This window comes from Apus apus, chromosome 11, assembly GCF_020740795.1.
Source record: "Apus apus isolate bApuApu2 chromosome 11, bApuApu2.pri.cur, whole genome shotgun sequence".
Taxonomy (NCBI): Eukaryota; Metazoa; Chordata; class Aves; order Apodiformes; family Apodidae; genus Apus; species Apus apus.
In genome coordinates this window covers 10,632,227-10,747,060 of record NC_067292.1, presented here as the reverse complement: position 1 = coordinate 10,747,060, position 114,834 = coordinate 10,632,227, and the positions used below count along the sequence as shown (strand labels likewise).

At 38.4% G+C, this 114,834-nt stretch overlaps 6 protein-coding genes across 8 annotated transcripts; 4 read left to right on the top strand and 2 right to left on the bottom strand.

Moving 5' to 3' along the window:
- The first annotated feature begins 8,287 nt into the window (after positions 1-8,287).
- PDCD5 (programmed cell death 5) lies at positions 8,288-12,740 on the top strand. The gene is made up of 6 exons (XM_051629110.1): positions 8,288-8,399; positions 9,473-9,513; positions 10,490-10,551; positions 10,978-11,069; positions 11,314-11,385; positions 11,774-12,740. The coding sequence occupies exons 1-6, from the start codon at positions 8,334-8,336 to the stop codon at positions 11,819-11,821; spliced, it is 381 nt and encodes a 126-aa protein (XP_051485070.1). The 5' UTR covers positions 8,288-8,333; the 3' UTR covers positions 11,822-12,740.
- Positions 12,741-13,693: 953 nt separating this feature from the next.
- ANKRD27 (ankyrin repeat domain 27) lies at positions 13,694-63,468 on the bottom strand. 3 transcript variants are annotated; one of them, XM_051629105.1, is made up of 29 exons: positions 63,450-63,468; positions 44,581-44,711; positions 44,002-44,112; positions 42,857-43,013; positions 41,244-41,398; positions 40,745-40,804; positions 40,594-40,647; positions 40,449-40,514; positions 40,294-40,370; positions 39,815-39,936; positions 38,757-38,835; positions 37,754-37,886; positions 34,122-34,214; positions 33,154-33,281; positions 32,620-32,702; positions 31,742-31,857; positions 30,847-30,939; positions 30,275-30,472; positions 29,885-29,944; positions 29,663-29,779; positions 26,072-26,116; positions 23,641-23,763; positions 21,704-21,901; positions 20,404-20,523; positions 19,651-19,812; positions 18,643-18,751; positions 17,205-17,286; positions 16,593-16,665; positions 13,694-15,424 (listed from the first exon to the last, which is right to left on the bottom strand). In XM_051629105.1, exons 2-29 carry the CDS (start codon positions 44,680-44,682, stop codon positions 15,149-15,151), a joined length of 3,192 nt encoding a protein of 1,063 aa, XP_051485065.1. In that variant the 5' UTR covers positions 44,683-44,711; positions 63,450-63,468; the 3' UTR covers positions 13,694-15,148. The 3 variants fall into 3 exon arrangements, with proteins under 3 accessions (XP_051485065.1, XP_051485066.1, XP_051485067.1); XM_051629106.1 differs by lacking the exon at positions 63,450-63,468 and adding an exon at positions 54,272-54,345; XM_051629107.1 differs by lacking the exon at positions 63,450-63,468 and adding an exon at positions 54,189-54,267.
- RGS9BP (regulator of G protein signaling 9 binding protein) lies at positions 54,431-58,882 on the top strand. Its single transcript, XM_051629108.1, has one exon. It carries the CDS (start codon positions 54,895-54,897, stop codon positions 55,606-55,608), a length of 714 nt encoding a protein of 237 aa, XP_051485068.1. The 5' UTR covers positions 54,431-54,894; the 3' UTR covers positions 55,609-58,882.
- A 158-nt stretch (positions 63,469-63,626) lies between the features above and the next one.
- NUDT19 (nudix hydrolase 19) lies at positions 63,627-68,110 on the top strand. Its single transcript, XM_051629627.1, has 3 exons — positions 63,627-64,328; positions 65,723-65,930; positions 66,772-68,110. Exons 1-3 carry the CDS (start codon positions 63,633-63,635, stop codon positions 66,996-66,998), a joined length of 1,131 nt encoding a protein of 376 aa, XP_051485587.1. The 5' UTR covers positions 63,627-63,632; the 3' UTR covers positions 66,999-68,110.
- A 3,756-nt stretch (positions 68,111-71,866) lies between these two features.
- Positions 71,867-97,674, top strand: TDRD12 (tudor domain containing 12). Its single transcript, XM_051629439.1, has 30 exons — positions 71,867-71,904; positions 73,091-73,252; positions 73,527-73,663; positions 75,101-75,220; positions 76,570-76,625; positions 77,912-77,997; positions 79,041-79,239; positions 79,845-79,921; positions 81,446-81,504; positions 82,254-82,314; positions 83,377-83,481; positions 83,864-84,049; positions 84,707-84,860; positions 86,030-86,157; positions 87,210-87,401; positions 88,598-88,726; positions 89,306-89,423; positions 90,163-90,296; positions 90,400-90,614; positions 91,362-91,461; positions 91,925-92,112; positions 92,409-92,619; positions 93,160-93,252; positions 93,721-93,890; positions 95,370-95,491; positions 96,518-96,572; positions 96,694-96,807; positions 96,893-97,046; positions 97,138-97,204; positions 97,551-97,674. The coding sequence occupies exons 1-30, from the start codon at positions 71,884-71,886 to the stop codon at positions 97,631-97,633; spliced, it is 3,696 nt and encodes a 1,231-aa protein (XP_051485399.1). The 5' UTR covers positions 71,867-71,883; the 3' UTR covers positions 97,634-97,674.
- A 3,098-nt stretch (positions 97,675-100,772) lies between these two features.
- On the bottom strand, positions 100,773-112,401 carry SLC7A9 (solute carrier family 7 member 9). The gene is made up of 14 exons (XM_051629438.1): positions 112,052-112,401; positions 111,135-111,452; positions 110,785-110,910; positions 109,538-109,685; positions 108,389-108,631; positions 107,814-107,939; positions 107,390-107,489; positions 106,729-106,773; positions 106,276-106,399; positions 104,445-104,548; positions 103,530-103,626; positions 102,615-102,764; positions 101,852-102,026; positions 100,773-101,010 (listed from the first exon to the last, which is right to left on the bottom strand). Exons 3-14 carry the CDS (start codon positions 110,887-110,889, stop codon positions 100,946-100,948), a joined length of 1,482 nt encoding a protein of 493 aa, XP_051485398.1. The 5' UTR covers positions 110,890-110,910; positions 111,135-111,452; positions 112,052-112,401; the 3' UTR covers positions 100,773-100,945.
- Positions 112,402-114,834: the final 2,433 nt, after the last annotated feature.

The window sequence follows — 114,834 nt, the reverse complement described above, 5'->3', positions numbered from 1 at the left end:
CTCATCTGACAAAAAACCCTAGTAATAATTAAGATGTATTTTTTAACTTAGGTTCCTTTAGACAAACTGAAAATCACTAGTACCTGAAGTATGTTCTTTGTACTGTCCACAATTACTGTCTATCTAATCTCTCAGAATCAGAATCTATGTATTTCTTAGAGATTGTTACCCTGCTGCATCATACTACTAGAAGTAATATGTCAGGCTAGTGGAAAACACTCCAAACTACTTAGTAGAACTGCACAAGTGAAAAAAAATCCCTGAAAATTAGTTAAATTTGCTTTGTTTCTTCTTAACTAGGTTAGCAAGCATTGCTTCAGCCAAGAATTCTCTGGCAGGACAGAGTGACAAGCTTTGTTCCAGGCAGTCTCAGACTTCTACATTCGGACTAGGTAAGAGCAAAAACCATCACAAAAGTGAGACTAGCAGTAACCAGGGGCAAGGTTAGCTACCACTTCTCTAGAAACACTTTTTGATCCTGACAGGGTCAGCTGTGTCCCCAGCAAAGTGCTGAAACTTGAGCAACATGACGGAGTGGGTGAAGATCCCAGCAGTGTACTCAGATTGACCAGAGAGATTTTGTCACTGCCTCTGAGTAACAACAGCCCCTTTGGCATGTAGTCTTGCTTGAGATTGAGTAGCAAACATAGGACACAGAAAAACGTTTCTGTTTTGAAAACTGGTCTAGCAACCTCCTGGTTAGCAGCAGAAGCTCAAGCCAGTACAACTGACTGACATCAATACACTACAGTGACAGGCATGACAAAAAACAAGTGGTAACAGGAGGAAGATCTGGGAGTTGTTCCTCAAGACCCAAGTGAAATTAAGAGTTGATATAGCCTGGTTCACTGGGGAAGTATCTGTGTCACTGAAACTGCCAGCACTAATTGGAATCCCTACAGGCATCCTCAGGGATTTACTGACACCAAGGAATAAACTGCCCCTCAGTCAGAAAACATAGGAGATGAGGGAGAGCACAGAAAGCTCTTCATCTCTCCCACCTGCACTGTCCTGTGGCTAACAGAAGCTTGTCTGAGCAGTTGCACTGCTGAGAAGTAGTTTTCACAGCACCTGAAGTTACATAACGCAAAAAAGCCTGTGAATTATGACAATTTAAATCATAAACATGGCATTTCAGTGGTGCACACTGGACTCCTCAGATTTTTTTAAAAAGAGCAGTCACATAAACGTGAAGGCACCAATCTCAGAAAAACTCACATCATGTTTGTGAGTCAAACAAGCTTAACCTGAGTAACAACTCAAAACTCAACGACTTGACCTGCATGCTTCTAGTTGAGCAACTACAAGGATTAGACCTCCGGAAAGCATTTTAGTAGACAACACTTGTCTGTAAGAAGTGTGGTACGTCCAACATGCTTTGTCTCAACACATCTGTAACATAAAAAACGCTCTTTGGTTACACTACACATTTTCCATGCTGCTCATTATTTACTAAGACTTTTAACAGATGAAACAGTTAAATTCTAGTAGCCACCTTACTGCATTTCACATAGCTGCACAGTCCGTATTCGCTATGGAATGCCTCCTGTCACGTACAGTGTTTCAACAGTTGACAGAATTAAAAGATCAAAACTACATTCCACAACATTAACAGCACATGACACCTGACGCTGAACCCTCGTTCTGTGCTTGCTGTCGCTTGGGAACTTTTTGCTCCTCCAAAGACCAACCACCTTCCAACTTACTGACGACACAAGACCACTGCTGTCTAAGAGGCAACTTTTTTTTGCAGCTGCAACCGCGGGGCCGAGCGCAGCAGCCGCGTCTCCGCGGACAGCCCACGTCCTCACGCCCTCACCTACCTCCGCGCTCCTGGACGCGGACGACGAGCTCCCAGGCGGCCGCCGCCTCCCTGTCCAGGCCCGCGGCCAGCCTCACCTCGCCGCTCTGCCGCTCCACGCTCACCGGCGACTCCTCAACGGGCGGCGACACCAGCTCGAACCAGGCGGAGGCGAAGCGCCCCGGAGCCAGCGTAGCGAGGCGGCTGCCCGGGCGGGCGTCCTCGGGCAGGGCGAGGCGCAGGGGCGCGGCGGGGGGCAGCGCGGGGGGCAGCGCGGGGGGCAGCGCGGGGGGCAGCGCGGCGCGGCGGCGGCGGGCGGCGGGGCGGGGCGGGGGCAGGCGCTGGGGCTGGGGCAGCACCTCCAGCTCCAGCGGGGCGCTCAGCAGGGGCGGCCGCCCGCGGTCGCGCGCGTAGAGGCGCAGCGGGATGGGCGCGCGCAGGTGGAGCAGGGAGCGCACCAGCAGCACGCGCCCGCTGCGCGGCACCACGAAGAAGTGGGCGCTGCGCGGGGAGGCGAAGTAGCGCAGCTCCGCGTTGGCGCCCGCGTCCGCGTCCTCGGCGCGCGCCTGCCACACCTGGGACCGGAGCGCCAGCGTCTCGGCCACGCGGAGCCGCGTGACGCCGGCGCGCGGCCCCCCCACGAAGCGCGGCGCGTTGTCGTTGGCGTCCAGCACGCGGACGGTGAGCGCGGCCAGCTCGGCGGCGGCGGCGCCGCGCGCCCGGCAGTGCTTGCAGCAGAGGCCCAGGCGCAGCGCGTAGAGCGGCCGCGCCTCCCGGTCCAGCGGGCGGCGGGTGCGCAGCCAGACGCGGGCGGTGCGCGCGTCCAGCGCCACCTGGAAGTGCGCGTGCCCCTCGCCCAGCAGCTGCAGCCGCCAGCGCCGCCCCTGCACCCGCGCGCACCAGGGCTCGGGCCCCAGCCGCGTCAGCGGGATGCTCAGCCCGCGCACCCGCGTGCCCGCCGGGCGGTTCTCCGCCACCTGCCCGCCGAAGGAGGGGCTCCGCCGCGGGCCGGCGCGGGCGGCAGCCAGAGCCCAGCACAGCAGCAGGCAGCCGGCGGCGCGCCGGGCTGCGGGCGTGCTCATGACGGCGGCGGCCGGACGGGCTGCGCGGCTCTGCGCGCCTCTACCCGCCGCTCCCCGCAGCGGCCCGGGCAGTGGGTCGGTGGGCGGGGAGAGGCGGGGGCCGGGAGGCAGCACCGCCGCGCCCCGGGCTGGGGCAATCCCCGCCTCCGCCCCGCAGCAGCCGTGCGCGCCTCCCGCGCTCACCCGGAGCCAACTGTCCCGTGCGCCTGCCTTGGCCTGTGACGACAGGGTCAGGCCCCCGTTAGCCCAAGTTATCCTTCTCGTGCAATGACCCCACCCTTGCCTCTCCTCCCCGCGCCCCCGACTTTCCCGCCAGCCGAATTCCTCGCCCGCTTACCCCGGCACCAGCGCACTGGTATGTCCCGCAGTCTGTCACCTGGGTCCGACTGGCTCTCCCAGCACTCGGGTCTGCCTGCTGAAAAGAGTTTCCTGTTTATTTCTAGATAGCTGCTTATTATAAAAGCCCCGTTTTGCCCTCACCTTGTTCTTGAGCAATGTCACTGGCCTAAAGTTAGGTCGTTGGTCACAATTAATCAGCTCCCTAAAACCTCCAGATTTGTAAAGGTAAAATAAATGCTTTAGGTGAAATGTACCTTAACTAGAGAATGATTCTGGTAATAAACAGAAAGAAACAGAATCCAACATTTATTCAACTGAGTTGGATCTTAGGGATAAGTGGATAAAAGTAAAAAAACCAGTAAAACTTGATTTCATCATTAAAGTTAACTGACTACATAAATCAGGTATGTTACAGAAAAAAAGTTACTATATTAAGCAGTTCCTCTTCAAAACAGAATTGTGCTTTCAAGAATAAAGTCAAACACAATACAAAACAGGTGTTAGCTCTATTTATGTGGTACATAAATTGCTTAACCTTAAGAATCATTCTGTGATTAAAGAAAAGCAAAACATAAAGATGCTCTGTATTGGTTACATTACTCAAATTCTATGGGACTGTAAATAACAGTTACTGTTCTTATAAAACAGTACATTTTCCTTATACTTCCCACCCAAGCATGGGAAAAAGTATAGACACAATATTGTACCTTCCTCACATCCTTTATGAGAAACTGGTTACCACTGTGGGGAAATGGGGAGTTCAGGACCAAGTAGGAAGACAACAGCAGACTCAGAATGAAAAAATCCAAGTGCTCCACTATTAGCACGAGAGTGATCCTCTCCAGTTCATCCTGTAATTAATCAAGGAGATACAAATCATCAGCTTCATACATTAATGCATTATCTCCATTTGTGCCTCATACTGTGCCCTCTTTCAATCCAGCAACATGCCACTGTCAGCCGTAGAGTAACTGTACCCCACCTCCCCTTTCACACCCAGAGGCATCAGCAACTTCAGACTGACAAATTCCTTCACAGATCAGGGCAGGATTACTCCTCTATTCACCCGCAGAACAGAATAGGCAAGAGAACTTCCAAAAATAAAACATCTAACCCTACCATCCACTGAAGCACAGAAGTGGCTACTGAGGTTCACCTGTGTGATCAGGTGATGGCAAGGCCCACACAAAATCATCATCTCTGTCAAAATTATTTATTATTATTAATTAATGTTTGAAAATTACTGAATTCTAGTCTTTGTAATTTATTAATGGGTAGTATTAACATTTTGGTTTTTTAAGAAATATGAAGTGTTTGATGAAGAATTTGCATTTCACAAATTAGATTTCCTTTAAAATATCAACATTCTGAGGAAAATCTTGCCTTAACCTTACAGAACCGCAGTGCAAATATTGAGGCAAGAGAGATGAATGATTCTAAGCATTCTTCCTGATTTACATACACCTTGGCAGCTGAAGGGCAGGATGCCTTAGGGGAAAGTGGCACTATTCACTTTGCTTTTGATCAAAAGGCAAATATGCCTGGAGCAGTGAGAGCTCCCAGCTACTGTGTACTCCACGGGGGAGGAAGGGTCTGGAAGTCCCCTAGGATCTTTTGCCATAAATAACTGTATCTCAATAACAGAATTACTACATTCTTCTGGAGCAAGCTTGTATTTGTGTCCTCTGGTCCACCTGACAGACACTACTCTCAAGTGCCAGTTTAAACTTTCAGGAAAGGCTCTGCCCTGCTGCCTGTCCAGACAAAGGAAACTCCTTCACACTATTTACTTCCACTCATGATTCTCCAAGTGTCTTGGTACACCACTCTGCAGGGTCTAGCCCACAGTGACAAGACAGTGCCTGTGCTATTTTAGATGGTTTGTACATTGTCATTTTTTATAACAACATTTGTAGCTCCATTTTCTCAAATGCAAGTGTGATAAACCTTTACTGTGTAATTTTACAAATTTAAGCTAAATCATTCAGAAGTACAGCTGCTATTGCCTAATCCTTGATAGATCTTTATGCAGGTTTCTCACTACACTTCACATTTTTTCTTGGAATCTAGCAGTCGAATGAGTGTGAGAAACACCTTCTGTCATGGTAAGAGCAGAATCCTTTCTCCAAAACTGAGGTAGTGATAAATTATCTGTATCTTTCAGTATTTTATAACAGTTACTTTCCAGTTTATTTCAACCAGCTGAAGACCCTTCTTCTGTTAAGTACACTGTGCTATATACAAGTCCAGGAAGATTAGAATCAATGTTTCATTTACAATAATATATGCATACAGACATGCTTCCTTTGCAGCCAGAAACACCTCCTACATAACTTACAATCAAATTAAATGAGCTACTCATACTTATTAAAAAGTGAAATCTGGGGTGTGTTGAAACATAGTAACAATAAATTTGCACTGAATAACACTCTGATGGCATATTCTGCTTTCCCCCCGCTGGTGCCTCACCACTTTGCAAATTCATTACATTATTAATAGATCAGTAAACAGCTTGAAAATCTTTACAGAAAAGCTGGTCTTAAAAAGCCTAAATTTTCACATGATAAAGTCTTTCCATTAATCAGAATTTTTACTTATGTGACAGATGCAGAAGGATTACACTTTTTTTTTTAATAATTACTTTTATAAATGACTTCATATTATTCTCTAAACACCTTTTTTTTGTTTCAACCTTGTAACTGCCTTAATAGAATGTCTATGTAAGAAGCAGATTGCTGGTTTTGCATTTGATACATGAAACATAATGAATGCCTATGTCTGACACTAAATCTTAGTAAAACTTGCTTAGAGTATTTTTCAACTATATGTATACAGGCAGTAAACAGAAAGAATCCACTAATTCTTGCTAGTATTTCCTATTTATAAGCATAATTCTCCAAAACTTAAATATCTTTTGTTTTGGTCGTCATATTTCTGTTTCAGAATCCCAAACTCTTTTCACCTCAACAGAACTAATCAGAAGGAACAGAATTTATATTGTCAGAATCTGCATATTTGGCAAAAGAAAACATGTCTGATTCAGTTCTGCCCAGGTTCCAGCAGAAGCCAGGCAGGATTTTTTTAGAGCTGTCCAGATTGCAGTATCATTATATACATATCTCTAAGCAGACAAAAAAGAAACTAGGCAGCTGACTGGCCAAAAAATTAAAAGCACTGTACTACATTTATCTAGATTTTTTTTAATGATCCAAACACTTCTTTTTTTTTCCTTCCTTAATCTCATGTTGTAATTGTCAGTAACTACAATAACACCTTCACAAAATATAAAAACTCATCAACTCACTGCTAATAAACTCACTTAAAACAGCTTATTAAGACATAACCTGTAGGTGTGTGAGCAAACAATATGCAATCAAACACACAGCACCAGTATCTGTAAAGCTAGATGAAGTATTAGGATTACTGCAGCTTCCTCGGACAGAAGCAAAGCATATGGGGGTATAATGGAGCATGAATTTACAGCAACAGAGACGTACAACGTAGATTAAAGCTTCATCTGCGAGAACAGGCTGCAAGGCAAAACCAAACCAAACTAAAACCCCAAAACCCCAACCATTTTGTCTTTTTCGGTTTAAGGCGTAATGATCAGCAAATACTCTTTCGTAGAACTAGGGCTCCCTCTGCTGCTAACAAGGAAGTAAAAACTAAAACCTTCCTTGAAACCTACAAAAACGTGCTCCTGGAATAGACCACGATTTTAAATATGTCGAGTTATATATGTTCTCGGGCTGTTGGGATGGATGCAAGTTTTTCAGGTAGGACTGATAGGCTCCCGTTATCCATTTGAGCTTGCAGCATGGAAAGGTCCACACTAATGGTGTCTGCATTCACTGAAGGAGTTCTTAATTAAAAGTATCAGTGAAACAAGTACTTGATACTTTTTGTTAATTTTTAAAGCTAGACAAGAAATATTTGGTAATATATCTTCATAGAAACCTCTATTTTTAGGAAGCTGTGGCTTATTTATCCTGGTAGAACAGCTTTTGGTGTTCAAGCTGTTTCTTCATTTAAATGAAATCTTAATGAAAAATGTACAGCCTTAATAAGAACGTCTGACTGACTAACATTAAAACCTGAATTTTGAGATGTCCAAGTCAGTCATTTAATATGATTGAAGCCATTAAGTGAGTGTGTCAACAATAGTTGCTTTGAATTGATGTTAGAGTGACTTTGTATGAAGACTGGTCAAGGCCGGTACCTTTTGTCAGCTTTCTACTCTTAGATTCCAGGCAGGGCCAGGCCCCACAGCCGAGGGGCAGGAGGCTGTACCATGGCAGCTTCTTTTGGTCCCAGCTGCTAACTGTGAATTGAACTTGGAAGCAGCAGCCACAGCACAGCAAGCTATTTCTGGTGGAGTCACAGCCGAACAGAGCTTGGGGAAGTGCCAGTCAGCGCTTTACCAAATCCTGCTGCCCTCCTCCCGTTTTTTATGTGAGGAACTCGGAGGACCTGCAGCAGACACAGCCACAGTGCCACCCATCCGAGGTCAGCGGCTGCGGGAACAGACAAGGATACAGACCGACCCCCAAACCAAGGCTGTTCCTGGCAGCTTACCGGGCGTCACCGCTGCGCGCGGCCTCCGCACAGACACGGAGCCAGGGAACCGGCAGGCCCGGCCCGGCCTCGCCTGACCCGGGCTCCTCACAGCAGCAGCTCTCAAAAAAAGGGGCTGTAGCTTCCCCCGCTTTCTCTCCACGACGCCGCTGCTGCTACAGCTGCGGCGGCTCCGCGGGAGGGACGGAACGGCTCGGCTCGCAGGCTCCCCAGCCTGGCAGCCCGGGAAACTGCAAGGAACGACCCCAGAAGAGGATCAACAGCCAGCGGGCTGGGCGGGGCCTCGAGGCGGGGCCCTGAGGCGGGGCCGCGAGGCGGGGCCTTGAGGCGGGGCCGCGAGGCGGGGCCGCGAGGCGGGGCCGCGAGGCGGGGCCGCGAGGCGGGGCCCTGAGGCGGGGCCGCGAGGCGGGGCCGCGAGGCGGGGCCCGGGAAGCCCCGCCCGGCCGCTCCCCGCTCGCGGGCCGGGCCGGCGGCGCGGGGCGTTTGGCGCAGGCGCGGGCGGGCGCGGGCGCTGCGGCTGCGCCAGCGGGCCCGGCATGGCGGACCAGGAGCTGGAGGCGCTGCGGCAGCAGCGGCTGGCGGAGCTGCAGGCCAAGCACGGGGTAAGGCCCCGCCGCGCTCCGCTCCCTGCCGCCCGGGAAGCTGTTCCTCCGCCCCAGCCTCTCGTGTGGCGGCCGCCTCTCAGGAACGCCGGAGAGCGGAGGGGAGGGGACGCGCCCTGGGGAGGCCTCTCCGCGAATAAAAGCTGGGGCTGGAGGCCGAGGGGAGAGAGGGGGGCGGCCCTGCCGGGCCCGGGGCTGTGGCTGGAAGCTGGGCCCAGCGCGGCCCTGGTGCCTGGCGCCCGGCGGGGCGTGCGGAGCCGGGACCCGCTGGGCCCCTCCGGGGCTGCGGCGGGAGCAGGGCGGCTCAGGGCCTGCCTCCTGCCACGGGCACCCTGGCTCCTGTCAGGGAAGCTTCATCGCGTCATCGTTTTCTCCCCCGACCTTTTCCCCTGACACAATCTTAGGGATCCCTGCCATCGGTGTTTTCAGTCAGCTCTGTTCTCTGAGTAGGAGTTTCTCAGTCTCCATCGCTGTGTTGTGAAGGGATCTTCCCTGCCTGTGATCAGCTGCCTTTCCTCTCTCCGTTGTTTCCTGTTCTGCTTTCACACTTTGAAATATTACCTATAAAATTTGAGGTGCAAATTCAACATAAAGTTCTGTTTTCTCCTTTTTTCCTCCCATTATTTCCTTCTGAATAGTCACCTCAGCTGCCTACATTAGTCCCAAAATACCATGCTAGGATTGTGGTTTCTCTGTGTTGATACATAAAAAGTGTTACGTTTAATTGCATGTGCCATTAGCATACTTCTAATGGGTTTTAAATGCTTTTGTCTGTTTTCTGGGCTTTGGGAAAATGTATTGTCTTAGATCTAGTGGGAAGACCTTTCACTGTCCAGACCTACAGCAGTCTGTGGATAGATCCAGTCGCCCTGCTCATCACACTAGTTTGCATTATTGCTTTGTGAGGAAAGCAGAGTATGGCATATTTATTTGCTTGGGCAGCAGATTCCCATTTTCAGGATCTTGTCCATAGGCAGGTTTAGCTTACATTGACTGTGCTGGAATATTTAAACCTACTGTTCTGTGTGGAGTGGTTTTGGATGGTCATATTTATTCTGAATCTAATTCTTTAGGATCCTTCTGGTGATCCATCGCAACAGGAAGCAAAACAGAGGTATGAATAAGAACTACTGATTTTTTTGTCAATTTTCAATGGTTTTTAGTATTTAATTTCTTTGGAATATTCACTTGATTTTTTTTAATTTTTTTTTAATTGTTGGGAAAAGCACTACCAACAAAACCAAAACATCAAAATATTTAAGGAAAGCTAAAATCTAATTGATCCAAATGTTGCTCCCAGGCCATGACTCTATTGTATGATCTGCAACAGAGCTGCCAGGCAGTCTGAACTCCAATTGGGGTGGGACAGAGTGGAGGAAAGCAGCTCATTTTTATACTGGGACTCAGTTGAGTGCAAATAACCTCATGGCCCTTAGTGATATAATAGGATGTTTTTGGGAAGCATCCTCCTTCCCACTGTCTTCTGCTTCTAGAACTCAGAAACCTTTGCTTTTCAAGGTTGGTGAGAGTTGACCTTGAAGAAATCTTGAAGGCTAGCAGAACTCTTCCCAAACTGGAGTTTTGTCTGAATGATGAATTTGGGTTTGGCTCTGTTAGTGCAATGGGAACATGCCTTTCTGGTTTATTTTATTCTTCTGGGATATCTATGGCAATTAAAAATATGAAACAAAATTATTCATGTCAGAACTTAGTGCAGAAACAGTGTTTAGTATTTGCACTAGGTAAAAAGTTTAAAATAAGTCTATAAAGAATTAGACTTTGCACACAAAGTTTGTATTAACTTAAATGCATAAACATTCCAATCTTGCAAATACTTAGTCAAATTTGAAGTATAATAAGGTGTAAGTCACCTATTCCATGTTGATGTCTCAGAAGATGCTCTCAGCTATGTAATATCAACGTACATAAAGGTACTTATGACAGAACACACTATAAAGAAAACATGTAAGGTTTGAAGAGACCTCAAGAAGTCCCATGAACTGAAAGTCTTCTGCAGTTTGCTGTTTTGTGCGTAGTAGTTTTGGTATTTGAAACCCCACTTGTAATGTCTGGTTAATTTTTCATTACAGGGAAGCAGAGATAAGAAATACTATTTTAGCTCAAGTTCTTGATCAAGCAGCTCGTGCAAGATGTAAGTATCCAGATTAGTTCCTAATAAAATACTATCATCTAGTGTCACTCCAGTGCTGCTCAAATCAAGCAAGTGCTTACATAGGGGCCAGACTAGAAAAATGTTGTTGAGGGGAAGATAAAACTATTACAGCGTTTCAGCTGGTGATATCAGTGATTGGAGCAGAGGGGTTGGCTGATTTCTGAATGATGGTTTTTGTTTTGTTTTTTAAATAGTAGAAAGTGTAGTGAGAAAAACAAATATTTAAAATAAATACAACTATTTTCTATCATTATTTTATATTAATAAAAACACCTTTTTCAATTTATTTCATGATCCTGGCATCAAAAAGATAGTTTTGTAGGGAAACTTGTTACTTTTTAGTCACTAGTGAACATACTTGAGTATGTTTTAAAACAAAGTGAACAGAGCCTGTTTTTCTTGCAGTAAGCAATTTAGCACTTGTGAAACCAGACAAAGCAAAAGCAGTAGAGAATTATCTTATACAGATGGCAAGATTTGGACAGCTACCTGGAAAGGTAAGTTATATTTTTCTGATTCTCTCTCATATACATTCATTTTCACACCTAATTCATTCCAAAAAAAAAAGGGATATTTTTAATATCTCTAAATTAAGTAACTGAAAAAGGCAATTGAGAACTTCTAAATACTATTATATAGTTTCATCACACCCCTTTTATAAGACAGGAAAGTGTGATTCAGTTGTTTGATACTAAACTTCTCTTGGAATGTGTTTATATGGCTTTTCTTTTGCTTTCCTAGGTATCGGAACAAGGTTTGATAGAAATACTTGAAAAAGTCAGTCAGCAAACAGAAAAGAAAACAACAGTAAAAGTAAGCTTCATTTCCTAAATATAATTTTTAATAAAACAGAGCAGAAAAAAAAGCATGTATCAGGTCGTTTCAGTTCAGGGTAGAACTTAACTTTGTATTTACCACCTCTTTTACCTATATGCTGTCAAATACTGGGATTAAATCATAGCAGTCCTTATCAATAGTATAATCTGTAGATATTGGCACTGCGGTATCAGTGTTCTGTTGTGAGACAGACTGTCCTGTGTCTGTCCTGCACCATTTACCCAGAGGGGGGACTTGGGAGGAGAGGCAGGGTTGTGATGGGGTGAATGTTCTGCTCCCATGTAATATATTAGTTGTCAAATGCACGGAGTGTAAAAGGCTTGCTTTGTGTTGTATTTACTGTGACCCTTCTATTTCATTTTAGTTCAACAGAAGGAAAGTACTGGATTCTGATGAAGAGGATGATTATTAATACTACTGTAAGACTGTCTGCCAAGCAAAAGGCCTGGAAAAAGGCAACATGCTGTTAGCAGGCAGAATGCAAGATCTGAAAAGGTTTACGCTTCTTTTTTTTATATAAAAAGGCCAACAAATGAACTTGTAAAATAAGTCTGAGAAGGGGATTCTATAACTTAAATTTTAGTATGATAAGAGGCCTGAGCATTGTGGGCTTCCCCACTGATTAGTTAGCATGACCATTTTGTTGCCCCTTACTCAGTGTGTAAAAGCTACACTTTCAGCATCTGCACACACTTAACTTGCTGCTATTGTAGACACCATAAGGAGAAGCTAAGAGTATGAAGCTGGGAACACCCACTCCCTCTAGGAGTTTAATGACTTACCTCCTGACTCTAAATCACAGAAGTCTTAGAAATGAGATTTCCTGAGGCCCTGAAAGAAGCCTATTCAGCAGCTCACTGGCTCTCAAGTCTTTGCTGCAAATTTATCAAGTACAGGTATCAAAGGAGTGTTTGGATCAGAGTACTTCACATCAGGCAGTCTGTGTGAAGAAACTGTAAGCAGCACACAACTGAACTGTTTCCCTATGAAATGATCGAGCTATCTCATAAAAAGCAAGTTAACTGTGTAATACAGCACTGTTCAGACACTTGGTATCGTATATTCTTAAAACTACCTCCATTTTTATTAAATGGCTGGAGTGTTTCTTACCTTGAGACCTTTTCCTAACCTTTCTGCAGCTCCTGCATGTAAAACTGAAAGTGTGCTATATGTTTATTCAAAAATATGGTTATGGAAATAAGTAGGATAAATACTGTAACGTGCTGATAAAACACTCTACCACCACAAAACCCTTTTCTGACATAATTTAAGAACATGTATGATCCCAACTGCAGTCTTTTTTTGGAACAGAATAAAAATGTTTAAAGTGAGCACTAGTCAGTGTTTTTCATCTCCTGAAAATGTGATTTAAACCATTATTTTTGTTTTATTTGAACTAGACTGGGCCTTTTGCTTGTCTGTGTGTGACTGGGATTCCTTAACTTTAGCAAATACCCACTTTTTTATTTCGTATATTTAGTATTACTAAACTTCTTTAATGACCTTTTACCAGTGTTAAGAGTTTCAAGCCAAGGTGTGGCAATAAATATTTTAAAAATTTTCCCATTATGGTTTATAACTTGTTTCCAAAGCTATTGAACCACACTATGCTTATAATTAAGGATTAAGAAAAAAAAACTTGATTCTGAAATTAGTGTAATTATGCTAACTCACATGCTGCAGTGACAGCCCTATATTCTGTAGCATTATATCACCAATATTAAAAATCTAAGACTTTTTCTCATCCATATTGTCAAGAAGTCTTAAGAATTGTTTAGTTAAATGCATATTATAATTAAAACAGAAGGAAAATTCTCACTATGTAGTTTATAAATCAGATTATGAAAGTTTACTTGTATCTTATTACTTACAAAGTTTATCTAGGTTATTTTAGCTAGAGGTAAGGGTAAGTGACCTATGCTAGATCATCTTTATAGTGTCACAGTTAAAAAGCTAGTTCATATCTCTTTCCTCTTGGTCTTTCAGCTTGTAACAGAACATCCATCCTACTGTATTTTTTTAAAGGGACTGTAGAGCTAGAGAAGGAAGTTACATTAAAATGTTTGGTCTCACTAACAGTTCTGTACTGTACATCTCTGTGGCCCAAATCCAAAACCACAAAACCTAGCAATAGTAATCCATGAATGTGGGAGGGAAGAAGGTCATACTGAACTTCAGAGCAAACAGACACACAGTGAAGCCTTCAAATGCCTACAAAATTAAAAGCAAGGAAATCAGTGTAAAAGATTCAATGCTTTGAAAAAAGCACTCAGTGCAAACAGCATTTTCAAGAGTTACTTTACTAGTTCTTCCATAGTTTGGCACAAATCCAAGGCACATTAGAAAATCGGACTAATTCATAAATTATTAGAAAAATAAACTCATGACCCTCCTCTGCAAATGTCCATATGTGCACTTGTTGCACATTTTACTATGTAAATTAAAAAGTTAATTGAAAAAATCACCAGCATTTCTTCCAGCTTCATACTTTGCCAGGCAGTTTAGTAATACCACAGCTAAAAGAAAAATAATTATTCATACAAATAGTTTATGAAAAAATGCAAGCTGGATGTGATGAGCCAAGAATAAAAAAATAGTGCACTTAAAAACCTGGTTTGTGCTATTTACACATTCTCCTACTACCACTGAAAGAGTAGAAAATGAAGTCCACATCTAAGCAGCCATCTCATAATTACTTGGGAGCTTTCAGTTCTTCAGTAATCACCTGTAGGAACAGGGTAATATTTTCAAAAAATGTTTACTTATCTGAGAAGTACCCTTCATAATAGGAAATCAACCTTTTTGAAGAGCAGGCTCCTAAGCAGCAGTTTTGTTGGCAGATGTTGCCCAGGTTCAGAATCATGAACATTTTTGCATTACTTGCTTTAGAGAAAGAAAGCAACCAACAACAACCCAACCTAAACCAATTGTGTGTGTACATACCTGCTTGCTTCTGCATATTTTTTTTTAATTAGGCTGTGTAAAGTGAGTCCAATTCTTAGCTTTGTTAAGCACTCTCTACTTCTTCCCAGCATCTTGGCTCCTGTACAAGAACGTGATCTTGCAGGTCCAATACAGGGGAGCATTGCAAAGACATTAGCAAAGATTACACTCCTTCACATTAACAGCATTTATAAATTGCTAATGTGGCGTCACTGATGTTACAGACTATTGTTTTCCCAGCTACTGAAATATACAGAAATATATACTATAATGGTTTGTAATGTTACAATAAAAATAGAGACATCTCAATTCCCTCTGGCAATAAATACCTTCTTACTCAATATATCTTTATATATATAAATATATACATTTATATATACTTCTCCAATGTAGTGATAAAAACTGAAAACACAACAATTATTCAAAGACTTTTAAAAACAAAGTGGGTGGCTGAAAAATACAATAAAGGATTTGGTTTGGTTTACTGTTACATATAATTTTTTTAATAAGTGCTAAGTAGAATAGGAAAGTAATTCTGCTGTCTACATCTCAGTACATCCCTGTTTGTCAAGATGAGTAATGATCTGCCTGTGTAGTTACCTCCAACATAAACAGAGGTTTCGGTCTTCGGAAGTACTAGGAACATTCTGTTTCTGCTGAAGAGTCATCCATCCTTGTATTCTGTTCTGAAGGCAGGCTTGCAAGCATCACTGAATTCTTTCATACACAGTGGAGGGTTATTGAAATTAACACCACCTAGTTCCTCAGCTTTGGACATCAAATTCGTGCTTTCTTGTCAATGCTTTGAAAGCGACTCATTGGAGCAGCCTCTTGATGGTGAAATACTTGGATTTGTAGGGTTGGTTAAACTGTTATCACTGACATTCTCTACTGAAAGTGGCACGTTTACACTGTGTCTTCGGTGCATTAATTTACTCCTGTGAGGAGCTTCTGTCATGTTGTCATGTTTCACAAACTCACCACTGCATCCTGTGTCAATCATGTTAACTTTGCTCTGGTCCAAGGTTTCAACAGATTTTAACTTGGTTTTATCAAAGCCTTTAATAGCTAACTGTGAGGATAGAAAAATGGTACATGAAAAGCATTGTCTACTTTCTTCATTACAAAGAAGTAAAATTAATACAGTCTTTCTTGAATGTAGCTATCACATTAATTTAGTGATATTCTTTATATTGAGAACACAGCCAAGGATTAAAAATAACATATTTTGTAGGGCAGTAATTATATTTGGTCTACATATGAGAAAAAATGAGGCCAACCTGCTCCAGGCTACACATACACCAGTATCAGAACTGAAAAGATTAAAGCATTCCAAAACTTGTTCTCACTGCAATTTCCCAATGTCATCCTAACACTTCTAAGCACCTTTTGCATTGCAAGTCTCCTCTCCGGTACCTGAAATTAACAGCTGTTTCTTCCATGATTTAGAAATGTGTAAGTAATAATACAGGCAGGCTCAAACAGACACTGCTGAAGACCAAGGCAAAACTCCCTGCACAGTTTACATTGTCAAGGCTACATCAATCTAATAAATACTGAACTAACCTGGTAGAAAAATGTTTTATTTTGAACAGGTTAGTTCTTCTCCATGTTTAGTATCCTGAAATGGCTCAGCAGAAGATCCAATGAGAGCCAAAGCTGGTGTAAAGAAGGAATAGGGAGCACATGCTCTGGGTGGAAAGCAGCACCCAAAAGTCACATTGGTGTGGGGTGCCATGGTACCCAAAACCACAGATGAACTGATGACATGAATTTGTGTAAAAGCTGACAATGCAACTTGCAATTCACGATCACCCTTGCAAACTATCTCATCCTACAAGCAGATTTATCATACAAACACCAGTTTTGAAAACTTCACTCTTGTGAATAGCCTCCCTGCTTGGCTGCAACTCTGATGGAGCTACAGGAGTTTTCCAAGCCTTGGTATAATCTTGACTTTGCTAGACATGACACAGAAAACAATATAGAGATGAAGCCTCAGTAAGAGGCCTGCGAGGTTTGCAAGTAAGAGTAAGATGTTCAAAAGGTGTTACAGAAACACCACTGAAAGTTTGAACGATGATGAAGCAAAAATGATTTAGCAAACCGGTCAGAACTTTCGGGATTCACCGACCACAACTAGTAAAAACTGTTTTGTTACATGTAGCTATATTAGTAGCAGCCAAGACAACCAGATTTGCTGTATTATACAAATAATTCAAACAAGTATTTTCACTTACCTGATGCAATAACTGATAGTCAAAATTAGGGACACTTTTATCTCTCGTTATTGTTCTCCGTAAATGTTTCGATCTGAAACATTTTAAAGATGTCAGTCTGTGCACAAAAGTCTGATCACAGAAAATCCACAAGGTGGCGTTATCTCAACACAGAACGTCTTCTCTGACAAAATGACAACCTGGCTAGCATTTCCTGTATTTTGTCACAAATGTACATTAACGCTTTAAATTATCACAGGCAAACCCCAACAGTTGAGTAAAGCACTAAGGTCGTATTTTTAAAGCAGTCTGGCTCTGAAAATTCTTAATTTATGGCACACCAACTATTAGTGCAAAAACAATTTTTAAAGCATTTGCAAGTAGTCCTTCAGCAGCCAGCCTCTCCCTCCTGCTGCACAGCACATCACTGCTGTTCACCACCAATGAGTAGGTCATGCCTAGAACATCTGTCTGGTGATGCAGATGTGCATGCCTCAGGGGATCAACATCTACTGTCAAATCAGTCATATGTGCTGTGTAACAATGCTGACCTACTTTTGGGCTTTATTAACAGTTACGTTTCTTGTTTGCTTATGGGAAACAACATACTTCTGAGGAAGCTTCTATGCTTACTTGTTAAATCTGTTAATTGACTGGACCAGCTGAAGTTGTCTGCTTATGGGATCATCGGTTTTCTCACAAGGCTTAGAGTTCACTAGGGGTTTAAAAAAACAGGCAGCTAAAATTACAACTGAGTTACACTTAAGAATTACAAAAATACCAGTTCTGAATGCAAAGTGGTATCTATTGACATAAGATTTAACATTTTATACTATGACTATAATAGTAATAACTTGAATCAGAATGGCAATTTATCTTTGGAAATTTTAAAGCATTTTAAGTCAGAGGAGTAAGCATCTTTATCAGAGCAGCACAACTGGCCAAACTTCTAAAGAGGCCACGTAATTCTGGACTTGAAGGCCCCTAATCTCAATTTTTACAACCTGAATTAACACATGGATGTTATACCACCTCTTCATCAATATTACCAACTCATGTCTTCTGTTATTCTTTTAGAACTATTCTCAAAATATCTGGTAGGACTCTATCAATCTTTGGCATCAGCACACTGCGATTAACTTCAGTTTTGTATTAATGACACATTCACTATCTTTCCTAGGGAAGCAGGCAAAAGTTATTTCGAAAGGCCTAACTAAAACTCATGGATGCCGAAATGGGCATTTCTGCCCTCATCTTCCCCAATTCCTTCTCATGGAGCCTGTCTTTTTTCCACAGTCCTGGTGGCAGCAGATCCTTTACTGTGTCTAGCTCACCACAAAATTTCTTGCACTCCCTGCCCCAGGTTAGTGAACTGTATCAAAAACTCCTGAGCCAGCATAAGGAAAGTAGTGAATAAGCAAGACCAGAAGCTGAGGGTGAGAGGGAAGAGGTGAGGATGGATGGTAACATCATGTGTTTCAAGTGGCAATAAGTCATTACATCAGCTCAGCTGTATTGTCAAACTCTACCATGTGTCTCAAAATAGTTGCTCAGACTGTACTACATGCTGCCACTTACTGAAAGACATTCTTCTGCCAACATTGCTTAGTGATTTAGACAGTTACCTTTGCAGCTCTGATTTCTGTCCCATAATACGAGAAACAGTACTTAATGGAAGGGTCACTCCCTAACCTGGTTTTAGGGCAATGACAACTACAGGTGATTTAAATTAAAACATTTTACTTTACACTGAAATGGAAAATTAATGTTACATGATTAATTACACAATTCCAAATGTGGCATGTTTTTAACTTTAAATGCTTTCATATATAAAATTCCCCCCATGCACCAAAAAAGTGAAAACTGAGTTTGAGTTTATATTACAGCCTTGATATTGCTGCAAAGTCTGCTGCATTTAGTTACAGTAATTTAAGTGTTACCTGCTATAAATATGCAAAATATTTGTCTGTTCTTTAACTATATGTAAATCAATTATATTAAATATTTTATGTAGTCACACATGGATTCCTAAATTTCTTTTTATTCATACCAGTTGAAATATGACATGTACCTTTTTTTCTTATCTTGATAGTAGCATGCTGCTCACAATCCTTTTCTCTCTCTGCTGCTGTAGGTGCATAGCTTGGTGCTGTTTCCAGCAACTTAATGATATTTGAATTCTTAATTTTAAAAGTTTCCATTTTCATCATTATTAGAGAAAAAGAAAAACATCAGTACAATTTAGGATTCTAGCCTATGCATATGCAGAGTGTGTTAATTGCTGCCAAAATGAAAGTAATGCACACCAAAAACCCTCATTATAAATGCAAAGTTTAAATTGTATCATATTAAGTAGGGACAAAACCAGTGTTCCTCAAGTTGCACTGTACCAGAGTGATGATTTTGTAGTCTTAACCTATTATTTGAAACCATATTATTTATGGTTATGGTAATTTCAGTTTAAATGGTAATACACATAGTAAAATTGATTCCGTACAGAATATTGTGGTCATTATGCTACATCTTGGAGGTTATTCAAGCACATTAAGATAAGGACCATGCATCAAATAATTTTTAAAGAGGGTAATAATTCTTTATAATTTAGTATTACATATTATGGTATTGCTGTTCATAAAGGCGAAGGTCAAAATTACCAATTAGAAGATAAAAGGTATTGGAAGGCATGAAGGGCAAAAGATGCTGGGTGAAACAAGGAAGATTGCTAGCAGTGTAATTACTGAAAGTTGTTCATTTTCCTACATTCAACATTTCTTCTGCTCTCTCTGCCATTAATAGCATAGATTTTAATATCCTTTTCATTCATGTATATGCTTTGACTTTCTAGACTCATCCTTTTTGCCTAGGTTAACCTAGAAACACAACAGGTTTCATATACCACAGATAGATTGTACATGGTACAATAAATAGGCATGTGAGTCTACACATCATGCAGAATTGTTAAATACAGAAGTCTTGGCAAATATTGTTGTGACAAAGCTTTATTTTGTTTTCCTTCCTACATTATACATATGGAACTTTAGGAAAAATCTAACCTTAGAAAGGAGCTTTCTGCACTCACCGGCTCAGCACAGTCTGCAGGGGTGCAGTTCCTCTCATTCCTTATGTGGGTCATTGCACCATTCTGAAGTAACAAGTCTACCAGGGCTTCATTCTTTCCTATCACAGCCTCGTGCAGGGCTGTGTTTCCTTTGGCATTAGAAAGGTTAACAGAAGCTCCACGCTGGACAGGAAGGTACAATTGCAGTTATAAATACAGAGAAGCACAAGATGGAGACAGCACATCACTATCCTGTTTTTCTACCCATTTATTTTCAGTGTATGAATAGGAACAACGCAACAGAAGCCTCGTAGCTGCATACGAAGGCATAAAGCATACGCTAGCAATCACCAGTTCAACCATCAGCTACCTGATCATGTTATTTCCTCCTCTCTCACAGCCACATCATGGATCAGCTCATTTAAATTTTTTTGTGCATCTACTACACATTCCAAGTTTAAGAAATATTAAAATTAAAAAAGAACAAAACACAAAAAAAACCCTATACGATAGAATCAAACCCTACCACCTGCCACAAAAAAGTTCCATCAAAATAGCTAGCTGTGCAACAGTAAAGTAGTATTTATGTGATAAAAAACAGGAAGGGAAGGGATTGAAAGGAGTGAAATAAATACTTTTATTCACACACCCCCACCACCCCAGGTAGTTTAGACAGAGAAATGCATAACTAAAAATACTGATCCTGAGTGCTGGATAAGGACAGATATCACATAAGAATTACCATTCTGAAGATTCTGTTTTCAGTGATCTTACCTGTAACAACAAGGCAGTGGTCTCATACTGACCATTTAAGCATGCATAGATTAAAGGAGTATTTCCATAGATATCCTTTTTATTTTGTTTAGCGTCGTAATCCATCAGACACTTCACCACCTATTGAAAGCAGTAACAACTCTTTAAGATACCAGCTAACCATAACCATGTAGTAAAAGCCTCCTCTCTTTTTTAAAAAAAAAAAACTTTTTTTAATCTAGAATGCAAAAAAGAGTGAATAAAAAAATTGAGAAAACAAATCTCATCTTTGCCAAACAAATGATAACCACAAGCATCTCTTCCTATCATAGTCATTCTCATGTTTTACTACACACTTCAAAATAAAAACAAGAACAAACACCTTAAGTAACTGAAAGACCAGAAAATAAAGTCTGAGGTATATGAAAAACATACATAACGAGTAACTCAAAACATCAAAAACAAAGCACCATAGCAACAGTATCTTTTCCCCCTTTCTAAACTCATCCTGACATTTGGAAAGTGGTCTTTATGTTGTAAAAATCCCATGAACCTTCATTAACCTACAAGTTTGAGTTGTAGTCTCATTTTCTTCTTGCTTCCCTGGTGCTTCCCCACCATGTTCACAATTCTCTGATTTTTTTTTTTGCAGTCCTCAGCTCCCTATTTTTAAAACCCGAGTTTTCTACTTTTCTGCATATTCCCATCTGCTTGTCTGCACCTGCTTTTTCATTATTATTTTTCCCCTCTCATTTACTCTTCCTCCTGTATTAATATCCTCCCCTCACTAGCTCATGCTTCTCGTTTACTGTTTATGCTTCCTTGACTTTAAGTCAGGGATGAGGTTTTTTGCTACCCTCAGAGCTTCACTGGGCTCACAATCTACTTGAATGAGTTGAAGATACAATAAATATTTAATGCTGCAACTATTGAAGATAACAAATCCATTGCATCAACAGATGTACACATAAGCTCTTTCAATAGAAGGGACACAGAATATACATGGGAAGATTCAGCTGCACAAGGTATTTTTCAAGTGTTTGATGTACAGCAGAAGATATTCACAGCACTTTTTAATTAAAGCAGTATTTCAGGTCATTTAGAAAAAGTGTCTACTGAAACTATTTCAGTTGAAAGATCTCCCTCCTTTCTGTCTAGAGATTTCAGACATTGACAGAAAAAGCAGAACAACAAACTAATTTTCACTAATACTGGTTCAGTGTTGTTGATAATTTTTGATAATTTTTTATAGTATCACAAAAAGGCCTTTTGTTGGTGGCTAAGTGTTAAAAAGTTTCCATTTACAAAGAGGCTCAGTTACCTGGAAGTGACCTTTCTGACAGGCTAGATGAAGAGGAACTGCATGTTTTGCATTCTTGGCACTGATACTGGCTCCATGTTTCAACAAGAGAGAGACAAGGTCAGAGTGTCCATGCAGTGCAGCCATATGCAATGGTGTAAAACCATCTTGGTTTGAAACATTTACTCCAAGTCCACTAGCAGAGACCCTTGCAAATTTCTGTTCAGAAAGACACACAAGAAAGCTATATAATTAATCATGCTACTTTCTGTTGACCAAAAGGCAGCCAAATACCTGCTAAATATGTACAAAACAGGTAGATGGACATTACAAGAACTTCTGCTACAGAGTCTAATTTGAGACCCTCAGGAAAAGTTAGTAAACCAGAGCAGCTTAGTAGTATTTTTTAACAGAACAATGAGTTTTATTTTTCTCTTTTCTTCCAACATGATAGCTTCATATAGAGAAATTCCAGGCAAAATATACATGATATTCAAAAGAGGCTAAAGCAGCACAGGTTGAGACAGATGTAAAACTGACAGTTTTTATCTAGCTTTTAGGATGCTGATACATATGGAGACTAAGTGTTAATACTAGGAGTTACTTCCATTTATACCGACATTCATGCTCCTGCGTGCACCCATTTTACTGCTATATGAAGCTCCAGGTAACATGGATAAAAACTAAAATTAATTTTATTCATGTGGAAGTAACACTAGCACAGAGAACAGACTCCCATGGGGAGTCAAGATAAGGAAACTACCTGGAAGACAGCTGACAACAGCAGTACAGAACATCCTTTTTCACTGCTCTTGCAAACTGTAGGTACCTAACATTTACAGTGGCAATCTTTCCTTCTGCCTATCCTCAATGTGCTTTTAAAATGTGTGCCCACCTACTACAGTGGTTAAGATGAATAACAAGTTCCTTCTACTTTTCATTCAGCAGGCAAGTAAATTCCACAGTAAATGTCAGTAAAATTAACTTTACAGTCTCCGGCTCTGGCATCTTTAGCATATAATCTCTGTACTCAGGATACACGGATGTTAACAGAGAATAAGACATGATGTGAATGTGAAGCATTTTAGGACAACTAGCATACTCTTAGCCTGTACAAAATAAACACAGAGTAGCAGCAAGAAATGTAGAAGTAGTTCCACATTTTCTCAGTCAAGTGATATGGAAACTGTTACCTCAAAGTAGCCAGTACAATGAACATTTATACTTTGGTTTATTTTGCAGAGACTTATCCAGGCACATATACCTTCAGGCATAGTAATACATTTTCTTCCTTAAAGGCAAGTAATTTGGTTTTCTATTTCCAAGAAGCTGGGATCATTCCTTATTTAAACTTAATTTTTTTTCAAAGTGTATTGCAAACCCTGATTCTTTTCTACAGTCTGTGATAAATAAGGGGAAAGTCTTTGCAATTATATTTATTCTCTAAAGAGGTTTTAGATATAGCTTATATGAAAGATGTCATGCAATTAAAAAAAGACTTCATCAGCATTATATTGATTATAGGATTAGCAGGTATTCCTTGCTAAACTGATTACTAACAGATGACTAGATACTCTGTGGCAGTTAGCAATGTAACCTATAAAAGAGAACCAGGAGAAACTGGGGCTTAGAAAAATATTTTTCCCATTTATTCAAAGTTGTACAAACCTTGCTGACTGCAGTCCACATATTCTAAAAGCAAACTACTGCGTTTTTTCACTCCATTAGATAATGAGCAAGTCTTTGAATACTGCTCATGTATCCAAAATTTTCAACAGTTCAATTAAAAAGAGAATAATTTTATTACATCAGATTAACTCTGTTAAGATCTGTATGTATTTAATTGCTTTTTAGACAGAGATGCAAAGGTGTTGGGCAATATGAATGCAAATTCCCTAGAAACAGAAGCTACTTTACAAGAATATAAATTATTCTTTTTACAGAACGAATATTCTAACCTTCTGTGCTGGCCCACATTTTGAGCACTGGCATAATGGGTGGCAGAATTCTGGTTTTGAAGTACTGCCTGTGTCATCCTCATCTTCTACATCATCTTCAATCCATTCCAAGAGATAACGTACCTGCCATAAAAAGCAAGTCCTCTTTTATGGAGTTCAAAGGTTCCATGTCACAGTAAATTTGCACATGTAAACAAGATTTCACAAACATACCCTTGTGCCTATCTCAGGGAGACTATACAACTACCTCCTGGCATCAGCTGCCCACAGGTCAAACTGAAAACTCAAAAGCTTCTGTTGACAAAGCAGCCAGAAGTTCACCAAGTACAGCAGTGAAGTAAATTATAAATGACTTCCTGCTGCCTAATCAAGCCTTCAGTGATCACCAGTTCTCAAACCCTTCAAATCCTTTTAGCTCAGATGATTTTTGCCAGCTCGTATCAATGTGAATTTTTTTTCACCTTTTGCTTTAATGAACATTAGGAGTGATAAGGTTGATGACATTTAACCAATATCCAAAACTTTGCAGGAGCACTGACTTTCCGTAGTTCTGGAGCCCGACAGTTCATTTTTTACTCGTTGTACAATGCCTCATTCTTGAGGAAGAGAGAGGCCCTCCAATTAAGATAGTTTTAGAAGTCAGAGCATTTGTGTGCAATATGCAAACAGTGATGCTAACTGCATGTTAATTTTACATTAAATTTTATGCAATTAATAAAAGCTGTTTAAGAAATGCGTTTACCTTGAAATTCACTAATCCACTGTAAACTGAAGACATCTTAGAATTAGTAGTGACTGTATTAAGTCTCTATTATTGCACCATCTCACAATGTTAAATCTGACATCTGTGTAACGTATCATTCTGAGTTTGTATTATGCTCAATGAGACAAGTCCCAGAAGCTCAAGACAGAGGTGGGAATTAAATTGGTCTCATAATGCAGGGGACAATACACTAACAGTCACCTTTTCCAGGTGTTTGAAAAGGGCTAACATCATGGCACTCAAAAACCAAGACAGAAGGAAGATCAGAGGGCACTTGTGTGTGGAGGATAGATCTCTCAGAGCCCCTGCAGATCTGGTACTTCCCACACACAGCAAGTTACAGGATTACACAGTGGGTATGAATGTCATATTGTGAAAACTTTACCTCTTACCTTTTTTTTTTGTTAGAAGCTTTTGAAAGAGCTAAGGCTTTCTTCAAAGCGGTATACAATGGGCTAAGACAACTCTTAAGAGTGTCCACCAATAATTGAGCTAGACTAATTTTCTATCAATTCAGCAATCACTAAACACATAAAAAGTAGAGCCTGAGAACATCCCCCCAAAAGCTGCTGCATACCTCAAACATATATCGCAAATAAAGCTTAATCCTTTCTATAAAGATATTCCCTCCACACTCTCCCAAAGTATTTCTCACTACAGACAGAAAATTTACCACAACGGGCTAAATTTTATTTTTCAAATGTATAGTAATTTGTCTTTGAGGCAGCTAATTAAATTACCTGTCATTGATTAACATAATTATCTCCAACCTAAAGCACACTTGTTTTTGAAGTCTGCAGGTGCTACAATGATGATAAAGGATGTTTTGTGGCTTCCTGATCAATCACAGCATAATTTAATGCTTTTTAATCTTTCAATTAGTAGCATTTTTTTAATGGCTCCTCTTGTACAGCTCAATTGGCTGTTAGAGCAGAAATCAACGACAGAATCAGTGACCCTACTGCTGCTTCTGTTCCTATGGAGACAGACCTCAGGCTGTCAGAACAAGATAAGAGTTTTTAAATAACTGGGTTTTTAACAGATATGCAAACTGTAACCTTTGCCATACAATTGGATAATTCTCTTTAAAATTAACAGTTTTACTTGAACCTGTGTCTTGTGGAAAGTAAAGCCACAAAAACAAGGTGATTTTGTTATCTGAATGCAAAGATTAGATTTCTGTCTGTTATTTTTTGCTGGTATCTGTTCAGCAGTGCTATAAACTAATTTTCCAGCAAATTATAGCACTGTATTTCACTTTCTTTATACATCTTCATGATGCAGTTTAGATTTTCATGAAGTCTGAGAAAATCTAATTGTAATACATTCATGTTTACTACTTGCCAGGAAGATGGTAAATATCACCATTGTATGTATTGCTGCTTCTTGAAATTACTTAAGGGCTGACCTGAAAATAACTACTAAGATTAAGTTATATTGCAAACTAGAGTAATGATACTGACTTTAATGAACAGTTCTTTCCCTCTCCATCAGTTGATAAATTATGGAGTGAATATTCTTTGTAGAAAATAAGCTGAATTTTATTAATTGTTGCTGAAGAAAGGAATTATCCAAAGCATTCTTCACTTATTATTTAAAAATAACTTCCTCAATTCAAATAAGGTAAATTGGAATTCAATAATACTCAACAGTCATGCTAAGACTTACCATTTCCAGATCTCCATCAGCAACTGCTCTTAGGAGTTTTTCCACCTATGTATGAAGAAAGTTGGTTTTGTTAGTATTGTTATTAAGCTGTACACAGAAAATCCTGTGTCCTTCATGTGGTAGGATAATGACTCATCCATTTACTATTTGTTGATAAAGATTTAAAGAAAAAACCTTCTTCCTTTATGAAATACAACAGCTGTGCAAGGCCTGTGGCCATTCGATGATCTCTAATTTGCTTGAAGATAAACAGCACTTACCTAAACAGAGGACATGTAGTCCACGCATAAACAAAGCCATATAAGCTGACATTATTATACCACTTCAGCAGCAGCTCATCATGCATTTCTGTTGTGAACCTAATACTAAAAATCCCTGCTCAAGACAAATTTCTACCCTGAAAACGACTAGTACAGCCTGGACTCTTGCTGAGCTACTCTATGATACCAGAAGCACAAAGGGTGGCAGGTTTTTTTTAGCCACTTGAGAAACAAACAGTTTAAGATTAAAAAGATGCTTTCCAATTGTTTGCTTCATATCTCTAGATTACGAGTTTATGTTAAAAGACAAACATTTACAAATCTAACTTGACTGTAAGCATGAACATTTTTTTCTTACTTCATATCTGAAAAGATATTAATAAAAGCGTATGTATCATCCAAAGCCAGGTCTCTTCATCTCAGAGTTATTCCAGGGGAGCAGCATTAGCACAATTAAGCACGTGTATGGGCAGCTAATGCCTGAGCATGACTGCTTGGTGCAGGTGTTCTCCTGCTCACGAGCTCCGCGGGGCAGAAGGAGGTAAGTGGGGGAAGAAGAGATGCAAGGTGCTCTGCAGTGCACAGATGCCATTCTCCTCACCCCTCTCTGACTGCATGTGATAGCAGGAGAATGAGTTGCACTTTTCTTTCTCCCAGGCTCTCCTCTGATTCTCTACTCTCACATGAAGGAGTTGAGATCTAACCTGACAGAAATGGGATAGGTGCCAGTAAAAGCGCAGGCAGAGTCCATTAGTCCTATCAATAGGCAACTTGTCTGGGCCTCTGCAGGTTTAATAAGAATCATTTAATAAGCTTTGTGAAAGTCTGTTTTAGTATTACAGCAATTTATTCTAGCACCATGCCATCACCTCCAAAGATGCTGCTGTGTAGATTAAGTTGTTCCTTGAAGTCATGCACCAGGTACTCATGGCAGGATTTCTCCTGCCTAACTTTGAACATCAAAAACTCAGCTGTCTAAATCTAGCCAGTCTTTTAAACTCCCTCTCATAACTACAGAACATAATACAGTCAACAAATGACACTAGAGTGCAACTCAGGTCAAACTAAGCATGTTTGAGATTAATTCCTCTCTGAAGACACCAACTTCTCTCCACTGACTAAGGAGGGAAAATAGAAGTCTTAAGACAATTGTTTTTCAGACATCTAAAGTTAGGTGAGAAGATTCCAATCTCTACACATATACATCTAATATGTACTTCATGTATACCAGAGAGATCTGTACCTCTCAAATTTCCCCTAATCAAATAGCATAATGTCACTGGAGTATGTAAAGGTCTTGATGATTTTCAGGAGCCAGTCTTATCACATACAAGATGCCTAACAGTAATAGCAGAAGACTCTCAAGCTCTGATAATTTCTTCCTAAAAATAATTTCCTTACAGTTTTAAGAACTGCCTCAGGCCCTAGCAGTGGAGAAGCATGTAACACCTGTTATGCAGCTTCTAGATAATTTATTAAGAATACTTAGGGCAAAGTGTCTGCTAAATGCATTTACCCAGCTCTCCAGTTTGTTTTCTCACTCCTCCATGAAACAGAAGTGCTTTCCTTTAAATGTAAAAATAGATGAAACAAAGTCACTCACTCACATGCTCCATTTTTCTGTTCCTAAACAGAAATTGTGCAAGGGATTACTAGTTCCAACAAGTTTCAAATTTACATGCTTGGCTCTTTTACTCTCTTTCCTAAGCTATAAACAAGCCACATACAAGACATACACCATGACTGGCTCATTCAAGCTAAAAGTTTAATTCACCAACAGTATTGATTAATAAATATCTAACTGCATCCCCTTAATCCACAGTCTAAGCCTTGAAGGCTGGAAAACTGACCTTACCAGCTTCCCATTACAGAATCACAGAATCCTAGGGATTGGAAGGGACCTTGAAAGATCATCTAGTCCAACCCCCCTGCCAGAGCAGGGTCACCTAGAGTACATCACACAGGAATGTGTCCAGGCGGGTTTTGAATGTCTCCAGTGAAGGAGACTCCACAACCTCTCTGGGCAGCCCGTTCCAGTGCTCTGTCACTCTCACAGTAAAGAAGTTCTTCCTGATATTCACATGGAACCTCCTATGTTCCAGTTTGCATCCATTGCCCCTTGTCCTATCACTGGTCATTACATCCAGTGGCATTCCCCTATGGAGATCTCTCAGGATTAGGTCCTTGCCTCTTTGCTTAGTACAAATAAGCACAGTAAACCCATGTGAAACTTGGCAGATACAAATGAACTCAAGCTGGATTACAGGAGAAGGTCATTAACCCCAACAATCTAAGATGTAAGCTGCTTTTAATCTTCTTCCCTGGTTTGAACCACAGTCTTAGCTTTTGGGTGTGATAAATTTGCTCCTTTAAGCAAAAATAAATCCTCCATCTATGAGGTAAACTTTTACGTACATTAGACTTTATCTAGAGTGCCTGACTCTGTACAAACAGGGAGGTACATTCCTACACTGAGGCTCTCTCAGAATAACTCATAAAGAAGTGTGAAGTAATATTGTCCAGGCAAACTTTACTTTTTTAGAAGACAGAAGCAAGACAAAAACCTTTTAAGAGCAGGAAAAGGAAAAATGTGAATGTAGAGGTGATATGGAGAGAAGCAAAATTACTAAGGGGGTCAATTTGGAAAAAAAAAATTAAACAGGAGAACTAGGAAAAAACAGAGAGAAGCATCAGAAGGAGTGGTGATATGACATTCTTATATGGGGATAAATGGAAAGTACTGATTTGAGGTCCCACACGAAAAAGTTCAGAGGACAGCATCTTGGTTGGTGTGGACAGAGGAAAATCAGCAAGCACATGTGTGCAAGGTATTTAGTACATAGTATGTCTTTCTTCACATGCTACAAAATTGATTTCCTATGCCTGTTTTGAAAGCTTGTCTTAACATTCTAGATTGCTGCTTGCCAGTATTCCTCTACTAGTCTCCTTTACCTGACAGATTTTTTTAAGCTAACGACAGCATTTAATTCCCGGACAGCAGAGCAAGTTCCCTGGGGAACTGACTCCCAGTACAATTTTGTAAACCTCAAAAAGTTCTCAAATTATGTAGTTAACTGCAGTAAACATGAAAAAGTACTCATAAATACATATTCCAATTTTTCCCTGTAAATAACCAGTAGAACAGCTGATACCATACCAAAAAAAATGTTTAGATACTGAGAGGACAAGCACCTGAGGACAGAAGCATTTAATTTTCCAAACCAGACAGAAGGCTACTCCTGAAGCACTAGTTTAAAACAGTGTTGCAAAATACCACTCTTCTACCTTCCTTCACTTTGCTTATTTGTCAGAGCTTAGACCTCAGTCTTACCTCTTTATAACTATTTTTTACTTCTTGCTTTATATCAGTTGATGCTGATGACAAGCTTGAGACAGATGATCCTCTGCTGAAAGTTTCTGTTGAGTGCTGAGGAGACCTAAGTGGTGACTTCAGGTTGGCGAAACAAACAAACCAACCAGAAAATGTTACATATCAGATTAAGCAGGTTAAACACAGGCAAAAAAAAGTTAAGCAACTTGCATTAATTGTTACCTCAGAAGCACTCTGTCCTCTTTCAAATGTTAGATAGTTTAATTCCATCAATGACAAAATCTGCAGAAAAATATTAAGAGAACCAATGTAACTTCACTTAGAGGAATCTATTGACTGATGCACAAATCAGCTGACAACCTAATCTTAGCAACAGATTATGGTTGAGCAGATTAAAAGTATCCATTTACAAGTTTACGTTCTATACCACAGACAGTATTCAATTTAGATTTAAATTCAATTAGAATTAAAATGTGACCCTTCTTCCTTAAAGGTAATAATACATTTTCTCTTTAGTAGTACCAGACCATAAAATCCTAATAGCAGGTAAGCATCTACACCTCCATGGACTTGCATCAGGAAGAAATCAGACTAGAATACAAAGACAAATACCTTGGAATTCAATGCACACTGTAGGGAAGTCTCTTTCATCCGGTTTTGAGTTTCTGGATTTGCCCCATTTTGCAAAAGCACTTCTATGATCCCCTGATAGCCCCAACGAGCAGCTATATGGAGAGGAGTATCTCCCTTTTCATTACCAATATCTAGTCTACAGGAATGTACATCATAGTAAACTAAAGCTTTGACACACTGCAAAGAAAAGGAAAGCTATCAATACATTATAGCATTAGTCCCTCAATTCATATAATGTGCAAACCTAAAAAGGTTTTTTTATTGCTACTTATATAATCCATTGCATTAAGGGCAGAGTTTTATGGTTTAGTGTAATTAAACAAAGAGTTAAATAACTCAACTAAATTTGCACAATATTACTCTGTTTAATGTGAATGTATAACAAAAATTGCTATGAACTACTCAATATAATCTTAATTTACAGTGTTAAATAGCCTCCAATTTTTTTTCATTTACTTTTTAAAACAGGTAAGTTCAGTGCAAATCTGCCTCACAGCTTAATTCCATTCCATTAGAACGTCCATTTAGTTTGTTACAAAACAGTTACTTACATCCTCATGACCATAAGTGCAGGCCAAATGAAGTGGAGTATTTCCATTATTGTCCTGAACATCAGCACTTGCCTTATAGTGCAATAAGAGAAGCTTCAAAGAAACATAAAAGTAGACATCTGAGTTACTACAAAAAATTCACGGACAAACAGTTGTTACTTGGTAGATTCCTTTAGATTTTTAGCATGATGAAACACTTAATGAAAAGTGGGCTGTTTCTCTCCTGTTTCAGACACTACTCTCTCCTGCTTCAGACACCAGCCTCTTGGCATTACAGTACTGTTTGTCCTGCCCGAAGAACCAAATAAAAGCTGCTTCTCACATATTCAAAGTTGTAACTGAAAAACTTAATCATCCACTGCAGCAAACACTGCAATTCATATACTACATGGCAATTTCTCCTGTATTTTAAGAGCCTATGTAAGTAAAAACAAAGCTTCATTTCAACAATGCTAATTCAAAAATCCCACATATATAAAATTTAAGTACACAATAATTAATGTAGTTACACAGTCTATCCTAAACACATGTGAAGTAATTTCACTCATTCCAATGTCTGCAATAGCTCTTCCGTATTAACCAAGAGCAGAGATGTTAATAGGCTGTCCATTTGTACTATGTATTAGAGATTTGTATTAATAAAATGGATTAATCATCAGGAATGCATAGCTGTCAATCGCCAGGTTATTACAAACAGCTGAAAACTTTGCAGTATAGTAAAAAACCAAAATATGCAAACTACAATGACAAAAGATTCTCAATTCTAACAGTGTTCACAGTTCTGATAAAAGCTTCTCAGACCTAAATAACAGTAGAACAGCTTAGTCCAAGTCATATACTTATTATTTAAGTTAGGTATTTCTTTTTATTTCTATTTAAGCCTTTTGGCACTTACTGTAACATTTTGATATCCCTTCTGACAGGCAAGGTGAAGTGGAGTTGAACCGTGATAATCTGTAGCATTGACAATAGCTCCTTTAGCTACCAATAAATCCACTAATGATGTTTGCCCTAGAAAAATGTACAGACATTAAAGGAAATAAATAAACTTTTGCACAAGAATATTGCTACTTTTCAAATTCAAATGTGACCTATAAACAAAGATACCCTGCATTTCTGCATACTAAGTTTCCATACACTGTATATTCACTTCCTTGGTGTTTTTTTTGTTGCAGATTACTCAAGGTCAAAGCTCCATAAAAGAACCCCCAGCTAAAAGCAAGCTATGCTTGTATCTTATGAGTAAGAAAATAATAGAAAAAAAAGCCATGTCACACAAAACACTCTCCTATTGGGATGCAAGAGAATAATTTTAAAAGGAAATTATTTATATTTTTAAAAAAACTACTAAGAAAACAAATACATCTTCTAATAAATGTCAGATCAATAATGGACATTACAAGACAGGAGATTATACAGATCTAACAAGCATAGCCAGCTGCAGGAGAGAGAATTGATTAATTTCTCCATCTGCCACAAGACTGATTTCTGTAGCACATTTTTACTTTTTTCACAGCTGAAGCAAGATCTACTGTACTAACCACTAAGACAAAAGTAAACTGCCAGCAAACAAACAATAACTTAGCCATAAGAAGCTGAGCTTGAAAGAATATGTAACAACTTCAGCCTGTGCCAAGATGTCAGTTTTCAAATGAGCAGAAAACAATTTAATGCAAAACTTGCTCTTTAATGCAAAGCTGGAAAATATACTAACATAAAGGTAAAGAACATAAGGAGCTGAAAACAGTAGTGAAGATATCCAACAATACCCACCACAAATAGCAGCTATATGAAGTGGTGTATATCCCCGGTCATCTCGGGAAAATGGAGTAATAATGGAAGGATCATTCAGTTTCCTTTAAAACACAATGGTTTAAGAGTAGCTCAGTTACCTACCCAGCAGTGGTAAGGAAAAGAGAAAACGGCCAAGGCCAACAAAAAACTGATTTTGGAACTTTTTATCCTTTATCCTTTCACACTGACAAATTAATCTATCAAGAGCTTTCCACTTCATTAAAGAGATGTGGTTTTGTCCAAGACATGAGTGCTAGATTCAAGAAAAGAAAGCTTTCACACCATGTTTGCCAAAGCACATACAGCCTTCATCACAAAAATAGCTTGTTCCAAGATATTCAGTATTCTAATATTTATTATGCTTTTTTTCAAACCACACCAACACATGCTCTCTATTACATCCATGTTATCAACTTCCTCTATAACCAAAAGCAGCAAACTTTCTAAAGTGAATCTTAATGAAGACTTTTATACAGGGATTTTTGTGTATTAGTGGAGATTGAAAGTGCTTACCCAGAAACCAACTTTTCACATTTGTCACAGTAACAGAGTGGATGACACATTTTCTGCACAGTGTCCTTATCACTGTCACCTTGACTTAGTAATCGCTCTACTTCCTCCTGGTTACCTGAAGCAATATGCTACGAAAAACCGAGAGGAGAAAGAGAATGAGGAACCAATATAAAAAGCCTCCTCTTTAGAAAAAAAAAAACAAAAAACAAAACAAACCCCAAAAAAACTCAGAATAATGTATTGAAACACAAAATGAAAGGGACAGATTATAAACTATATGTATTCAGGCATCAGAAAGCAGAAAAGAACGATGTGATAGCACAAAACCCCCTAATTGGCATTCAGTATTCAAAAGAATCTGTTCTTGGCTTACCTCCCTTTCTATAAAAAATTAAAACAATTCCTATTGTTCTCTTTAGACTCAGTCACAAATTTGAGCTCCCTCTATGCAAAAACATTTCTTCAAAATTACTACTTCTCTAGCCACAAGCTGTGAACACATATAATTAGAAGCTCTGCTTTATGTCCTTGTATAGACAAAGTTCTTTTAAAATCACAATATGAAATTAGCATGTAACATGCAGGAGCTGTCAGGTGACCACATTTAAATTATTCAGAAAACCCTTCCAACTTCAAGCACTAAAAGCTGTGAGAGACAACAAGATAGCAATATCACATCTGTGTATTAAATGGGCCAATCAATATGAAGAGCAATAGCATTTCATCCTCACTTACTTCCATATTTCTTATAAGGTGCTGAAATCCATAAGGCTATTATGGTAACATTTGGTAACGTTTTGGCATAGAAACGCACAAGATTCAAACCACCATTTTAGCATCTACTGAAACACATTTCACTGTATTAATGTGACTACCATCATATTACATTTTAGAAAATCACAGACAGGAAAAGAATATAAATGTGCAATAGGTAAGTACATACAGCTGCTGCCATAAAATATATTAACCTTAAATAAGCAGTCTATTGGAGTAGCAGACATTTGGGACAACAAGTCCATCCTTTGTCTTAAAAGCAGCTTGTCACACAGTCTTTCAGATTCCTGAAAATGAAATACACAGGTGGATTATCTATATACTTATTTACAGGCTCTCAACATCAGTAAGCCAGAATGAAGTTTAAGAAACTAGAAGTGCAAACAAACAAGGCTGCCTGAACACCAAAAATTAAAAGTTCAGATTTTACGAATTTTCAAAATCAACATTGATGACTCTCAAAACTAATAAAAATCCTCCACTGCACAGCAAACAATGTAGCTAATAATATTTGTGAGGTCTAGGGATAAAAGTTCACATTTGTACTTCTGTGAGTTTTTTGTATTTAGATACATGAAGATGACAAATATTCCTAATCTTTTCAAACCTCAGTACTCTAGCTAAAGTTACCCAAGCATATCTTTTCAGAATTACAAGGCATGTAACATTAGTCTCCTTGGACAGATTCTTCAGTGTGATCAGGATTAAGTTCCCAAAGACATATTTCATCAAAAGTTTTATTAACTAGAAAAAAATGTTAAAGCTTTACTGTTGATACAGGTTGTTGAAGTCTAATCAGAATTTCTAATGTGAATGCTCACAGACAGCTTTACACTTTCAATGTGGAGAATCTATGTAACCACTGTACCTGCTGTAGTTTCAATACTGTTCCTTCCACAGTGTATTTTACAAGAAAAGTGTTTCTCAAGTGGAATAATTATTTTGAAGAGTTACTTGAGACAGCAATCCTTTTGTAGAGGTATTATTATATAAAATAAAAATTATTCCTACATATCCTCAAAAGTGAAATACAGACTAGCAGAAGAATCTGGTAGTGGTTAAAGTATTAAGAAAGTTTGGGCCTTCAAAGTCAAAACTTGCTTGTACCAGCTTTACTTTCACTCTAGAAGTACCTGTACAAACACCTTTCCAACATTACTTTCACAGATTACAACTGATGACTTGGGGAAATTCTCCACTCCCTCTTTGCCCACAAACATTTTATTAGCCTCAGTTTGTGTCAAAGTCTTGCTTTCCTGTCTTGTCCCATCTGGAGGAAGTCTGCATGCCAACTTCCTTGCCACATACAGTGTTTTCATACAGGAACCATAATGTCACCTATTCCCTAGTGGCTGGCAGCTCTAAGTCCATACTGTATACATTACTTCAACTCTGAACTCAAGCATCTCACTACACATTAGCTCTGCATAGGAATGTAACTAACATCCAATTCTTATTAGCTGGAACTCTAATGTTTACATCTCATTTTCTGGAAGTTGTCATCTTTCAGCCTATCAGTTACATGATTTTCTCCTCTCCACAACCAAAATCTCTGTCCAAGACTTGTGTGACCTTGGGTGAAGGAATTTGGCAGATGCCTCCTAAATGCAATCTTCTTACTTACAGGAGGGTGATAATATGCCCAGTATCCCACAGGGTACATTAGTTCCCTACCTAATTTTCTTTATGCAGCTGCCTGATTAGGGATTGGACAACAGCATTACTCAGCTGCCAGAAGCTCCATCTGAAACCAGCTATAAAATTAAGTGTGGCCTCATGAGGAGCTGTAATGAAGCCCCAGGGCACAGCAAGGTTCCTGCTCACTTAAATCCCACAACCCTTTCCAGCACAATCGGGAAAAGCAAACAGTGGGGCATCAATGTGGTAGCTGCTGCTCTAAACAGAAAAGTTCTTTTACCAGAGAAATAAGGATATCTCAACTGATAAGGCAGAGCAATGCTAGTATGTTCCTCCACCTCCTCATCACCCTTTCTCAATTCCTGTCAAGATGGTAGTTGGTACCTGGTTTCTTACTCTTCTTTATGTGCTACCTTCTCCCTTACCCTACACTAGGGAAGAGTAGTTTAGCTTTTTCCTTTTCAGCTGTGCTAGAGGCAAGGGGGTCACCCACCTCCTTGTCTTCTAGGTTCTGCCGTTTTCCAGCTCAGTGCTGCCTTCCAGACACAGTCTCTCATGAAAGGCAACAAAGAAAAGGAGTTCCTGTTGCACACCCACTGTAAACAAATTGAAGTGAGGAGTTTGAGGCTACTCCAGCAGTCTAGAACTGGAGCTGATCCAGCTGAGGTATGGACACAGTTACTGCTTGCTCTTATACTGGTTCAGACACTAACATAAGCAGTAAGACACTGCCCTTAGCCTTCTCAAGTATGTAGTCTCCAGAAGAAACATACAGCATCTTAATGACACTATAATCACTTGAAGGCAGTCCCATCATTAGCTACACAAGGAAAGCAGTGGGAGGGGTAGGACCAGGCATTTATTAGGAAACAGTTTTCATTCTAGAAATTGAAGAGCAGTGTATTATTCTTTTCAGCTTGCTCAGAGTGTTGTGGAAGACAATTCTACTTTGGTTCCAGTTCTCCATCCAGACCACCAGCATTGCTATTTGTATATTGATTGTTAACGACAGCCAAGTGACTGCAGGAAGGAAAACTGTTATTTTCCTTTTAAACTAACATTTTTATTTGGTTTTCTTGTTTGTTTGGTGTTTTTTTTAACAATTCAGTACAGCATTACAGAAAAATACCAGTCTCTTTACACAAAGAGTGCTTTTTTTGGAGTATACAAACCAAACCTCTGCATGACAGGTACATGGAAAGATTACAGAAAAGAACCAAAAACAACAAAAGGATAAAATGTTACTTTAAGTGATGATTCTTTTAAAATCGTGCCCCGGGTTATCCCATCCCAAGCTCTGCACACTGAGCCATTAATTTGACTCCTGCAATTAGATTCAAGTACTTTGAAGCTGGGCAGACTGACACAGTGAATTCACTCTGGTTCCAAGGTCACTACTTTTGATTTCCACATCAGACCAGGAAAATCTATTTTTACAACAGTAGAAAGTTTTACAGGAATGGAAAGACTGGATTCCTTTGCTAAATAAGTTACACAGTTCTTAAATCATTTAAGTTTCTAAAGTCATATGAACATCAACCTTGATTTGCCTGCAGAGATTTGACCTAATTGACAGAAGGTCTAATTGACTATTAGGCAATAACTCATCCATCCAGCAGCTTGATGCCCCAGGTAGGAGAGAGATCCTAAGAGCCAAATTTGACCTTCAAATACCACCTTATCATTTAAACTCTCAACTTGGTGCAACATAGTAATCTGCACTACAAACAGTGAACTTTTAGAGTAGGAAGATTTACTGAATAATTCTACATTACACTGCAATCTCCATTCTGCCAGCAGAGCTAAGCTTTTTTAAACTATTGAAAAAAAAATCTGTTTAAGCTATGCCTACTCTCAAGTACTGCATCGCTTTCACAGCCATAATGGAATGAGTACAAACAGAAGATAAACTCACTGAAGACTCAGCTGTTGAAAAGTGCTATCATCTTTCCTCTCATCATACAAAGAGGCAGACTTGACATATAACTATTTCAAGGAGCAAATAAACATCAAGTATTGCTACAGGATTAGGACTTCATTGTAATCATTTAGATAATTTTTACATTTGTTTCAGGTATATTTCTTCAAGTGCAAAAAAAAGGGACTCTTAGCTGTTTTTATCCTCTGACTGGATTTCCTTCCAGTGGTGCAGTCCTACAAGCTTATAAACACCCTAAGAGTAGCTTACTGTTGATCCGTCAGAGAGGTTGCCTTGCCGTATGTATTCTATTGCAGCCTCAATCGAGGTTAGACAGTATCCCAGTTCATCCTTCACTGAACTGCAAAGCCTGAAGTTCTTTATGTAACTCAAGTTGGCCATCCTGAAATAAGAAGTTAAAGCCATGAACCACCAAAAATAAGATGACACCAGCATAACATAGCCTAATACTGAAACTCATCTCAGACAACCCAGGGAGACAATAGGTGTGGATTAAGAAAAAGCTTCTAGAAAGACTGGTAGGCTTGAAATACTATGGCTGTTCTAAGCTTTGCAGGTGGATGGGAAATCTACTTGACTACTCAATGAAAAGTTATTAACTGGATATAAGTAATATGAAGGACAGGATAAGGACAGCAGTGAAATCCTGTTTTGAGTTTCAAATGTTCATGTTTCAAGCACCATAAACACCAGTGTAAAGTGATAGCTACAAATTAAAGGAAAAATGCTAATACCAGATATGGGATACACCATGACTAAAATTCAGTTCAGGTACAGGCAGAAGGTTTGGATACATTTTTAATGGTAGTGAGGAGAGAGAAATACAATTAATGGCTAGCAGCAAGCAATTAAGCATTCAAATCCAGTTTCTCTATATGACACCTATCAAACACCTGTATAAAGGTGTATAAAGGTTTCACAGCTCCAAACACACATGAGGAAGTGCCAGTCTGAACTGAAGTGTGTATTGGCATGCAGATTTGGTAGAGAGATGACCTCCCATTACAGTTTTCCAGGCTGGGTATCAAAACAAAGACACAGCACTTGAATTCCTGGTAGGTCCTTAACTCGGCTACTCCTGTAATACACCTTTGCTGTTCATCCTACTGTAAATAGTTTTCTGCATTACATTAGCCTCTCTTATGTTTTCAGTAAGTTATTACTACATGTTCAGAGACAGTTTGCCCCCACTGCAGCATTGCATGTAAGGTGATACGACTGAGCTCTGTATACTCAAAATATAGTTACGTACCAGTTTGGTATTTCTGTCTTTACAAGTAAATACAGCAAAACAGAGAGCAGATCATCTGCACACATGGTTTCCATGTTAACTAAAAAAGAATTTACATCTAATGTTAGTCATGTCATGGTTCATATCAAGAGCAATATCTATAAACAGAGTTCATAGAATCATCCTGGCTGGAAGGGACCTTGAAGATCATCGAGTCCAACCATAACCTAAATTGCCTTGTAAGACTAAGGGCCAGCCCTACCAGTAGAGAATGCACTGAGTAACCAAGCCAGCTTTTCAAATGCTCTCCATCACCCTCTAAAACAGGCTGTCAAGAGCCAAAACGTAAAAAACAGTTTGCACTGTACAAACTGCAGTATTTGTCTAGCATCCCCTCCCGACCTATACAGAAAGAGCCAAAGCATTAGCTCAAGACTTCTAAAATTCTTGAGGGCAAAAACTACCCTCAAAATTGATACAACTTCTCTGTAACCCAGGAGTCTTCCTGAGGAAAGGAAGAGATGAAGTATGGAAAGCCTGAGTTGACTATACTACTCTCTTTGTTTACTGAAGATATCTTCTCTCTCCAGGCTAGATAAAATAAATACTAGGTTAGGAGATCCATGCTTTGCTATCTCAGAATTGTTTCTGTAATCCACAGCAGCACTCTGAATGCAGGATACAGAAGGTTTGTTTGTTCCCCACTACCCCAACATTGCATTTTGCAAAAGATGTGAGATTACCAAGGACCATGGACAGAAAAATTATCCAGCAGCAATCCTCAGTGTTTAAAACTGATCAGCCTCAATTCTTCTGCATGTGAAAGTGTCCTAGCACATGCAAGCTTCTCACATGTCCTAGCTAAACCAAATATAAGTTAACCAATTACCCCACCTCACCCCATGAGAAACAATGCTGAGAAGTGTCTTTCTCCATTTTGCTTTGTTTAGAGATCTGCAAGGCAGACCCCAGTCTAATTGTGTTTAATCCACGAGTGCTACTCAAACAGTTGTTTATATACCAAGTGCTTTGTGCTGGTTAAGAAAAAAGTTGAAGTTATTAATTCATTAATTACTAACCTCTTTGGCTAGGAGATTGCATAATAATTTGTACCACTTTTCGTAGACAAAGTAGCTTCTGCTGAGGGGAAGTACATTTGTTCAACTGACCCAGTTCTCTCTTTGCACGTGGTATATTAAAACTACAAAGTAATTGGAAAGAAATGGTTAGCACACCAACTCCCTGCACAGGATGTCCAAACCCCAAGTTCTCACTTATTGAGAGCTGAAAAGAAGAATAGCACTAAAGTATTTCCATCTCTACTCCGCATACACCTGCATTTCTGTACCTTGTAGATGGAGACAGTAACTTAAGACTATAATAGCAAAGGAGATAACGATCAATGCAAAGACTGCCCTAAAATGACACTTCTCTATTTCAAAGGAATGAGGTATAAGAAAAACTTGCTATTGTCTGAAGGAAGACAATTTTTGGCTGGCTTGAGAACTATTTAAGACAAAACCTGTGACTCTTCAGTGTCCAGAATCACTTCCCTCACCTGAACTCAGGCTTCACTCCCATGTCTTTTTGCTGCAGGTCTTGAAGGCTTCTTGTGATTTTGTTAAAAGCAGCATCCTAATCAACACAAAGGGAATAGGTTTTTTAAATGCATTAGATTAATGTAACTAATCTTTACCAATCAGACATACTTACCTCACTTGCCTCAATAGTCCCCACATACTTAAAGACTAGATCATAAATAGCATGGTGGATATACATCTGCAAAAAAAACCCAGCACTTTAGGCATAAGAGTAAAAAATAGCTTACTAATTATTTTCATTAATTTTAAATGCTTACTTCAACTCCTTGTTTAATCAGATTCATCTGTTCTTCCTGCTTTGCAAGCACCTTCTAGAAAAGGAAAGCCATCCAAACAGCAAGAGAAAGTTAAATAACTTATCGCTTAAGCAACACTACGTACTATGTATTTAGTGGAGTAAGTGTTTACCAAGTGCGAATCTCTCAAAAGATGCTGGAGACATTTGGTATAAAGTGCATTGACAGAATCCTGGCAAGGGAGAAAAGAAGAAAGCATTCAGATTCATGTTAATCTGACTTGAAGCTACAAAGTACAAATAAGAAAAGAAGGTCTTCAAAGAATGGTCTGAGTTGGAAGGGACCCTAAAGATCATCTAGCTCCAATCCCCCTCCCACTAGATGAGGTTGCTCAGAGCCCCATCCAGTGTGGTCTTGAACACCTCCAGGGATGGAGCTTCCACAACCTTCCCCACCCTCAAAGTGTGCACTAATTTTTTTAGCTAAAAAAAATTACCTTTACCTAATAATTAAAATGTGGTAACTCACAACTAAGAATTCTACTTTCTCCCTTCCCACATTCCTTAACTCTGGCCTATTCTGATATAGAAAAGCTCTGTAAGATAAAGATATCCAAAGCACTGAAGTGAATTATATTTAGTAAGTTAAACATCAAGAGGCAAAATACTGACTATGTAGTGGCGAAGGCTTTTCCTTTCATGTTCTTTAAATGTTCTATAGAAAGAGCTTATGTATTTATCAAATCTCTCACAGTGCCTTCCCAAGAATTCTCTAACATCTTCAATATTTTTAAGAGAATAGGAGCTTGATGAAGCTGTAGATTCACCTAAAATGAAAGCCAAGAATTAACACATAGGTTTAATAGGTATGCATGGTACTTTGTCCCTACCACAGTCAACTTGTGAGCAATGAAGGATTAATTCAGCTTACTATACCTTTAACTGAAGGCATTTATTTTAAATTAAAGAATTGGATGCATGTATGCTGTATTGTCTTTTTTGTAAAGTATTTATTTGGAATAGCTAAAACTGATTTAATAAGCTTTTTTACCCTAGGTTAATTTATTGCCACATACACAACTCATTCTGAGTGTACGTCAAGCTTGAAAGTAGAAGAAAAGCACATTATAGTATTGACAGAATGCCCACGCAGGAAGTCAGTGTGCTCTAAGTGAGCTGTAAAAATCCCATCTTGGATTTTTACATAACCTAATCTTTATTTAGACATGCTCCTCTGAATGGGAGAGCAAAGTTGCTTCATGTAAACATTAAACCAAATCCACTTCCAAAGACAACAACTGGATCCCTCACTCCAAATTCGTACTGCTTTTCCAAAACCTTTTCCAGGAAAGTCTTTAATTTGCAGTCAAAGACAGCTAACTAATAATAGGCTTAGATCTCATTCATTTCAAACTACTTTTGAAATTACAAATTACCTCACTTCTGAAAGACTGCTATAAAACTACATTAAGTAACAGCCAAAAAAACAAATGCCACAAGAATAATTTTTTAGATTTAAATTAATATTTACAGCATTTAAGCCTGCACGTATACCAGCTTTTTTCAGAAAAACTTCCATACCTCCTTCAGTGCTATTTTCAGACTACCCTAATATTAATTTGTCATCATTTGCTTCAAAAGGTATTTGTATATATTTAGGAAGACTAAATGCTTTTATTTCAGAAAAAGCTTGTTTTAAGAAGCTTGTTGTTTTTCATTAGCAAACACAGATTGTTATACAAATTCAAGAGGAAATCCTGTTACATTCACAGTTTTGATAGTGATCTTGGAAATGGTGTTCCAGTCTTACCAAGAGCACTTCCAGTACAAGAATAAAAATCATCACATTCAACTTAGTGAGATAAGACCACAGCTAGAAGAGCTGCTCCATACTATGCTATACAGCCTCTAATCACTGATGTAATTATGATGACAGAATTTACCTCTCCAGTTTTCTGTGTATCCACCTTGCCTTGACTGAATCCTATTTTAGTCAGTCAGCACTTAACTGAGCACTGCTTAAAAAAAACATGCCAAATCAAATATTCTACAGATTATTTTTAGTGCCGAGACTGGGGCATGGCCACTACAGAATGAGGTCTGCCTGGCAGCAATTTAGTATTTCTCTCCAGCAGTATACCCACATTTGCCCCAGCAGACTAAAAAATGCCAAGAGCTTTCAACCAAGCCAACGCTTTTCAGAACAAAGGAAACATACCAAGCACAAACATACTGATTTGTTCCCTGTGCAAACAAGACCACCCAGATAACACTTCAATACATACTTGAGCTTTCTGTTTTTTCCAAAGGATGAGCTATGCACAATATACTAAAGCTTTCTTCTTTTTCATTGTAAAATGTTTCCTCAAAAAGGACAGGTACTGACAGATGATAATTAAAGCCATTTCCTAAAATGATGAGATTTCCTTGTATGAAGATCTCCTGAAACAAACAAAAAACAGATCAAGTATAAAACTCTACCAGAAGAAAGTTACCCTTTGGCATTGCATAATTACACTTCCAGGAAATAAGAATCATGCAAGACAAGAACACCCCAGATTGAAGAGATTCCACATTCTTCAGCTGTGTAGACATTGAAACAAAGGCTCCTTCAGTCTACAATGGTTATCTGAACCTTACTTATACCTACTTTTTCTACAAATCTACTACTAGAGGTTTCAATCTCCAAGGTCTAAGCAACTCTTCACAGAATTTACAGCACTTCTAGTGGAAGGGAGAAGCAGCCCAGCTTCAGAAAAAAAACACACATTTTGCCTATATTTCACTCATCTTTATCTTCTTAAGCATCTCCTGTGAGGACATCTGTAGTAGGAAGATCTGATGATAACCTGCAAACAGGTGCCAGATCTCAGACCTGGCACTACTACAAAATTAGTGAAAAAATGTGATTGATCCCATGTAGTATTAGCATCAATTATCATGGCTGGCTGCTGCATCAGTTTCTGTTCTACTTACTGAACTAATACATCAGGCCTTAGAAACAACTCTTAAGCCTTGGTGAACTTGCACCTGCACACAATATAGGTAGGCTACTATGTGTCTGAAAGCTAAAGAGACAGCTCTTAACTATGTGATAAAGGCCCTTCTGCCACACACCAACATTCCAAACAGCCACAAAACACAGAAAAATTGACAAAGTAATTGACTAAGTTTCTATGCCAAAGCAGTAATGCAGTGTTAACATCTAAACAGAACAACTATTCTTGTGTATATATCAAATACAGCTTTTGCTAGAAAGCAGTGTATCACAGAGCTTTGGCTTAGGTGGGCAACATACTACTTGTGCAAGTTAGACCTAGCTCCTAGCTTACTCTCCCATAACCACTAGATCACACTATCACTCATCAACCACAGTGAATCATTTATTTAAGTGTCCCCAGGCTACATTCAGATCACAAAACAGAAATACCTTTCCATTTAAGGTCTGAAAATTTTCTTCTAGTGGCTTCAGAACATAAGATTCAAACTGGCAGGTAGAAAGACTGTTGCTTGAAAGGCTTCCTTTGCATGGAACTAACACCTAAAACAAGTTAGATCAAGCTTTAGATCAATCACACTTCCAGATTAAGACTAATTGCAGAATACCCAGATTAGAAGTCTTACAGAGTCAAGTTTTTATTCCAGCTCAGTGTAATGCCATTATTATGCTATGTAAAATGCTGTCAGAAGTGACTGACTGCCCACAGTGACTTCAAAAGTCAATCCCATTTTAAGTTACATGTGGGAGAATTTGTAGCTTTAGTTCATAGCAAAGAAAATCAGCTTCCTGTAAAGTTCAGAAACAACACCAACTTTGGCCTTTTACTACTATGGAATGTATCAAGGTCCACATCAGCAAATAACAAGCAATTGAAACTAAAAGTTGCTCTAGTTCACTTGCACATTTCATAGGCTTGCACTAATCTTTACATGTGTCACAGCAGGCATACAATTTAAACATATGGCTCTGTTTAATAAGCAGGTGCTAAATGTATTTATTTATACTTACAATACCATGGAGCTCAGCAACTTTGCTGCATAGATCAGGACGTCGCTTCTGAATGGCCAAATAAAAGGGATTTTTCAAGATATCTTCATCATACATAGCCATATGGACTTCAGATACTCCAAGGAGATTCTCTAAGATACATATGGAGAATGGTTAATGTATCATACATACTATCTGTTAAAAGAAAATATTTGAGAATACTTAGGGGGTAATTTGCTCCCTCTTGTCGAAAAGGCAAAATCAGGTTCACGTCTTGATGTAAGCACCCAACATCACACTTAAGAAGTTAACTGCAGTTACTCAAAAAGTTGTTCAGAAATAGTTTTCATGAATATACATTTCCAATTACATTATTATTCTCATAGTCTCATTCAGCCTTCCAGGTGTTGGGAGTCTAACAATGTATGATTTGTTTGGACAAAATTTAGGAAAGGAGAAGATCTACATTAACACCACTTTGATAGACAAGCTAACACACTAAGTCCAAAACAAGCTAAAGGACATGAATTAACAGCTTCTTTACAGCAGATTCTACTGCATCACAGGACATTGATGCTTTTGCAGTCTGCTCATACAAGTCTTAAGAGCCACCTGTTTAAGGATTACTGACTGACATGCGACAATGAGACACCCAGAGAGCGTAACAGGAGCTCTTGTGTAAGACAATCCTCAACTTTCCAGGGAAAGTTACAGGAAAGAGATACACCAAGGAGATATGAATATCCATGCCATAATTTAAAAATAACTGTGAAATTTGTGGTCATCTCTACTCCCACAGTAAACATCTCGATGATTGGAGGCCAGGCTGATGTGTAACACTTGGCAAAACAGCAAGCAAAAAGGTGACTGAAGATGGAAAACCCAACCCATAGGAACTGAAAAAGCTATCACTAGGTGTGTCACAGGGGAAAGATGCTCTTAGAGGCACTAGACCCCTGACTGCTTGTCTTCTCAATTCTAATTCTCTCAAAAAAAAATTATGACATATCTTAGACACAAGGGCAGGAAAAACCCTATTAGGTCCTTTCTAGAATAACTCCAGAATTATTTTATTCAGAAGAATTGAGATTAATAGGCTTACAAGTGTTTAATTAACTAGTCTGTTCTATGTCTTTCCCCATCATCTATTTTCCCTTAAGAATCAACATGAGTTGCATGATTTCCTCATGCAGTTTCAGCTGTATTTCCTGGGAAAGAGTGAAAACAGCAGAAGCTTAATTTAAGCAAGCCACCCTTACACAATCAGTATCCTTCTGTTTTCTTAAGTGTAGAATTATACCTAGCACTTAATTTGCTCCATGTAAGCTTTTTACACTTGTTCTGTTGTACTTGTAATATCTTACTAGCTATTTTTGCACTGCTACTAAAAAATGCCTCTCTATAGATCATGGAAGAGACATGAAACTCTTCTATGGCAGTTCAGTAGCAAGGCAAAAACATACACCCAACTCCCACAGATTTGTAGATAGCCTTTGAGTTTCCATTATGCTGTTAAGTGATCTATAGTCTGTTACCTGATCTACGGTCTGGTCCCTTCTTATAATTAGAGACTAGGAGAGCTCCCTTAGACAGCTCAACACAAAAACTGTGAGCAATTTCCACTATAAAGTTATCACCACATACTTAGTGTGGACAACCTCAGACTTAACCACTGGAATTTGGCACTGACAGATAACTGCCTCAAGCAAAGTTTACATGAAGTTCCAGATAAAATGGTTCATCTGTTTTCTCAACACTAAAAGTTTCTATGAAAGAACACTAATTTAGCATTTCCAAAACAGTCATCTTTGGATGACAAATTCAAAGATATGAAGTTTGACAACACAAAGGGCAAGAAAATGTTTGCTCATTGACATCTTCAAGAGACTAGACAAGTTCAGTCATTATGAGACTTCAAACCTAGAAAAAGCACAGCTTTGCACACAATCTGTCCTACCACAGTGCCTGGGTAAACAGGATGATCACCAGTAATTCCACGGCTGATAACTGCTATAAGCATTTCCTGGCAGGCAACAGCAATCCAAGTTCAAGCTGTGGGCTTCCTCTATCAGAGGTGGGGGAAGGAGAAAAAGCAACACAAGCCTAGTGATAGGCCTGCTGCAGGAACACAGGTATCACCGATCTGTAAAGTATCAGGGCTAAGACAAACCTTCATAAGCAGGATTAGTTAGCTACAAAAAAAAAAAAACCAAAACAAAACACCACACCAAACAAAACAAACTGCCTGCTGAACAGCTAGTTAGGCCACAGCTCCAAGCAATGATGCCTAAACAACTGCAGTTTACAGTCCAAACATGATTCAGTGACAATTTATTATATGTAAGTCAAGCACCAAGCAGGGCTTATGTACACACAGCCTGCGTAACAGTCTGCCACAGCAAGACTCATTTTGGAATCCTACAACCATTTCAGGGTGCTGTACATCAGAGGAGATCAACTGACTGGAGGAGAATCTTAAGTGAGAATGGTGAGAAAGCCCTAGAAATAGGATCCAAAACATGAAACAGTGATGTTTATGCTGAAGAAATGGCATTAAATTTTTTCCCCATGTGGATCAAGCTCTCAGTGAAGTGTTTTTTCCCACATCTGTAGAACAAAAAGGCCTTAGCTGAAGAAAAAGTCAGATTACACATCAGGATTACCTTTCCAGAGGTAAGATAAACATGTGTTCTAGGTTGCTTGACAATGCTATCAAGTCTTGTGCTGTAAATCTGTTAGACAAACCTCTAACAGAGGTGATAATTAACACAGTAAAGCTAGGAGGCTAGATTATACGGTCTCTCAAGGCACTTTCCAAATCAAGCTTTTATTAGTGTAGTTGGCCTACTGAGGCATCTTCATCTGCCTTTTTATTTGGTGATGTTCATTATCTGGCCTATTGATAGATGAGACTGCTATGACCCTCCCCAAGACTGTGATGAAGAAGCTACTAGCATACTATGTACTGTGTCAGGGAAATTACCACATTGACACAAGAAGGCAACCTTAAGCATGAGACTGCAGAGACATAACTGCAGCACACAAGTGTTTCCAACTGCTACAGCTATATTGCCACTTTCAGCTTAACAAATCTTGAAATCCAAAGAGTTTGTCCCATAACAGGAAGGATAGAAGAACATTCCACAAGTCCTCCTCATGTAGAAATTTTACCTTGCCACCAAAAAACCCAGCCAACTGATAAGCTTTGTCTAGAAAGGAATTAAAAACATTTAATTCACTGGCAAAACAACTTAGAAGATTTATGGAAGAGCCCCCATAGAAAATCTGAGCTTATGAAGCTTGCTGTCTCTGTGAGTCATGTAGCTCTTAAATCATTGCCTGCACCTGAAAAAACCACAGGCAGCTAGAATCATTTCAGTTGACAGATCATCACAGGAAGAGCTTGAAATTAGAATCTTTAGTTCCTGGCTATACACCAGAAGCAACTGGCTTTAGAACACTTATTTGTAGCCATGTAGATCCTTTTACTACAGAACTACTGACAGGGTTGAATCACATTTCAGAGCTCCAGCAAGAAGTGAAAAGAAATTGCATTGAAAGGTTGAATTCTGGTATTTTAGCTACTGTAATGTGACCAAGATGCCATCAACATGCTGTATCTCAATAAGGAATCTAAATGGAATCTAAAACTTCTAGTTCACATGTGTATTTGTCACCCACCTTGAACAGAAGCAGACTGAACTCTCAACTGTTCACCACATGCATATTCCTACACAGCTGGAAACAACAACCACTAACCAAATTAGTACTGTTTACAGAATCACAATTCTCAGTTTCCTTCCCTTTTCTCTCCCTTACCTCTGCATCTGCTCAGTGCTACATTAGTGGATAGTCATCCAATTAAAATGTGAGCATGAAAAAGAAAGGATGGAATACTTACTAATTTAAATAGTTAAGTTACTGTATTTACTTGGACCTCCTTTATGCATCCACACCATTCTTCTGAGAAACAGAACTGTGGATGTATAAACCATCTACAATTTAACTAATTACAGAAAACCACAAGACTTTACACTAAAATTCAATACATTAAGACTACAGAATCAAGAGAGTACATTAAAGCTTCCCCAAATAGTAGCTCAGGCATTTCAGAGATCAAGTCAATTTCTTTCCACCCCTAAAGTTAAATGCATCTGAAAAACACTAGCTAATGCATTGCTCTAATTCTAGAAACCCATTAGAATACTCTGTTGAGAGTTTGCTGGCAGAACACAACATTCAACTTCAGCCTAATTTAACTTGGGGGGAGGGGGTGAGCAGAAGCACCAGGGGAACACAGGCTTCTTCTTCTATTTGTGCCTTGGAGGACAGCTTTAGATTTACTAACAAAGAAAGAAGGAGATGTACAAAGCCTTGTATACATCACCAGAACTGTTTAACAGGAAGCCCACTAAAAATTGTCATAAGCCATATTCATTACAAGATTTATTTAATTCTGTTGTGCTGAGCCATAAAGCAATACACAAGTACCAGTGTTATATAAAAGACTTACATGGAATCATTTAAGTGTGTGGCTTCATGCCTTTAAACACAAAAATAGCTCAAATTGCTGGAAGTACAGAAGCTAGCCGATCAGAAATGCTTAATAACCTTCAACCAGCCAACTCTTTCTAGATTAAGAGCAAAGTGATAATTCTAATTATACGACTAATGGTACAAGGAATAGCCAAAATGGAAAAAATCGCATGGAATCTGAACATGTCACTTTTTTCTCTAAAAACACTGGAAATTAAGTCTTAGGACTTTTGGTACTGAAAACAACAAGCAGGAGTTAACTATGACAGTTTGTCATTGATGATTTTTCTTTAGAGATGGTCAAATGAGGTACCTTTTACAACCCTATCAGGTTTCAGTTCCTTTAAGAAGCATTTTGAAGTTTAGACAAACAGCCATTAAAAATGACATCACCATATTTGCATTGTTACTTGGCAGTTATATCATGTCCACATTCAAGTTACACAGCTATTTACCCAATTCTAAGGCACATCATCTTCTGAACGTCACTGTTAAAAACCTAAAATAACATACAGTAGAGAAAATGCCTTTCATAACAGACTCAGGGATTCTGCATACAAACACTTCCTATTCAATGTTGAACACTAAGATTATGTTTTCATTAAAGCTTTTTAATAATACTTCGTTAGAGCAATGACAGGAAAACAGCTTCCAAAGTTGGTAAAAATTATTAGCCTAATTCAGTCATCCAAAATCCTTCCAGGAGAACAAGTTAGGACATATACTGGAATCCTAACACCAGGTCCATCAGTGTCCTCTTCACGAAAGTGCAACTACAAAGAAAGAGAATGCCAGGTTCTTCAATATTCAGCACCAGATCCAGTAGCACACCATGTTCATAAAGTATCAACTCCCTGAATTTTACTTGAACAGCAATACTGTGCAGTTTCACTCCTCCTCAGTTTCACATAACATCATCTTAGAGTCTACAACAGTAACAAGTGAGAGGCTTAGTAAACTTCTAAGTAGAATACCACTTGCTGAAATGCTCAAAATAATAAGTTAGAACAAGCAGCAACTTATTACTCAACTAAAAGCTATTTATCTCAGAGTAGCAGACATACTGATATTTCTGACAGTTTGTATGTGTATCTACCACACCAAACTGCAGAGCTCCATAGAAAGAAACGAGGAAGCAGTTGTTCCCCAGTTCTAAATTACTTAAATGCTTTGTTGCTGCTGTTTTTTTACAGAAGTCCTTTTTTCCTCTTTAAGAGCACCACTTCTAAACAAGAACAGCTGAAGGTAAGCTTATCTTAAAACACTTGGCAAGCAAACAAGAATCCAAGTGATATTTAGTCTCAGTCTGAACAAAAGTCTAGTTATCACTGTTTTACCTGCACTCTTATTCCTCATATGTACACCTGGCAAAGGTTACAACCTGGACTTGAGCCCTCAAATCAGCATTCACCTCAAAATGAAAACAGAATACCCTTTCTGTGCTTCTGAGCACACAAGAAACCTTATTCTTTCTCCTGAGGGATAAACACTGAGCATCTTATGAAAAACAGCTGAGACATGTTCACCACAAAGGAGCAAAGGAAGAAACTATTCCTACCCGTTAGATTCAGATGCAGCTTGTATTGATTTCTTGGAAGTGAAGTATGTCAGAATAACACCTCTGACTTAGCAGATTATAAAGTAGAGTATCAGACAGCTCAAGGCTTCCTAGCAATCAGGGAAAAACTAAGCATCAGTCTGGCAGCAATGAAAGTGTCTGAAAAAGAGGGGTGAGAAGCATTCCAGAAATACACTAATTTTTCTCAGCATCTCCTCTTCAGTCATACATTTCTTCCAGCAAAGGGCTAAAAGCTGGCAGATGATCTCATGACTTAACTTTTGCCTGGGCCAAACACCTCCCAAGCCCTTTTTAGGCCTAAGAACACTGGCTCTTCTACCACTGCTCCCACACTTCTCAAAGATGCCTTCCCCAGAAACCAAACAGCACCTGCCAGCAACAGACATGCAGTTCAGTTTCTAGCAGCTCTTCACACAGCTTCTCATTAGGAACCCCACCTTGTAAACTCTAAAACTCATCTCGTGCTTAAAAAGTAGTAAGAAGGTTCACTCTATTTTAACTGTGTATTTGCACCATAGTTTTATGTGGACATGTTCTTACTAATCTCAGACTTAAGGCCAAAGAATATACTGACTTGACTCTCCCTAGTCACTACTTTCCTCCAGAGAAAGAACATTTCAATCAATGTCTTATCTTTCAAAGCTTTCTACTTTTATCCAGTCACTTCCACTGATTTTTATTACTTGTCACAAGCCAAGTACTAGGAACAGGTTGCATTCTCCTCTTTGCAGAAGAATAGAAACTAGATTCCAGATTCCTGTAGGTTTAGAAACCCACTAGAGTACCTGCAAAGAATTTCCATTCTTTGGCTTACCACTATTAAAGCTGCATGACATCCCCAAGCAAGCCCAGGAACAATGTAGAGAGTGACAATCAGTGAACCACAACCAATTGCAAGGAACCTGTCTAAAGGACAAATATTAACTAAGTACAAAGTTCCCAAAACAGCTTCTCAAACAAAGATACTTCCTACAAATATTAGTGAGCTGTATTTAAGGCCACCTCCTCAGGCTTGCAGAGGTGTCAGCACATACACTTTTTTTTGGGGGTGGTGGGATGAAAAACTAAGGAGTTGAAAGACAAGGATAAACTGTGTTTTACTTCAGCCAATTATTTTGATTCTTTAGTTACTGAGGCAAGACAGTGGTACAGCTCCCCAGCCTGTATACCAAGGGTGCACTGTACTGCTGAGATGGTGGCCACCAAAGGTAATGCCAGTTACTGACACCCCTGTTCACAACAGACCACATAAGGTTGACGTCAGCTCCCAGACTAGCAGCAAGCCTGTAAAGACACCAAGTATGCAGGGTCAGAATATGAACTTACTCCAAAAGCAAGCCCACCAGGCAAGGCTTACCAACCATTTCAACAAAACAGACATATTTACCTAAAATTCTACTTGGAAGTCTACAAAATGAGGATATAGCATTTAGCCAAAGCAGTGACGGTCAAAAAGCATCACAGCATATTTTGCAACTGTTTTTAAGGGTACTGAACAGAAAGAATATAGTCATTAACACCTGTTACAAGAAAGCCTTTCCACAGAACCAGAATATACATTTCTCTCCCTACTCATTATGCTGCTCCCTAATTAGCTTTCAAGGAAGTTCTTTATCCTAGTAGTTTTCCCACAGCAATATTTTGGCTAGTCAGCATCTCATCTGAAAGTGGTAGGAAGATTTGGATTTTAAGACCATCATGCCTATCTGACCAAGTACAACTGAATTTCAAGAGTTTCCACAACCTACCTGAACTGGCAACCTACATGCAGCTCAACTTAATTTAGAACTAATCTAAGTAACAGCCTCTTTCTTCCCACGTGACACACCTGAAGATGTATTTAGGCATTATGTGATACAGATTATAACTGCTGCCACATTCAGGTGTAAGTAGTCACATGTTATGACACAGTATCCCCTCCCTCCCCTTTTCAGCTACTTTCAGAGGAGCAGTTTCAAGATTCTGATGTGCCACAATGAACAGTAACTTCAGTGACGTGGCAGATTTTAAACACAGCTACTATACACATACACAAAAAATATGCGTAATTTAGTCAGCAATAAGCTTAACAGTCAGGTCACTTAGGGACTCTAGGTTCAAACCGAGACCTAATCCCTTTTCCACCTGACAATGATTAAGCAATTATAAGATTTCACTTACGATCATGTTAAAAACATCCTGTGTTTCTTTATTCCTACAAGGAAACAGGTGCTATTGATTCACTGCTCCTAGGCTACCAAGACACAAATCGGTAGAGAGCTACTCAGGGTACTCTGTAGAAACTTGACAATCTAGAAAACAGCAGTTTCTTCCATAGGTAGCAACCACTTGGCAGCAGAAAACTACATATGCCTTAGAGTCAAAATTACAGCAGAACAACAAATATCCAGTCAGCAGAGTCCAAGCTACCAAGATCCAGAAGAAGGAACGTAGTCTAGAAAAGACTCTTCAGGGTGGGCTCAGCATCAGAAAGTCAGTCTGTCTGGACTCTGCAGCTCACAGCAAATTATCTTGCTCATAGCACACGCCGTACTGCAGGAGTGACACAATAAGGGAAAGGGTCGTGCTCCTCCTCCTCATTGAGGCATGTCTTCACATCTTTTTCAAGTTACTTTCGCATCAGAAAACCCACAAACATTGAGGGATATGTAGTAGTACCTGTTATAGCAAGCAAGTTCTCCAGATCACTTTGGCAAAGACACATGATGTGCTGAAGACAACACATTTTAGTTTACTATGTAACACTCATCATCAGTTCTGTTTTCACAGAAAGTCCAGATGTACCTATAAACACAGCCTAGTGCCCATCACTACCACTGTACTGTACTTCAGAGCATTCACAAGGGTAGTCTGTGAAACATCATTTCTGCTAGTGAAGAATGAGGGTGCTTCCTGCCTTTGCAGTGTGTAACTGCTTGACTGGAGCTACCTGCAGACATCCCGAGCCGCACACCGGCCCTGCCCGTGGGCCTTCCCAAACCCCCTGCTTGAGGTGAAGACAACACGAGCTCTTCCCCCTGCAGCGCCTGCAACCCGCCGTGAAGCCTGGCTGAGTCCGACAGCGCTGACCTCACGTAAATAACCTGCGTTGCTGGGGTCAAATGAAGTTCAACAAAGCCCTCAACATTTCTGACGCTTTCCCGCAGTGCAGGAGCCGGACGAAGGCAGGTGCCCACAAGACCGCGGGCGCTGACAAGTGCCGGCTGTTGGTGCGGCCGGGGAGACCTGAACGGCTCGGCCCGGCCCCGGCCGCCCACGCAGGGCCCCGCAGCCCCAGCCCAGGCCGCGGTCAGCCCGGCCCGGCCCAGCCCCGCCCCGCACGGCGGCCAGGCCGCGGCCAGCAGCTCCTGCCCTGCCCCCTCCCCGGCACGGAGGAGCGGGAGGGCACGGCCGGGACCAGCCGGCGGCCGCCGCCGCACGGGCCGAGCCGGGCAGGTCCCCACAGCCGCACGCTCACTTCGGCGCCGCGGGGAGCCGCCCTCCCCCCGAGGAGCGGGCCGGGAGCGCTACTTACACCGACAACATTGTCCCCCTTTCCTCCCCGGCCGCTGCCGGCCCACCTCCCCCTGACGGCTCCGCGCCTGAGCCGAGCCCTACCGGGATCCAGGGCGGGCCCGGCGCGGCGGCGGCGCCGCACGAAGCCAATGGCCGGGGAGCGAGCGAGGAGCCGCCGCGGGGTCGCAGCCTGGGGAGGCGGAGCCTGCGAGGCCTTATAGGGCCGGGCCGGGCCGGGCGCTCCCCGCCCGCCGCCATGTGACCCCCGGGCGCCGGCTGGGGCTTGTTAAAGGCGGGCGGCGGCAGCTGCTCGTCCTGCGTTCTCCGGAGTTTTAGCCTTTGCATTTGCTTATTTATTTACTTGTTTTTCCTCTCCCTCCGCGGTGTTTGGCACTTTTCAAAAACCGGCGCCCGATCGCTGGAAGGCCTGGCAAGTTCGGCGCGGAACGAGCCCCCCGGTTCTCCTGCACGGTGGCAGTAGCGGTGACAGCAGCAGCCGGGGAGCGATGTCCCCCCGCAGCGCCCCGCAGCTCGCCCCGGCTCCCTGAGCAGCCGGCGGAGACGCCAGGCGGGTCAGAGGTGCTGCATGGATGCGCGACCCGAGGCTGCCGCTTGCCATGTGCGCTGGTAACGTCTGGCTCTGGCAGCTCCCGGGTCCCGGTACCGGGTGATCGGGGCGGAGCAGCGGTAGCGCAGGGCGGCGCGGCCGCGGTGCCGGCGGGATCATGGTGAAGGAGGAGTGCAAAGCGCTGCTGGACGCGCTCAACAAGGTGACCGCCTGCTACCGGCACATGGTGCTGACCATCGGCGGCACCGCGGACTCCCAGAACCTGCGGGAGGAGCTCAAGAAAACGCGGCAGAAAGCCCAGGAGCTAGCGGTAGCCAACAGGAACAAGCTCACCACGGTCCTGAAGGACAAAACCGTGAGTAAGGAAGATAAAGCCGAGTTCGAGAGGCTATGGGTGATTTTCTCCACGTGCCTAGAGATCCTGGAGATCGACATGAGGAGAGCCCTGGAGCTGGGCCACGAGTTCCCATTAAACGTCCCCAAAAAGCACCTGATCCAGACAGGCATGAGCGGGGGAACATCTGGCGTGGCCGCCAGGGCAATGAGCGTCCAGAACATGAAATACGAGGCTGAGAACAATATAGACGTGGTGGATTTGAAAGACCTCGAGAACGAAATCAACCAGGTAGGAGAGATGATGTACGAGATGGAAATGAAGGTGAATGTCCCCCAGTGGACAGTAGAGGCTAAGCAAGACCCAGGGGCTGAACTCAAATCCACCATCAGTGTGGGCGCTTCTTCTATTGGCGTGATCTCTATGGAGGAAAATAAATCCTTCTGCGATATCAGCAAGGTTCTAGCTGGGATTGTTTTCTCTGCTGTGCTCATTGTGGCTATCATCCTGGCAGTGTGTGTGGTAAAACTCTCTTAGAGTGATTGCAGGCTCTGACAAGAGCAAACCCCCCCGCCCCAGTCCGGCTTTGGAATGTTTCACGCTTTTAATTTCAAAACGGGTCACTTGGATGAGCTAAAAATTCAATCCTAGCACTTGAAAAAAACAAAGAAAACTTTTGCCTCTCAGTATCCTAAAAGGCACGATTTGTTTCTTCTTGCTTTTTGAAGAGATGCAAATCAGCCTGCAGAATAGGGCATCTTCATTTGCTGGACTTTTAATGGTTAACTGTGAAATATCAGGGTATTATCGCTACTGGCTATAACAGGGACTTCTCTGCTGTTAATAGATCACTGTTCTCAGAAACCTGTATTTTTTGCTCGTGAATAGGCTCTGGAGTTTGCTGCTGGTCACTGTTTACAGAATTTGAGAGTAACAAGCATTTGGAAGATAACACAGGTGTTTGTCTGACAAAGTGAATAGAATATGGTGGGGTTTTCTCACCAAATACACAAAATATTATTTCAGGGGAGGATAAGGGGAAGGATGAAAACCCCAATAAAAGAATGTAAACAACCTGTATTTTAGATAAGGTAATGGTTGGGGAAGGAGGGGTGTGGAAGAGGACTGAGAAAAAAGAAAAAGCAACATTTGATACCAGATAGTATTTGCTGATTTAGACTGGATTGTACAGAACTCAGTTGCTTGGGTTGGCACAGCACACGCAAATGACTAATTGCTTTCTGAATCCAACGAGAAAAAAGGGAGAGTTGCATATTCAGAAAAAATACTAGCAACCCTTGTGGTTCTCATGTACCACAATTTTGTCTTCCCCTGCAGAAAGGCTGCTCCTTTCCTCTCATTCATTTTATTTCTGTAGAAGCCAACAGTTTGCATTTCACATAAAATTATGAGAATAGTAGCAATGAATCTACCCAGAGCAGAAGCTGTAACTTTTGAGGGCAGACTTTAGCAAACAAAAAGGTTGAGTTAAAGCAGACCTTTTTAACAACCTGAAGAGATCCCTTCTCGGGTTAACAGGCAAGGATTGATGCCGGTGTATGTGTCAGATTTCTGCAAGCTCCTGAATTCTTTGCAAAAATCCAGACAAAGCTAAAAATGTGTCTCGGTTTCATATCTCATTCATGTCTGATTAATCATTTGGGAAACAGGAAGCCTGTACGATTGGTCCAATTTGATAAACTGCAATTTTTGGAAGCTAAATGCAAAAGCAGCATAAAACTTTCCAGTGCTACCCTATAGAATTATCATAGTTTAAAAGTAAAACTGGGGAGACAAACACTAACTTGGTAAAGAAGCTCTAGAATGTTTTGTAAAAGTACCTACTTATTATATAACCTATGGGAATATCTTCTGTTACTGTGAACACAGACTATCCCTTCAAGAATGCTTGGTATGTACTTTATAGTGCCATATGTATATGAGGCATTCCACACACAAATACAGAGACCCCATAATACTGGGGTTTGAATAACTTATTATTCTTCTGCATTGTTTATTATGGACACTATCAAAAAGTAACAACCAGATATTTTTTGTGAAGTTACTAGCCAATTGTCTTAATGCTTGTTAAATTATGTTAGCAACACTCATAAACAGCTAATATTTTTTAGTTAAGTAAACATACTTTGAAAAACTGCAGCAAAGTTTATTCTTTAAAACCTGGAGAACTGGATTTGGGGAAAAAAAGTGTGTGAAAATTTTCAATCTGGTCACTTGTGAGAAAAAAAAAATTAGGTGAGGAAAAATGTGGAAGTCTAATTAAAGGCTATAGACTACCATGATGTTGAAGCATAATGTCAGTTCTGCACATTGATCCAGTCTAGCTCCATTCTCGTGGGAATTCACAGTTTTCTGGGATGACTCCACATTCCTTTCTATTGTATTTCACTCATTCCATAGGATGAGTTTTATATGTAGTTAATTTAGAGATTCCCAGCAGCATTCTAACAAAGTCAAGCCTGTATTTATCGGTGCTACTGTTTCAGTCTGTTTAGAAAAGGTGTAATTACTGTAAGTTCATTTAAATGAGATGTCCTTCACAATCATACTGAGTAAAGATATTTATGGAAAATACAGCAAAAGCTGTGAGAGAATGTACATATTTGGATTGCCACCCCCAGTCAGTAAGGATTTGTGGGTATTTTTACTCTTTGCACTCTCCTTTATCTTAGTTCACAGGAAGGTGGGTAAGTTGGATTCTGTTCTTGAAAATGTAATGTTTTGAAATCCGATTGTTTAAACACATGTTCTGAAAACCCAAGTAATGCAAATCTGACTTCTGGTGGATAAGTAAACGGTAACACCTACAGCATTCATTATCTTGTATACTGGTATCTTGAAGTATGTATGCTTTTTATCTATGGTTGGTTGTATAGAAGAATGTTTAAGAATAGGGAATCTTCCAAAGCATGCCTCAGTGAGTTTGTAAATTGTATATTTTCAGTCTGTTACATTTTTTTTAAATTTTGATTTTGTGTACAGTACTCAATTAATTCAAGTAGCCTATAATTATGTAAGTCTTGCTTCATTATGAATATGCACACAATTAGTATTTAAAGGATTTGGCCTTGGAAAAATAATATATTTTCAAATCTTAAGACAAAGTTGGCTGCAGATTTATTCATCATTATTTTGTTCCTAAAAATCTGTATCATTTTATATTTAGGCCACCTGAAATTAATAGATTAAGTAGACTTTGAAGAGAGGATTGGCACCATCTAAATGGATAATCTTCGTGCCATTAATCTTCTACACTTGATACAAGTGTATGCGCAATGTGACAGTTCAGGCACAACAGCACACAAAATCAAAACAAGGTGAAACCCCCCCTTGCCCAAAAGTACATACAGATGGTTCTTTTAAGTAAGAGATAAAGAGTTCTTGTAGATTTGCAAGTCTTCATTATTTTTCCCCACTGGAATGCAACCAGAAGGAGACTACAAATGCTTGTTGGTTTTGTAAATGAAAAATGGGAAGGCAAACTTTAAATACTCTGTATATAACAGCATGATGACAATGAAGATACTCTCATGCTGATCAGTGAAGGAGAATGTTACTGTGTTTTCAATACAAAAGATGGTTACTGCTTCATTTCAGTGTTGTTCTACTTCTGTTCTTTTGTCTTTATTCACAGGATACATTAAATGTGATGTATACTAAAAACTTATACCTGACTTGAATTATACTGGTTTTGCCTGTACATGGGTGGTATTTTCTACACTTTGAGTAATTCAAACTTGTTACTGTCACTATTTATTTAACTTAAAATAAAGTACATTCTTATAATTTACTGGTTGGCTTGCAACAGTAATTAAAATCTAACAAAAACTGCAATATTAATGCATCTTGTCAGTAATCTCATCTAAACAAAAAGTACCTATTTCAACCACAGAAATAAAAGTAACATGCTAAGCCCTCCCATTACAGTTTATTTACATAAATGCACCCTTCTTAAGCTCCTGAAGTTGAATATAGTGATATATCTTAATTTATACTGCAAAGGAATCAACAGTGTAGAAGTCAAAAAATCTCTGCCTTAGGAAACAGCTACAGCAACATTTAGGGTTGACAGGGATGACATTGCCTCCAGCACTGCCTGTTCAGTGTTGTTGAAAAAAGTACAGAAACATCTGCTCAGGCAATTGAAAACTAGAGAGTAGACTAGACTAGACAAATGTATTAGATCCCCACTGGGTTATAACCCAGACTCTCCCCCTTTCAGCCAGCAGAGTTTGCATTTACTTTAGCAAAAGATACATAATCTAAGGAGTGTGAAATTTGGTCCTATGTTACTGACAGCAACAACAATCAACAGTTGTATCAAACTATCATAACTGAGTCTGTTAAATGCAGAAATTTGTAGTTTTATTCCAGGACTTATATCTATCACCATGAACACTCTCTACAGTTTTTAGTTCACTAACAAAATTAACACAGAAACATAATTAAAGTTATTATTTTTATACCGCAAACAATGTAACAATCAACCTTCAGCATTATGAATACAAAATAAAAAGTTTATCAATTCTTCCTGTAAATATTAAAATATTTGTATGTGAATGCAATTATTTTAAAACTGACTAGATGAGTCATTTCATGAGCTTCCTGTTTAAAAATTAAATAGGTGCTTATTGTTTGTTATCTGGAAGAATTGCATATGGACTTTCTTTTCTTTCTAAGGTTTGTGTTGTTCATGTACATTGTCCAGAAATAACTTGTGTTTAAGTGCTAATGGAACCCCTAGTCAACATATTTACCCTTCACAGATTTTCATTATGTAAAAAGTCATTCAGTAAGACCAGTGGATTACAGATCTCTAAATGCTTTCTCTCAATACGATTATGTAAGCCTTTTAATGCGGGACAAAATTGTAGTTTACACGTGAGCAGCACCTGCCATGGTAAGCATATGATAAAAGTGGGATTAGAAAAAAAGTCTTCATATAAAATTATCTGCATGTGTTGAGGAAAGGACAAGAAAAAGAAGGATATGGATGTACATAATACATCTTCATCTTATGTTAGCAAAGTATGTTTTTTGTTAAATATAATTAATAGCATGACAATGTTAAACTACAGCTTCTCAGTAAGACAGCAGTATCTTTTATCCAGTGGAACAAAGAATATCAAATATCCCTGAATGGAACTGGCCACCTGTTCTCTGATTAACTCAACACAGAATAAGTGTAAAAATACTTTGATTTGCTACATGTTGATATCAAGACAACACTTGTCTCTCTCTGCTTCACACTTCAAGAGACTTTCTGTTGGAAAAGATGGTCCCAGAAGGCTGGATTCTGTCATGCGTCCCAACAGCTTGCTGCTGCAGTACTGGGGATGCAGTTGGAAATGTAGCTTAATCAGCTAGCAGTGATTAAACCTGTGGAAAGGTGAAAAGTCACATGGCATGTGACAAGTATGAAGGCTCTTCTGCATCTTCTCACACAGCCAAGCACAAGCATTTCATGCTGGAAGCAACGTGACTAGAGGCCATGTAGGCAAATACAAATAGAATTACAGCCTCACTAAAAATCTCACCCACAGAGGTTAGTCAGTAAAAGCAATTATGTTTATTGCTCAGTTCCAGTAATTTTGTCAGAATATTTACTGTGATTTTCCTAAGTGTCAGAAACTGACTTCCTGAGCCTCCACAGCATCAGGTGGTGGTGTTCTGTTTGATTGAACTGTACATTTTATTTACACTGCACTACATGATAGTAGTTATAATATACTTACTAATAAGCTCTCCACCAAATTAAACCAACTAACAAATCCTCTAAGAGCTAATTTTAATTCAAGTGGACAGAAATGGACACACAATGGAAGTCACAATCATAATATAAATGTGTGGTTTGTCATTTTCACTCTGCGTTAAAATAATCATGTCTATGATCAGTCAAGTCTGTCTCTTGCACAAAAATGTTCAAAGAACATACACAGTCAAACTCATTGATGTGTCACAGCATTAAAGAATCACATAGCCTAAAACATGACTTAATGAGTTTTTGGTAAGAATAGTAAACATCAGGTCATACAGCCATGTATAATAGTCTTGAAAAAAATATTTTAAATACAACTGCAATTTCTTCTCATTCATCAAGTATGAACTTGAAGAATCTGTACATAAACAGCAAGCTTTGGGGGAAAAACAAGTGAGAAAGGCAGAAATGAGAAGACAAAAGGCAAATGTTTAACTATTTATACCATCAAAAGACAAATGTTTAACTATTTATACCATATAGAGTGACTGAGGAGTACCAGACACAACAAACATGATACTGCCTTAGAAACTTAATCTAATATGCTATGCATGTGTAATTTTATATATAAACACACATTTGAGTTCTGGGTCCTAGAGGGAGTGGTCTGAATCATAACTCATGTAAGCCATCACTGCTCAGTTTAGTGAGAAACTACACGTGTGAAGACTATTAATGTAATTAAAAACTGCAGAATTAGAACCATCATTTCAGTTTGAATGACACGTAATCTGTCATATGTCTGTTGGAAGTAGGACACTTCCAATTGTTAACACTATCTGTAACCTCATTTTCTGATCTGCTTTGATTTGTTAGAATATTGTTTTGTATGAAGGTAGCTATTTTTTTTTAATTTTTAGTCAATCCATATAATGGTGCTGTAGTCATAAATGTTCATTTCCTAGATCTAAGATTTATTCACATTTTGGACACAATACTTGCAAAACTATACAGTGAATAACCTACTTAATTAAGCTGGAGATTAAGAAATGAAACATGCTTTTTAGAAATACCAGACATTGCATTTTTGCCACAGTAAGATGGCAAAATTGTGCTGGTACGTGCCATGTATGTGCTGGTACGTGCCATGTATGTGCTGGTATTAACAACTGATTTGAAAATGACAGTATTCATTATTGGTACACGAGTACTTTCTACTTAAAATGTCCTTATGCTGAAATTATCTGACATAATGGACACTAAATCTTTTTGGTCAGCCATCAAGCTCATTAAATCTTGAAAAACCTCTTGAAAAACCTTATTAATATTTCACCAGTAAAGCAGCTTTTAGGCAAAGCACATTCCAGCAAGATGAATACTTATATACCGAGTGCAAAAAGCAAACAAGGTGAACATCATGTTTTTATGTTCAAAATGCCTTCTACTAGGAAACAGGCACATTAGTGGACCTCAGGCTTCCCTTGCCTAACATGGCAATCACTGATGAGCAATAATTATTTAAATTAGTATGAAAAAGGAGGCAAGAGCTACAAGATGTCCTGGTTTTGCTTGTATATTTGGTCATGAGGAAGGAGAGGGAGGGCAGACTCGTATGGTGCCTGGCTATACAGCAGCTGGTGTTCTGCCTGGTTTAGTATAATCAGCTGGCTGGCTGACCTCTGGTGACTGCACCAGGATGAACTTATGGCCCAGCTGTGCCTGTGTAGACCTCGAGTGAATCTTTACTTTTGTCAGCTGACATATTCCAGCATCCTGCTGGTTTTCAGTTACCTTGAGCCACATCTCACAGGCATTAAGTACATGCTCAAATAGAAAATGGAGCACTTGTCAGAGGTACATGCAGGTATGTGGGCATTACCCAAACAAAATCTAGCAGGATTCTCCATGTTATGTGCAAATAACATTCTTACAAAATTTCTTAACCTGTATCCAGCTTTCTTCTGCTTAAAATCCTTACAAATTAAAACAAACAAACAAACACACAAACCACAATCTAGTATTAAATGGAGGAATGCAAATCTTAATGTTAAATTAATAAAATTAAATGTTTCCTAAAAAAAAAAATGTGTGTTCAAATGACTTTTTCAAGCTTTTGCTGTCTTACCTGGATATATCCTTTATTTAGGTAACAAAGGACTCAAAAGCTTGGAAACAGAAGAGCTGTGTAAGGAAAACTGCTTCCAAGTTCTACATACTCTTTTCCCTCTGAAGACTACTAGAAAAAAATTCAAACAACTTGGAGCATGACATGCTTAATTAAAGACCTAAAATGATTTATCAGCATGCCTTCATGTGGAATCGAGGTAAGATTTCTCCGAGGCTACCTGGCGGGTCAGCAGCAGTAGGATGATCACAAATCAGAGTCCTGGGCTCCTGACCCTCTGTGAATCCTGGGGCTGTAACTACGGTCCCTTCAGTAGCACTCAGGACGACTTGGGGTTCCAGCTATTCAACATTCACACCTTGTCATGCGGCGAACACACTCAGTGCTACGAAACCTCAGGAAGCGCAAACTACCCCAGGCCATAGCTTTTAAAAATGATTTAAAGCCATCCCCGTGCTTCTCTCAGCCATTCGCCCCGTGCCTGGAAACCCGCTGTCTTTCCTTAGGCTTTTGCCCTCGGAGGCCCCCGCTTACCGGCTGAAGGCAGACGGGCCCGCGGCATTCCCGGCGCTTCCCGGCCGACCTCCCTCCCCCCGCGCCTCCCGGCGGGAACGGCGCCTCCCGCCCGCTGCCTGCAGTGGCTCCTCCGGGACGCCAGGCGGCGCTGGCGCCCGGGCGCTCCCGCAGCGCGGCCCCGCCGCCTCCCCCGCCCCGAAGATGAGCTCGCAGCTGCGGCGCTGGCGGGACGCGGCTTCGCTGCTGCTGGCGGCGGCGAAGCCGGGGCGGCTGCCGCGCTCCCCGCTCGGCTCCTTCGACTATGAGCTGCTGCTGCTGCAGCGCAGCTCTCGCAGCGGCTTCATGCCCGGCGCCTACGTTTTCCCGGGGGGTCTTTTGGAGGCGGCGGATTTCTCGGCCGACTGGCTGGGGCTGCTGCCCGCCTCGCCTCAGTGCGGGCTGGGCCTGGTGAAGCCGCCGCCCCCCGGCAGCCGCCGCGCTCCGCTCTTCGCCGCTGCCCGCGAGCGCATGGGCTCGCCGCTGCCGGGGGAAGTGGCCTTCCGTATCTGCGCTATCAGGGAAACGTTCGAGGAGGCGGGAATCCTGCTGCTGGTGCCGCGGCGGGCGGCGGGCAGCGGGCCGGCCGCGCTGCTGCCCGCGGAGCTCTTGCCGCCCGCCGCGGAGCTCGGCGAGTGGCGGCGCCGGGTGCAGCAGGACCCGGGCTGCTTCCTGCAGCTCTGCCGGCACCTGGGCTGCGTCCCCAACATCTGGGCGCTGCAGGAGTGGAGCAACTGGCTGACTCCTGTGGGCAGGGCGGGCCGCGGCGGCCGGCGCTACGACACGGCTTTCTACCTGTGCTGCCTGGAGGAGCGGCCGCCCCGCACCTCGCAGGACGACCAAGAGGTGACAGCCTTCCTGGTAAGAGGCTAGAGCTGGCACCGGATGGTGCCGCAGGTTCACCTCACTCCTCCGATTCCCTGCGAGTATCCCGCAGCACATTCCAAGCACGAGGGGCCCCGTTTCTGACCCCGGCAGCCCCCCCTCCACAGCCTCCGCCTCGAAGAAGCCGCTGTGCCGCTGCCTGTGCCCACTACCGATTAAATACTTGATTACAGTCCCTTAAGATACGAGAAAAGATTTTCATCTTCATGGTAATCCCTCGAACTTCCCACCAGTAGCTGCCACTGCCTCCCTTGCTCAATCGTGCAGCTGGGAGAAGAGGTGCTTCTTGAGGGTCATTTTACATGATGTTTTATGGCACAGGGCGTGTGTCACGTCACAGCATTTTCACATAATTGCTGGATCTTTCAAAGGTGGATGACAAGTAACCCCTCTGATAGATTCATTTGTGCAGTACCAATGGAGAATTGCCATTACACCCTTAGTATGCCTGGAGAAATCCATGTAGCATGCACAGAGTTCCAGCCATTCAAGAGCTGCCGGAAGTTTTTATTTTGTAGTTACTTGGAATATTTAAAGATACTTACAAATTTGCTGAAAGAGTGTATTACTAAGACCATCTTTTGAACTATATTGGATTTTTTTTTTTTTTACTTTTGTTTTAATTGGAAGGGGTAAAAGTGTAAAAAACTTCATCTTAAAGACAACTCAGGGTCAGGTACACTGGGATCTTTTTAAGTTGTTTTAGAATTCTAAAAAGTCTGAAAGGAAGTTAGAAGTAGGTGAGAAACCAGACAGGTCTGTAAAAGTTTGACAATTTTGATATGACTGATTTTTCTATATATTTTTAACAGATCTTGCTGTGGAAATTTAAAAGTACCTAAGTTTCTATCTTCAGAAGGAGTTCACGTTATAATTTTGTTAGTAACAACATTCATCTACTGCTTATGCACACATTTAGATTATCAAATTCACCATTTGAGATTAAATTAAAATTACTAATAGTTTACACATGGAAACCAACATCATGTTTAAGCATGAATGGCTGGGTGTTAATGCTGTGAAAGCAATGTATACAGGAAGCAGATGTTTAAGAGGTACTTTTAAGAATTAAAGTATCAGTAGCAACCCCTGTTAACTGAGTTCACATTGAGTTTCAGGTTTTCTGTTGGTTTGAGCAGACTTCTAGTCAGGCCCCTAAGACAAGTTGCAATTTTAGTTTCCAAACTTGGCATGCCTACATTTAAAACAGAAACTTACTTGTTTTTATAGGGAAAAAAAAAAAGAAGTCATTTTTTACCATTACAAGCTCTTTTTTCTGTAGAGCCTTCCTTGGTAATAGCTTTTAAAGTTACTGATGCTTTCTATCTGCTGAGAAAACTATTATTTCAAGGCTTGCTTCCATTTTTCAGTGGTCAGCGCCTCCAGAGGCCATTGAACGCTTTAAATCTCAAGAAATGTGGTTTGCTCCACCTCAGTTTTATGAACTGTGTAGGCTGTGCAACTTCTCTTCACTACATGAATTACACAAGTTCAGCTCTGATCGAGCTCTAGAAGGGTGTGAACGTTGGCTGCCTGTGATGTTAACTGCTTCAGATGGCTTCATTCAGCTATTGCCAGGTAAGAAAACATTTAGGTTCTTTTAAATATATAAAAGCTTGGGAACTGATACTTAATGAAGCCACATGACACAAACCAGCCTATAATTTTAAGGAAAATACTATTTTAAGTCAAGTTACTGCACGCTTTCTCTACTGTTTGTCTTCCTTTTTGGATACATTTTGTACTGGCTGCTGTCAAGAGACAAGGATCAGACAGCACAGTTATTTCTGCACTTACTTATAATCTCATTGTCTCATATGGTATGTTTATTTACAAAGAAATGCTAGCATTTCTACTTCTTTTTTTAATCTTAAGTATGTATTAGAACTCCTATTTAGTCCCTGTCTGGGAATTCTCATTTGCTTCCATTATCTGAAAGGGCAAGTGGATCAAGCATAGCTGCAGTACCAGTCTTCACAATTGTAGTGGTAGGGCAGTGATACACCAATTCCTTTTCTTCCTGCTGAAGTGTGTCTCATTACATAAGCATGTACATTTTTGCCTTCTCCTTAAGAAAAGCTGCATCTACTATTTACTATTTTCTGCTTTTTTAGTTTGGTCTTCATTATACTTTCTCATTTTCTTTTTTTTTTTTGATCACACTTGACCTCTACAATTTCTGTATTTGTGGCCTATTAGCACTGCTGCACAAGAGTAACATGCATTTATATGGCAAAACACTCTTTATTCAATAAAACAGAAAACAAAACTGTTTCTGTTCTTAGACCTACTGTAGCCTATCTTCATACACTTGGAAAAATATCTGTCTTGTTCTCCACCCATTATATAAACTGTCTGACCAGGTCATGCTGAAAAATAAGGTAGGCAGTATGTACTAAACTTTTTTTTCTCTCCTCAGGGGATGAGTTATATCCAGAAGATCCAGATTATACAGAAGAAAAGAAAATAATCATGTCAACAGATAAGAAGGTTGAAGATCTCATGAAAGAGGGTAGTGTATTTCACAGGATAGTAATAAAAAACATCCACAATATTGCGGTCCATGTTAATATTCAAGCAAAATATAAACATATTAATCCATTGATGATAAACTCTGATTGTTCAGATTGCAATAGCAGATTATAATACCTGTTTGGTTTAAAGCTAGAATATTTTTGATTATACATGTTCACTGTGGTTTTGCTCCTTTCTGACAATTGCCAGATAGTCAGGAAAATATTCTGTTGTTCTGCCAAAGCATTCTGTGTGTGTGTGGTTTGAGATTTGTGTTTATCATTGTGTCAGTCTTTGGAACAGCACAGTTGTGCCAGTTGTGATGTTTATAAGCTACTGAAAATTTAACATAACCATCAACTTAATAATAAACTTAAATGCAATTTAATGGTAATGATACTGAACCATTACCACCATATTCTACTTACATACTAATTGTAGATTATGCTGGAATACGGGTCTGGTGAGTCACACAGGTCCTTTTCTTACTGAAAATTTAAGTATATATGATGATCAGAACAAATACCTTTCAAGTTGAAGAATTATTTTACTATGCTTCCCAAAGTTATCCATTAGACAACTGTAATGTGTGACCAAGAATGAATGAAATCTCCCAGTCAATTCTTTCATTTTTGGGAAAATGTGTATATGTGCATGTATGATTTATTAGATAAAACTCACTTTAAAAAATATTATATTGATATATAATTTATATTTGTTTATATAAGTTTATATTGATATACCTAAATTATTCCAGCTAATTACAATCTATTAAAAATTTTACAGTTTTCAATGGTGGAGATAATTTAGACAAAGTCATCTATCAGATTGAGTTCTCAACATTCTTTTTACACAGAATAATTTTTATCTTCAAGTTGTTAGCCATTTAAAAAATAGAAACATTAATTGTTTAGCTCTAAAATGATACCAACAACTTCAGGGGATATATGTACTACCTTGGAAGCATCCACTTCCCTATATCAATGTCCCACATTTAGCTTTTCAACTACTTCACTAAAAATATCTGAGATTTAAGAAGTTCAGGGCAAGTATTGCTGCTTGTTTTTCTGTTTTAGATTTTTGTTTGTTTGGTCCTTTTTGTGCAGTAAGTGGAGCAGCAACATTTTTTAATTGGAAATGAAATGAATGATGACTTGAGATAAGCCAGTAAAGTTGTTCAGAAAGCTATGTTTCAGCTTTTGTTCTGTGTTTCAATTAAAATCTTCTGCAATATTTTCATCAAATTGAATTGGTTTTTAGCATTAATTTGGACTGGAAAAAAATGTCTTTCTTTTCTCTCTGAACACGCTCAGAGTGCTCTTGGTTTTGCAGACCTTGTTGAAATTTGTATACCTCTCCTCAACATGGATCACATGAAGGAGTATATTGTGTATGCTGTTTATTATGCGGTATAGTATCTCATTCAGAATATTCTGGCCAACTCTTCTGAACACAACAGAATCATACAATAGAATGGTAGAATGGTTTGAGTTGGAAGGCACCTTAAAGATCATCTTGCTCCAATCCCCCTGCATGGGCAAGGACACCTCCCACTAGATCAGGTTGGAAAGAAAGTATCCTGTTTTACAGGACTTCTAGATTTTTGAGATGAACACCGTCGACTGTAGTACTAGAAGAGGTAAAGACATGCTTATGATCATATTTGTGATGTCTATATTAACAAATAGCTTCAAAATGATTGTTATTTATTCATGCAGTGTAAAGTCAGTCAACCAAGCAATTGGTAAGCACAAGATACAGCATACATAAAGATGTACATGGGTTGGGCTCTCACTTTCACCTTCTGCGTAGAACCAAGGTTCCTTATTTTGAGCTGGTATACATCTTAAGTCTTCCTTTTCTGACTAACATACCTTACTACTATTCTTCTAATCCCTTGCCAAACTCAGCTCCAGCTGTGCCTTATCTCTCCTGATCTCATTCCCATACATGCAGGCAGTATCCCTATATTCTTCCCTGCAGATAGATATTCCTGCTTCCAGTGTCCATGCATTTCTTTCTTGCACTTCAGTTTGACCAGAAGGCCCTTACTCAGCTGTGCTGTTCTCCTGCCTTCCTTGCCTGATTTCTTATGCTGTGGAATCGAGAGCTTTTGTACTTCAAGTAAAACATTCTACAAGAGCTGCCAGCTCTCTTCTGCTCCTTTACCACTGAGCACAAGTTTCCCAGGGGCTTCCATCCACAGTTCCTTAAACAACTCAAAAGTTCACTGTCCAAAAATTCAGCGTCTTCACTTTCCTCATTTGGCCCATATGCCTCGAGATCATGAATTCAAATATACAAAGCAATATGTATATATAAATACAAAAAATAAAGAAATGACATAATATGCAACTACTTTGATTTGGCAATATACTCTTTCGTAGCTGCTGGGAGAACTTCCTTGATGTTATTTTATTTTTATTATTCTGTACCTTATGGTTGTCCCATCTGTTTACTTTTGAAGTAGAAAATAGCTATTAATAGAAAAAAATTTTTAGGGAAGAAACTATTCAGCAACCTAGGTACAGGTTAAATTCTTACAGGTGGTTTTACACACCTGTGTGTTGCTATACATTATGCCTTTACGGTCCAGTAGGGGGAGCTTGACAGCACAAAAAAGTAATAAAAATGCACTTATTTTACATAGAAAGTAATGACAACCGTTAAATGCAAGCATAAATGGTTTATCATTTAATGCAATAAATGCTTATAAATATTAAGTTTAAGGTATTGATTATTTAAGCTGTAGTGTCAAAATACTGAGCCACTTTTAAGTATGGGCTTCTGCCCAAAGAGGTGGGCTTTGTTTCCCAGTTGTTTCATCCCCTTCTCTCGGACTGGCACCCTGCCAAGCAGCTTTGTGCAAAACTAAATCAGGCCAGAAGCTTTTTTTTGTTCTTTGCTTTTCTTTTTTTTTTTTTTAAGCCTGAATTGAAAGGGTAGTATACCACAGAGGGAATTAAAAAGTTGTCAATTGAGTGAACTTAACTAGCATAGTTGAACTCAACTAGAGGGCTGCCAGGTGCTCTTTCTCCCCATCTACCTGATGCACCGTTCAAGAACACGCTCCACTTCAGACTTCGCGGCCTCTGGGCCAACACGAGCTGCAGAAGCCCCGGCAGCTCCCGGCGCGGGATGCCCCGCCACGCACAGCATCCCAGCCGCTGCACCGCCCGGCCTCCCGCCGCAGCCCGAGGCACCAGCGGCGCTGCACGGCGAGACCTGCCCCTCCGAGCTCGGCGCAGGAACAGCAGAAAGACAAGACTGCCCCTCGTTGTTGCCGCAACAACAGCCGCAAGGAGCGGCCAAAGCCCCGCCCGCGCCCGGGCCCGCGCCCGCAGCAGGCAGGGCGGCGCGTGCGCAGCGCAGGCCGCTCGGCGGGGGTGGCGGGCGGGGCTGGCGGGGCGGGGGCTGCGCTGGTTCTGGAAGATTCTGAGGGGAGCAGCAACCGGCCGGGGCGTGTTCGTGGCCGGGGTGGTGATGAAGGTCAGGGGGTTTATTTCCTGTGAGGAAGAGTGTAAGGGTAAGGCAGAAGATGAAGGTTGGGGGAAGGCGGTAAGCCAGGAAGCTTAGTTACTTAACGGTCTTTCACTTTTTACTGCGCTGGTTTTTTCTTTACACTGTGCCTGTTAGAAGTGGGGTTTTTAGATAGAGTCAGGGTGACTAGAGGAAGAGAGACTGGGGTAGCGAATTGGTGGTTTTGGTAGGAGCGTGTTGCTGGAAAGGCCCCTTTTACCTTCGGTGTCGTTTTTCAAGGGTTCGGGGTGAGGGGTTTTGTGACCCCTTGCGTCTTTGCAAGGGAAATAATCTTAGCGTTGGGTGTGGGATTTGAGCAAACGTTTGTGTTCTCATTTCGTTTTTAATGACAGGTAGGTTAATACTAAATACTATAGTAGGGTCAGCCTTTGGTGTGGGTGTGCCTGGTCCTTGATACTTAAATAGGGCATTTATTGGTTTTGTGTGTCTAAAACTTAAGAGATTAGGAGAGGTTATTTATGCCTCACATGTTATTCCTAAATAAAAGTGTACATTTTTAATGTATCTAAGGCAGCCTTATGTCTCTCATCTTACAATATATTATAGTGCAGTGTTAGACTGAGGTGTAGCCTGGGTGGTGTGCTTGTATCATTTGATATTAGGTAAAGCTTCTAAAATACCTTCAGCCGTTTCTGTGTCAAATTGTGAATAATTAGTACCATCTCCTAATAAAGCATGTTGCTACATATTGCCACAGTGTAGCTGTATTTCTTATTTAGTACTGACTTGTTCAGCCCAGCTTTGGAAGTGGAAGGCCAATGTCTTTAACTTCCCTCTCACAAAACATTTTATTAGGCAGCAACTTCCAGTGTGAATTATTTTAAGGAGTAAACTAGAGCTACAGTGGTGATATTGTGATATGCTGCTTTCTGCCAAGATTAAGTGCAAAGTATTTCAGTCTGTAGGTAGTTTATTATTCCATTGTAATTCCTAGGTATTGTTTTGTACTATTGCAGATTAATGTAATGTGAAGTACCAGTGAAATTCTGTGTTATGTTAAAATTGGTTTTAGCTAAGGTTGGGGCTCTTTTGTGTTTTGGGTTTTTTTAATGATGGTGAGCATTTCCCTCTGGTGTTTTTGTCCGTTTGGTTAGGTATGTAGGTTGTAGCAACCTTTGTCTTCCATCAGCCTATTTTTGTTTGCCTTTGAGTGTAAGGTAAGTAACTACATACTGTAAGCAGGCAGAGGATAACAGATGTGTTTTGGTCTACTAAAAATAGATGTGGTTGTTGGTAAATAACTGTGGATGGCAAAACCCAACTAGGTTTTAACATAGCACCTCATAAAGAACGCTGGACCCTTTGTAAGTTTTTGTTTAGACTAAGACTCCTGAGATAAGTAGCAGAAGTTTATAGGCTTACTTCAGGTGTTTTCTCTTTAGATATGCTTCAAAACAAATGACAGCTTTAGAAATTGTTAATCAAACATTTTGTTGTTCTTTTACAGTAGTGTTGAGAAAGACTCTAGCTGGGAAACATGGAAGTTGTGGTATTAGAGGTATGTTGGCACTTTTTAAGGTCTTAGGCTTGCAGTTTGCTTATATCAATGCCAGTCTCTGGAAATCCAGTTCACAAATAAGATGATATCTCTGTATTTCCATCCACCATGGGTTGGGTCACATGGATTATATATATTTTGTCATTGCTTCTAGGTTTTTAAATTGGTTTTATCTCAAAATAAGTCACCAGGGATGCAGCTAAAATCTCAAATGGAAGATATGGAACATAGAGTGTAGTACTAGATTCCACTGAATTCCACAAAAGATTATGGAAAAAAAAATATTTTTCCTGGAATACAGCCAGGACAGCTGACTCCAACTGACCAAAGAGATACTACATATAATGTGATGTTAGACTTAGCAATAAAGTTGTGGGGAAGGAGAAGGAAAGGGACACCTCTGCAGTTACTGAATGTGTCTTCCCAAGTTACCCTTTACATGTGGTGAAGCCCTGTTTTCTTGGAAATTTCTAAACATCTGCCTGCCAGTGGGAAATGGTGAATGCATTACTTAATTTGCTTTGCTTGCATGCCCAGCTTTTCCTTTACCTCTTTAGCTGTTTTTACATCAACCTGTGAGTTTTCTCACTTTCACCCTTCCAATTTTCTCAGTCACCCCACTGCAGGGGAGTGAGAAATCAGCTGTATGATGTTTAGCTGGAATTAACCCACAGTAATTGAGGACCTAGATCAGCTGAAACACTGGCTAGAGAGCTACAAAGGCTGAGCAGAAAGCTGTGACCCCATTTGAATGGAGATGGCTCTTGTAAACTCTCTTGAGCATGAAGAAAAGACCATTGGTGGGCTTTGTTGTGTATTTCGGGTTTTTTGTCTTACAGGCAATATGGAAGGAAAAAGCTTTGTCTTTGCACTTTACCTGCTGTTTGGGTTAAGCAGCTTTTTAGATAATTATACCAACTTTTAGACTATGCATACAGCAATTTGCAGTGCTGAAGAAACTTGCAAGCTGAGAAGACATTTAAAGAACCAGTGGTCTGAAGTTGAAACATAATTTGGTTGTTAACATTCTATATGCTAAGTATGGGTCCCCAGAATTTTTAAGATGCCTCACTAAAGATTGTAAGTTTTGGGGTTTTTATATTTACTGTTCAGATGTTCTTAAAACATTCTGTCATTTTAGCAGGAGTTAACAACATTTCTTACTGTTACTTGCCCCTTGTGCCAGATTGAAGATCCAAGTTGCTTTTGGGTTATTATGAAAGGATGTGGGCCTTACATTGTTGACGAAATAGATTATAAAAACCTGAATGCTGAAATGAATCAGTTCTATGACAAACTTTATAAAGATGTGGATGAAGTAAAGTCACTAATGGTAGAAGAAGGCCAGGTAAAGTTATTGCTATATGTTGTAGATAGAAATAATCTGTTATCTGCATGTCTTTGGGACTGAAGCATTAATCTCTTTTTTTTTGGTATTGCTATGTAGAAAAGTAGATAATATCCATAAGGGTTATATTTCCCTATCTGTAAATTTCATAACTACATAAGCTGCAATGCTTGCATTTTAAAAAGAAAATTGAGGGCTGTATAGTGCCTCTAAAAAAAAACCTTTTGAGTGTAATTTGCTTTAAGAACCTGCTGTCTTCTTTTTTCTCTTTCAGATTTGTGTGGTTTTCAGCGAGGAACTCAAATGCTGGTGTAGAGCAGTTATTAAGTCAGTGATGCAATGTACAGATCATTATCAAATAGAATGTTTTCTTGTGGATTATGCCAAATACGTTTTTGTTAAATCAAAGGAGTAAGTGATTGGGTTTTTTGTGCTGTCACTGAAATGTATTTGTTAGCTAATGCATACAAATACTATTAATATTTTAGATGGTATGGGGCAAGGCTTTGGCTTAATCGAAGTGTGGGTTGGGTCTGCAAGGAACTGCTAGATGTATGACAGGCCCTTGCAGCTATGGATGCAAGCCATTCCTTGTTTTGTGAATTTATAAATGTGTTGTATTGTAGGTTTTTGATTTTGTAGATATTTGCATTTAAAATAATGGCAGTTTGTTATGACTGAAATGTATGATTGCCAGTTAATGTTTTTTGTATCTACCTTGCTCTCTTAATAAGTGATTACCTGAAATTTTAAAAAAATTACAGCCAGGATGTAATGGCAGGGTTTCACTTCCTGGAACAGCTTTTGACAGCTAGGCACGCATATGTATGCATGTTTTCTCTTGCTGTAGTTTACTAGCTTGTTTACTAAGAGCTGACAGTCTGTCTTGGCATAGTGCAAAAAAGATGAGTTTTCACAGGTTCCTAGGTTTTAATAAAACCACTGAGAAAACTGCTTTTTCTCAAGTCTCAAAATGTGTTTTTAAAAGATAACTGTTATTGCTCTTATTTAAAGTTCATTTTTCTAATAAGATAAGCAAATCTGAGTACAAGAAGCTTTATCAAATGTTTTCGTTGTTGTTTTGTCGGGCTTTTTTCAGTATTCCACAAAATTAAGAAAACTTATTTTAAGTATTTTAAAATAAATCTTAAATAATGTTTTTTAAATTGGATGTTGCTTTATTGGAAAACAACTTGACAGTACCCGGGGTTTAAAATACGTTCAGCTAGAAGGAAATGTGTGATTTACTGCTTTTTCATTGTAAAATAAGATTTGAACAAAAGTGATAAATACATGGATCTTAAAAGCTTGCTACATGCAAAGTCTTGCTGGTTATTGAAAGTCTCCAGCCAAACAAAGTGTAAAGTGTAAAGATTAACACTCCAGTGATAGCTTTATAAAGAATAAATTATTTTTAGGAAAATGAGTACAAATGCAAATAAGTGTATTTTTTGGATTTCCTATTTGCTGATGTTAATAATAATGGGTTTCTCACACAGAAGTAGTAACTGCAAAATGGAATACATAGTGCCAGGTGGTATATGTGGTAGTATGAGAGCTAAATGTCATGAAAAGACTAGATACTGTAGTGATGAAGGATCAGAAAGATTCCAAGTAAATAGCAAGTGTGTTTGTATCCAGAGCGAACCTGCTCACTAATTGCACCTGGTAACATCTCTCTTGGTGAGAAAATTAAACTGGTTTCAGGGTGTTTGACTCTGGGAACTAAATGTCTGTGAGAACTGTGTTTTCAGATATAGGGAAATGGAAGTATGAATATGAGACCAGTGACTTCTGGAAAAGAAAATACGCTCTGTAAAATGGAGTTACTTCTGCTTTGTTTTTAAGCATTCGAGTTGCACCAGAAGCATTTATGCAGATCCCATACAGAGCGAAGAAGTGTAGGCTGTATCGCACAAAGCCGCTGACGTTGCATATCAACTTTTTTGAAAATTCTGCAAAAATGGTGTAAGTAGAGTTTAATAGATTTATTTTGTTCATCAGTTTTCTAAGTGTGAAGTTCTATTGCAGATTTTTTTAAAAAAATTATATTTCAAGAATAATATAGGGAATCAGATTTGGAAAACTTTCTATTTCAGAGGAACAGTTCTTAAACAGAATTGTTTCCTTTATGATTTGCATTTTATTATTCTCCTGTTTTAATCTTTTGATATTTATTAAAAACATTGGGAAGTTTAGACAAGTTTCTGACTGTTCTTACCTTTTGTCTATGATCCCAGACATGTTTCTTGATTCCCAGCATATGAACTGCCGTACTAACCTATCCTGAAGCGCTGTTTTTTACAGATGTTCATCTTACTCCTGATGCACTTTTTTTTTGCAGCAGTTACATGCTTGGCTGAAGTTATAGCTGTTTATAGGTAGCTTTGCTTTTCCCTGTTCTGTCTTTTTTTCTTGATGTATTTTTGGATTCTTGTTCTGCTTTCATTATATTCATGTCAGATTTTTCTCACTACAATTTTGAAGGATTTGACTAAGGTTTCCCTGGGGTCTGGTGGTAAAGAAAAATGCTTTTGTATCTTTGATTTCTAGGATATTATTGTCAGAGATCCAGATAAGCTGAGAGGAACATGATTAGATTGCTGTGAAATGTGGCTTCATAGCAAGAAAGCTACTTTGATTTTCATCATTAAGGAATATTCAAAACTATATTTGGTCGAACAGTTTGATTTATTTTTTTATATACTTGTGTTTGGGAGCGGAAATTAGTATTTGATTTCCAGTATTCTGACAGAACATTTTCTGGATAGGAATAACATATATCTTGTGTGGGCCAATTTTGTGAATTGTTGTAGTAGTAGGTTGTCATATTTTGCTTACTGTGCTCTTCATTTGAATCTTTTTCATTTTATACTTAAAGTTGCAGAAGATGGCAAAGAGTAAACTTCATTTTCTGCTGCAGACCTTTCAGTCTTCAGCACTTCAATATTTAAGTGCTTGTTCAAAATTGCTCAATACCTGTTTAATTGCTATGTTCCACAAGTGGATTCTTGCGTTATTTTTGGTGGTTGTTCTTCATTTCTAACCATCACATTTTGTGTTGAATGTAAGCCATCATACCTTGAAAAAGCAATATCCAGTAATTTTGATTAGTTAATTTTATTGATGAGCTGAAACAGTATTGTCAAGACTGAAGTTTCATTTTAAGCAGCAAGATTCTGCTAATCTGTCTAGTCCATGCACTCCTTAAGATCTGGCATGACTTGAAATAATCTGTTTGCATGCGTCCAAAGTTTTTCCCAAAATTACCATTTTAGTTTTTTGTGTGGGATAACTGGTTGTGTTTATTTTTCTAGACCAGCCAAAAGATGGGACAGTGCTGCTACTCAATATTTTCAAAACCTTCTCAAAGGTAAATAAAACATTCTGCCAAAATCATAACTGACACTTCTACTTTGGGAAAAATAAACTGTTAGGGAAATGTAGTGCTGCCTAAGTTTGATAGCTGACTAGATGGTATCTGACTCTTGGACAGGCCAAATAAGGCAACACTCGCTTAATGTTTGTTTTGAACAGTGGAGTGTTTCTGTGTACTTAGCGTAAATCTTTGAATCCGCATCACAGCTGTCTTTTTGTAGTTTTGTACAATGGCAAGGTCTGGCTTACAAGTTTACCCTTTGGGTTCTTGTTTGACAAGCTTACATGACAAGCTCAGAGAAGGAATATCCTTATTATGTTTGTTAACAGATTGAGCTCTAAGTAGTTATTTAGTAAGCTTGAACTGTTGTGAGTTGTTTTTTTTCCCCAGTCTGTTCTTGGCCTTTCCCATATTTGTTGTTTCAGTAGGTGATCCAGTCTTTTTCTTATCAAGCCTTCTATTTGTATGAGACAGCTTTTGGTTGTAGTAGAAAAGCACCTGTTTGCAGAGATTTTTTCTCAGCTTCTTGCTTGCATCCTTTTATCTGAAAACCTACCTGTCTGCTTTTTCACAAATGTAACAAGCTTCACCTAAAAGACATTTCAGGAGGATTTTATGAAAGCTATAAAGGGTCTTTAGGCTGATAATTTCACCTACTAGCTAGAACATAACAATTCTCATTTTTTTCCCACACACATATAAACATGACTATGCAAAGTGAAGGTTAGTATGGAGCAATAGTAACATTTAATTTCATAGATATTCCCAGACTGTATTGTAAATAGTATTACGTACTGTTAATTGCTGGCACCTCCTTAGTGTATGCAGAAGTGCTTCAGAATTTACCAGTGGATTTTATTAGCTATGTTTGCTTGAATGAAGAACCTAACCAAGCAATACAGGTGTGCAAATGTGACTTCTTTCAAGAAAAGTATGTCAAGTTTAGAAAGTCTGTGTTTGTACTACCAGTTGTTGGAGGCTAAAAGATAAACTTAAGACTTTTAGTGTAAAAGTAAGACTAATTTTTGTGAGGAGGTCTCGTTAATCTCTTCTATTCTCAGTCTTCCTTCAAAGACTAAGGAAAACTTCATTTTGTAACTTGAAAGTTTGTATTGTCTTGTTACTTGTTCCACGTAGAAGTTACTACTTTGTAATGGCTTCTCTAAAGAAATTGATTATATAACTGATTTCTGGTTTTGTCTATGTTAAAGTACAAGTGGAAAGTACTGATCATTTGATAAGAGTTTAATCTTTTTACTTTTGATTATTACCACATTTAGCAAGTACGGAAATGAAAGCCAAGTTATGTGCTGTAGAAGGTAACACATTTGACATTTGGCTTTATGTCTCAATACAAGATGAAAAGGTAAGATAATTTTATACCTACGAACCTGTTAATGGACTTTGCTATATAAGTTATAACTTTGCAATTAAAGGCTGAAAAGCATTACCTGCAAGTGAGTTTTGTAATTTTTGTCAGATACAGTAGAAGCTAAATTATTAACTTACTAGAAGTTTTTCTTACATTTCTATTGCTTGTAAACTTTTTGAGGAATTTGGGGAGGCAGAAATCCCATTTTTCTTTATGTGAACCTATTTTTGGAAGGTACTGACAAGCAAACAAAGTCCAACAAGTACTTCAGATGTAAATTGTTTAGTGCACTTTTGCACCTTTTTTGTGGTATCACACTTAAAGATGTTTCAATAAGGCAGTTGTGCAGTATTACAAAAATAAGTAAGTTCACAGTTGATTTTGCATAAGACTGAATCCTCAAACCTTTGGAAGGAAAAAAAAATAGTACTACTATTGCAATTCCAATTACAAAAATGAGTCACTTGGGCTAAATCTCTGCTGTAGCTATCAGATGTAAGCAGCTTTGTGGTAGATAACAGGTTAAGATGTTTGCTGCTTCCACTTGGACTGTTTTACCAAGGCTTTCAACACTGCAGTTAGTCTCTGCTATAGACGGGAACTCTGAAGTTACATAGTAATTTGAATTTCTTCTCTCTGTTAATAATTCTAATTGGCAATAGTGTCACTGGTTTCTGAGCCAATGGAGCTTAAGTTCTAGGCTTAGTATTACTTTTTTCTGCCAAATTTTGATGCATGCTGAATTAAAAAGAAAAACAAGCTTGACTTACTAACGAGATGAGTTTTTTAATTTTTAGGACTCATACAAGTTAATTTGGTACAGAATTTTAGGCAGAAACATGAAGCTGACAACTAAGTAACACTTGTTTAGAGACCATATAGGAAGATACAATGACTTTCCTATTCTGGATTTAATCTTCAGAAGGCATTTGATTATACTGGTTATGTCTTATTAAAGCTTCAAATGAACTGAACAAATATGTGGTGTATAGTTTGTTGCTTGTTGACACTAGTCAATAAAGATCTTGGTTTTTTAGGTGTGTGTTAATGACGATCTTGTCTCAAAGAACTTTGCTCATTTTGAAGAAACTAAAGAAAATACAGGGAGTTCTGAAGATTATCAGGAGAACCAAACATCATTAAATCTTGAGTCTCTTCCAGTGAAAATTGGAGATCCTGCACTTGCTTTTAGGCCAGTGCTGTTTCAGGAGAAGATGCCACCAAATCTTGAAACAGGTACGGACCGTGTGTGTTGGAAACAATCATATATGCAATGCATCATGTGTCTTTAACTGGGTATACTGAACATGTACCTACTGAGTCAGTTCAACAATTTAATCAAACGGTATCCTGCTAACAAACTATGTTTATGAATCAGACTTTACAAAGACCCATTGAATCATCAGATGCAGGAACACTGTAAAGATTTTTATATTATATATAAGACAAAGGAAGGCTTGAGGGTGATTTACATGGGCATTTGTTGATATGCTTTATAGCCTTAGATATTACTGAAATTACTTGTGGCATTGATCAGTGATGCATTAATGTTTTTTTCAGTTGGGAGGGATTTATTTGAACAGTTCCTTTAAAACTAGTGTTTACCACGAGTTGTCTTATGGTAATTCAAGTATTTTTTAAAAGGTATGCAACGTTCTATCCTCCGTCCTTTTTCATCTGCATAGTTATCTTTATGTAAGGATAACTATTTTTTGGTGAGTTTTTTTGCCATTAGGAGATGATACAAGCAACTAAATAAGCCAGTCACAACCCACTTTTAAATATACTGGCTTTTTGTGTTCAGATAACTCAATGTATTTCTGCATTTTTTGTCTTTGTAGGTCTTGCTGTTTCCAGCTCCTTGCTCGAAGAGACATGCCAAAGGTCAAGCACAGATTTAAATGAAAATACTGTATCTGTAAGTATTATATTTTCTATTAAGTTGTCAAAGATGAGCTACATTAAACATACTTAGGACAGATTAGGAGTATTGTAGTAATCTACCTTGTTTTTCCATGTAACAAAGATCTGGGGGACTACACTAATTCTTGATATTAAAAAGAATAATTTGCTTCCGTTGCTTTTTTTAAAATTCCAGGAAATTTTAAAGTACTGCAGTCCTTAAAAAGCACTCCTTTACTATAGTTCCGTGAAGACAACTGTCTACACAGTTTTCTGAATATATAAAAATGTTAATTTTAATGTTTCTCTGAAAACAAAGTAATCCTTATGCTGTACCATGGTAAACATTCACTGGAGTTTCTTCTTATTCTTTGAGTCATCTAATGTTTTAAAAGTCTAATCTGGTTTCTTGTGGTTTTCTTTTTCTGCTTGCTGTTCTTTTCTGAAACATTTTCAGAATGTCAGCACTCATTCCTGAGTGTTAAATGATGTACTGAATGGCACAGTTGGAGATATTACAATGCCCTTGGGAGGAAAGGAAAATGAACTCATAGATTGTAGGCAAATAATCACAGAGTAGATCCAATCTCAGATCTTTTAAAGAGCCTGTGTACTGTTCAATGTCTTTTTTTGCAAGATGACTTAAAGGATAAATTTGCTTCTGTGATAGCAATGGAATTACTGCTTCTGTCAGGTCAGAGGGGGAAAAAAGAGTTTACAGAAGCTGTTTTAACTCTATGGAGAATTGAAGGATAACGACTGCTCCTGAACTTAAACATTTCAATAAGTTATTACAGCTTTCAAAAGAATGATAATGAAATCAGTAGTGAGGATTCATAATGAAGCAGAGTGGGATTATCTTTATACCCTTCTGCAAACAGTCAGCTGAATTACCTTTACCAGCCACTTGAGGGATGCAAGTCTTTGACCAAGTCATACCTATTGATTTTTGATGACTAGTGATGAACACTAGAAAGTCCCCTGTTCAGGACCAGACATCTTTGGGGTAACTGTGCATCCAGTATCTGCTACTGCTTACTCCTGTGAGGATTTGCAGTGTGTTATTTAGGTTCATGTGCATTGTCTTTGAGTGTGCACCTGGGTAACCTGGTTTTGTTTTTCCTTCTGTCTGTGGTGTGCAGGCTTTCCATTCTTTTTCTTAATTTTGTTTTAAAAGTGAAGATGTTTAATCAGTATGTGTTCATACTAGCTCAGGTCCCCAGTTAGGGCTGTAGCTTGAGATGTGACCATTAATTAATTTTTCTCTTGTGTGGTCAATGTTCTTGTCACATGCTTGATTCTTAGTAAAGAAAATACTGTTCTGTAAAAAGTTAGGCAGTTTTCTGAAGCTTATTGTATCAAAATCATTGACTTTTCAGATAAACTTATAATTTATACAAAAATCTCCAAAATATTTGGAGAATCACAGAGTTAGGCAGTAAAACCATTTCTGACTCAGTAGACTAAAGAAGAATTTTTCTAAAATGTTGCTCTTGAACAGAATTTTAGTGCTCAAAATGTGTTCATCTTTTCTTGATAGATCATCAAAGCAGTTCCAGATTTGCCTGTCAAGGAAAATGTAGCAGGTCACACAGACAGGTATGGTGCATCATGTTAAAAATTTGAAATAGAAATGTGATCAGATAATGAGGAGCCTGTAGTATGTTTCCAGTTACTGTTTTTAGGCAGCTGAAAGGCTAGAGAATAACAGAAGATGCACACACATAGTTTTGGACAAGAAAGGAATTTGAAGCTGCCTGAACTTAGCCAGTATTTTTATTGTAGACCAGATATTTCTTAACAATAGCTTGACAGCAGGGATGTGATGGGGAAGTATTTTTTCTGCACATGAAACGTGAAGTTGCGTTATTTTATTCGTAGTGTGATTTATTCATTTGTCAGACTTAATGAAATATGACTGTGAATTGATTAGTGCAATGCTTTTGCCATGCTGCATGTCAGCTGATGCATATGAAATAAGCCCCAGGAGTGCTTTTAATTCAGTTTCTAACTAAGGTGAAGATGCATTGTTTAAACTTTAAGAAACCATTTTCTTATAGTCCAGTCTGATTTACTTCTAAAATTGAGAAGCCTACCAATTACCTTGTTAAAAAAATTTTCCTTAGGATTATTTTCAGATTCTTAAAAGCCAATACTAACTTCTGTTTTCAAAATGGTACTTTTTGATTTCTCCTTTTGTGTTCAAGGGTTTTCCTCCTTGGTGCAGTTAATACATTAGGAGTATTTTGCAAGGGAATTGTCCTGACATATTAGAAATAGTTCTGATGTTTACATGTCACGTTTTACTTTTGTGTTTATGTTGGATTTAGCATTTGTGTGTTTCTCAGGCTTCAGCAGTTCTTAAAATCTGATCCTGTGAAGACACCTACAAGTGAAGATGACCAACAGGTATTTCAAGCATTAATTTTCATTCTAACTTGTGCAAAAGTATTGTGTGTATGTAGAAGATTTTGGTACTGTTGGGACTACAGGGATGGCCTTTGTGGAAGGAGGTCAGGGGCTGATTCCAGTTGTGTTGGCAACAAGAGGCCCACTGTGGGCCAACAAAGTTGGTGATGCCTCTGAAAACATATAAGAAAGGGCAAAAATTACAAGGGAGGCAACAAAAAATAGTTAGAGGCAGTCCCAAGATCAGAGGAGTAGGAGGTGCTGCATGCCAGAGGAGGTGTACCTGAAGGGACTGCAGTCTGTGGAGGACCTACAGTGGAGCAGAGGAAAGAAGTGGGGGAAGGAGCAACAGAGAGAAACTGCTACGTTCTGACTGCAGTCTGCCTGGTGCTGCTCATTGCCTTAGTGGTGGGACATTGATGGTAAGGGAGAGGAGAGTCATTCAGCGTGAAGTAAAGGTGTTTTTATGAAGTGCGTAAATGTGTTTTTCTTTGCTTTTGTTTCCCATAGGCAAATCAGTACTTATATTAATTGGCAACAAATTAACGTAAAGTTGAGTGTGATTTGCCTACATGAGTAATTGTTAACAACCCTATCTCTATTTTGACCCATTAATCTTCTTACTCCCTGTTTTTTTGCCCCATCCTTCTGGAAGGGGAGAGCAAGTGAGCAAGTGGCTGTTGGGGTGCTTGGCTATGAGCCGAGGCCAACCCACCACAGCAAATTTTACTATTTGTCTTCTTTAATTGTATTTTGATTGTGTTATAGCTGAGTGCTAGCTGTACACAAAATATCTAGTGCATTCCCTGGAGTGGATTAAGACTGTAGTGTTTAGACAGTCTTGATAAATCTTCTTTTAAAAATCCTAATAATCAGTATTTCTCACCACTTGTCTGTTTTACTTACCAGTTTGTATGGTTAATTTAAAATGTATTTACACTTTTTTGCTAGATTTTATCAAAATACCATTTTTTTTAATAAAGTAAGTGCTTTTGAGTCATATGCAAGCTGAAAACCTTTATTAAGTATTGCCTTTGTTACCTATTTGTTGTATGGTTTCAGAGTTTTCAAGATGTTAGTGAAGAAAGAAAGTTCATCCTTCTAAGCAATAAAATTGAGCCATGGTCCGTTCTGGAAACAGCACCACTTCTTGATGATCTGAAAAAGGTAATGCTAATGTAATATATTGCATTGAATATCTTTTTAAGGCTAGTGTCATGCCCTAACTTCAGATTCTAAATATTAGTACCTAATGTAGATTGAAGAATGTCTAGGAAGTTGTTCATGTGGCTGAATAAGTGATGTTTCAGAGAGATGCTGTAAGAATTATACACACTTCTGGTGTATCAACCACTGCCACAAGTCATGGGATTTTAATTTTAATATGTTTAATGCCTCAGCCTAGAATAACTTTTTCTTATTGCATGTTAAGGACATTTATTATGTAGTGGATATAAAAGCTTTTAAATCAGTTGATGTGTTTTGGCTTGTGTTGTTAGTGTTTAAGTACACCATTTTGATGTGGAATTCTTACATTCTCTTTCTGTAGGAACTTACTCGGAAAAAATTTTTGGGCCCTAACTTCACAGAATCTTACTGTTGGCCACCAGTAGCTCGAGGATGTGATCTAGTTGCCATCTCATATCAAGGAGATGATCCTTTTTTATATATTCCACCAATTATTACAATTTTGCAGTTAGAAAGCTGCTACACAGCCTTGCCAAGGAGAAATGGAGTAAGTATTAGAGTAGTTACAAGCTTTCTGTTTTGAACTGTAGTTGTGGAATAATGACCAAAAAGATAGTTGATATTCAGAATGTATACATTTAATGTGATTTTAGGGTATCTCTGTGATGCATGCCAGTTTGTAAGCCCTCTGCTTAGAGAATTACAGAACTGGACTACATGAATGTGGGAGTCTAAAACTTATTTATCAAGTAATATCTGACATGTGTCTCATGTCATACCACTTTGATACTTGCTGAAGCTTTGTTTTGAAGGGGATAGTGTGCAATCCTTAAATTGAAATTTGTTTAAGTACTGTAATTCACTTTCTAACTTATTAAATCACAGAAACATAGAATTATTGAGGTTGTAAGGGAGCTCTGGAAATAGTCTAGTACAATCTCAAATAAGACAAGATGCTCCTGCTTCTCTTATTTTTTTGGACCTTGTACAATATTATGCTCTGTGCATCTTTTTTGTCTCCAGATAACCCAGTGTATGGTTCCGTGGGTCTAACATCTGCACTTAGGTGGTGATACGGTACTAAAAGTTTCAGTTTTTAATTACTTAGATTTTGTTTCTGCTCTAGATGCTGAAGTAGGATATCCTGAAGATTCTGAACTCTTGTCTTATACTATGGTCTAAAATTTTGTCCATATATATGTAGCCACTAGCACTTATTTTATGTCCTGGGTGGAAAAAGGCACAACTTGTTTTTGACCTACTGAAAACATATGAGAGGTGCTCCAGATGGCTTCATCCAATGTTGATAATACTTGGGCAGAACAAAGAAGAAGCTAGAAGTGTGAATATCCAAGGATGTAAGAACACTTTTTATCTTTTTAATTATGCCTGAAAACAATGTTGGCTGTCTTAATCGCAGGAAATTGTGACAGAAGCGGTTTATACATTTTAAGGTTTTCTATAAAATGACAAATCCATTTCTTTCATGCTGTAACTCTGTAATGATACATGAAGTGTCAGTAGTGCTATTTAAGAGTAATAGGTATTAAAGCTGTTAGAAGATCTACATGGTCAACATCTTTTTTATAAGTTTCATAGCAATAATTTTTGAGCCAAATTAGTGGGATGGCATTAATTCTTTTCATAGTCTGTCTGGTGATGTGTTCAAGAGTTCTTTTCCCATTCTGCCACCTAGTGACTAGGCCAGAGGTGAGCAAGAAGCTGGGAGGGGACACAGCCTGGACAGCTGACACAGACTGGGCCAGAGTGATACACAACACTGTGTAATGTCATGCTCAGGAATAAAAACTTGAGAGGTGGGGATGATCTGATACCTGGGCTGGGTATCTTGTCTGCTTGTGGGATTCTGTCAGTTGTTGCCTTGGCATCACTTCCATCTCTTCCTTCCTTTACATATTGCACTTTGTATAAGTTAGATCTTTAAAAGAGTCACTCTTTGCTAAAGAAAAAAGACTGTGAAGGATTGTGTAAAACTTTGTTTCAGCAGTTCATACAGCAGTTCCTACATCTGTCATTCAAGTTTGAGCCTGGTGGATGAATTCCGAAGGTTTTTTTTGTAGGGCTGTTGGTATAGTTGCACAGTTTAAGATTGGGGGGGTGTGTGTGTGTGTATATATATGTACACGTGCATGTGTGCAGGTGTCTAAACTACAGTGTGTGTTTTAGTCCATTTTTAAAACTTAACTTTTCTAAAGGCTGCTTTTGCACTTATTTAAATATTTACCTTCTGTCTGTCTGATTCTGAACTTCTATAGAATCATAGGATCACTTAGGTTGGAAAAGACCTTTAAAATCAAGTCCAGCTATTAACCCTGCTCTACCAAGTCTAGCAGTAACCCATATTCCCAAGTGCCACATCAAGATGACTTTTAAATACATCCAGGGATGGTGACCTGACCACCTCCGTGGACAGCACGATGCATCTGAAATGCTAATCTGCTTTTTTAATTAAAACTATGGTCCTGTGGTGTCTTGTTAATGTTAAGTCTTTTCTTACCACTTGTAGGTGAAGTAATTGTGACTACACCATATAGCCTCCTGAGACTGTTTGAACGTCACAGTTCATTGTTTTGTAGACTTTGCCATCTTGTTCTTGATGAGACTGAAGTACTGTTCTCTGATGCTAAAGAGCAGGTAAATGGCTTCTGTGTTCAGATGATAAAATACTGTTCCAGTTTTGCATGTGTCTTGAAAACAGTGTCACATACTGGAGGGAAAAAACGATTTCCTGAACTCCCGGAATAGAGTTGAGAAGGAAAAATAACCTTAAAAAATCATACCTTTATGTTTCTGGCAAAATGAAACACTGGAAAAATGGAGTTGTAATTTATTAAATGTGATTTCCCCTGCCTTTTTTTTCTTTAAATCAAAGATCTGTCTTTTTCTACACTACTGATCCATCATGCTGTCTTCCTTTGCGCTGAATGATTTTTCAAAGGACTTGCATTATTTTCAAGTTAGCGGTGTTATTTTCAGTGTCTTCAGTCTACTTTAAAGACTTGCATCAGTTGTCTGTGAGGAACTTCCTTTTCTCTCTTTCAACTGAAGATGGAAGTGATCATTTGATAATGTTTGGAGTACTGTAGCTCTTCTAAAGCATTATGTTACTGAAATGTTAAAAATACTGCTGCTGTGGAAAAATTTACTGCCAGGTTGAGAGAGATCTCAGAAGTGTTACAGAGCCCTAGAATACTTCTTAGTATGGTAGTGCTTTGCCAGAAATCCTGATGTTGTTTCACAGCTGGACTGCTTGTCACTTACATAAGGTGATGTCATCAGGAATATATTAATTCTGTCTTACTGGTTTTATTTTTTATTAATGACTCTATGGTGCACACATACAGCTTTTTTCTCTTTTTTAAAAAAATTTTTTTCCTAGGCTTAGTATTTTTCAGATTTGAACAAATCCTTTTCCTGATTTCTAAATCTTCTCAAAGCAGAATCCTGTGTTATGATCCTGTGTGCGTGCACATGCTGTTCCTTCATGCTGTCCTGTCACTTTCCTTCTGGTTCAGAAGTAATTTAAATAATAGGATATAAGTGCACAAACCAAACACTTAATTTTGGAGTGTAGAAATTGTTCTGTTGTAGTGGTTTTGTGACTGGAAAAAATGGTGTGCTGAAACAGTGTACTTTTCACTGCTGTTACATATTAGAATAGGATAAAACTGTTTTTTTCTTTATAGGTTTTTACTATATTACATTGTTACAAAAAACGTGTTAATATTGAAGAGCGGGAATATTCACCACAACACATTGTTGCTGTTGGAACTCACTGGAATAAGCATTTAGCACACTTGATAAAGGAGTTCATGAATGATCCTTATATTGTGATAACAGCTACGGAAGAAGCTTCCATCTATGGAAATGTGCAACAGGTAAAAATTTAAGGATGATGTCACTATTTGTTTACTAAGGTATTTTGCTGTTTGTACTGATCACAGTCAATATACATGTCTGTTGATTGTTCTTTAAGTGGGTAGTCAGTCCTAACTCACAGTGAAAACCTATCAACCTGCACCTCTCAGGTATGAACTGAGGTAGCCTGTGCAAATTAATCACTGAACGAGCTGAAGGTCTTTAAACTGGCCTTGTAGGGCCGAGGCTGCACCTCAAATATTGTGTCCAGGTTTGAGCACCTCAGTACAGAAAAGACATTGAGGTGCTGGAGCATGTCCAAAGAAGGGTAAAAAAACTGGAGAAGGGCCTTGAGAACAAGTCTTACGAGGAATGGCTGAGGGAACTGTGGCTATTTAGTCTGAAGAAAAGGAGGCTGAGGGGAGACCTCATTGCCCTGTACAGCTACCTGAAAGGATGTTTTAAAGATGTAGGCACTAGTCACTTCTCACAAGTAACTGGTGATAGAACAAGAGGGAATGACCTCAAGCTGCACCGTGGAGGTTTAGACGAGACATTAGGAAGAACTTTGTCACTGAAAGGGTTGTCAGACATTGGAACAGGCTGCTCAGGGAGGTGGTTGAGTCGCCATCCCTGGATTGTTTTAAAAGTCATCTTGATATAGTGCTTGGGAATGTGGCTTAGTGCTGGACTTGGTAGGCTAGGGTTAATGGTAGGAGTCAGTGACCTTAAAGATCTTTTCCAACCTAAGTGATTCTATGAAATCTCTTAAGACTAGACATGGTGAGCATGACGTGAAACTGAAAAAAACCCTAATTTTTGTGATAAGTCTAATGTTTTGGCAGGACTGTGTTTTGATGGTCTATCTCTGAAGAGTATTTCCGGTGGTGCAGTATGCTCTTGGAGTGTGAAGCTCTTTTATAGTGGTACTTGAAAGTTTAGATTGATAAATCACCTAAAATAAAATTAATGAAAAATATTAATGTGGGATTTTGATTGGTGTTGGAGTTCAGTTATGCTTCTGGAAGCTGCCCTAAATGCATACCTTTTGTGGGAGTTGCATGTTCTGTAAGTTTAACAGATGTGCCACTTACTGGAGCTACCATTTACTGGATTCTCTTTCCTAATATATAACAATGTGTAGTGCTTATTACAAGAAGAGTTATATAGTAAAATATGTATAGATCCCATGAATTTTCTGCTCTGTATCTACTAGGTTGTGCAGCCTTGTACAAACAGTGAGAGAACTGCTGTGTTACTCAAAATACTGGATTTTACCCACAGTCATCTTCAGAAGGTGCTGATATTCACTAACTCAGTGTATGAAGCAGAGATGGTCCATAAGGTAAGAAGGTACTTAAATTCAGGTAGATTTTTTAATTGTTAAGGTATGACAAACTAAAATGTGTTGGCTTAGAATGCGTTCGTTAATAAATTCTTCGCTATGTTCTCTCTGTCAGGTTGGAACTTTGAGTTTAATCAAATGGCTTTTTTCCATTAAAATTCTGTCCATTATTTTTTTTTTTTTACTGTTTCCAGGAGTAGTATGGGGATAAAAAACTTAAGCCACCATGTTACGAAGTTCTGGTCTGTCACCCTACTTTGCAGAGGAATAGAGAATAGAGAGAACACCTTGATGGTGGGAAAAGCCTCAACTGGAAATTGTACTTTCTTACATATGCTTAATAATCCATAAGAACCTGACCTTTATTGGTTTTCTTTTTATACAGGATATTAATAAACTTTATCTCCATAATCTCAAATTTTTATTTATTTTTTTCATATCACCTAAATTTCATTAGCTTTCCCTTGGTTCTCTTTCCAGTAGCTGTTGTATGCTAGTTACTAATAAAGTACAGTATTTATTAGAGTTTATTAGAGCAGTTACTGTATTGGAAGAACATAAAACTGTTTTGTCATCCAGGTACTGAAGAGCAGTTCAATATCTTCCTTGAAAATACATACAGAAAGCAAATTTAACTTGAAGTATGTCTTAGAACAGTGGACAAAAAAGTATCGACCTGGCACTCATGTTGTGTTAGGTGAGTATTTTTTTGTCTAGTTGTGATTATGTCGTCTTGGTGACTCATGTTCTACACTAAGTACTTACACTAGGTGATTATACCACTTCCACAGGATCAGTTCCCTACAAATTCTTTGTAGAGGTAGAGCTCATTTGTTTTTTTCTTGTTGTTCGTGGGTCCCATGGTTAACTGCTGTGAGAGAAAACCTTACTTACTAGAGGGAACATGAGAGAGGTTCTGATGCATTAGTTCAAAGAACTACTAGTACTTTTGGAGAATTTCCATTATGTCACAGTGGTCTCCTACAACCCAGGATATTTTCAGTATGAAATAATATAGAAACTCTGAACACTAATAATTTCCCCTAAGTTCTGGTAGAATTATTTTCTAAGTTCTTTGCAGTAGCAAAGACTCTTACCCAGTTTCAAACTAAATTTTTTCCATTTTGTACATCAAACGCAGTAAGATTGACTTAATTACATCTGCATTGTGTGTTCATACAAAGGTGTTAGCATTTCTGCATTACTTCAAGTGCTTTCTCTCTTACTGTTGTGAACTACGTGGCTGTGGGCAATGCTGTTCTGTGAAACTGATATAATGTACAGAATTATGCTACATTATTAGAGACTAGCATGAAATGCTGGTTTTGCCATATGCTTAGGAAGTGTATTAACTGAAGAAATACAATGCCTTTTGTAATACCTCACATGCTTGAAGTTTCGGTTATCTTATGTGTGTGTACAAAATGTGTGCTTAGTTTTAACAGATGACTGTGTGCAGTCTTTGGGAATCACTGATGCAACTTGTGTGATACATTTCAGTCTGCCTTCTCCAGGAGCCTTTGGTCAGCGTCTGCTCTGCATGTCTGACAACTTCTGTGATGTGATAAAGGTTTGAGTAAATCCTTAATGTGTTACTATTAACATGTGATTATTAAGTGGTGAATACTGTCCCAGATTGAGCTTTCAAAAAAATTTTTTTTTTTCTTCCTTAGGATTCTTCTGTAGATCAGGAACGTGCCAAGTCAGTTGTTCTGCTACCGGAAGACAATGCATGTCATGCACTGGGAATCCTGCGCTATTTGCAGCACACAGAAGCTGAAATGCCACCAGGGCTGCATGATTTTATTGCCAAGATGCTAGAAGCTGAAGAAGAAAAGAAGTTTTTAAGGCCACTGTGTACCTATCTTAAAACATTTGGGATTTGCAAGTAAGGAAATACTAAGTTTTCTTGACACCCGTACTGATGCAACATGGCAGATGACTGCTGCTTCTTGCTTGATGAGTTCTTGTATTGGACACTTACTCAAACAGGGTTTTGCTCATGCTTGATTTTTGTTCGGTTGTGGTTTTTTTCTGTTTGCTGCTGCATCTGTTCCACTTTTTTTGGGTACTTTTATGAAAATAAACATACTAATATTGTTATGGAGAGCAATCATACACAGTCTGATGTTGTAGCGTAATTCATTATCACTCCTGCCTAGATGTACTTGAGGGAACTTGAAGCCAGTGTTTTGATTCTAACAAAAATTGCACAAGGTTTGTACTTTACTTTGTCCTCTGTAATTTTCTGTCCCTCCAGAGTGGGTAGGTAGATTAATGAACTTCTCTGTGCTGTGTGTGACTGGATGGTAAGTAGTGCCTGAAGGAGGAAGCTAGTGTGTTCTCAGGTGTGACTTCTAGTGTAGATAACTGTTGTTAAAAGTAACAAAAAATTATACATTAGTGTTTGTTTTTTCTGAAACAAGTTATTTGTTGTCTTCTGTTTTCTTATACAAACTTTTCCACCAAGAGCTGCTTGAATGTTTGTCTAACCCCCAGCATCATTGATGCTTTGGCATGGAAACTGGGTATTGAGGGCTGATGAAATCTTGTTTAAAGCTGTTGTAAGTCACATCAAAACAGCTTACAGCTGAAAACAGAAGACTTCTCTAACAAAACTTTTTTTAATACCTAGGAATAGAACAGTGTGTCCCGATCGTCATAAAATCAATTTACAAATAGATGTGCCCCAGAGTATACCAGATAAAATGATACAAGTGCCTCAATATGTGACAGTAAGTTGTTTTTACCTTGGGTTTGAGTACCAAGAAAACATCTTAATAGCTACTTAGCATATTGTTTATTTTTTCATATTACATTAACGTTACAGTAGTATATATTATATATCTCTTAGATATTTGTTACTTTTTCAGTTTTTTCCTCTCTCCCCTTCATAAATAAGTTTGTCATTTGAAACTAATATTTTTATTGGCAGAATCCACAAAATGGGATACAGCTTCTCCCTTATCTGCTAGGTAGAACAGTTATTTCCTACTAAGATGTTGACTAGACTATGGGCAGCTAGTATTAATTGATAATCTTAGAATAATAACTCAGTCTTCTGAAATGTGTATACAGCATCATCTGTCACCTCTTTGTGCTGGAAAGAGGGGTAGGTGGTCTTAAATATGAAAACTTATATGTCATTAATTTAAGAAATCATGCAGTCCTCCTTTTCTAATGGTTTTATGCTTTCAGATACTGCCTCTCCACATTGTAAATGCAACAAACTACTTTGGTCGAATAGTAGGTGGACAAAAAGACCAGTATGCAATTCTTGCTGAAGAAATGAATGAGTATTTTAAGCAACCTAATAATAAAATTTCTGTTAAAAAAGTGGAGAAGCTGGCATTTTATGGACTATGTGAGAAAACATTTTTTCACAGGTAAAAATCTTGGGTTTTTTAAATCATTCATGTAATTATACAAAGTAATGTAAAACTTTCGCTAAGCAGTTAAAAAAAAAAGGCAACTCACCCCCAAAACCAGCAAAAAATCACTGCTATTCAAATGATTCTTTAAAAGGTATTACATTCTTTAAGTTGCCAAATAGAAGGCAGGATGACTACTCACATGTGCACACAAAATTAGGTGTTACTATAAAATACTATTTTTTAAACTTTTAAAAAAACAACAAAGTATTTGAATAATAATGCTGTGTTTCCTTTCCAACTGCATGAAGGGTTCAGGTGGTAGAGATTTCTCAGAAAGAGGAGGAAAATTTGTTCTTTAACGTCAAAATTAAATATATAGATGAAGGCAGAACAAGTCAAGTTCAGAGCTATCACCTGCTTCACTTACCTGCAAGGTTTCAGTGTCTGCCACCTCAGGCTGTGGAATTCATAGTCTGTAGAGTGAAACCCATTGATAATGAAATTGAATGGAACCCAAAGGTAATATTTATCAGGTTTTTCATAGTATTTCCTTTAATTTCTTTAATTCCTCTCTGTGAGTTATTTTCTATAAAAAAACATTTATGAACTGTGAATTTAGTTACCAAATTTCATTGCTTATTAGTCTTATCAATAAATGTCTGCTATTGGGCCAGATTCTAAGTAGTCAGTTTTCTTGTTTGTTTTCCTACAAAATAATGAAGTGAAAATTATGGTATTTTCTTCTCAGTGATTTAAGTGGCTTCCTCTAGAAAAAAGTATTGCTGCTTTTGAATCTGTGGGGAAGTAGCAAGGGAAGGATAGCTTCTGTCAATTGACCTGTGTTTGAGTATTCTTCCATTAAGGAAGCTTCTTTCTTAAAGGCTATTATGTGAAAACCTACAGTAGACCTGGGAGTATTTCACTAGTTTATTCAAAACTGGTTTTATTTACTGAATAACCTTTTCACTGTTAAGCTCGGAAGATTGTTTCATTATAATTAAAGTAACTAAAGTTATGTTGGTATGTATCTCAAGTACAGTGAAAATCTGTTTTGCCTAGGTAACCTCTTATATTAATAAAAAAATTAAAGGAAAACTACATGAAGCAAAAATAATACAGACCTTGGGAAATACAGCTTGGGTTGACCCAATGGTAGGTATAGAATTTTAGCATTGCAAAATAGTTTTATCTAAACTCCTTTATAACAAGAGCACCCATTCTTCTCATTCCTTCTGTCCATTCCTATTTTTATTTTATTCTACCGGGTCTTCATGTAATACCATTGGTTAATTTACTGTCTGATCACTGAAATAGGTTGCTTTGAAGTTGTAGAGCCTCCATCCTTGGAGAGTACTAGGATTGTTTATTTAATTGCTGTCTTGGTTCTGTTAGATGGAACTAGGTACTAGTTACTTGAGCCACTATCACAATGAAAAGGTTGGTGATACTTTGAAAACAATTAAGCGTGCATAAATGCCTGGTTGAAAATCGGAGAAAATGGATTGCTTATAGGTATGAACTAAATGGGGATTTGTTAAGTTTTACTGAAAGAACAGCTTGGAACTGGAGAGAGACCATTTAGGAAAGATGGTATCCATTTAGTATTTTTTTAAATTGAAGGTCCGGGTTACCAGGCTTCCGGATTTGAAGATTTCTGTCAATGAATATGATGTTCGATCTGAGATTTTGTCTACGAGTCTGGGAATTGACAATCCAGAACATAAAACACAACTTCACAAGTTGTGCAGGAACATGGAGGTATCAGATTATGCACAGAAGACGGAGTCTTTGTAAGTGTTCATGAATTTTTTCAGCATATGCTTTACTAGTAGAAAAAAAATATTTAATTTTAACTGGATGTTTTTGTGATTAATATTACTGAATGTGATTTTCATTTTAAAACAGCAGTGTTCATGATAGGTCTGCTTTCCTTTAACTGTTCTTAACTCAACCATAATGGAAATAAAAATACCAATTCTAGAAAATAATTAACTAGAATTTGATGCAGATAGTCAAGTTTATAATAAAAATATGTAGTCTGAATTTAAATTCTGGGAAAGCTTATTACAATCAGTGGCTTTTTTTGAATGCTTACCAATCAGTACAGTAGAGCATGTTGTCGGTGTTTGTACAACTACAGAGTTAAAACTGGAAAATGTAAACAGTTTACTTTAAAAGGACTAGGGCCATACAGTAGTAAATACTGCTTCATAAACAAAAAAGGTCCCTGAAATTACCAGCATGGGCACTTTATTTATTTTCTCAGGGTTGAGCAGGTTAATTAAGGCTGTTAATTCTGTAACTTAGCCAGTCAACAAGATGAGGAAGCGTAATGCTCTCTATAGTCTATTTCCATCATAGATTGAGGTTCTAGAACTGTACCAGAGTTTAATCTTAACCAAAAGATTTTGTTTTACCTGTAGTTTGTTAAACCCTAAAAAACAGTATTTGAGAACAGTGTTTGCAGTGTTGATGCTTGGAATGCTTTTTTCCAAGTTGTATTTCTTACAGAGGACTCTGAGGTTTCTGCTACCTCAAGCACAACCTTTTTGAATGCATTTCGTGTTTCATGCTGTTAAATTAAGAGGAAGGTGGGTAACCTCCTAATGGTCACCAGAGCATGTAATGCCTGGGACCAGACAACTTTGTTGTTGGGCTGTGTGCAACTGTTCCATCTCAAATATCTGTAATGCAACTGCTTGGATGACTCACTCTGCCTTGGAGACTTCCTAGGCTGTTGCAGAACCAGAGGGTCATGATGCCTATCCCTAGCTATCAAGTAGATTGACTCTGCAATGTTTCCTAAATCTTAAGTCCAGCTAGTGAAGCCCCTAGCTGTACAGCTGAAAAGCCAGAGGTTTCTTACTACTAAGTGAAGAACTTTGAGTATTCTGAAGTCTTTACTTTTTCCAGGTTAGAATGAAATATGACCAAAAAGCCCCCAAACCTGTTGGAATTATTTGTGAAAGGGAATAATTTTCCTGTCTAGATCTATCACACCCATTAAGGCCAGTAGATTTATTATTTTTTAATTATTCCAAGGAAATGCTTATGCCATCAGCATTTTAAATGTTCCCCTGACTTGGATTTCTGTATAATGCTTCTGAGTTACTGAAGTTCAGCAGCCCTTTGGTGGGAATTACTGTTTGCTAGAGTACATTTTTTTTTTTATGTATTGGATTGAAAAACTTGAAGGATTTCCAGCTTTTATTACAAATACTTAAATATTTAAACTCTTTCTTTTAAAAATGTCTCTTTTATGTGTTCAGAAGTATAAAGGAAGATACAGCTGGTCCAGAGAGTGCATCCAAACCACAGAATATGTCTGTACCACAAAATCCTACCGAAAACTGCAATTCTTCTGAAATTACTTCTGGAAATAATCCATCTGGTAAATATTTTTTAAGGTGTTTTACCAAATGCAGACTTCTCTTGAGTTGTTGGCAGAATGGCACCATATTGCTGATGTTTACAATAAACCACACATACTCTATAGTTAGAAGCAGATGCTGTGAGAGTAAGCCATATTTACTATTTGGGAAATACTCTGTCCTTGGGAGACTCAGAACTGTTTGGCTCTGAATGGAAAGGTGAGCAGGAAGTCTCTCCTGTAGAGAGGACAAGCCTTTTGCTGTCAGAGGCCATAGGGTTTAAGGAAGCTGAAATTTGTTGAAATATGAGGTGAGTAACAGCATTGTTCTCTGGGAGATTCCCCCCCCCCCCAGAAGATTCAAGATGCTAGAGTATGGCACTTTTCCCCCCCCCCCCCCCTCTCTTTTTAATCTAATGCTTAAATTCACACTGCTGTATTCAGTAGAGGCTTAAAAGCACATGGCTTTGTCCATCATAGAAGAGGGACAGAGGATGATCTGGCAGCAGTTGGGACATTGGTTTGGGGCAGTGAAAGCTGAGTTATTAAAAAGTTGCAGCAGACAAAAGTCACATGAGATTCTGGAGTTCTTATCATGGAAGTTTGTTGTTTTTTCTGGTGTGGTAGAGTGACTGTAATGCCATGTTTTAAGCTGTGATGGTAACATCAATATTAATTGTTTCATTCCTGAAACTCTTAGTCAATCCCTGAAACTGTTAGTCAGTTTCTAAAATGAGATGTTTCAGGTTTCAAATAAGTAATGGCTTGAAACTGGAAAAACCTTCATCTGACCTGGAAAACTGTGCTTGTTGTTTTTTAATTCTGTTATATCAACTATAATACACCATTTAGTTAAAATTTTCAGTCAATAATTCAAATTCATTAAATCTTTCCAAATAGAAAGTACCCGATCTAAATGCCAAATACAGTCTTGCAGTAGTAATTTGCTAACAAGTCATTTTTATGATGGTGCTGAGGTATTCTAGAAGCATCTGGTTTCTATAGTATAGCTAAGTGTAAAAGACTTTTCTGGGTTTTTATTTCTAGAGGGCGTAGCTCAAGCTAAGAAAGCAGAAGACTCTACGCTGCGTCAGCATAAATGGTACGAAACTGATTTGTTCCTGTGCTTGTTTTTATGTGTTCTGCCTGTATGTGAGACAGCTTAGCTAAATGTTTTCGATTTTGAAAAAAAAATAAATCCAATTCAACTTTCTTTATTTTAGCTTTTATCCAGAAATAAAATGGTTTCAAAATGAAGAGACTGTTACGGTGAAGGTAGGAATAGCAAATACAACTGACTGCAAATACGAGTTCTCTAAACAGAAAGTGGTTTTCAGGTAGGTTTAGGAAATTTAAGTATAATAAACTGTGTTTGACTGTCAGCTTGCATTTAATTTTTTTAAACTTTTTTTTATAATGTAGTGCTTGTTCAGGAGACAAACTTTATTTGGCTGACATGGAGCTGTATCAAGATATACTTACAGAAAAGTCTACATGTGTCATTAAGGATAAAGAGGCTGTTCTTGTTCTTGCGAAAGAGGAAAAAGGAGCATGGTGCAAATTACTGAAGAGCAAGGTGAAGTGGGCATTAATTTGAGAATTGGTGAATGTTCTGAACATATTTACTGCATCAGTGCAGATATTTCAAACAGTGTTTTTGTCAACAGAATCCTCACGTGTCTTTTGATTTTGAACACTGGGAAGATTTTGAAAAGAAAAGCCCATTTCCACTTGGTAAGAAATTAACAAGTTGGTATTTATAATACATGAAGTTATTAGCATCCTCATTTTTGCATAGGTGTTACTGGAAATACTTATGTGACACTTAGCTGGCTTACTCAGATTCTCTGAAAACATATGAGGACCTCCAATAGCTAACTATAGGGAGCAGGGTAACTTTCTATTGGAATAGCATGAAAAAAAGCAGTTTGAAGTAGTTCTTGATGTTTTGGCCAGTTTTGTAGTCTCAAGTATGGGGGTTTTGTTGTTTTGGCTTTTTCTTTAATACTATTGCGTATTTGTTCTGAAGCTCTTGTTTTTTCTTGCTTTATAAATGTTACACTTTGTTAATTACTTCTAGGCACTAAAAAAGTGGATTACAATACTGCAGTAACCCCAGAATTTGATGACTCAGAAGACAGTGAAACAGAAAGTGATGAGTAATTTGGAGACACATTTTCCACTGAGAACTGCTTCAAAATAGTGTTTCTTGCATGAGTATTTCCACTAAAATTGATAAAACCAAACATATAAGCTACAGAATTGTCTTTAATTTTAGAATTAAAACAGTGAACAAAGTCCTTAGCTTTAGGTGCTGAGAACCTGAAGAAATACTCCATAGAAAAACATTGTTTTCCAGTGCCTTCACTTTAAAATTGTTGGCTTTAATGATGCTGTGCACACTGTGGGCTGTCCAAATGGTAAAATCTAAAGATTAAACTTGGGTTCTGAAACAGTTGAATTTATTAGTAATTACAGAGCTTTTAGTTTACTTCCCTGAGTGAATTTACTGTGTTAGTAATAATCAGAAATTTTTTAAGTTTCCTCCTGATGTGTTAATTCTTTTTACTTTATCACCCATACAGTATCGGTTGGCAGTTGCCATGCTTGTCAGTTCTGCATCAAGAACTGATGCCTCAACTCCAATGGCAGTTGGTTGCTTGATTAGAAAAATGCTGATTTGGCATGAGATACTGGACAGTGCAGCTCACTGTAGTAACTAACTGCTGGACAGCTTTTGTGGTATTAGCACTGATAGTAGACTCAGTATTTCTTTTCAGATTGATCTTTCATTTTTCATTAATGTTCTTATTTCATTCTCACTCATTTATCCAAAGTTCCTTTGTTCTTTGTAAATGAACAATAAATTTTTGTCTTCTTAGCCCCAAGGCTTTGTTTTTTAATATACCATGTTTCAGTAAATTTTTCACTGTTACATTTTTGCACATAGAGAACATCTTGCAATGAATAAGGTGAAAGATACAGATAATAAATCTGGAATAGATCTTGCATGTGTAGATTTTAAACCACATGAGTTTCTCCACCATGATGATATGGTGATTTAGAATAGAGACTTATTTTTTTACAGATTTATTTTAAGAAACCTAACATTTTGTTGAATTATTGACTAGGAAGAATATCTTGCTTGTTGGGGAATTACTCTTTCAAGAAACAATGGGATGCCTTTACTTCAAGGATAGGAGGACTGTATCAATATGTTTACACCAACAGCTACAGTTTTGCTATGTTAGCATATAATAAAGCTGCTTCTTTTTGAATATTTAAGAATTTTGAAATTAACTGTGGAAAACTGCCATGTGACACAAATGGTTGTAGTTGTTAATGTATGGTTAAAAAAAGCAGTGCTGTTGGGAACCTGACTACAACTGGGCCTAATTATAACCTTTGCCCAAGTCCAGGTACTTGCAAAGCTGCAATTGTAAAAATACTTAAGGAGAACTAATACAATTCTATTTTGGTCTTGCTCTGCATTATGATGCAACTAGATGACTGTCAAATCACCTAGTTGAAAAAAGAGTGCTGAGACAGAGTGACTCCCTTTGTGTGTTCTGTTCTTTTTATTGTCTGATACTTAAGTATAATGTAAGATGATTTTTCTACTGGTAGATAAATCTAGGCATAAATTATCTGTAGTTTTTGTTTTAAAAGTAAGACTTCTTACATGAGGTACAAGCATGTATGGTTTTAGCCATACATTACTAGCAGCTGCCAAGAGCCAGTTCATAAAGAACAATGTAAAAAATGTAGTAATACATTCCAAAGATATTCTCTTGGCCTCAAGCAATTTTTGATTGCTTCAGTCTTCATAAGGAAGAGGTTTTCTGTGGAGTACTTATTGAATTAGTTGCATTTTGGAACCTTTGATCACTTCTAGCATTTCTCCTGCACTGAAGAATTCAGTAGTCAAACATTTTATGAAGAAATATTTTTTCTGTGTTTTGAAGCCATCTCTGCTGTCTGCTTCAAGTTCTGTACCCTCCAGATGTAATAGGAACAGCTTGCTTTTCCCTTTTTCTTGTCACTTAAGACTCTTCTGTGGACTGCTCTCATCATTTCCCTCCTCATAACCCAATCAGGTATTGCTATTTCAGTCTTCAGAATAGATAGTCATTCTTTATACAAAAGTATTCTGTTCCTTTGGCTTTTCCCTGAACCTTTATAATTCTTCTGTTTGAAGTGATGTTTTTGCCAACTGAAACAGCAGTTGTAATAAGTGTGGCTGGGGCAAAATACTGTGACAAGTAGGCACTTCATATGTAATGGTATAATGACAATTTTGTTTTGTTCTCTTTTGCCTTCCTTAGTAATTCTTAACCTTTTTGCTTTTGTTCTTTTGTTTTACCCTGACTGTACATGAAGCTGATACTTTCATGAATCTGATTAATTGCAGAATCTCCTTCAAATTGATCAGAACCCATCAGTTTTATATGTACTTTCAGTGTTGCTTTTCTGTGTAGGTAGATGCAAAATGAAATATATAGGAACTTAAGATTGTTGTAGCTGCAGGATGATAATAGTGGCTTCTTAATTTGCTAGGCTATAGTATGAACTTTATATGAACTTTATACTTTTATATTAACTTCTTTATACTTTAGTATTATCTTTAGCCACTTAATATTCTTGTGTCATATATTTAGCATGAATGTGCTTAGTATCTGTTGAGAGGACTTGTACTTTCAATATAATAGTAATTCTCAAATTAATCACTTTAAATATAGACAAGTGACTTGATAAAATTCCTTTCTTTACGCATGTGCACTGGGGAAGTACAGTAAAGAATTACCCAAAATCCTTAAGTTTCTTGGGCAGAGAAATATATGTAAAGTGACATTCATGCCGAGTATGATTTTTGTGGCATTTACTCTGTTCTGTAACTTGGTGTTGGAAAGATCAAATACTCGAGAAATAAAGGTTTAATTTATTATCTTGTTTTATATGTTAAAAAAAACCTCTTCCATCAACCATGCTTTCCATTTCTACTCAATTCCCACTTCCACAGACTTAATTTTTTGATAGCTAGTGTTTTGTCCAAGAAACAGTGGAGTTAAGTCTGGTTTTGTGTTATTTCTGCCCTTTGGGTCCTGTTGAACATGATGCTGTAAGTGATACTGCTTTGTTCTTGCACTGGTGTGATCAGAAGGATCTCAACAGTGTTGCTGCTAAGTTTTGCCATCTTCATAATTCAGAGTTTCTCTTGTGTATTTTGAGTAGTTTCAATGGAGGAAGCAAGACATCCGAACAAATTATCAAACAATGAAAACAGCTCTGCTGAACACTGTAATCTGGCTCAGGAATCTTTTTATATATTTAATATGTTTCAAGTACTAAAGTGTTGCAAAAATAATACACCAGTATGAACATAACAATTTAGAAAGTATAAACGTGTGCCAAAACAACTTGAATCTCTTTCAACCAGTATAGCACCTAAAACCAACCTGGTACATATGAAATATTTCATTCGGGAACTTCCTCTGCTGGAGCAACTTCCAAAAGCATCTGAAGGTGCATAGTGATGGGCCCTGAAAAAAAAAAAATAGTGTAGAGGCTTTGAGAGAACAGTATTTTTGTTCAGAATTACACTTTTTCTATGTGAAAATATTTTCTGTATTGATATTTCAATCTTAAAAAAATAAGGGCTGAGGAATACAAGCAGTATAAATGTTCCAGGGTTTCTAAACTTGCTCTTAGTAGAGTACAATGCTTCTGATAGTGTAATTATGTATTTAATAATCCCAGGAGGGGCAGGAGACACAGATTATGGGGTTTTTTTAAGTGTCTGTAGAACTACTAATTCTTTCCTTATAGAAACGAGTATTCTGTTTTCCCTGAGATAACTGCAGTTTCTGTTGAGAGTATGCAAAAAACTTTTATATGTGGTCACAGTGTGTTCTTGCAACTTTCACTTTCCTCAGCAGCACTGGGATTATCTGCTTTAGTAAGTGTTAAAATGGTAAGTTGAGCTAGAAGCACAGTATTTTGTGGCCTAAGAATGTGTATCTGCTAAAGCAATGTTTTGAAATGCACACAGTTGAAAACTAACTCTACTGATAAAATGGTTTTGTTCATTTTAAGAATCAGATTTTTTTGAACTATTAAGAGTGATGTATTGGGGTCTTTTTGTGAATTAAGTTTGGTTTTCCTGAACTCAGACATCACCTTTTTTTCCACAGGAAGGGATGCAATACAATCTTGAGCATGAGCTCACTGTCTGCCCCTCTATGACTGGGAAATTGCCTCCCTCCACACCCTGGCTCTTGTGACTTAGATGGATGGATCATATGTGAGCTTCATTCTGTAAATTAATCTGAAGCATAGCAATGTTCTGTTGAATTTGGAGCTGGCTGCCTGAGGTGTACTTACTTGATATTTTTTGGGGCCACTTGAATTTAAGATGAACAAAAAGTACGTAAACTACAAGTCCACTAAGTATAAATAAAACACAGTACAAATAGGCCAGTTCCGGTGCACTGACAATTGGTGCCAACACCAGTAAAATGGAGGCTACTGTCACTATGACTGGAATGATGATGGGTACCTGCAAGATACAAAGCACAAAATTACTTGTTGATTCTTTTGCTGTTTTTACAGAAGTAGCATATATGAAAGTGTATTTTCATGGCTTGATGGAGTTTTTTCTTTTAAAATTTCTGGGATTAGATGGGACAATTGAAAGAGTAGGAACAGTATGGACAGGGAAAGCTCTTCTGCTAAATCAGTGCCCCAGATCTGTTTATGTAGATTGCAAATTATAGCATAAAAATTTGCATTGTAATGAATCTGGAACAAACTCCAGTGCAATTATCAGGGATTTTAATTTGTGTACTCTTCCAGTGGTAGTCTGCTGACTGCAGTTTCCCATCTCCAAAAATTTGTCTTGTGGTCTGTGCAAGTAGAAATAAACATTGTCATCTTTTTCCAGTTCCTACAAGCTTTGTCCATGTGCAAAACTGGAACAAAGTGAACTTCAAATAAGTGACTAGCTTTTCAGGTAAAGGGGAGTGGGGGTGGGTAACAAGGAGAAGACTGCCTGAGGATGTGGTTTAAATATCCAGAAGTTTAGCTTTAGAGTTTGTTTCAGTATTTATGGGAGTGGAGGATAAGCCATACAGAATGCTGTGCTTACCCTGATTGGTCTCCTGAGTTCCTTTCTTGTAAACCTCATAACAATGAGTGCAAGAACAGTTAAACCATAAAATGTCCAGACTGCGAAACTGAAGTAATTGATGAGTGTGTCAATGTCACCAGGGATAATATAAATAATAGCAATGGCCCCCTAAAAATGAAAACAAAAATTAGTATAGTCTAATATAAAAGAAAGCTGAATTTTACTTCCATGACAGTATGGGCTTGTTTACAGTGTTCCAGAGTGATCTGTGAATGCTTTTGCTTAAACATTTGGGTGTAAGTGTATGGCAGCACCTGGAAAGATAGTGTCCATGTTCTGTTTGGTTTTGTGTGCAACCTTGATTCTATTTTAAGTCAAAAGACTTAAAAATTGTATGTGTTAATCTGTGTATCTTGGAGGAAATGAAAATACTTAATACATTTCTAGGTTATTAAAGCTACTGGGAGTTGACAGAGCAATTGAATTTTGGATTTATTTTGCTTTACATTGAAGATAAGGTAAATGGATAAAGTATATAAATAACATGATATTTTACATGTAATTAAAAATACATTTATTGAATGGAAATTTTTTTGTGGAATGTAATGTGTTCTTACAGGGAGTAAATGAGTAGTGATAGTGTGCTTTCAGGTATCCTGTGAAATAAATGATTTGCTTGATACTAATAATTAAGTTACTTGATGTACTTGCATGTGTGGATTTTAAAACAGTTTTACTTTAAAATCCAGTTCTGGAATGAAACTGTTAAAATGGAGAAGTTGGTCTTTTTAATAGACCTTTTTCCTAACATGTATTTAGCAATTTTCTTGTTTAGGTAGCCACAGATGTGTCAAGACTGCTGGTAAGAGGTTGTGAAAGTGTGTATTACGTGAGAATTTTTGTTGATGATCTGTTCTCACAATATCTACTTACATAAAATATGATAGCAGGGGCTGGTGTTAAATGCTTAACACTAATGTAAGACAGCACCTCTAGCATGTGTCCTTCACGACCTGCAACATAAACAAGTCTGACAAAACAAGGTGGTTAATGTGACGCCCAGGTATTACTGAAAAGAAAATACCATTCATTTTTCAGGTTGGTTTTATTGTGTGGTTACATAAGGCTTGATTCCATCTGTATTTTCTTTGATATGCAATGGGATTTAAGGAGGATTGGAGTAGACTGAAGTAAGGAAAATAATCAGTAAAGTAGTGAACTTGAAACTGATTCTGAACCAGTATTGAAGTAGTGAACTTGAAACTAATTTCAGAATGATTAGTTTGCACATTTAATTTACAATTATTTGGGGAAAAAAAGTTAGCTACTGTCTTTAAATATTTCCTTTATAAATTGGTTCATATCAAAAAGCTACCTTGACACTTGGCCAAAAAATTGGTCTTTTCAGCCCTATCATATTCAGATGGGTATGAAATTAAAAATACTTGAAAATAGTAAATGGAAGTGTTAAACAACTGGAAGTGTTTTCTCTTTTAAATTCTTTATAGTTACTGATGTAATCCTGTTCTTGGTAGTAATTTTTTTAACTGTTAAATTCTTAGCTTTAAACTTGGTGAGAGGTGACAAAAAAACACCAAACATGTTTTTGTGCTATACCTGCTTTGAATTAAGAGTAAGGGACCTTATTTTCTAATTTTTCAAACTTGCATATCCATTGCTTCTTTTTGAAAATCAAACAATATAGCTAGATTTGTAGGTACTTTTAAATTATTTTTTGTACATTTGGATCAGAAGAATGTCTCTCTGTGTAGATACATAAATATGTATATAAAAGTTTTCTCATACTTCAGAAATTTTCATTTTAAGATACTCAGAATGGGAGCTTACCTTCCTGCAGTAAAACAGGTCCCATTGGCAGATCCAATTGTAGAAAAGACCACAAAGAGAGGAACTATCCAAGAGGCTGGATAAAGGACTCTGTCTCCAAATGTCTGGCATGTGGAATTAAAATTAAAATGTCATTTTTATCTACCATTTGGTATATTCAGTTAATGTTGGAGCCTTAAAAGTACAGTAAATGGATATCTTAGACATGTTATCAATAAAAACATATTGTATATTTTGTGTAGTAATTAAAGCTTTGCCAAGGAAGACCTGGATTAATTCATGAACCACTCCTTATAGAGTGGAATGTTGTTGTGTTTGAGATGCAGGACCTGTAGGACATGTTGGGAGACATGTATAAAAATACAGATTCCAAATTCTACTGAAGACACCTGGTTTGGGAATGTGTCTGCAAAGCAAAAAGAAAGATGACCTTGCAGCAGAGAGCTGTGTGTCCATGAGAGGTTTTCAACCTGTGTAGGAGTACTGGTAGTGTCAGCATGAGAACCCAGGCCTTACAGGTGAGCAGGTACAGGGCAGCCTTGCTCAGGTCTTGCACTACACTTCAGTTTCTGTCTGTGCCATGGTATGGTAGTTGTCTCTGCAGGATGGGTTAGATCCAGTGTGGGTGCCTTGATCTACTGTAATGGAATTTGAATTGAAACTTCTTTGACATGTAAGTTTTTGGGGTTTTAGCTGGGGGCTGGTTAAGTTTTTTTAGTAAGTGAAGAATGAAAAGTTCTGATTTTGCACAAGTGTAAAATCAGTGTGGGTTCTTTGTTCAGTAGAACATTCATCAATGCCAACCAAGAAGTCTGCTTTCAGATCTTTTCAGTCTGCTTTTTTTTTTTATACAATGTGTTCCTTTTGCTGTTTGCTGTGCTGCTTTTGTACTGCTCAGTGGCAGCTCTGAGATTTTGTTGCTAATTTAATTTGACAAGTTTAGTGCTAGCTGATCAGTGTTCACAGATGGTAAATTTGAGGGCACGCTGAGGAGGACTAGTTCTTAAACAAGATGTAACTTGATATAGATTGCAGTGCCTCTTGGTCCAAACAAGATGAAGTGCATCTAATTTCTGCATTTTAAAAGTTTCTATTTTTAACAATTTTTGTATTAATGTACTTTTTACGGTGCTGCACTGTATTTTGTTTGCGTATTACGTACTCTGTTTTCCCCAAAAACTTAACATGAGGAGAAGTTACTGCATGTCCTCTCAACACTGTGAAACCAAAAATACACCACATGGAATTAACAGGACTGATGTGTGCGTTATATGAATTTTTGAATTCTTACTTGATTTTGTCTGTAATAGTACATCTTGCAATAACATAAAAAGGATGTTTCTTAGCTTTTTAAGGAAAAAAGCAGGAGAAGGGAGGAAGTGTATTAAAAACAACTTGCTGTTACCTCCAGAACAACAAACTGTTCTACTGTCATTTTGCATGTTCTTGTTTCTTGGAAGTATTGGGAGCGGAAAATGGCAAAGCAGCAGTCAGGTGGTGTTTTTCCTTCATCTTTTTGATGCTTTTGGAAAACAGTCAGCCTCTTGAGCTGCAGTGTTTACAGATGTTGGCTGAAGACTGCATTACTTTTGCTTGGTTGGTTGTTTTAGGTTTTTTTTTCCTAGGGATGACAGATCTACTGTTTAAATATTACTGAAATGAATTTTAGATTAAGCAATGGCAGTAGACAATGGGGAAGAAGGTGACACTGACAGCCTAAGAGTTGTATCTTAAGAAAAAGTACAGGTTCCTTTTTGCTCATGTTACTGCTGTAGATATTTAATGCACACAGCCTTCTTCAGATGCTCTATTACAAAATAAAGTCTCTTACCACAGCAACTGCCTGGGACTGCAGGAGTTCTGTTGAAGTCATTACGGTGAAATATGAAATGTTTATCAGAACGTAACAAACTGTAACCAAGGGGATCCCAATAATTATAGATAGCGGTAGATTTCTGAAGAATGCAAAAGTAAGACTCCATCAGCATTGCTGTATCACTGGTAGAGCTGTCATAGTAAACGGTGGACTCTTACTTTTCCCCATATGCTCTTTAAGTGTATTTACATTCCTTCATTGCAGAGGCATGGAAATCAGGATTTTAAAAAAGGAAAAATACATCTATATGCAAACTTAGAAAGCTTGCAATATATGCTGGTTAGATCTGTTAGTACTCAACTATTGAATAACCATTGCTTTTAAAACCAAACCAAATATGTGCCTGCTTCTACAGCAGTAGTGTTTTATTTTTGTCATTAGAAATGCTGCTTTCCTACATATTTTTACCTGTAAGGATTTTTAAGTTCTTCTGTGATATAATTGAGTTGATTCCTGGAAAGAAAAACATTAATGAAATGCTATTAGCAGTTAGGTGTTGAAATACAAATATATTACAGAGTCAGTATTATTTCTTGAGTTGTTGGTTTTTACTTTTTCAGGAAAAAAAAACCACCTTAAGGTACAAGGTCTTTTAAGTAAAACTGTAGGACAAAAATGTGTGAGCATCTTATCCCAGTGTCAGTTTCCAAATACTCATTCTTGATAGAGCATGTAGACCAGATTGAAACAAAACTTCTACTCAGCCACTTTTGAAAATGTGAGGACTGATTTACATATTGAAATAATTATTTAGACACCTGTTTCCTTGCCCCTTTAAAAAAATCTACATGGATGTCTGAATTAACAGACTTGTGTGCCTGAGTTGGAAAACTTAAGCTTGGAAATAAAACCTGAAGGAGTAATCTATTTAAATATAAATTCAGTTTTAAGCACCTAAATAGGGCTTGCTTTTTTGCAAGTTCAGATTTATATTAATTATTTCTTAAATAAGGATCTATATACAAACTTCTACAGTATATATGTATGGTCTTTGAATTCTACAGGGAGAAAGTAAACCAGTTAAAGGTGGTTAAACTGTAACCCATTAATGCTAGTAAAGATACCTTACCATCCATCGTATGCCCACAGTCCATTATAAAATGCCAAACCAATAGAACTAATGGAAATTTTACTGTCCTTGAAAGAATCTTCAAAGTTTTCAGTTTTTCCTGCAAATAAGACATAGGTTACTGATGAGTGTTGAAACTAACCCCTTTACTCCCCACCAGATGAAGAAACATTCCATCAGTTTCATGTTAAAATCTGTTTTCACTGTTAGAATCAATTAATACCCATTTTTATGCATTGGTGTGTAGTGGTGTATTTCCCATAGCCCCCTTCTCTCCAAGAAAATACCATTGTTCCCAGAGGCTCTGGAACTAAAACATGCATAAAAGGAGCTGTATTGTTGTGCCCCTTTGATCAGAGCAACATTTTTAAATGGTCATAGCAGAAGCTAAATTAATTTTTGCAAGTAAAATTTATTTAATTACCTTGTGCAAGGAGAACAATTCCACTTACAATAATGATTGTGACAATGATCATTTTAGCAGCCGTGAGAAAATTTTGCAGGTAGCTTGCCAGCTTCACACTCAGTGAATTCACTATTGTAATTATCACTAAAAGAAATAAGTTAATATTTCTGCATTAAATTTGTCAGAATTGAAAGAAAAGTTACTTCTTAAAACTTCCACCCCCGTATTTACTGTACTGCTTTTTTCTGCCACTGTTTGTCTAATTATGGAGATTTTTTAATGTACTATATTTGAGTAGTTTTTAAAATAATGAAAAACTATTTTCTAAGTTAGATTTTGATAGTACCTTTTTAAAAAAAGTTGCACAGCCTTGTGATAAATACAGAAAAAATATCTCCACACCTAATTTTTCTTCCTTTTCTGCCAGAGATAAGCATTCATTCCACAGCTGTATCTAGCTTAGTGAAGAACAAAAGCCTAGGATGGCTTCCTGATGTCTTCATGAAGACTATCCTGCTGAAATCTTAAATGCATTCATTGACGAGCTGTGCAATTATGGGTCTTGTCTCTTTATTTAAAGGTGTGAATCTTACCAATGGCAGCTGCTGCAAGACACTTGATGACAACTTGGGGTGGGTCACAACCAGGATAAAAAGGAGCTGATGCATATTCCGCAAAGCTGAGACAAATGATTGCAAATGAGCTGGGTTTTGTGACCAGTAAACTTGTCCAAGAAAACAAAAATGCTGGAATTGGGCCAAATGCCTCCATAAGGTAAGGATATTCTCCCCCGGATTTTGTGATCATTGTACCAAGCTCAGCAAAACAAAGTGCCCCTGAAAAGCAAGGAGAGTTTTTACTACTTGTTCAGTTCATATGCTTAAGCTATGACTGGCTTAAACTAGAATAGGTAATCGCTTTTTAATAGGTAGAAAAATTAAGGAAATTGAGACAATGCATTATTACTCTTTTCATGTTTCTGTACATTTTACTGTACATGCAAAGTAAAATTTCAATTGTGAGCAATTGGAAAGAAGTATACTGAAACGACTAAGTTACAGTCCAGAATTTACCTACTCTTGGTGGTTAAGACTTCAGCAAATAAAAGAACAAACATTCTGATTTCAGATTAGTTTTCTGTTTAAGAATCCAACACTAGAAGAATCGCCTAAGTGGCAGCTGCGCTGGCTGATCTACCTTTTGGAAATTTGAAAGAACTTACTTGCTGCACAGTTTTCAAGTAAAATGCCTACTAAGCTCAGCATTAAAGTGCAGTGATGCTTCTAGATTTAATTAAGTAGCTGGCATCTTAAATAAAGGTTTCTAGTATAAGCTCTTCACCTGATGAAATGCTCAGCTCCCTTTTGTTTTACTTCCGGAAATACTTTGAGGTTCTTAGTGCTAAATTGATGGATAATTAAATTAAGATTTACATAATTACACAACTAGAAAAATAGCAGTACCAAGCTCTTTGCCAGTAAACTTCACATTTTGCTTGTGATTTAAGTAGAAAAGCATTTTCTTTGTTACAGTTAGTTGATGAAGTAAGCAAAACTGAGATTTATGATGTCAAAACCTTAATTTATCTTTTATAAAGGGTACGTATTTTAAAATTTTGCCCGAGTACTGCCACACTTATCAGGATATGACTGATTTTAGCTAATTTGTGAAATGAGAGTAGTATATAGAAACAGTAGATATAAAGAGTTATGTGAAGATTGATTGTCTGTTGAGTCACTTACCTAATGTTGCAATAATTCCACAGGCTGCCCAGATGGTTAAACAAGGACCCACAGCTCCAACATTGGCAAGTACTGATTTTGGAGAAACAAAAATGCCAGAGCCAATAATTGTACCAACAATCATAGAGATTCCACTGATGAGGCCCACCTTGACATAAAAGGAAACATTTTAGAAAAGTAATTCTAATAATTCAGTTAAGTATTTTTCAGTATATTATAGAGATTGTTATTCCTGACACTTTTAAGCTTTCAACATGGATCTTCTACAAAGTAATATATTCAGTTCTGTGAAGTTTCATTCCTTCCCAAAGTGCATACACACCCTGTGTACACCAGCCATTTCCAAAAGTATGGTTATTTGGACTTTCCCTGCCTGTGTATTTGATTTATTAAACCATATTTTGAATTATGTGGGTCTCAAATGTAGCCTTGTACTGGTGAACATCTCCTTTCCACTTTGATTAAACACTGAAATTTTTTAAGAGCACTTGAGGAACTCTGAATTTATGATGTTTCCAATATTTGCTTTCTTGGATGGATTTTTTTTTTTTCTTCAGCAGTTCTTTCCCTGTACTTGCTTCAGGTATTTGTGCACAGGAATTATCTTGATACTGCTGAGTGGTTAGAAGATCATGTTGTCCTGACTTTGTAGTTACATTAAGCCACTAAAACTTGAGGCATCTCAGTATCTTGCCAGCCTTTGCACCAAACAAAAACCATATAGAGAACCTTTATGCAAATTACTTTAAGAGGGATTCCACTCTCTCCTGAAGCAAGTGGCACATCTGTTTTCTAAAGCATCTGTAATTTTCTGAAGGAGACAAACTTTTAATTGTCTTTCTGTACAAGTATGGCTATTTTATGGCTGTAAACACTAACAAAACTTTCAGAAGCAATGGGCTGAACAAATCTACTTCAGCCTCTGATAAGTACATGTGGAAAAACAGTAAAGGTTACAAAGTGTCTTACTTGATCAGCTTTGAAGTTACCAGATACAAAACTAATTCAAATATTTTAAAAATACATATTTTTAAATTGTGTTCATAGCGGAGCTCTTAGACTAGTAATGAGCTGTTTCCTATAATGTAAACCAACCGCACTGTCAGGATATTGGTACATCGGGGCTAAATGGGGACACATTTGCAGTTCCCTGGGCCGTGCTGCATGTGCACAGACACAAACACACACATCCCTGCCTCCCTCTGCCGGCCCCGCTTGCATGTGGGATGAGGAGGAAAAAGTTTTGCCTGTTTTTGTAGGTTCATTGTTTGGGGTTCATGACTCCGAATAGACTGTCCATCCTCATTCCCGTTGTCCTCTGCTTTTCTTCTCCTCAAGTTGCCTTCACCCATTTTGTTGACTTATTGAAATCTCTAAGGAAATAAAACCAAAATATCAGTCCAGCAAATTCGTGTTCGCTTGAGTTTCGCTGATGTACGTGGGTCCAAAATAGCGTAGTTAAATATTGCCAGAAACCAAACATACAAGCAAAGCAAAGGACTTTCCATCTACCTACCTACTTGGAGATTAAATTGAAGAGATTTTAGTCTACTTCACCTCATCCATCTGACTTGCTGTGGAGTTTTCTCCTACCCACCTGGTGATCAGTGTCTTTCTGTCTTCTGTCTTGGGTTACATTCAGTTGAGAGGATTTCCTTTCTGGAGCAATTTTAGTCCCTCCTTTGAATTTCTCCGGAGGTCCAGACAGATTTAATCTAGTCTGTTTTCTTATCTAGGAGACTTTCTTTCTGATCTTCTTTAAGTTAGGCCTTCTCAGTTCCTTGGAGATGCAAGTGTCTGCTAAACCAAGTGTTGTCTCCTGTAATTGTCTACTTAGCAGCTCTTTGCCTCAAAAGGAGTCACCGGTCTTCTCCATGTTGACTCAGGGTGAATGTCTTCTACTGAATGTTTTGTTCTGTTTAGAATTAGAATGTAAACAGTTTGTTTTCAAATTTAAATTTAGACTTGTGAATTTTTTTTTTTTGTGAGGGCTTGTCTTGCTTTCCGGTAGCATTAGGATAAAATACAATATGAGATAGTGAAGGAAACTGATTAGATTAGGTCCTGATTCTTAAAAGTTGATTCAGTCAGAACTCACTTCTCATACTTTACAGCTATGATTACTAGAATCTGAATGCTAAAGATAATTTTGCAGTTATACAGACAATAATTTGGGAATGCTCCATGTTTAGGCAACTCAGCTGGTATCCAGTAATTCTAGGCTACAAGAATTGTGGCATTTTAAATTGTCAGAACACCTATCTCGGTACTGCTTATCTTCAGAAACGTTTAGGCTATAAAGACATGGTTTATGTATTGAATTAAAGAGTTTTAAAATAAATAATCCAAATTTCAAGACTAAACCTACAACAGAAAACGGCCCATGTAAGAAATGCAGGGCTTGGGTCACCAATTTTTATTTATTTATTTATTATGGCTTTGTGCCCAGCTTCTCTCTTTAAACCCTTGTATTTAAGTGGTTTAATCGTTGTAGCAATTAATACTTTCACTTACCTTATTTATATTTGCTTGGTGTCATTCAGGCTGCAGGGATCTTTGTCTAGTGTATTTCTTTATTTCTCCCGTTAGATTTACCAACCAGTTAGACTGCAAGAAATGTCCATGTCTGAAACCAGAACATGCAGAAGCGAGCAGCAGCTTAAGTACAGAGGTTATAAATGGTAATCATTAAACCCATTCTCAGCCAAGAAGCTTTGAGATAGGAACCACAGGTAAACCAATAGTCCAATTAGTTTATCTTTAAAAAAAAAAAGTATTTGTTCCATTCTTGAGAATGTTTGTGCAGTACCTGAGTAGTATATTACATAGTGAGAGTGAACCATAATCTGAAGAGTATTTTGAATTTTTTATATAAAGCAATTTCTAATTTAGAAATATTTTGGAAAGATAACCTTGAAGTAATTGTTGCTTTATGGGTACATTAAAAACATCTGTCCAGGTGTTAGCTGCATCCAATAAAAGTAGTCAGTGTTTTCATCTTGAAGGCAGAAAAGTGTGAACCTTTGTTTTTCATTAACCTGAAGGCAGCTGTGAGGGCAGCTTATGTTCCCTTCATCTGCAGTTCAAATTATATTTTAATTTTGTAAATGTTTAAAAATCTTGCTTTAGTGAAAAATGGCATTCTCTATTTCTATACAGATGTGTATACAGGAAAAATCACAGAATTGTCATGGTTAGAAAGGACTTCTGTTAGATACTCCGAATGCTGAAGTGTAAAGTAGCTTTTTCCATTCTAGCTAGTCATCCTTAGAATACTTGCAAAACACCTTTAATCATGTTTCACTGCATTGGATTTGGCAGTGCAGTTCTAGAGCTTGTTTCCTGTTAGACACCCAAACCAGGAAGTCCTGGTCAACCTGATCTAAGTTCAGCTTAAGTTTTTTCAATAAACCACTAAAAGTTAAAAGATATAGTGGAACTAGTTGCTGATGTTAAAATTGTTACCTTGTTAGCATAGTGCTTCAGGACCAGTAGTGGTACAAGCTTGGAATTAGGGCCAGACTGCTGGACCAGGGTATCAACAAAACTGGGTCATGGCATGATTTGACAGTTGTTCTGGTTTTAAGCTTCTGTTAAAGCATGCAGGCTTAATCGAGAGTAATTGCTGTCTTTTGTAATGTTGATGTAAATCTGTGACTAAAAATGGACTCTAGGAAAATGTGAAGCACTGACATGGGTTTGTATTTGCCATGTTTTGTGGTGGCTGAGCCAGACTGTGCTGTGAATGTTTTTCTCCAAGATTGGGATTGCAAAGTAATGTAAACTTGTACTTAAAATGTACTTAAAGTAATATAAAGTTTGGAAACAAAACCAAAGCTGTATTTATCTTTTTTTATATATATTCAGTTTTACTCTTCCCTGTCTGTTTTTCTCATTTAGTTCTCACCGAAATAGGGTTAAGCTTCAAAAGAAATGTTTTTCCATCTTAAGTAACTTGTTCAAAAATTACCATCTGAACAATGGTTGTAAAAAAGTTCTTTTTTTCCTACAGGTAAAGAGAGTTGAAATGTTCCTACTACAAGCATATGAAAAACGAGCTATCAACAACTTAATTCTTTTTGTGCATCTTTTACAAGCACTTTAAAATATTTGTCATGGTAATTGTGATGTAGGATTAAATATACTATTGTTTCTATATCCATGAATTACAGATGCCTAGTTTGGTGTCAGATATTATGTAATGTAGCTCTATGTTCTCTATAGCTGATAAGTTTGAAATTAAGATTCATAATCTTCTCATAATTCCTGTGTTTTTCCTGAAATGCCACAGAGACTATTGAAGTAGCTAATGTCAAAAGAAAAAAGGAGGGGGATCATATTATTGGGGGTTTTCCCTCAAAATGAAGTAGGCATGTATTTCACATCATCTCTATACTGGAATCTCCAGGAAAAAAAAAAGGAGGTGGGGAAACTCAAGTAATTTTGAGGAAAATAAAATGGACTGTGGCATCTTTAATTCCATGTTAGGTAAAGTTTTGCTTAGGATATTTGTATAGATTTAGTGTTAGATTATCTGAATTTTTGGTGTGGATGTGTGTTATACACATACCATGTTTTCAGATATCTTGCCTTTATGCAGATACAGCACTGAAAACATGTTGTTTGGGTTTTTGTCTAAGCAACCATTTTCTTAGGTCGACCTGGAACGTGTATTTGGATACACTTCCCATCTGTTGAATAGGTGTCTTAAATCTCGGCCTGTGACTTGACCTTAACTAGCCTGTGTTTCCTTGTAAAAACGGAAAAGTACCTTCATTTATTGGCTAGGTTTGTTTTAGGAATTAATCTTGGGATGCTGTAAACTTATTAAAGGATTTGCAATTTTACCAGCAATCCTTTTCCTCAGCCATTTAAGAAGAAAACAAACAAGCAATCCTTTTCCTCGGCCATTTAAGTAAAAAATAAACACTGAGTTCAAGGATTCTACTGTTATTTTCTGCATTGACAAGGGAAATGGCATTTTACAGCCTAGGAAAAGATTCCTTCCCTCAAATATATACCCAGATGAAGAGCTCAAGGAGTTCAAATTCCAACGAGCTGCAGAAGCAAACATTCTGTGGGCTGGTCCTGTCTACACAGTGTAGTTTGAACCTTTTCAAATGCTGTGTACCAATTAAATCGTAAAAAGTAATTTTCAACTTTAATTCGGGAAATAACAATAAATACACCTTTAATTATCTTTAGTCACTAATAATAAAGGTTAATGTTTGTTAGGGTTGGTATTTATTGCTTGCAGTAATGCACGTTTTGCTTTGACCAATATTTGAGCAAATGGT

Bases quoted from the DNA above. Each gene is read 5' to 3' on its own strand.
- PDCD5 (XM_051629110.1), top strand. From the start codon at position 8,334: ATGGCGGACCAGGAGCTGGAGGCGCTGCGGCAGCAGCGGCTGGCGGAG. The intron at 9,514-10,489 runs GTATGAATAAGA...TTTTCATTACAG, and splicing joins CAACAGGAAGCAAAACAGAG to GGAAGCAGAGATAAGAAATA. The intron at 11,386-11,773 runs GTAAGCTTCATT...ATTTCATTTTAG, and splicing joins AAAAGAAAACAACAGTAAAA to TTCAACAGAAGGAAAGTACT.
- ANKRD27 (XM_051629105.1), bottom strand. From the start codon at position 44,682: ATGGCTATGTATGATGAAGATATCTTGAAAAATCCCTTTTATTTGGCC. The intron at 32,703-33,153 runs GTAAGCACTTTC...TGTGTTTTAAAG, and splicing joins TGTGAAAAGTTGGTTTCTGG to GAAACTGAATGATCCTTCCA. The intron at 30,473-30,846 runs GTAAGTAACTGT...TTTTCTTTGCAG, and splicing joins GCACTTATGGTCATGAGGAT to TGTGTCAAAGCTTTAGTTTA.
- RGS9BP (XM_051629108.1), top strand. From the start codon at position 54,895: ATGGTGAAGGAGGAGTGCAAAGCGCTGCTGGACGCGCTCAACAAGGTG.
- NUDT19 (XM_051629627.1), top strand. From the start codon at position 63,633: ATGAGCTCGCAGCTGCGGCGCTGGCGGGACGCGGCTTCGCTGCTGCTG. The intron at 64,329-65,722 runs GTAAGAGGCTAG...TCCATTTTTCAG, and splicing joins AAGAGGTGACAGCCTTCCTG to TGGTCAGCGCCTCCAGAGGC. The intron at 65,931-66,771 runs GTAAGAAAACAT...TTCTCTCCTCAG, and splicing joins CTTCATTCAGCTATTGCCAG to GGGATGAGTTATATCCAGAA.
- TDRD12 (XM_051629439.1), top strand. From the start codon at position 71,884: ATGGAAGTTGTGGTATTAGAG. The intron at 75,221-76,569 runs GTAAGTAGAGTT...TTATTTTTCTAG, and splicing joins GAAAATTCTGCAAAAATGGT to ACCAGCCAAAAGATGGGACA. The intron at 91,462-91,924 runs GTAAGTTGTTTT...TTATGCTTTCAG, and splicing joins AAGTGCCTCAATATGTGACA to ATACTGCCTCTCCACATTGT.
- SLC7A9 (XM_051629438.1), bottom strand. From the start codon at position 110,889: ATGGGTGAAGGCAACTTGAGGAGAAGAAAAGCAGAGGACAACGGGAAT. The intron at 109,686-110,784 runs GCAAAACTTTTT...TTTTATGTCAAG, and splicing joins CAATGAACCTACAAAAACAG to GTGGGCCTCATCAGTGGAAT. The intron at 103,627-104,444 runs GTAAGCTCCCAT...TTGTTTTGTCAG, and splicing joins ACCTGTTTTACTGCAGGAAG to ACTTGTTTATGTTGCAGGTC.